General features: G+C 41.1%; 1 protein-coding gene across 1 annotated transcript; it reads right to left on the reverse strand.

Moving 5' to 3' along the window:
- Positions 1-21,520: 21,520 nt before the first annotated feature.
- On the reverse strand, positions 21,521-107,046 carry Klf7 (KLF transcription factor 7). Its single transcript, XM_047547341.1, is given in 5 exon segments — positions 21,521-23,654; positions 30,355-30,478; positions 65,086-65,716; positions 106,495-106,533; positions 106,535-107,046. Coding segments are annotated over 5 exon segments (909 nt in total). The 5' UTR covers positions 106,598-107,046; the 3' UTR covers positions 21,521-23,602.
- Positions 107,047-144,179: the final 37,133 nt, after the last annotated feature.

Here is a 144,179-nt window from a genome sequence, read left to right on the forward strand (position 1 = left end):
AACGAGAAAAAGAACTCTTCTCTCTGGTTCTGAAGCCATGGCAGCCATGTTTTCTGACATGAGGGCAAAGGAAGTGGAAGTCTATAGAAAGAGAAAAATAAAATAAATCAGCTGAGGGGAGGGGAGCTGAGATGGAAGGTCCTGAGCATTTGAGGCCTCACCTCTTGTGATACTAGAAGTCATGCTCCACTCCTGGGGCTTCTACAAAGATACCCTATTATTCCTATAGTTAGTTCTACACCAGGATTCTTACAATGAATTCCCCTTTGTGCACAGACCACTTCAGTTTGAGTTTCTGTCACCACCAAAAATAAATGAGTAAATATAAATACACAGTTCTAACTAATATAAATTGCCTTGTGCATCTTGGAGTCCCCAATGTTTAACAGCCTTTAGCTCATTGTATACTCATTAACTAAATTAGAGAATTAATTAATCCTTATCCCAATTCCTGTGTCATACAATGCTAAACAAAAATTCCCGATCTTGTAAAAGACCAAAAATAACAGCATAGCTATGTTTTACCTTTAAACACTGGACTACTAATTTTAATAAAAATGTAGTATAGCTCATTTTTGGAGCAAGTTTCCAAACTGGATTATTGACCTAAACATCTATTAAGTGAACCAAATCTTTGGATATCGCATCACAGAAGGGTAAAATTTTCACATGGATGAGAAACAGAATTAATGGAAATAATTTCTATTAATAGAATTAATGAATAGAATTAATAGAATTAATGGAAATGTTTTTTGCTTCAGCTCTATTGCTTAGGAACTTTGTGACTAAATCTTCCTGGGCCTCAGGATCCTCATTCAAAAAACAAAGAGGAGATAGGGAGTTTGACTTACGTAAGATCAGTTTTCCTATGGCACAGGTTTGTTGTGGATATTAAATGAAATGATATGTTAAAGATCCTGTCCAGCTCCTAAAACAATAACTAAAGGGTATAACTTTCACTGTTAGCCAATTGTATGGCTAGTAAACAATTGAGTAGTTTTCACTTCCTTCTATACCTATGAGAGCTATTATTAAAAATCTAAATAATCAAACCAAACCAGTAAAATCAGCTGTACCGTTGTAGCAGTATAAGTGCTATCACCTGCGAGGGATAAAGATCCTCCTGGGGTGGGGAGAGATCAGAACCACCTTCTGAAATACTCTGGGCGCTTTCCCTTTTCTCAGCTTCCCTCTCTTTTCTTCACCTCTCAAGGATCGCTACGTCCCCAGGCAGAAGGCTCTTATGATAACAATGGCACGTTAGACTCGTCTGACATTTTCTTTTGCAGGAAATTCAAATCGTTGAACAAGCGAGCATTGTCTCCTTGTCACAGCCCGAGAAACTGACCCAGGGAGAGGAGGCTCCCGAAAGCCACGTAGCCCCGTAGTGACAGAGCCCACGGGGAAACGCTGACTTCTGCTCACCTCATCCAACATACAGTCTCAGGGACCCTGCCCTCCCGATACAAAAAGAGCCCACGCAGCCGGGCGGCCTGCGCTGCCCCGGGAAGGGACAGGACGGAAGGGAGCGGCGCTTAGTCACGGGCCGCTCTGTTTCCAGTTTGCTCGCCCTTCTTCCTCCCCGTGCTCTCCAAGAATTGCAGGAAGTCGGACCTCCAGTGTGGAACAAATAACACTTAGCAAAGAAAATGGCAAACATTCCCACCAGGCTTCTGTTTTCTGAGAACACATCGATTAGTTTTTCGGGGATGCGGTCTCAGGAGAATGAACAGAAGCAACCTGGGAAAGGCAGGCTTCCCATGTGAATGATCCCACCGCCCGGGGTGTTGAGGATCCCGCCATTCAGGGTATCTTAGCTCTGCAAAGAGTCGGGGCTGTGGCACCTGGGGGCCTCCAGGAAAGCAGGCAGGGTGCACAGCTGGAGCCCACACAACCATCTTCCCTGTCCTAAGCCCAGGGCAGAGGCCACAGACCAAGCCAGCGGGAACCTGAGCAGCATGTTCAATTTCCCAAGGACTGTGATTAGATGGGGGTCTAGGAAATCCTCCCCGTAAATGATTAGAATTTCTATTAACGGCGACAGGCAGCACCTAGGGAGCATGTAGCATGTGCCAGGCCCAATTCCCATTGTTTCCTGTGTGTGAACTAGTGTGATTCTTACAGTGATCTTTGAGGGGCAAATAGAGACTGGAACAGTAAACATGGTGGACAATTCATAATTAATATCTGCTTGTGTTTTTACAATTTCAAATTCATCTGGGAAGTTATTCTAAACTGAAAGAGGAAGTTCTATTTAGCAGAACTGATACAGAAAAAGGCTCCGTGTCTCTCTTCAGCCAAGTCCATGTTTCTCTGCATCTGTAGTAGTAGAACTGAAAGACTAAGTAATCTGCCTAAGGTCACACAGCTCAGTAGAGGCATAGCTAGAGCTAGGCAAATGATCCCTGATTGCTCACTCACCATCCTTGCTGCCTGTGCACCATGCTGCCTCACCCACAGCAATAAAGAAAAGCATTCTTGATCTTACTATAATGGAATTGTGTGTTTTTCACCATTGTGAGTCTCTCCTTTGGACTCTCATGGAGCTGTCTTCAAAAGCGCTCTTTTGCAAGGAGATGAAGCAGAAGCATGAACGAGGAGGGATCAATGTTTCTCTAAGGCGGGTGGGTTAATGCAAGTGTTGGCATAAGTTATAAACTATCAACAGCAACAATAGAACTATTTTCAAGGCCATATTGAATATTCAAAGACAGATGACCCAAAAGATGAAGGGAAGGGTCCTGTAATTGCCCCAAGGAAGCCCACCTGAGTTGCCCATTTTTATTCCTTGCCTATGGTGCTCCCTGGGCTCTGGAAGGATGACCAGAATGTGCACCTTGCTCTTCTTCCTTGCAACAGCTGATTCAGACTATGATGAGCCACACCTGAGCCTGGTCAGTGAAATTCTCTCTCATGGGAAATTGGATGGGGACCCAAGAGGCTGTGTCAGTTTCTGTGGGGAGCCAGTTAACAGATCCCGTAGAGCATGGAACTAAGGGAGTTACTGGTGGGTAGCTATGGTGGGAGCTATACTGGACCATGTACGATGGATGAGGAAGTAAAGAAGTTTGTAGAAGAAAAGATAAAGCAAATGAACAGAGAAACAGCAATGAAATGGAGTAGGGAGGCTCTGATAACTCCAATGCCCACAGGGACTATTTTTCCCGTGGTCAGGTCTCAGGAAATCCCTCTGTATCTTTTTCTGAATCTTTTTTATCTTGAGACAATTGTAGTACATTTTTGTTCTTTGTAGCCATGTGGACTTCCCATTTAGAGAAAACCAGACGAACAGAGGAGACATTGTTGCTTTGAAAGGGGCAGGTGAAGTGGTGCCCAGAGGAAAAGGGAAATAGGTTGCAGAGAGAGAAAAGGGGAGTAGAGAAGACTCAGGCTTGAGGAACGCCACAAGGAGCCAGCCCGGGGAAGCGGAGGGAGTGGGTGAGAATGGCACCCATTGACTGGTTGCCTGGCCAGTTACATTCTCCATCCCCAAAAGGCAACCAGCTGCTCATCACTGCTGCACAGGGAGAGCATCAAAGGGATTTAATCATGGTTGGCAAATGTCAAATTACACTGAATCTAAACCAAATTCCAGACATTTAGTGCTGTGCAGTCATTAGCAATCAATTAGTGCACTCACTTGTCAAAGCATTTTTATACCCTCTCCTTTCATGACGAGGAAACACATGCTCTGCTTCCTTCCCCCTCTGCGGCAAAGCAACGCAGCCTTCCTTCAGCTTGGTCAGTGCAGGAACAATCCCATCCCTGTTCTTATTGTGGTTTCCCTGTTTGCATTTTCAGGAGTGGAGGGAAACATTAAGTAGTGTTTGTACATCCTGTCCTGCAAACGTGGGCTAAAGAAAGAGAGATCAGATATTTTTCTCTTTCTTGGGAATCACAGAGTAACAAAAGGCAAAGACAAGGAGGAGAATCACCTATGGCCTCTTATCTAGTTGGAAACAAGTGAGTCTGGAGCATGGAGGAGTGGCGCATACCAACCACACGGGGAGCTGTTCTGTGAACTCAGTTCACCTCTGATGGCCCATGTTTGGATGCCGCAGAATTACATTCCAGCAGCAGGGCCAGTAAACATTTACCACAAAACAAGCCATCACTCTATTGATTGCTGCGTATCTGCTTCATCCTTCCCTTTCCAAATTAGCTCAGATTTATGGCAATTCCCTTCCTGTTCCCTGAGTCAACCACATCATCTCTGGGGTCCTGCAGGTCAGAGGAAGGAGATAAGCAGGAATCTGTATCTGAACATTTTCAGGAAGAGCTTTTGCAGTCGTTTTGAAAATTCCTCTTTTGCTCATGCTTTTTCCTGTTAGGTCTTCCAGAAATATTATTTTTAGAATAACTTTCTCAGAATATAGAAAAACCCATATCCTCCAACTGCGACATGTATTCTTTCCTTTAGTGTAGTTGATAAAATCTGGACTTCAAACTGGGCTTAGCTCAAAGTTGGCAGAGCTCACAGGGTCCTCAAGATCTCTGTCTTACATGGGCTTCCTCCAAGCTGGGTTTAGGTCACTTCTGCTGAAAGACAAGCCTCAATGGCATAGAGATGGCAGTGAAGACAGAGGTAAAGGCTTAAGAAACAAATAGGACTTGACACAGAGAGGAGTCCCTGGCTCGTCTGAGGCCATGGGTGGGGCCCAAGCTGTGGTCTTACTTATAGAGTGGGTGTTCCTATATCCTGGTGAGGGCTCTGCCAGGGGCCATCTCAGCACAGTGCACCAACTGCCAAGTTCAAGTGAGGGGACTGAATCAAAATCAAGAAAATGGAGCCAGGTGTGCTCATGCATACCTATAATCCCAGCGGCCTGGGAGGCTGAAGCAGGAGGATCGTGAGTTTAAAGCTAGCCTCAACAACTTAACAAGGCCCTAAGCAAATCAGTGAGACCATGACTCTAAATAAAATGTAAAAAGGTCTGGGGATATGCCTCAGTGGTTAAGTGCTCCTGGGTTTACTCCTCAGTACCAAAAAAAAAAAAAAAAAAAAAAAAAAAGAAAAAAAGAAAGAAAGAAAGAAAGAAAAACTCACATCCCCAGTTACCACCATAGAGGTCTGTTCTAAGACAAGACTCAGGGAAGAAGCATCTCAGCGCAACTTCAGGAAGGGGTCCTGTGATGTATCTGCATGGTTACCTCCTGAAGTCACCCCACAGTGAGTGGTAGAAGGGCAGTTCTCACTGGGATGGATCCCCAACAAATGCAGCCTGGTGAATAGATGCACCGTACTCTAACAAATCACTCTGCAGATGTTTGAAAATTTCCTTTTTTTTACAGAATAAGCATAGAAAATGCTTATTTGCTTTATTAAATTATTGCTTTGCTTTACAAAATAATCCCTGTATGACTGTTTCTAAGGCTCTGAGCTGCTCTGAAATGATATTGAGAACACATGTCAAAATACACTTGTCCAGGCCACCACCCTCCCCAGTCCAGAGCATCTAATTCAAGTCTGGGGCAAAATTCAGAAAACTTGCATTTTACAAAAGAACCCTCAATGATTCTGATGTGGGTTGCACTGCCAGCACCCAGAGAAAACTGTACACAGTAGCCTTCTGGGCACATTTAAATAGAAGTTGATTTCTACTGGGAGACTAATTATGTTGTGTGAATCAAAGACCTCATACTGTAATGGGAAGGATGGTGAATTAAGGGGAGAAGGTTGTTTGATTACATTACAATCTCAACTCTATGATTCATCAGATGGCTATCTTATTATTATTCTTTTATTGTTGAAGGGTTTTGTTAAGAAATATTGAAATCTATAAACTTGTGATTGACACATCTTACACAGCATGCATCTTAAGTGACTTGTACACTGTTCAACAAATGAAGCTGTGTTAGAATCCTCAGTGCCACCCAGCATTTTCTTTCTCTAACTGTACCTAAAAGAACCAGGAAAGCAATCAAAGTCATGCTCTTAGTAGCATCATTCCAAATTGTGCTGGAAAATGATTGTCTTTCAATTGGGTGACAGTGACCAGTACAAAGGCAGGTGGGAGGAGAGCAAGCTCCTTGGGAAGATGGTCCCATGCCATCAGGGCAGCCCTGGATATGGGGAGCCAATGTGGGCTTTGGGGCCAGTTCTTCATAGTCTTTTGCAGATGCCAGGAGATAGTAAGAGAGAAAAGAAAGACAGAAAAATAATAAATGGAGGATCCAAGATGGCAGACTAGAGGGTGACTGAATCTCCTGTTGCTCCAGAACTCAGGATTCAAGAAGGAGAGGTAGTGAGAGACTTGGACCAACATAGAGCCACAGGGTGAGTCTCTCCCACCGGGTGAAACTCGGCCCGGGTGGCAGGCCCGGACAGGGGCAGCTTTTCAGAGCAGGGCAGGGCAGCGAGTGTCTTCCCCAAGCAGCTCTGCTCCCTCCCACAACAGGCCCGGTCCACAGCCAGCTTCTAGGAGCAGGCCCGCCCAGTGGGAGCTTTTCCGCACAGAGCCAACCCCAAGTCCTGGACCCAGAGGCAGGCCCTGGCCCTTAGGCGGCTTCTGGGACCAAGGTAGGTCAGGGAGAGGCTTTCCCCGAGCAGCCCAGCTCCTTCAGGTGGGGGCAGGCCCTGTCTATAGCAGCTTCTAGGAGCAGGACCACCCAGTGAGAGGACTTCCACTCAGAACCAGCCCCCAGCTCTGGACCCAGTAGTGGGCTAGGGGCAGCTTTCTTCAGAAGCACTGCATTTTCAGGCTACTGAAGGCTGGGAGGTGATATATGGGAAATCTACAGGGACACTATAAGCCAATAGAGAAAATCTGCAATATCTCAGAGTCCCACTGATATCTGACCAATATAAGAAAACAAGGGAAGAAAATGTCCCAAACAAACCTAAATACTATATCAATAAAACCCAATGACAGCACAGCAGAAGAAATGTCAGAAAGGGAGTTCAGAATGTACATAATTAAAACAATCAGGGAAGCAAATGAGGAGATGAAAGAGCAAATGCAGGCATTGAAGGAGGAGATGAAAGAGCAAACACAGGCATTAAATGATCGCACCAATCAACAGTTAAAAGAGCAAATACAGGAAGCAAGAGATCATTTCAATAAAGAGTTAGAGATACTGAAAAAAAACCCAAACAGAAATCCTTGAAATGAAGGAAATAATAAACCAAGTTAAAAACTCCATAGAAAGCATAACCAATAGGATAGAACACCTGGAAGACAGAACCTCAGACATTGAAGAAAAAATATTTAATCTTGAAAACAAAGTTGACCAAACAGAGAAGATGGTAAGAAATCATGAACAGAATCTATAAGAATTATAGGATATCATGAAAAGGCCAAATTTAAGAATTATTGGGATTGAAGAAGGTTTAGAGAAACAAACCAAAGGAATAAACAATCTATTCAATGAAATAATATCAGAAAATTTCCCAAATCTGAAGAATGAAATGGAAAACCAGGTACAAGAGGCTTATAGGACTCCAAATATACAAAATTACAACAGACCCACACCAAGGCACATTATTATGAAAATACCTAACATACAAAATAAAGACAGAATTTTAAAGGCTGCAAGAGAAAAGAATCAAATTACATTCAGGGGGAAACCAATAAGAATATCAGCAGATTTTTCAATCCAGACCCTAAAAGCTAGAAGGGCCTGGAACAACATTTGCCAAGCCCTGAAAGAAAACGGATGCCAACCAAGAATCTTATACCCAGCAAAACTCACTTTCAGGTTTGACGACGAAATAAAATCCTTCCATGATAAACAATATCTAAAAGAATTTACAAAAAGAAAGCCGGCATTACAGAACATTCTCAGCAAAATATTCCATGAGGAAGAGATGAAAAACAACGATGCAAATCAGTAACAAGAGGAACTAGCCTAAAGGAATAGCCAAATAAAGGAGAAACCAAATCATGTCAAAAAACAAAAATGAGTCAAATGACTGGGAATACAAATCATATCACAATAATAACCCTGAATGTTAATGGCCTGAACTCATCAATCAAAAGACATAGACTGGCAGATTGGATTAAAAAGAAAAATCCAACAATATGCTGCCTGCAAGAGACTCATCTCATAGAAAGAGATACCCAAAGGCTAAAGGTGAAAGGATGGGAAAAAACATACCATGCACACGGACACAGCAAAAAAGCTGGAGTATCCATCCTCATTTCAGATAATGTGAACTTCAAGCCAAAACTAGTCAGAAGGGATAAAGAAGGACATTGCATAATGCTTAAGGGAAGCATTAATCAGCAAGACATACAATCATAAATATCTATGCACTGAATATTGGCTCATCCATGTACGTCAAACAAATCCTTCTCAATTCCAGAAATCAAATAGACCACAACACAATAATAATAACACACCTCTCTCACCACTGGATAGATCTCCAAACAAAAATTGAACAAAGAAACCATAGATCTCAATAACACAATCAACAATTTAGACTTAATGGACATATATAGAATATACCATCCAACAAAGAACGAATACACTTTTTTCTCAGCAGCACATGGATCCTTCTCTAAAATAGACCATATTTTATGCCACAAAGCTACCGTTAGCAAAAACAAGAAAATAGAGATACTACTTTGTATTCTATCAGATCATAATGGATTGAAATTAGAAATAAATGACAGAATAAAAAACAGAAACTTCTCCAATACCTGGAGATTAAAATAATATGCTATTATATGATGAATGGATAACAGAAGATATCAGGAGGGAAATAAAAAAAATTCTTAGAAGTAAACGAGAACAAAAGACATCATATCAAAATCTCGGGGACACTATGAAAGCAGTACTTAGAGGAAGATTTATTTCATGGAGCGCATTCAACCAAAGAAGTAAAAATCAACGAATAAACGACTTAACACTACAGCTCAAAGTCCTAGTAAAAGAAGAGCAGACCAACACCAAAAGTAGTAGTAGACAGGAAATAGTTAAAATCAGAGCTGAAATCAACAAAATTGAAACAACAGAAACAATCAAAAAAATTAACAAAATAAAGAGTTGGTTCTTTGAAAAAATAAACAAAATTGATAAACCCTTAGCCACACTAACAAAGAGAGAGAGAAAACTCAAATTACTAAAATTCAGAGTGAACAAGGAAATATCACTACAGACATGAGTGAAATACAAACATAATTAGAAGCTATTTTGAAAATCTATACTCCAACAAAACAGAAAACCTCGAAGACATCAACAAGTTTCTTAGAGACATATGAATTTCCTAAACTGAACGAGGAGGACATACACAACTTAACTAAATCAATTTCAAGCAATGAAATAGAAGAGGTCTTCAAAAATCTACCAACAAAGAAAAGTCCAGGACCAGATGGGTTCTCAGCCGAGCTCTACAAAAGCTTTAAAGAAGACCTCATTCCAATACGCCTCAAAGTATTCCATGAAATAGAAGAGGAGGGAACCCTCCCAAACTCATTCTATGAAGCCAATATCACCCTGATACCTAAACCAGACAGAGACACATTGAGGAAAGAAAATTTCAGACCAATATCCTTAATGAACATTGATGCAAAAATTCTCAACAAAATTTTAGCAAATCGCATACAAAAATATATTAAAAAGATAGTGCACCACGATCAAGTAGGTTTTATCCCAGGGATGCAAGGTTGGTTCAACATCTGAAAATCAATAAATGTCATTCACCATATCAACAGACTTAAAGTTAAGAATAACATGATTATTTCAATAGATGCAGAAAAAGCATTTGATAAAATACAGCACCCCTTCATGCTCAAACACTAGAAAAAATAGGAATAGTGGGAACATTCCTTAACATTGTAAAGGCCATCTATGCTAAGCCCATTGTCAATATCATTCTAAATGGTGAAAAGCTGAAAGCGTTCCCCCTAAAAACTGGAACAAGGGAGGGATACCCTCTTTCACCACTTCTATTTAACATCGTTCTTGAGACTCTAGGCAGAGCAATTAGACAAACCAAAGAAATTAAAGGGATACGAATTGGAAAAGAAGAACTCAAACTATCCCTGTTCACTGATGACATAATTATATATTTAGAGGAACCTGGAAATTCCACCAGAAAACTTTTAGAGCTCATAAGTGAATTCAGTAAAGTAGCAGGTTACAAGATCAATGCTCATAAATTCAATGCATTTTTATACATAAGTGATGAATCTTCAGAAAGAGAAATTAGGAAAACTACCCCATTCACAATAGCATCGAAAAAAATAAAATACTTGGGAATCAATCTCACAAAAGAGGTGAAAGACCTCTACAATGAGAACTACAGAACACTAAAGAAAGAAATTCAAGAAAATCTTAGAGGATGGAAAGATCTCCCATGTTCTTGGATAGGCAGAATTAATATTGTCAAAATGGTCATACTACCAAAAGTGCTATACAGATTCAATGCAATTCCAATTAAAATCCCAATAATGTACCTTACAGAAATAGAGCAAGCAATTATGAAATTCATCTGGAAGAATAAGAAACCCAGAATAGCTAAAGCAATCCTTAGCAGAAAGAGCGAAGCAGGGGGTATTGCAATACCAGAACTTCAACTCTACTACAAAGCAATAGTAACAAAAACGGCATGGTATTGGTACCAAAATAGACAGGTAGATCAATGGTACAGAATAGAGGACATGGACACAAACTCAAATAAATACGATTTTCTCATACTAGACAAAGGGGCCAAAAATATGCAATGGAAAAAAGATAGCCTCTTCAACAAATGGTGCTGGGAAAACTGAAATCCATATGCAACAGAATGAAACTAAACCCCTATCTCTCAACTTGCACCAAACTCAACTCAAAATGGATCAAAGACCTCGGAATCAGACCAGAGACCCTGCCGATTATAGAAGAAAAAGTAGGTCCAAATCTTCCACCTGTCGTCTTAGGATCAGACTTCCTTAACAGGACTCCCATAGCACAAGAAATAAAAGCAAGAATCAACAACTGGGATAGATTCAAACTAAAAAGCTTTCTCTCAGCAAAGGAAACTATCAGCAATGTGAAGAGAGAGCCTACAGAGTGGGAGAATATCTTTGCCACTCATACTTCAGATAGTGCACTAATTTCCAGAATACATAAAGAACTCAAAAAACTCTACACGAAGAATACAAATAATCCAATCAACAAATGGGCTAAGGAAATGAATAGACACTTCACAGAAGAAGATCTACAAGCAATCAACAGATATATGAAAAAATGTTCAATATCTCTAGTAATAAGAGAAATGCAAATCAAAACTACCCTAAGATTCCATCTCACCCCAATTAGAATGGCGATTATCAAGAACACAAGCAACAATAGGTGTTGGAGAGGATGTGGGGAAAAAGGTACACTCATATAATGCTGGTGGGGTTGCAAAGTAGTGCAGCCAGTCTGGAAAGCAGTGTGGAGATTCCTTAGAAAACTTGGAATGGACCCACCTTTTGACCCAGCTATCCCACTTCTCAGCCTATACCCAAAGGACTTAAAATCAGCATACTACAGAGATACAGCCACATCAATGTTCATAGCTGCTCAATTCACAGTAGCCAGATGCCAGATTGTGGAACCAACCTAGATGTCCTTCAATTGATGAATGGATAAAGAAACTGTGGTATATATATATATATATATATATATATATATATATATATATAATGGAATATTACTCAGTCATAAAGAATGATAAAATTATGGCATTTGCAGGCAAATGGATGAAATTGGAGAATATCATGCTAAGTGAGATAAGCCAATCTTCAAAACACCAATGGATGAATGATCTCGCTGATAAGCAGATAATGACACATAATGGGGTGTGGGATGGGTTAGTGTTACGGTTAGGGTTAGGGTTAGGAAGGGGGGCAAGAATGGAGGAAGGAAGGGTTGTGTAGAGGGAAAAGAGGGGTGAGAGGGGTGGAGGGGAAGGGATAAAGTAACAGAATGAATCAAACAACATTACTCTATGTAAATTTATGATTACACAAATCGTATGCCTTTACTCCATGTACAAACAGAGAAACAACATGTAACCCATTTGTTTACAATTAAAAAAAAAAAAAAAGAAGAAGAAATGGAAAGAAAATGAAAACAACCAAGACAGCAAGACTGGAAAAAAACAAGGTGTGAAAAATTCCCAGAATGAGACAAGATTTAAATTTTGGCCTTTCAATAATACTATCTTCAGATATCATGTACCTTAGCTATTTCTAAGAAGTGGTGGAAAACAATTTTTTACCAATTTGACTCTAAGTGAATTCATTGAAGGTTTGGGTGGCATGTCTTCTGACCTGCATTTCTCTGAGATCACCAAGATAATCACCATGATAATACTACCAGGGTTTTGGAGCTAGGGCAAGCAAGACCTTGGGTTCAATCCCCAGCAGTGAAAAAGAAAAAAAAAAAAAAATACTAATGTCAGGGTTTTTATTTCTTACAGTTGGGATTCTTCGACAGAAATTTTACAGTCCTAGCTCATGTACTTGTGAGAACAGTCTGCAAACGAAATCCCAAGAACATGGTACGTAGTTAAGCTAAAGAAAATATATCATCAATGATTTGGCTCTGATGTTATTTAGAGTCCATGCATGGTAATCCTTTAAATATACCCCCTAGTGAGTCAAATATGTCCCTATCTTTGTAAAGGAAATGTTAACTTTATGCCCATAACAAGACCAGGATGCTAAAAGTTGTTGCTTCAAAGAACAGAATCAAGCCGAGCGAGAAGGGACATGTAATTGCCATTATAATCTAACTAGAGGCTACCCATTTGCTGATAGCTGTTTCCTGTGATAAGCTCAGCAGAGTCAGGTTCCTGTAGACTCTCATTTTGATCACATAAGGAGAGTTTACTGGCAACAAATTACTGCTTCATCTGCTTTACAAAGTCGCTTGACAGTCCGTGGTTCTGCTGTGATGGGCACTGCCTGACTGACTGCTTGCCCCCAACCCCTCCTGAGTCCCAAAGTTGGACACTTGCTTATACATCTTTTTTTATCATCCATAATCTTTATATTTTTCATTCATTTTGCACATAAAACCTTTTGATGTGAAAGGATGGAAACAATTCCATCTTATTCAAGTGTATGTGATGGATAAGGTGTGAGGAGTCATCTCCTCCCTGCTAGTTGTAGATGGAAACCAGGGAAGACACTGGACAGATAATATTTATTAGCGGAATATCAGGTGTCTGGAAGCTGGATGGAAAAATATTTGGGGGGCTGAGTTCTGCATTTGTGTGCACGTAGAGGTGGTGAGCTCGGGATCCCAGGAAGGCAGCCAGGAAGGGTGAGCACAGTGGAAAGGGGCTTCACAGCGTGCACTAGCTTCTAGGCCCTGACTGCTGACCACAGAATACAAGGAAAGGATAAGGTGCCCTTGACGGGTGGATGTCTAATGCTCAGGGCTCCATTCCCAGGACAACCAGCCCGCCCACTGAGACTGCCCCTCCCTGGGGGAAGATGGGCCTTCCAAGGCGGGGAAAGCAAGGCAGAGATGGCACATTCACTTCACTCACAGGCCACACTGTCTTTCCTCCAAAGAGACCTCTGTGTCCTTAAGTGACTTACCAGTCATCAAATCGGTCTTTATTTAATTTTCACATGCACTTACTTTTAGATTCAACTTGAAATGTGCTCCAAGGAGCATCATATGGACTAAATAATTAGCTAAAGAGAAATGGTAAGGCATAGATTTTAGAGAATGGTACAGAACAGTACTTCTTAAGTATCACTAGCCGTAAATGAGCATTTTAACGTAAAATAAGGATGAACAGTTTCATTCAAGTTATTTATTTTCATTTATATTTAAAGGAAAAAAATCAAGTCAGTAGTTTGGGCAATATTTTTGCTGAGATCAAAGCTAGAACCTGTATTTAGGATTTTAAAAAGTGTATCAGCTTAAAGAAAAATACTAAGAAAGGAATTAATAATGCAAGGATATCACAAGAATCTTGAAGGTCACACTCCAGTGATTCAAGTTTAAGAAACACTGCCAAGATCAGTAGAGCATTACTGCATATCAACATCCCTAGGTTGGGTCCTGTTCTGCAAAGAATGTGTTTTATGACTTTGGGCAAGTTGGAACTTCCTGAACCTCAGTTGACTCAAGGAGTCCAGTGACATTGAAGGACAGACGTGTCCATGCTGCCTTCCAATTCTAGCATGGGACAATCCTAACTTTATAATTGGCTATCTTAATGCCTGGAAACACACATAAGCGCTGAGCTAGTTCCTGGTTGTCCTGAAGCAGTGAGAGATAGAGGAGGGTCTGCTGGGTTTGGAGTTATGGGATCCTGTAAGCCACCTCTGCCACTTGCCATGGGAACTTCACCAAGTCATGTACTCTCTTTGGACCCATTTCTCTACTTATTTTTTAATGAACTATTTTTTTCACATCCCAGTTCTTTCATTTATTCTTTTTAGATATCCATGACAGTAGAGTGTATTTTGATGTATTATACACACATGGAGTATAACTTATTCTAATTAGGACCCCATTCTTGTGGAGTTTCACTGGTGGTAGATTCATATGCAAAACATAAAAAAGTTATGTCCAATTCATCCCACTGTCTTTTTATATTTTATTTAGAGGCAGGGTCTCGTTGAGTTGCTTAGGGCCTTGCCAAGTTGCTTAGGCTGACTTTGAACACACAATCCTCCTGCCTCAGCCTCCCAAACCATTGGGATTACAGGCATCCAGCTTCTTTTCTTGCTTTTCTGACTGCAGGGCTTGCTGGGTTGTTAATGAACTATTTTTAACCTGACAAATAGTATGTATCTATTGTGTGCTGCATGATGTTTTGAAATATGTCTACATTGTGGAATGACTCAAGCAAGCTAATTAATATATACATTATACCACAAAGTTCTCATTTTCTTTTTTGTGGTGAGAACACTGAAAAACGACTTTCTTAGCAATTTTCAAGAATGTGTTATTATGAACTACACTCCTCCTGTCTAGCTTAAATTTATATCCTTTGAGCAATATCTCCCCAACAGTTCCCTGCCTCTGTTAACCACTTTTCTACGCTCATCATCTATGAATTCAACTTTTTCAGATTCTCTATATAAATGAGATCTAGCAGTATTTCTCTTTCTGGGCCCTAATTTCTCTTTCAGTTCCCCTAATTGAGAGGGCAAATAGTCATGGTGGTGAAAACGCCTATTCAGTCTATGCAGTCTTGATGGACAGTTCAAATGCAGTGTACGTGAAATGAAAACTTCTATACAAACATAAAAATCTTGTTCTTTTTTTGTCATTTCATTACCTTAAAATCTAGTGGGGTCATATATACATTTATATTATGGTCAGAAAGGAATTTTTTGAAGTAATAAGTTCAAATCAGTCAAAATGGATAGTTTTAAAAAGTTCAGGTGGAATATTTAATGTTGGAGAAGAAACTGTGAATTTGCTCATCACGAATAAACCAGAAAGTCATTACCTATCGGTAACCTCAAAATCTTGTTTCAAAAATTTTAGCCATCTGCGTTTCTAAACCTATAAGTGGAAGATGAGCTAGAAATACTAAATTATTTATTAATTCCTCTGAACTCTTTTTATGAGGCTTCTTTCCATTAGCCCAGCATTCCCATCTGGATACACAGCCTCAGATGATAGCTGTTATAAGGATCAGGAACTTACTCGCTTGGGACACCCAGCTTACACTTTCAGATTACTGTCTGTTGAATTCCAATTACAGTTATTTTTTTTTCACTTAAGAAGTTACCAGTCTTGCTTATTTGATGTGCTGATTGACAAGGAGATAAATACTGCTAGAAGGTGACACACACAGACCTTGCCGCTTTAATAAGGGAGAACACCACAGGAAGAGTAGAACTACCTAATACCATTCAGTGCCAGGGCGAGGGACCCCACATTCTGGAATCATCCCTGAATTTACAGTATATTACAAAAATGAATGCTAAAAAGGTTGTAAAGTGGGTAATATATACTGAGGCCTATTTTAAGCAAAATGTGTGTCTCTCAATATGGATGCTTCAGTCTTCTAGAATGTTCCCTTAAGTAAAACATCTCTTTTTCTTATGCCCACATAGATCAGACTTACCACTCTCTGCTCTTAACATTTCAGCACAGTGCAGGTTGTCAGTCACCTAAAATGTCCAATTTGATATTCTTTTATAAGTCAGGGAAGCAGAATAATAAGATTTGTTCTAGGTATAGGGCAAAGCTCTCTTATCCCTCCTTGCTCAAAGAAGTTTCTAGGTAAATGATTTTGGTTATGAGAATTAAATTGCTCAGCTAGTCCTGCAGAGGTCAGGAAGTGGGAACCAGATCTGCAGACCCGGGTGCGGTGCTTTTCCCACTAGAGCAGGTGGTTGTTGTCAGACTTGGACAACTGTGTGTCCGACTCACCTGCTCAAGAGATGCAGCAGCTGATGTTTATAATTTTCAGAACCATTCTTCCGGCCCCTGCAGCCCTTCCTATTTCCTTTCCTATTTTATTAGTGAGGACACAGTCACCCAACTTCCCTCCCCAGCCTCGGCCCTTACCTGACACCTGTTCTCCTGTTTAGAGACCTAAGAAACGTGGTACCCACACAGCCAGTTCAGTCTCTGAAGCCATGGTTCCTAATGTGAAAACTTCCGAGAAGTTTCTTACCAGATTCATGTTGACTAAGGATACAGACTTCTCACCGTCATATCCGTTTTGGTAAGTCCAAAGCATGAAAAGAAATCTCGAGTAGTACCAAGTCCCCGGGGACAACGTGCTTATTGTTGTTTCCAGTTAATGGCATCACTTCTCCTGGGGATCAGCTGGGCAAGGGATGCTGGGATAACACCACCCGATGGGCGTTCCACCTTCCTCCCTACTTTGATGTTCTTTCCAGGAAGTCATGTGTGGAAGAGAAGATTTCAGTAGTAGTCTTTGGGGTTCTGAGAATTTCCCCAGGCCTTTCATCTCCCTCTTGGAATCTGAGGCTGCTTGCATGTGCATCTGCCTCTCTGCACTCTGTAGAGCAACCTGAATTTCTCTGCCCTGCCTCATCATTTCCTCCCCACTTTCTTACTAAGCATCTCCTGTAAATACACCCCGTCTTCCTCACCTCTTTATCCCCCACAACCTTTCCCCATCTTCCCTGCTCCGCACCTGCTTCAAATGATCCTTCTCAAACATGCTCCAATTTAACACCACCCCAGAGCAAATGCCCTCTCACCAAATAAACTGCTTTCAATAGCCTCTCCCAACCTCCTACAAACAACATCCCATCATCTGCTTCATTCTAAATTACTGCTTTTCATAATCTTCAACTATTTGCTCTTTTTCTCCTCTTGAAGAAATAAGCTGCCTTCAGCGTCCCTTCTTCTTTGGGCACGGAGCTATCTCACAGAAACCATAAAGTGCATATGTGCACATGCACACACACAGCAGCCTCCCAAAGAAAAATGACCTAATACCTTTTACCCTCCCTATCTCTAAGAGAGAAAACTCCAAGAAGTATAGAAGGCCCAATTTGTGTCTCTTTGAGGACTTTCTTCCCCAATGAAATAAGCTAAGGAGAAATACAGTAAGGCATTCCAAGGCCAAACACATTCTACTGTTTATTACACATATTACATTCTTAAATAAAAATGCGTCACATAACATTTTTTGCATAGATATCTTACAATATACCAATTTAAAAAAGAATTATGAAACAGACCAGTAACAAAAATAAATTTTTTCTTCATTAATAATTTTGTAACATTAACATACCACCATCATATAATACAAATAATAGTTTTAAATCTTAAGACTTTTGTACAGCAAAAAAACTTGACAAAGTAATATATTTATATATATATATAAAAAGCTTAAAAAAAATAAAATGTCAAAAAAAGGCATAACCGAGGGCTATAAGACTGGGTACTTCTGTGATATATTATAAATACCAGAGAAGGCCTGAGAGAATGTGACGGGGGAGGCGGGTGAGGGGAGGGGCTGGGAGTAGGTCTTTCCAAACACACTTGTTAGACACATCTGGCAAAAGGAAAATGTATAGTGCAAAAATAAATTTCTTCAAGCAACTGTGAAGAAGATGATCAAGATTTGAAAGAAAGTCATGGTGGCCGGGGAAGCTGTGTGGTGAGAGTGGGGTGGGGGAGAAAGGGCTTGGAGGGGGTCGTGAATGGAAGGGGAGGCTTCAAAAACATTAAACATTTATTTTTGCCTCTGTGTTAGCAAGGAGATCTTGGCCATAACAGGTGTATTTTTCCTCCCTGGAATGAAGCAGAAGTGAAAAATAAGGAAATTAAACTAAGTCAGGGTTTGGATAGGAAATGCATGCTGGGAAGAAAAAAAAAAAAAAAGAAAAAAAAAAAAAAAAAGAAACAAACATAAAGGTTGAGAACCAGCCAATGAGCCCCAAAGCCTTCAGGACCTAGATTTGCAGAAATCATTCTGCCTCCAGTCTAAAGGCCTAGGATATAAATGTCCCCTCTCTCCACCCACTGCCCCTCCCCTCCATGTGGAACTAACTCCCAGTGTGGTTTTAATATACTGGCAATTGCAAGCATCCATTCCCCCCCCAAAAAGATATTAGGCACTGGTGGCTACTCCTCCTAAACGTCAGTAGCCTGTTTTCCTTCTGCGAAGGTACAATCGGCACACGCGCACACACGTCCAGGCGCGTGCGCACATACCACCCTCATTATTCTGACGTGGGGTCCTTTTTTATGGCAGTAGACAGAAGCTGGAGTGAAAGCAATTTACGATTCCAAAGCTCACAGTTGAAAAAAATCGTATAAACAGTCCCCAACCAAGAACATATCAACATTCCCTCATGACCACCGAGAGGGAGCCCTGTTTGAAAAGAGTATCTTGTTTGGGATATTGGTGAAGTGACAGCCTAGAATTTCTCTCTCATTTTTGATACCTGTTTCCCGAGGACTTACATGTAAATGCAAAACACCTGAAGAATACAGTACTATATTGGAAGGATGAGCGTAAGAAAGTTAACTGCAGCTTTGTTTGTCCCCTTTCTGGGATTTATTATAGGAACCAACAGAGGAGACTTAAGCAAGAGAAAACCCTGGAGCCTCAGGCAGTTAGTCATGAGATATCACATTATTTACAAGCAGTTTGTTTCCTTTGACACATCTCTGTTGTCCCATCTCAAGTATTTCCAAAAGTCCTCCAAGAGGAAAATAGGCCATCGAAAAGACATTGATGTATCCTCAGGCCAGGCCCTCTAGTTTCCAAGCTGAGAGATATCACCATGTTTACCGAAATTTAATCCAGACATCCATAATTCGAATCCTCCCTGCCTGCCTCCGCTCCTGCCACTTGCAGAATATGGAAGGTGAAACTTCCATGAATAAATTTCAACCAGGTTTTACTTTCGGCAATGTTTGGGGTGCAAAATTGTGGCCAGAAATGCTGGCCCTCAGAAGGTTTTTTGTTTTTATAAAGGAGGAAAGAAATAATTTCTGTAGTCAATCAGTTAGGTCTCTCACTTTCCCTCCTTTCTTCCTTCTCCTAAAAACAACTCATGCGAAGGAGAAGACAAAAGCACTTGCCACTGTATTTTACATTTTACTAAGTGACTTCCAGAGAGGAAATCATTTTAAGCCATTAAAACTAATCACCGGGTTTTGTTGTTCTTGCAATTTGGATCTATTTCTTTTGCCTTTCCCATAGAACGCAGGAGTGAAGGCTACAGGCAGAAAGTTCTAATGCTCTGGATGAACCACCCCAAAACTCTGTTTATTTCCCCTTTGATGTAAATAGACATGGATAATCTGGAAGCTTATCCCACTCTAAATCCTTAAAAAATTTTCTCTGTCTTTAGAGAAGATTTTTTAAAACCAGAAATCCATTCTGCTCATCATGCATGAGGTTGGCTGTCTTTTTACCCTGTTATAATCAGGCAATCAAGATGTAAAAGGGCACAGGAGGTGTGGGTGGGGAGATGATGGCATTGAGAGAGAAGGGGGTATTTGAAGGGCTTTGCAAGGGAAAGCACATAGAGAGGAGGAAATGGTCAGCATGAAGGTCATTTTGGGGTCTCCAATATTTTTACAAAATGCAGCTTTGTCATGGAATCCAAACGCCTCTGTATCTGGACATAATACTCTGATCACCACCAGGCGTAAGCTGGGGCAGTGAACCAACAGGGGGCAGGAGGCCAGCAGCTAGGAGCAGCTTTATCATTCAGGTTTCCACATCTCTGACTTACAGCCAATGTGGTAGGAGAAAGAAGCAAAACGTGAAATAAAGAAAACTGTCAGTGGCTTAGAAACACTTTTTCTACACGTCAAACTCTGAACCCTGGATGGAGCGTGCTTGAGAGGACATCCACAAGAAACACCATGTCAGGTTTCTCCTTTCAAATTTGGGATCCCCTGGAATGTTAGGAGGTAAAAATTTAAATGAGAAAGGGGTTTAATGTGTTTCAAATGTCCATCAAAGAAAGCACTGCTAAAAATAACCAGCCTGCTTGGGAGCAAAACACATTCCAATTCTTTCTTGGAAAACCTGTACACATCAGAGATGATGGACGGTTTATCACAGTTCCATTCTCCAAAATGATCGGGGTCACCCCAAGCCCACAGCGAGGACTGGTTATCATTCAAAGGTGTCAATCTGGGCTAGAGAGAACAGTTTCAAAGCCATACACTTAGCACCCTCGGAATTCTCAGGCCAGTTCTCAGTCAGCGTAGGACTGAAGCAAGCAAGCACCATCGTGGCGTTTCAATTCACCCTGCTCTGAGAAAGGTCAGGAGCAGATTACAAAGGACCTCACTGATACAAAAGAGAGAGAAGTTACCAAACATTTCAGACACTGATGAGGACCAAAGGGCCTTTGTTCTGCCACATTCAAATGAGACCACAGATGACAACGGGGAGCAAACAGCAATGATTACTCTTTTGCATTCTTTTTTTTTTTTTTTAAACTTTCTTTTTAATAGAGCCTTGCATTGGTCAGTTCAAAAATTAAATTAAGTATTATAAACCCTTAATAATAGCATTTTGAGAGGCAAGAGCAGCTCCAGCTTGGGGGAGAACATGGTAAATCATGGCAGCCACGGCTTATGCCATCACTGGCGTGTGCGTGCGTCCGCGCTGGAGGCTGCTACAGAAAGGAAAACCAACGAACCAACAAAATGTGGGGCATCTAAAGTTTCACCTAGTGCACTGACTGGAGGCGCTACAGTTTAATACAGCTGAGGTTCAAGGTCCCTCACACATCCCTTCATCCAGAAAGGATGCACCACACATTCAAATACAATCCCATGGGATGCCCTGATGGACTGGCCACAAATACACTCAAAACGCAGTAGAGGACTACGAGATTGTCAGCAAACAGTGCTCCAGAAATTGTTTCTAAGTCATATCTAGTTTTAAATCTTTGGAATAAAACTGATTTTTTAAATACCCTCCAACTAACATATATATAATTGCCTCCGGCAAATGGACAGAATCTGTATGCGTGTGTGTCTGTGTGTCTGTGTGTTTAGGGTGGTTTTTTTCTTTTTCTTTTTTTTATTTTCTTTTTTCTTTTTTTTGTTTTTGTTTTTCTTTTTGGTCTAAATTGAAAAAAAAAAAAAAAAAAAAAAAAAAGGAAAAAGAGAAAGAAAATTCTAAGGGCCAGAACTCGAAACGCCCCAAGTGTCCAAATGGCAGCTACAGCATTTGTGATAAGGAGGTTCCTTGACCCTCAGACGAGTAGCTTCAACATTGCAGTGAAAGCAAAGGTTGCAGAAAGCTGAAAACCCAAAAGCCAAGGATCTTGAAGGTTGCTGTCATATATGTGTTTGTGTTCCTTAGATTATGATTTCCTTTGAAAGACTTCAGTTTTGCATCCCAAATAGGTATGGGGTGGCATTTTAACAGTCAATGAGTCAAAGAGTCAAAGGAGGGCAGGAGGGGAGCCAGCTGGTATGAGGAGCAGCAACCATGTGTGGACCAAATGCCATGTTTGTTTGTTAGACGTGTCTTGAAGGGATGGTCCCAGAATATACAAAATATACAATCTGTCCTAATAACCACCCCGCTTGCTTGCATAGGCCATTTAATGGTCCTAAAGGCAGTCTTTGGAGTTGAGGCCAGTGCCAGCTAGCTAAGAACGCGGGTAGATAGAGACCAATATTGGATGTGTGTGTGGGATGACAGGTGAGGAATGTGAACCCCCTCGGAGTCAGCTTGCAGAGTAGTGTGAGGCCTCTGTTGATCCTGGGTGCTCTAGGTCACAAGGCATGGTGGGTCTAGCCAAAACCCCGAGAAACATCACAAGAGAGACACCGCCACCCTCCCCTTAAAGTCAACCCTCATTCCCACAATGGCATTCTGAGTGGTGGATTTTAACAAGTGGGTAATATGAGCTCAGTAGGTATGAGAGAGGAAGATAGGATGATGTTTTGTGAAGCCACTAGACTTGGGAGGCATCCTCAGTTTTCCCCACTCCTGGAAAGAGTGGTATTTTTGGCTTTTTGTCAGGTCATAACCCAGAGTTAGATTAAATATGCAGCTGCCCTTTGAGACTAGTGACATCTATGCTGTGAGTGGTTATAGGGTAGCAATGACACACAGCACAGTGGTTGATCACTACCAGCTGAGGTCATCGGGCCTCAAGGAGGATGAGGGAACTGTGATGTCCCGTCTGATTGGCTGCTTCGAGAGCTGGACATCCAGGTGCTGAGAGAGAGAGAGAGAGTCCTGGAGAGGCTTAGTCCATGGAGAAAAGATAAAACATTTAAGCTTCCAAATAAGCTTTTCAAGTTTTCGTTAGCAAAAACAGAGATTAAAAAGAAAAAATCTAGCACTGGCAAAAAGGTGAGGCTCAAGGGATATACTGTGATTTATCATCAAGGACTTTATTCTCTTGGCCACTTTGCAGTCATGCTAGAAGTTTCCAGAATCCCTAGTGCATATGGTGTGCAAGAGTCAAAAAGTAAGAAAAGAAAACTCCTCCCTTGAGAGTGAAGTCTAGAGAAATTCAGGCCAGAAAGGTGTAAGGTGTTACTCCAGAGTCTGCCGCCGCTAAGGCCGTTGGTACCGACTGCAAAGATCTCAATGGTACTAAGAAGAACCGAAATCAATCAACAGTTCTGTGAGGAAGTCTGACGCACGGAATAGTAGGACTTTTCACACACAAAGGACAAATAAACCAAGAGTTAATTTTGGCTACCAAACTGCAATTTGGTTTTCTAGGTCATTTTCCCCCAACTATGTAAAAAGAAACATTAGTGCTACACATTTGCAACTTTAAGCCGTTGTATTCTCCTATCAAGTTGCACCGAGAAGCAAGTTAAGTGAGCCCCTCGTACTGCCGTCCACCCGCAGAGACGTCACATCCATTTGCTTTGCTTTCCATTGGCAACAGCGGGAAGAATTCCAATAGCGCTGAAGTAAGCGGCCAGTCTGTCTTGCTGAGTTCACCTGGTTTCCTTCGTCTTCGCCTTCTACCATCTGGCTAGGGCAAGGCATAAGGAATAGACGTATATATTTTAAATATAGTTGAGTGCATGACAGCGTGGACGTGTGTGGGTCTGTGTATGAGAGGGTGTGTGTGTGTGTGTACACAGAGGTTTACAAGTGAGAACTTTCTTCTGCGAGGCAGTGGGTCCCCGCCTGAAGTCCAGCCCCCTGCCTCACGGCATTTCCTTCCAACATTGGCCGACGCCATGGCAACTCTGGCCTTTAGGATTTTTAGATATGTCTCTTCATATGGAGGGCAAGATGGTCAGACCTGGAAAAACACCTAGAACATATAAATAACAACGAGGGTATTAGACAGGTTCAGGGTATGAGACCTCCATCATTCCATTAGGAAATGATCAACCTTACTTTCCAGAAAAATGGCACACATGAAGTGTGTGTTGGGAGGTCAACTCAGGTTTCAGGTGGCTTTCAATCCCAGCCCTTCCCACAGCTGTGTGACTCTGAGCTCATGCCTTAATTTCTACCAATGGCTGGGGATAACCCCATCGCTATGCTCATAGGCTGGTTGGTAGGGTTAAACAAAATGATCTATGCAAAGTACTTTCACTATTACCTGACACCTAGTTAAGATCTCAATGCACATTAACTATCATGATCATAATTATAATTATTAAATAAGAAACGAATGTGAAAGTACTTTGAAAACGTGTCATGATCAAATACTATAAATACAGTAAAGAAGAATTAGACTGTGTCATTGAAGAGTGGAACTCTGGCGTTTTAACCCTTCTGAGTTCTTGGAGGTATGGGGCTGTCATTCCTTCTGAGGCTGAAGTTATGGTGATAGTGATCTGCTAAGTGACAGTCATGTGACCCATGGAGCCCTGTGAGAGGCAGCTCAGACGGCTGCTGAAATTATTGGAAAAGGGCAGCTCTCTTTCCACTTGGATTGCTAAGTTGCTAAGATATAAGCCTGGAGCTGCTGGCGTCCATACTGCCATTGTGGGAAAAAGCCTGCTTGAGAAACAAGTGAACAGAAAGCAAGGGGTTGCAGGGGATAGGAAGATCAAGAAAAGACCCCATGACAATGTCTGAGAACCTGGATCCAGCCAAGCCTAAAGATAACTCTAATTCTGTTCTCGTCAGTTATCTCAGCTAATCCATCCCCCATGTGTGAGCTAACACCAGTCCAAGTCAGGTTCTCTGTCTTATAACTAATGGGGTGGGCATTTCTATATCCCAACAGGCTGCGATCTAAGGTTTTGGCTGGAATCCCAGTTAAGTGAGCATGTAAGAGAACCATCATGCCTGGCCCTGGCTCTGTGCACTCACTCTGGATTCCCTCTGGAAACTGGTTACTTCCTTACCTATGAGAATGTCCCCAGGCTCCCCACCACTCAAAACTCTTGTTAGGATGTTAGCAAGCTGCCCTGCTCAGGTTAGCAGGGTTTCCTGTCCAGAGCAGGATTTCCCTGTGTTTGTTCATTCTTAAAACAAACAAACCAAAAAATCCACCCTGTCCCCTGACCCCAACATTCTCTCCACACCCTCTGTTTATGTCCAGTCCTTAAATAGGTTCACATGCAGGATAGAACCCCAAGGAAATGAAGCAAAACAGGACAAAGGTACAATGAAAAACACAGAAGAATGGGAAAACTTCAGCAGAACATAACCTAAACCAATAACATACTGAATAATAACAATGTTGACTGCACCCACCAATTTCAGGCCCTGATTTAGTATGAGCAAGCTATTTGGATAATCCCTTAGAGATAGCACTGAAGGAGATCTGATCTGCTGTAAAACAGTGATAAGTATCTTTGGTACACAGGAAAAGCTACACAGCCTGCTGGGGTTGACCTTCGAAGATACATGACTCTGTCCTGCCCTGGCACAGCTCAGAAATGCCCACTGCCTGTTCTCTTTCAAGTTCTCCTCCTTTCTTTCCTCCTTCCTTCCCTACTTCCCACCTCCCATTATCCCAAGAACCTAAAGGAAAAAAAACCCAAGTTGGGAATTTCTCTGTTTAGGTATTTCTTTTTAAAGTTAACATCCTTACTAAGAAACTATGAAAAAAAAGATGCCATTCTTATCCCAAGTACTAGATGAGCTATTCATCAGAAAGTGGCCAAGCCAGGATTTGAACCCTGGCAGTCTCAACTCTAGAGTTCATGAGCTTAGCCACATCTGCTTTTTTAGGCTGAGACAAAGATTGCTGAGCCATCAATTTAAGGAGCTTGTGGTAGGCAAACATCTATGCTGAGTGCCCCATACCTGTGGTTATGTGTAGTTACATGGCAAAAGAGAATTGAGGTTGTAGATGAAATGAATTTACTAATTAACTGGCATTAAAGTAGGGAGAGGTAATCCTGGGTTCCCTAGTTGGGCCAAAGTCACCAGAAGGGTTCTTTTTTTTGGGGGAAGGGGTGGTACTGGGATACAATTCAAGGGCACTTGATCACTGAACCGCATCCCCAACCCTATTTTTTGTATTTTATTTAGAGACAGGGTCTCACTGAGTTGCTTAAGCACCTCGCTTTTTGCTGAGGCTGGCTTTGAACTCTCAAGCCTCCTGCCTCAGCCTCCGGAGCTGCTGGGTTTACAGGCGTGCACCACCACACCTGGCCAGAGGGTCCTTAAAAATGAAAGAGGGGATTGAAGGAGAGGATCAAAGGGACAGCAGCATGAGAAGGACTGAGCAGCTTTGACCAGCGGGGAGTGGGGTCATGAGCCAATGAAGATGGGCAGCTTCCAGGAGCTGGAAAAGCAGAGAAACAGACTCTTCCTTAGAGGCTCCAGAAAAGAATGCAGTCCCACCAAAGCCCGGATTTCAGCCCAGAGAGACTCATGTTGGACTTCTAACTCACAGAAGGGTAAGCGAGTCCATTTGCAAAGTAAATAAACATGACATTAAATGTGTGGACATTGGTTACAGCAGCAATTAGAACATAATCCAGAGGTTAAGTGGTCGGGCTGGAGCAGTTAGGGCCAGAGAGACAGCAACAAAGAAGGACCAGGAATGTTGCCCTTCTAAAAGAGAGCATGGGGATTTGAGAGGGTGAGAAGTGAAGAGGTCCTGGCAGGGGATAAAACTCCTTTGCTTTCTTTCCTATGCCCTGGAAACCTTCAGAAAAATAGCATTCTTGATATGGAACTTTACTTGAAAGCATAGTCTGGTCACGTGTGTTCACTTTTAGTCTGCATTTACCAATAGCTGGCTAGCTAACAATACACGTGCACGCATCTGAATTTATCCTTCCATTTTTTTCAGAAAAATGAAATAGAAAAAAAAAATCAAACCAAATCTTTAACATGGTATGAACTATAACTGAATCAAATGAGCATCATCCATATTTGTTCAAATGCTAGAAAATACATGATGCTTAGAATTAGACAAGGTTCCTTATCATTAAGACAAGGTTCCCAATACATCAGCAAGATACTTAGTCATGATTAATTTGTATTTATTAATTTATACTTACTGAATTCCATGTAGGAATAGTAAAAGGTAATAGATTAAACTCACCACCTAGGAACACAGAATCAAATAATTTTAAGGGAAACAGACTCCCAGAGGGTATTTATAACTGATCAGCAGCCAGATGACCTTAAATAAGAAGGTCCTTAGAGACTGAAATTTGTACATTACAGAGAACTGCTCAAAACCCCCAACCACTTCTCTTGCTTATGAAAAAGGCACACTGAAGTCACGTGGGTATTGACAGATATCCACCAGGGGACGAATGGGCTGAGATACTGGCTGGCATTTTTTACCGCCTATCAGTGAGCTGACATAAAGAGCAAAATGCCCCTCCACACTGCCCAAGATCTCAGGTCTAGCACCCTGGCAGCAGTGCCCCTGGATTAGACCTGCTCAGCTGGCCGAATGGTGTTCTGCATTACTTCCTCTAATGGAAGCAGAGCCCTATTTACCACCATTAGCAGGTCGTGCTCTATGGGCCGAAACTGGTCACTGTGTGATCTGCGTGGTTCAGTCTCATGGTGAGGAAATGGCACAGCCACCTTACTGTTTTTTTTCCCCAACTCAAACCTGAAGTCAGAGGTCACGAAAATGTGTCTACAGGGCCAAGGAGATAAAGCATGTAGTGCAGGGAACCACCTGTGGAAACCCGCAGCACTCTTGGGCCCTTCCCACTTTTGATTAAGCATGGATGCAAAGAAATATTGCTCTTCTGGTAAAAGGAAGCAACAGAGCAAGTAGGATAATACTTGACAATAAATGCTTTGCTTTCTTGTGGGGGATACAGTAGGTGAGGACAGTGGAAAAATGTCATAATGTGGTCATCAGAAATAGAGAGTGATGGCTAGTCAATTCTAGCCAATGAGCCATGTGGGAATGTGAGCCCACTCTGGCCAGATCTGATTTTTCCAGACAAAATCAGAAAAATAGGCTTTTCCATATGAAATTTAACAATCTAAAATACCGGCTAGATAAATAAATAAATAAAAATGCCTCATGTATTTTTTTAAACTACTCTGCACCAAACAGAAGCATAAGTGAGACTTGGTGCTAAAAAAGAAAGTTCAAACCTTGTTCAGCTTTTCAATAGGGTAGTCTGATTGCTCACATTTTAGTTTTTTTTTTTTTTTTTTTCTTGCAGTGCTGGGGAACCCAGGACCTTGTGTTTACGAGATAAGCACGCTACCAACTGAGCTATATCCCCAGCCCTGATTGCTCACATTTTAGAGGGCATGAAGTAGTGTCCTCACAGACCCTGTGGTACCAATCTGCAGTCCTGGTGAGGGCTGCAGATGTTCTGTGTCTGAAGATAAAAGTCTCCTGTGGAATGCCAACTCCTTGGTCACTCCAGGCCTTCCTTTCATCTGCTTGGGGCCACTCCAACTCCCCAAGCCACCTCCCAGACCTGGCTATTCTTAGCACACTGGCTGCAATTGAAAGGCAAGGTGCTGCCTGTCATGAGACACTGATGAGAGTCTGACCCTTCATTTTCAACAGTTGCAAATGCACTGCTGGCCTGTACCACAGGACTCTAGTGTGCTCATGGTCTCCCCCAAAATACTGCATTGTCAGAATTTGTACCAACTGTCCAGCAAAATTCTATCTCCAGAAACCATAGTGTATTTTGATGGAAAATAAATAAATAAATAAAGCAAAGGACTAACCGAAGAGTCAATCACTGAAAACTCCTTCACTGAAATATTCAGTACACGTGGAATATTTCTCCACATAAATCACACACATGGCCAGATGGAAGGCTAATACATTGATTGCTTGGGAGTTATAAATTCCTCAATAAGTGAGTTGATTTGAAGAGAGGGATAGCAACCCTGTCAATGTCCCCTGAGAACTCTCTGTCCAGTTCCAAGGACTATGGCGACCCATCATGCCCAAGGAACAACTCAACACCTTTCTGAGACAAATGACTTGTGTGTGTACCTGCTACCCACACACTGTCACAGCTCACAAAGAATCCACCTTCAATCTGGCTGATGTCACAGAATGCCCTCCCTCAAAGGACCTTGAGCAACAGCCACCAGGTACACGGCTTCTTTATTAGCGAGGGCTAGAGAGGAGTGAACCAGGGACATTGGGAGTTGAAGGGCGCCACACAGGAGACACTTTCTTAGGACATACTCTGCAGAAGGACAACTGCTGACTCATGACACTCAGGAGGACTTCTAGGGAGTGGGATGGAAATCAAACAATTCTTCCTGGGAGGCAGAACAGAGGGAGTGAGAGACGAGGGCAGGTGCACTTCCTCAGCCCTGGGCGGAAGGCTATCTCTGGGCTCCAGGAGGCACAGGGTCCTTATTTAGTTCTAAGAAAATGAAGATAAGAGGAAAATAGCCTCCTCGGGGGGAAAAGGGGGGGGGGAGGAGGAGAAAAGCACAATTACTCCTTTCGAGGCATCTTAAAGAAGCACCCAGCCAACTTGGCCAACCATGCGACTTGGACAACCCTGCCTACTCCTCAGACAAACAAACACCACTGAGGAAGGCCTGGCCAGTGGGAGATGCAGGACAGGGACGGGGGAGGCAGGATGCAAAGGCGATCGCATTTCCTCCCAAAGAGAGCCAGGCCACTGCTGACATCCTGCCCACCCCCTCCTGCCATCCTGAGAGCTGCTGCCCAAGCCGGGGAACCCTGAGGCTTTCAGGGGCTTTTATCGTATTAGAAGCATTTTTCTCATCATAACTGAGACCTTTAGTATTGCATTAAAAAATGGTTAATTTTCTTAAGCTTCCTTTTAAACACAGAAATAGGATTAGAAGGATAACACGCTCAGATGCAAGCCCATTATTTGATTATGTCTAAACCTAATCCTGCCTTCACCTTGGCCTGCAGAGTCTCCATTTTGGGGTTTATTGGTTGATAATGCCAGGGCTGTCAGATACTATTACTTGGGTAGTATCTGTTGCTACGTGATCCTTCTTCCACTAGCAAATGCTGAAGGTTTGAAATTGAATTACGGGGGGAGTTCTCAAAGCGTTGCCATCTTTCGGACCTTTGTGCTCTTTCCTCCAAGGGGGAAAGAATGGTCCAGACCTCCAAAGCATGGAGGCTTTCTCCTGTAAATTCATTTCCAATAATGTTTCAGAAAAAAAAAATAATAAAAGCCTTATAAACTAACCTACCTTCTGTTAAGCAAGCTATTTTTTCATATTATGAAGGATGAGGGAAAATGGTATTGATGTTAATAAAAAGATCAGAAGCAGCAGCTGCAGGTGACCATTCTCTACCCTATTACTTTTCTTATTATACTAAAATTATTTGTCACATTATGTCCCTGAGGGTAGGAACAATGTCTTGTTGATATCCAGTGACAAACACGGCCCTGGCCCAAAGCTAGGGTTCAATAAATGCTTGCATAACTGAACCAAGAATTCATACCACCTCTTGATGGCATGCAAGCAAGAAGTAAAAGGCATTCCGAGGCCCCCCCACCCATTTGTGAGACAGGCTTGTGGCAAATTTAAGCACACCCTCAACCCCCCTCACATCCCTCCCCAGCCCAGCAGCTTCTAAGCCTCTTTACCTGTCGCAGTGGTTGCATTTAAAGGGTTTTGCACCTGTGTGTTTCCTGTAGTGCCTTGTGAGCTCATCGCTCCGTGCAAAACGCCACTCACATCCTTCCCATGAGCACTTGTAAGGCTTCTCACCTGCAGAGGAGATGGAAAGACCAGGGTCAGCAACAGAACCTCCTACAGCTGATCCAGATGTGCTGCCTGGTGGTCAGACTCAGAAAAAGCCTCTATAAATCATTCTTAAAAGGCTAGATTTCCTAACAGGGCACGCCCACTTTTTTTTTTAAGTCTCTTGGTATTTTTTTTTTTTTTTTTTAACCTTCAAACGTGGTTTCACGAGCTCCTCAAATCTGGAGTCCTCAGTCAGAGCATTTCCTTCGACTTGTGAGGGATCCATTTTTATTTATTTTCTATTCCCTAGAGCACTTTGACCCCCCGCTGTCCAAGCAGAAAGGAAATGTGCTATTTTCACCTGAACCACAAATGCTTCTAATTCTATTTTTCTCTGGAACCTACAGTAATTTACCATTTCGGGTTTTTCAGTCTCCTCTGTCCCCTCCCTTTCTACCACAAACCATAGCCAGGTAGCTGACTGACAAGACCAACAGCCCCGTCTCCCAGAACCTTGTGCCTTCCAGTAAGTGTGAGCGGAGGGACAGGCAAGAGGGGTATGGTTTGAGAGCAAAACAAAAATGACTTGATGAGTCCTGGCATTTTTGGAAAATACTGTCACCAAAGTCCTGGTTAGAAAACCCATAACTCTAGAGCATTCCTATTATTACACAATATTTTAGAAGTCAATTTGTAAAGCAAGGTTTCAGCCACAGGGAAGCTGCTTAGAAGCATGAAATTTGAGTATGTGTGCTCAAGTGACCTTTCACAGAGTAAATACAAATGAAGAGTATGAAAAGAAAGACATGACTTTGCCTTAGACCTTTTTTTTTTTTAAATTCCTTTTAACACATCACATCTGTCACCAAACATGACAAATATTTACCCTTCCAACTGTGTCATGGGCTGGTTCTAATTAAGAAGAAAAATAATGTTAAAAAACCCCATGAAATCATGAAGCCGAGGCCCTGTCACCCAAAAGCGGGTAAGCCCAGTGGTTAAGGTCTCCCAAGCCAACTTTCCAAGGCTCCGCTTGCCCTGTAGGGGCAGGTAACTTTGGGCAAGGCTGAGTAAGCCTGGGTAACTGTCTAACCTCAGGCAAGTTAAAACCTCTCTGTGCCTCTGTTTTCTTAGGGAGAACAAAAGTATGTACCTCAACATGTTTGGAAAAGATAGATCAATATACATACAAATTATATATTAATTAGAACAGTGGCTGGCACATATGAAATTCAAATAGCTGGTATATTATACACAGCATAACTCAGAGTTTCAGGATACAGAGTTGTCAAAGTACGATGGACGTGACATTATTTCTCCATTTTTAATAGCTAAATCTTCACTCGGCAGCCCTTAAGAAGACATTACCAGTTACTATACTTGACCTACTTTCTTCTTTCCACCCTTCCCTTCCCTTTAAACTTGACTACAAAGCATTCACAGCCTCTACTGGTATCACCTAGAATCAAACTAAACATGCTCGAAAATTTTATTTCATTAAATCGGTGCCCTAGTGAGCCACTGCTCTGTGAGACCCAGAGAGAAGAGGAATGAGACATACATGCATTTCTTTTAAAGGGAACCAAGAGGATGGGAAGGAGGGTTGGAAGCCCAGGAGGAAACCCATTCATTTTTGGAAACCTGGGGGGAAAAAATGAATCACTGAGCAGTGTTAAAAGGTCACCTTCTGGCTCCTTATAGCCAACATTTTAGAAGAGATTGCACCTGCTGAAGAGAAGGTAGCTGAGTGGAGGTGTCCCATCAGTTCTGGAGTTAGCCTACTTGGGACCTCAGTCTTTATCTGCTAATGGGGGTGGGTCTCTTCATAAACCGGTATTTATTATGAGGTCTAAGTCAGTCATCATGCACAAGATATGTTTCTTGACCCTGGCACCCAGTAGGTATTCAATTAATCTCAATTCCCTTTCCTCCCCCTGTTTTTGCAGGGGCTGTTAGGGAGAAAGGTCTAACCAGCTGTCACTAAAAACTTTAAGAGCTCGTGGGTTCCAGACAGCCAAGTCTGGAGTCACTCTGGGCGGCCTAAATATTGGAAAAAAGGAAGTCCTTTTAAGTTTTAAATATTTTCTTAGTATATTGATGAAGAATGGATCTGAAAAACTGAGTGTTCTTTAGGTCTATTCTGAATATGGGGGCAACTGAAGGGGAATTAACAGACCCCAGTCCCTTCTCTGAGAGATATGTTGGCATCATTTACTTAATGCCACTGATCACCCACAAGGTTCTGTTACTTTGAGTGAAGATCTGGCACAAAAATAAATAAATAATAAGGAGAACGAGGCACCTAAGACTTTAGACATTTAAAAATGCTGTCCACGCGTTCAAATGTAAATAAGACTATGGTTTCCTGGCACCTTGGGAACCAAATCCCCCCCACCCCCCAGTGCAACAAGGCTCCCAGGAAATCCCGTGAAACTCAACAGCAACAAGCAGAGACATCCAGTCCCCAAAATCAATCCCACAATCGAACTGACCCATCCATCACAGGAAACCACATTCTGAAGGGCACAGGAAGGACAGAGAAATGAAAGGAGACTGAAGTGGATGTCTTTGAGTATTTCTTTCATTTCAAAACTATTTGCTTTTCCTTTTGCCAAATTCTTTTAACCAGTTTTGTTTTGCTTTATTTTGATAAATAACATCAAGGTTTTCGTCATTTCCCAGAAAATGCTGCAGATGCTTAGTTAATTCCCAGCACACATTGACTGTCCTGTCCAGGAGCTATGTCAGTGTCCTTCCAGTGGCTGTTTCCCTTTGGCCACCGTGTAGGGAGAAACTACAGACAGCTACCGTGGCTCACGGTCTTTATCACCTTACACTGTTTTCTGTTTGTGACCATGTGCTACACAGAATAATAGAGGACAGGTCCCTTTGTGCCCTGATATTTTGGTCAAGTTATATTAAAGTGATCTATCAAGCTATTTTTTAAAAATATTTTTTTAGTTGTCAGTGAACATTTATTTATTTATATGTGGTGATGAGCATCGAACCCAGGGCCTCACACATGCTAGGCAAACACCCCACCACTGGGCCACAACCCAGCCCTCAAGCTATTCTTTAACTTTACCTTTAAATTGCCATTTCTGCAAATACTCACTAATAAGAAAGTCAAAATAATAAGAAATAACTAGATGAATGAAGGAATGGTACCTGAAACAGGCAGAGTTCAGAGATCAGAGGAGCAGAAAAATATGTGGAATGGGAATACGACTTCCTATTTAGGGCACAGCGGTAGTGGGCTTGGGTTGGCCTTGCTTCCAGGTTCTGTACACAGTCCCATAAACCAATTTCTCTTGGTGAGGCAGGGGGGTGAAATTCTTCTTCACAGTATTTTCAGCATGGCCAAAATGGCATGTCCCTGTGACTTGATCTGAGGGTGGACCCACCTTGAGCCACAAGGCATTGGTTTTCATCTTAATAGCCCACCCGAAGATTTCTGCTCATTCTGCATGTGGCTTGGGCTTCTTTCTTTATAAAAGAATTCCTTTATGAAAGAAAAGAAGAAATGTGTCCTATCTTTATGAGAGAGAGAGAGGGTGTGGGGTGAGGTGTGGGGTTGGGTGGCAGGTCCTTTGTAATTGGAGCTGCTTTCCAGCAAAATCAGTCCTTCCTCCTCCCTCTACCTTGCCCTCCCTCCTCCCTTCTCCTCCACTCCAGAAACTCCTCCTGGGTATAAAATGGAATATGCACAACACCTGTAATGACTCACATTCAGTCCGCTGCACCTCGAGAATGAACACACGTGTTCCAGAGTGGTCTATGTGAGACAGGCAGAGAAGAGAGATGAAAAACACTAGGAGTTCGGTCCTGAAGCAACGCGTGAAGTGAAAGGAGGTGATCACTTCACCAAGAGGGTGGATGAGGCAGCACAGTCTTGGGCCCAGCTCACCATGCTAGAGGCGGAAACTCTCCAGAAACTCCTGTATTTTAGGGAGGATATCCAGAACCACTTTTCCTGCCTGGCAATCACCTTGGGAAACGTGTTTCCCTGGGGGAGTACGTGCCACCTCAGAAGTGACAGTAGGTCTAATCAGGTGTAAATAGATTTACAGCCAGATGAGGGCTCTTGAGGAGAGGCAAGGGTGCTTGAGAAACATGACTGACATTTAGCGAGGCTGAATCATAGCAAGAATTCACACTCTCCCACAAAATGGATCTGAAATGGAGTGTGGTCTAAAGCACTGTGGCATTTTTTGAGTTTCTGACGGGGTCATCCGCCCTAAATCGTGATCATCAGATTTGATTGATCAAACAACACTGTCATAAATATTTTCTGAGCATGCACCTCCAATGTATGTAGATTTATTCATGAATTATATAAATGTGCTAATGCCCCGGTATATTCAAATATTATAAAATGTACATTCAGTGGAGCAATTAAAAAGAATGAGGGCGAATTAAAATAGAAGTCATACATTTTTCTTCTAACACTCAGAAAGGTTATAAATTAAACATAAATAGAAGTTATATATTTTTTCCTTTTGCACTCAGAAAGACTGTGTTGCACAAGCCGCTGCTGAGGCCAGTGCCCCGTGGGATAAACGGAAACGGCTTTGCTGCCAGTTCATCTCCTGGTCTCCATGCTTCCATCCTTGACCCCCACCGTCTATTCTCCCTATAGCAGTCAGAGAATCCTATGAAAATGTAAATCACAGCATGTGTGTCCCTTTTAGGGACCTTAATATATTACATATCCATATAATTGGTTTCTTTGACATTCCCTGGATTTTGTTTGATGCATTTAAAAACATTATTCTGCCAAAGGTACCGGAAGGCTTCACCAGACTGTGAAGAACACTCACAACCCTGAAAAAGGTTAAGATGAAATAAAAGTGTAAGTGCTTCCAGTGGTTCCCTGTTCTTCTCAGAATAAAAGTCAAAAAGCCAGGCTGGGGATATAGCTTAGTTGGTAGAGTGCTTGCCTTGCAAGCACAGGGCCCTGGGTTCAATCCCCTACACCGCAAAAAAAAAAAAAAAAAAAAGTCGAAAAGCCTATAAGGCCCCACAAGATGGAGTCTGCATGATCCAGTGCCTGGTCACCTTTCTGATCCCTTCCATTACCCTGTCCTTCCCAGAGTCACCACACACTGCTACCCTACTTTACAGGCTCTACCTCAGGGCCTTGGCACTTACTACTCCCTCCACCTGGAACACTCCACTCCCTCATTGCCTTCTTGATCTGGGTCTCCACCTAAATGTCTCCTCCTCAGAGAGACCTGCACTCACTCTCCTCCATGAAAAATAGAATTCAGTCACTTTATCTGCAACAGTTAATCATTCTGAAATTAGACTGTATATTGTGTGTGTGTTATTGCCAGCTTCCCCACTAGACCATTATGTAGGTGTCCATTTTGCTTACTGTGAGACCCACAGCACCAAAGCAGGGCCTGCAGGACCCTGCCGAATACACAGAATAAATTTTGAAAGCATTCTGATTTGTAACAAAGACCCAAGCAAGCACAGAGGGGCAGGACAGCCTACGCGATTTCCAACCCCTTGTGTCAATGTGTGGAGCTGGCTTAAGAGCTGAAATGTGTGCTTGGTTATTTAAGCCTGACAGTCCTCTTTGACAGGGATGAAAATGTGGTCCTCTATAATAAGTGAAGCATCCCTTCCCCAACAGAGATTACTTCCACTTCATCCCTGTCTCTCAGAGCCTAAAAGAGAAGAATCCTGAAAACCTTCCTATCGCCTTCATCTTACACCTAGGACCTCAGCCTCCAGAGCATCGTCCCCTCGGGGAGGCAAAGTGCGTCATTTTATGAAAGTCGTTTGTAAAGTGTCTCTCTGAAGCTGTATCTCGGAGAGCAAAAATGACATGGCAGATGTACTGGGTTAGAAATTTGCCTTTAAAGATATAGACTGTAGCATGAAATAAGAACCCGTGGCAGAATCTTGCGCTCAAGGTTTAAAAGTTCCTTGGAAATAAACATTGCTAATGCAAATTTTTCTCATCCATTTTCTGACCTGCAAAATTTCAAATTTCTAATCCAAGTCCTAAAAACACTAAGACTTTTTGACATGCCCAAAGTTCTCTTAAAACTAATTGTATCTCTCCTCCTCCTCCTCCTCCTCCTTCTTCTTCTTATTTTAAATGTGGTTACTAGACATCTGGGTATGTCAGTGGTTCTAGAATCTTTGGGATTTGGATAAAGAACTTGGAAACTGGGAGGTGGGGGGTGAGAGAGGAATGGAGGAACTTTAGATTACATAGAGGGAAATGGGGGGTATGAAAGACGGTGGACTAAGACAGACATCATTACCCTATGTACATGTATGACTACACAAATGGTGTGAATCTACATTGTGCATAACCATAAAACAAAAAGATGTACCCCATTTGTGTACAATGAATCAAAATGCAGTCTGTACAAATAAAAAATAATTTAAAAAATAAAATTAAAAAACGAACTTGGAAACTTCTCAGATCAGAAAATGGAAAAGCAAACTGGAAAGGAGGAAGAATATTTTGTAATGGGTTTGTATTAGCACAAGTACATCCAGAGGAAATCAGTAAAGACTCTGCAGTTGCTTCCCCAACACACTCAGAAGCACTAGAGAATTTAAGCCACCTGGGAAATAAGCCACTGTAGAGAGAAAATGTCACTAAGCTATCTTAACATTGGAAACATAGTAACGAGTAAACATCACTCCATAGCTTGGCCATGCCTGCTCAGAGTGTAGGTGCTACAACTAAAAAATACCAACTTATTGACTGACTCTGCTTTAGAAAATTGCCTGAGTTTCCTTACCATTCCACCTGAATCTTAAATATTTTCTTTTTTTCCAAGATTTTTCATTTTGCTGATTGATGGAAAACAAGACAAAGGCTTTTGCTTCCAGTCTTTCAAAAGCATTTCTAATAGATACTACATACAGTAAAATGTGTAGTCATTAACTTATGCTCCATTTTGATTTTTCCTTCATCCATCACTTGCTCACCCAAAGGTCAATTAGGAGCTGGGACTTAAGCTACTGCATTTGCACAAAGCACCAGTCACTTTATGAAGCAAATATTAACCCTATTTTTTAAATAAATTCTTAAAACAACTCTAAAATAGTGACTGGTCTCAGTTACCTCCTCATAGACTGGATCACCTCCTTAAAACGACTGTTCAAATTCTGTAGCCCAAAATTTAAACCATATCCTCAATGAGGTACGACCCCTGCAGAATATGGAGAGGGGTGAAAGAGAATTTGGACCTAATCCTAAAACTGTTGACAACTGTGCTCTCTAGTACAGTAGGTACAGCCCCATGTGACTAAGAGCATGACTTGTTGCTAAGGTAACTAAAGAAGTAAACTTTAAATTTAATTTTAATCAAAAGTTAAAAAATGGATACTGTATGAAAAATGACATGCTTAGGATTATATTGAACTTTCACCACTGAAAAAGTTAGCCTGTGGATTGAGATAGGCTGTTGAAGGTAAAATATGACTCATTAATAATTTCTCATATTTACTTAATGCTGAAATGATCCTATTTTTCATATGGTGATTTAGGGAAAATATATTATTAATTTTCATTGTACCTGTTTCTTTTCACTTGTGTTAAAAATGAAGTTTCGAGGAAACTTTACATTTCGTGCGTGCCTGCATACATTTGCATTTTGAACAGCACTAGCTGGAAAGACATTTTCTCCACAGACCCCCACCGTCAGCTCGAGCTCCAAAGCTCATCCTTCCTGTACCTTGGCCTGTGCCCAGCCCACGGGCCACCATGTTTCCAGTTATTTCCACATTCCTACAGATGCACTCTCCCACACGCAAAAGCCTGGAGGACTTCCTAGCTGTGAGAAGGCGAGGGGAGCAAAGACTGTGCCACCCAGCCGGCTACTCCACCTTGGCAGACTCTCTCATCTCCACCACTTTCTTTTTATTCTTGCCCTTGTTAACCTTACCGTCTAGAGGTTCCTGGCAATCTCACCAAATGCAACCGCAGCCCCTCGTTGTTGCGCCAGGGTCCCTTAAGACCCTTGCTAAAAATGCAGATTTCTGGTTCCCATCCCAGACCTTCCATCTGAATTCTTTTCTAGAACTCCTGTGTATGGGACCAGGCATCTGAGGAAGTGATGCTTATATCAAGATGTTAAGGAGAAAGTAGTAATTAAGTGCAGGGGGTTAAAGAACTTAGTAAAAAAATAGTACAGTAAGTACAAAGGCCCTGGGAGCAAAACTTGGAGCATTTAGGGAATGGTCATTAAACCAAGGGGCTCAAAGAAGCCTCTCTGGTCTCTACATCTCACCCCAAACTCAATGTGTGGTTGCATTTCTCTCCCTGGACAGAGTGTAAATTTCATGAGGGCAGGAGTGACATTTAACTTGTTCTCCCCTTTATCCACAGAGCATAGCATGAACTTTATACATAGTAGAAGCTTAGAGAACACTCTTATTTGTATGTTACCCATAAACATCCCATAAGAAACCCAGAGTAATTTAAACCTTTAAATAGTTTGTTTCCCTGTTAGCCCTCTCACCAGCAGCCCTCTGGTGAAGAGGTTCTCATACCCAGCTTGCATTAGAATCCCCTGAAGGGTTTATAAAACAGCAGGACCTCGCCCTGGGAGTGTCTGATTCAGTAAGCCTGATTCATTAGGGGAGGGCGCAAGAATCTGCGTTTCTAGCAAATTCCTAGACGATGCTGGTCCAGAGACCACACTTCAAGAAACATTGCTCTAGTAGGGGAAAAAAACAGACAACTCATCAAAACATCAATTATTCTAGTTCTGGCTTTGCCACAAATAACAATGTGGCCTTGTAGAGTCCGTTAACTTCTTCGAGACATGATTCTGAACTGTGTGGGGAAGGAATTAAAAAAAAAAAAAAAATGTCCTGCTTCCCTTGCCCTTATGAAGATTCAATGGAACCTAGTATGGAGTGGCTGGGAGATTCAAAGGCCCAAGTGAAGGAAAGGTCACAATGATGGTGGTGACATCAAAAGGGACTTTGCAAGCATGGAAGGGGCCAGGGAGGGTGGTGGGAGCAGAGCCTCTTGCTCAGGGCAAGGGACAGGGGTTTCGTCAGGAGACGGCAGCTGGAGCCAGGCGATGCCTGAGTCACTGCGCTGGCCGCCCTGCATGAGGAAGCTCGGCCAGGGGACGACACAGGATCAAAGGAACCCTCAGGGGCCCTGCTCCATTTTTAACAATTGCCAACTTTATGGAAATGTTTGTTTGGAAAATTGTGGTGAATTTGTTAGAAATGCTGAAGGCAGTTTTTACAACGTATGGTGACTCCAATATTTATGTTTTTAGATTCTGTACCATTTCCCTTAAGTCCCCCAAACAGAATTCTCAATCAAGTTCCTTTTGATTCAATTAAAAATGCGTGCAGTATTCTAATATTTTCCAGCAGGCTGAGCAAAGTATAACCAATTAACACTATTGTCCCAACAAAACAAAACAAAAAAACCCCACAACTCCGAAGATAGATATTGCTGTTATTCCCCAAAGACCACAGACTCGTTTAAGAATTTAGACTTCAACATACTCATTCCTGAAGTTATATGTTCTCAAGTTTTGAAACAGGTAAGTATGACCCACCATTTGAGAGAGTTACATTTTTTTTTGCACCAAATTTTAAAAATATTTTTATTGTTTTGTTTTTATTCTTTTTATTGCCATTGCTCAAATTTAATCTTAAAAATTATTTCTATCAGCTTTTTAAGAGAATAATCCAAAGAAAGTTTAATGTCTCTTGGAAATTTAAATTTACTTTGGTGATTATCAGTTACAATAAAGTTAAAAGTTAGCTACATATTAAGTTAGAAGAAAAAGGTTACTAAAATCTCCACCTTTTTTCTTTTCAAAATGACAACTTCATTGTGTGACTTTCACTGAAACTAATTTATAGGATGTTTCTTCCATTTAGTACTGAAAGTATTATTCTGTAAGCCAAGTTCCCATAATTAAATCAATATATTTAGGTAGGAATTCGATTATTATTATTTATTTGTTCTTTTTAATTATACATGACAGTAGAATCTATTTTGATATATTTCTACAAGCATGGAATATATCTTATTCTAATTAGGATCCCAGTCTTGTAGATGTATGCAATGGTGAGATTCACTGTGGTGTATTCATATGTGAACATAAGACAGTTATGTTCATTCCACTCTCTTTCCTGTTCCTATCTCCCACCCTTTCCTTCATTTCCCTTTGTCTAATCCACTAAACTTCAATGTCCCACCCCTTATTGGTTAGCTTCAACATATCAGAGAAAACATTCAACTTTTATATTTGGGGGATTGGCTTATTCACTTAGCATGATAGTCCCCAGATCCATCCACTTACCAGTGAATGTCATAAAGTCATTCTTCTTTATGACCGTGTAATATTCCATTGTGTATATATACCACAATTTCTTTATCCAATCATCTTTTTAAGCTCCCCTTGGTCAACTTCAGTTTTTGCTTTCAAATGTAAAGATTCATAATGCAAAGAAGACATGCAGAACAGATTTTTTACCATAATAATAACAAACTATTAGTTTTTGAATCACTTTTTAAACTTTTAAGAATGAAGAAAGCAAAAAAAAATTTTTTTACTTCAACTCCAAACAACGTGGTTAATATGAAGGGCATTGTCAAGCTGCACTGAAAGTGAGGATACTCCTAAAGCAGACAGACAACCTTCAGAAGTAAATCAGCTTAGAACAGAACCTTCCCCTAAAGAGCCAATCAATGTCAGAGGTTGGCAACTCACATACTCAACTCCAAATAAATATAGCAAGGCATTCATTATTTTTGCATGGAGATGGGTAGTAAGAAAAAGAATAGCTGTGGTACACACAGCTTTGAGGGAGGGGTGGCCTCTTGCAGAGGTCTCTGGGGAGCTGAGGGTAGTGCGAAAGGATCAGGGACCTGGGAATCATGGGAAATGGAGAGGCATAGAGGGCCAGTATAGTTGTGGGACGGGGAGACAAATACAAGTCTCACCAGATCAGTGACCCATGTGGTCATCAATTGGCACTTTAGTTGATGGTGTCTAATTTACTGTCCTGAATATGCTGAATATTTTCTTTTTTCCTAAAATTGAATAATAAAAACCTGACTCATTTACTATAGAATGAAAGTTAACTTTCTGCTACATATATGATATATATGAAAAGAGATGGACCAAGGGTATTTAAAAAAATCCCATAGGAGAAAATAATCCAAAAGTCACCTAAGATCTGCTTTTGGAAACCAGATGATTGGCTTCAGCATCCTGAATTTGTTTTGATAAAGCTCATGATAACACTGATTGCTCTTCCCTGATTAAAGGAATGCAGATGATAGAGAAGTAGCCTAAATATATCAATATTTCATAAGATAATTTGCAATAATAAAAAAAGGTAACTTTATCAATCTTTAAGGAACCCAAACTGGACCATTTACATACAGATAATGGAGCACAGGGCCCTCCCCTGGACTAGCTACCATTCGAGTTGAAGAGATACAGATCCAGTTCCCTAGAGATTTTTAAAAGCAAATATCAAATCAGTGAAGGCTTAAAACATCAATAATCCACATAATTCTCTTCCAAGATGATCAATTTTTTTTTCAGAAATTGAATTTTCCCATTGGCTAAAGCAACTCATATGATACCCAAGTATGAAGTTCAAAAAAAAAAAGAGTAACCCAAAAGAAAATTGTAGTTTCATATTGTGATGAATGATAAACGAAGAGAGATGCTCTTTACATACCACCATCCACGTACCGAGGAAAGATCATCATGAAACCAAGGCACCTATTTTTCTATGCTCCTCACCCATCGCACCTTACATAAGCCCTCTGCTCCTCCGCATCTCTAAACACCCCTCCCCCACCTTTCCCACTTGCTGGGGAGTCTTCTACTTTTGTGGTGTCAGCCTTCCACGTGTCACCCTCTCCCCAAGCATTTTAATTCTCAAAAACTATAGCCTTGCCTAAGCTTCCACTCAGGCCTCTTGTCTATTACTTCCTGTACATACTTATCTTTTTATGTCTTGATCTCATGCCCTGCTTTTCTCTGCCCACGTTAGCTGGAAAGTGCTTTTAAAACTGGGACATCTTATACCTGCAATTCAGTAAATCCTAAGTGTCTAATGTGTGCCCAGGCACTCGGTTAGATACTTCCTGTCTGCCTCTTTGCCTCCCAGTCCAGCACAGGTTCAGGCACAACGGATGCACTCAGTATGACATGTGCTAATTAATAGATCAATGATCGATCAAAATCCATCAGTACAGAAAGCTTTGTTTGCTTTGCTTTCCAGATTCAAAAATCCTACCATGCATCATCTCCAGATCACCTCATCTCTGTCCATGGTGAACAGCCCAAGTCAAATACTTAGATTTCTGGTCCAGTTCACTCACAGGGAAAATACAGTCTCTTCAGTGTGACACATGAGATTCTACCAGCATTAATTGGTTCTAATGTGAACCCACCAATGACACTGCTAGAGATTAAAGTGGAAAGGAGTCACTGCTTTAAAAATATTCCAGGTAGAAAAGCACCACACGTGCATACAAACAGCACAGGGCCCAGTGAGTGTGATAAATGTGGGTGTATGTGTATGCACATGGAAAAGAGACTCCCTACAGTTCCGTAGGACCAGTAAGGTAGGTGTCCCAGAGTAGAGCAGCCTCCAGGAAACTTGAAAGTTGCCAGGGATGATGGCCATGTACATCTCAGGGTGGAGGACTAGCATGTGCCAAGGCCCAGGGAGCAGTGATGGTGGTTTATCCCTATGTAGGTGAAGAACGAGTATATGAGGTACAAACTCAAGAATGGACAGAGAGGGGCTGGGGCTGTAGCTCAGTGGTAGAGTGCTTGCCTCACAAGTGTGAGGTACTGGGTTTGATCCTCAGCACCACATAAAAATAAATAAAGATACCATGTCCATCTACAAGTAAAAAAAAGAAATATTAAAAAAAAAGAAAAAGAATGGACAGAGAGGTGGTAACAATGAGATCCTGAGGGACCTTGATGACAACACTCTCCCCCTAAGAGACTGATTTCCTTGAGGCCAGAGTCCCCCCACCCCTCATCTTTGTACTCTGTGTGCTCAGAGCTGGCACAGTGCACGGTCTTAGTACTGTGCTCAGAGCTGGCACAGTGCACGGTCTTAGTACTGTGCTCAGAGCTGGCACAGTGCACGGTCTCTGGGAGTGACTCTGGCAGAGGTGGGTGCTCCTTCCCTCTGCTCATAACTTGATCTGGAGGAGACTAACAATACTGGGTAATTTGCTTATGTGCTCTGGCCCTACAAAACCAATGGTCCCTTCCAGGGCAAAAGCCAGGCCTTATCCCCGTCAGTGCTCCTCAGACTTAAAATGCTAAAGACCTGTCAAAGACCCTCCATTAACCCTGCTGAACAAGCACACGGACAGACTGCTCCTCCATCTTCCAGCTTTCCTTCCTGCACCGTCCCTACGAGATCTTCCTACATCCTGCGCCTGCTGCTCCCCAGTAGGAATCATTAGGAAGAACCCTTGATGACTGAAACCAGTGGCATCTACATTAACACGCACACACACAGCCTCCCCTTCCCCCCAAATCTGCAAACAATTCAGCACAAACATATTGACACCCACATATGTAGAAACACCCCCTCACAATCTGTCAGACTATATACCCCTAACCTCAAACAGCCTTCATTTTGTCTGTGCTAAACCCACAGCTACAAGATGCTTTCTCTTTATTCTTCTACTGAAGAGTGAAAGCATTGGGGAGGAAAATGTCGCTGCAATAGAACTTTACACTTTGGAGGTGCAAAAGATGCAAGGAATATGATGTGTGGTTCCTTTGATCCTATATGCTTGCTCTCAAGTCAATAATTTCTCAGTCACTTCATATTATTCCAATAATGCAATATTCTCATGAAATGCAAAATGTACCTGAAGTTTCCATTATGGACTTCTGCTATTTCCATGGAACCTAGTTTTCATGCAATAACTTTAATTTTGCAATGTGCCATAAACTAATGTACTAGGATTTTCACCAGGTCACACATTTAGAATTTCAGAACTCAAGCATTTTATGTTAAGATGTCTGCATTACAAGCTAAAAAGAAATTATTCTTAAGGCCAGAAGCGTAGCAGCAACTGCCATTGTTACCTACATTTATGAGTCTTTTTTCAGCAGTAAAAGTACCCCTACCTTTTAGTTGAGCTCATGCACACCTAGAATAAAGATTTTCTCAGTTCTTTGCAGTTGCTTATTGATATATGACGAAGCTCCGGATGATGAGATGTGAGTGCAAGTGTCAAATGCAATTCAAACTACTTTTAAAGGTTGGGGCATCCCTGCCCCTTCCCACCTTCCAAATAACTATGAGAAGCAAGTCCCTAGAAAGCAAGCCTGATGGTCACCATCTCCAACCCTGCTAACATGATCATTCCTTAGAAATGGAGATCCTAGGGATGGGGAACACCGTGTAAAGAGTGTGTCTGAGTTTCCAAAAATCTTGCAGAGCAGAGCTATCTAAGAGCCTGGACTTCACATGCATGAGAAAATTTCAAGCTTCTGTTAGCTTAGGTCTCTGACAAAAAAGCTTCATTTGTGATCTAACTCATCCAAAGGGTAACAGAGACAAATGAAAAAGATACACGTCCCAATGACTAATATCTATGGCATAAAAATTATTTCACATCTCAATCTCACTTCTTTTCTCCAGAAAGGTTGCCAGAGCTTCTAGAAATGGTATCTTGTATGCAAGTAAAGTTTAGTGGAAACACACACACACAAACACACACACACACACACACACACACACACACACTTCTCAACCGGGAGGCCTGAGTTCTAGCTCCAGCTCTTAAAATCACTCTATGTCCTTAGGAGAGTTACACCCTCTGAATCTCACCTTCATCCTTTATAAAATGGAGCTAATCCCATCTTTTGCACCGGCCTCACAGGGCTATTGTGAAGTATGAGGAGAGGATTTCTGTACAAGCACCTTATGTATTGGAAGGCACTTGATCAGTAGGATAATTATTAAACTATTCCACACAAAAATCCTTCTTCATGCAACACAACTCAGCACTCAGGACTCAGGTACACAGGTGCCTGTAGTCACCTGATTTTAGTAAAGATGGCTAGAGACCAGTGTGAAGGTGTAAGGAGCTGACCACCTCCTGAGACTGATCAGAAATAAGACCCCACACCCGGCTCCACAAGGGGTAATGTATTGCTGATCAGAAAGTCAATGAGTTTGGACCAAGCAGCACAAACTCATCAGTGTATAGAGAAAAACAGCCCGAAGTCCCAGCACAATTAAAATATGGGGCATATCACACCACAGCACATATCTCATCCACTCAAATATGTTTGGTTTCTTCTATTGAATGTATTGATGGCAGAATCAAACCCTGATGGACGATGATATTTTTCCTCCTCACGTAGACATACGAATAGTAGAAAACTAGGAGTGGGAGAAAATACCCTGAATGATCATCCTGAACCAAGAATTGTGGCCCCATTCTACCCCTTTTCAATGGATGACAGTATTTTACATATCCCCGGGAAAAGAACTGTAGGCTAATGTTTATTGAGCAAATACTATATGCTAGACCCTACAGATAAGGGCTTTTTATGTATTTTGTCTTTTAATCCTGTCAATAGCCCCAGGACACACATGCTATTATCCTCCTCTGTTTCCTAGATGAGGAAAATGAGGGTCGGAGAATATTAAGCCAATCACCAAGCTCATAAGGGCACAGTCAAGACTTAAACCCAGACAGTTTCACCTTCAGAGTCCACGTGCTTAACCACTACCTCACTGCCTCTTATTCAAATGCCAACAATTAAAATAGAATAAATGTTTACATTCCCTTTGGAAATATGTTCTGGTAAAACAAATGTTTCAATGGGAAAGAATTTCAGAACTATTTAGATGCACCCATATAATAGCTGTTTTAACTTTTTAAAAAAATGAACGAGCAAAGGAATGTAACCTCCTGAGACTAGCAGCCCTCGCCAGGGCCTGGTTTACTTGCCCCAGAACCTTAGTGTGGGGAGGGAGTCAATTTTTCTCAGAGAAGAAGACTGAACTTCACCTACACTTCTACTTCAATCCCTTCACCTTCTCAAAAACCATCTGTGTGACTTGACCCAGTTCAAGGTAAACCAAAAAATGGAGACCTCAAGACTGAGAGCAAAGCCAGGGCTTCTTTTTTCACCCATGCCTGGTGAGTAGGGCGTGATGCTGGTGAGCCCAGCAGAAGGCAGAAGGAAGATGGCGCCACGTTGGGCTACTTCCTCCAACTCCTTAGCAAGGATGAGGTTCTCTCCTTCCTCTGCAGCATCTTTTCCTACATCTGGGCAGAGAGGAGGATCACAGTGCGTTCCCCACAGGAAGTAAGAGACAACATGTGGCAGGAGGAGAGGCAGACTTGTACAACGCAGTCTGTTAGCCAGGTGGCTCCTGAGCGCTTGAAATGTGGGCACTCTGAACTGAGACGTGCAGGAAGTGTGAAATATACACAGGATTTCAAAGTCTGCAAAATGGGAAAGGAAGGAATGTAAAATAGCTCATTAATAATTGTTTATGTTGATTACATGTCAAAAGGCTAATATTTGGATATATTGAATTAAATGAAATATAGTATAATTAATTAATTCACACAATTAATTGCTTTTTAATTGTGGCTTCTAGAAAATTCAAAGTTATGTATGTGGTTCACATTATCTTTCTTTTGAAGAGTACCCTTACAGACCACACTTAAGAATTTGGACTTCACCCTATGAACAACAGCAGTCACTGGGAGATTCTAAGTCAAGGCATAATATGATCAGAATAGAAAACATCACTCTGGCTATAACATGGAGGATAGGCAAGACAGGATAAGGGTATGGGGTTGGGGCTTCCTAGGAGGTTCTACCACCATCCAAGAGAGAAGACAGGGGCTGGAACATGGATTTTATCACAGCAGTAGACATGGAGGAAAGTGGATAAATACAAAACAGTCAGAAATCAGTGCCCACAAGATATAGCCATTGATCGGAAGGGTATGCATCAGGAAGGGCTCCCAGGCTCTGCGCTGAGCACAGCGGACAGGCCATTCAGTATTTATGGTTCATCAAGCATCCTGGGGTCACAGCAGCCTGTTTGCATGAAGTTTTCCTGCAAGAGGCATGAATCATAGATGCTCTGGGGACCTTGGAATTAGTGCATGCTGTTCCAGAGTGCTTTCCTCCTGAAAAGCTCCCAGAGCAAGTACCTCAAGATTCTGCCAAGACAAGAAACACTTTGAAATGCTGCTGGAAATGATGATGGTAATTGATGCTAGACCAGAAAATAAGCTGAAAGCATAGCTAATGGGGCTGACTAGGGTGAGAGGAGGGTGGGGGTCTTTGCTCGAGGACCTCCTTCTTACTTTCTGCCCTAGGAAATTTTGGCACAGCATCGCAGGAGAACAGCCTTTGGAGTCAGACCCGCTACTTACTAGCTGGGTACGTCCAGCCTCTCTAGGCTTCCATTTTCGCATCCTTACTGCGGGAAAACCCTGCCTACATTAAAAGGGTTCAGTGAAATGACAGGTAGAGGACCACTGGCCTGCCTGGTCTATAGAGAACATTCCAGAAGCAGGGCTGTTATTGCTTGGTATTTTTCCTCCCCTCAAACCCAGTCATTACCAGTTCCCAGAGAGGGTGACAGGTGTAAATGAAACTTCAGCTCTTCTCGCCTCTCCCAAGCGGAAACAAGACAAATCTCAAGAAGAGCCAGGTGGGCTATTTTAGCGTTAACTACACAGAGGACCACAGACCAGAGTGTGGCTGCTCTGACATTGGAGGCCGGCTCCTTCCAGGGCAAGCATTATCATGAATAATTAAAGCAAAGCTCTGCTTATCAAAATAAATGAACAAAGGCTGCCTCTGACATAGCAGTCCCTGCCCCCACCTCTTTTGGGTTGCTTTAGGAGACCATTTTTTCCCCCAGTTCCTGCTCCTTCCAATCGGATCATCTTCAGAGGCCTCCCTATCAATTTGGGTAAATTAGCAAGCTTCTCCTCCATATGGACCTGCAGCCGTAAATCACAAATATGAGCGTGTGTAAAATTATATAGCATGGGCCCAGTGTAATAATAAACACATTTATATTTTATAACTGCTGTTTTCTCCACATTCAAGCTGCCTCATTGCCGGGGCCCCAGAGGTTCCCAAGCACTCCCCGCGGCCCCGGTGTGCGGCAGTCTCGCTTCGTGTGCAGTTTCCTTCCCGCTTGTCACAGAGTGCTATCTGTCAAATGCTAGCCGGCTCTTCTTTGTGCTGCGGCAGCGGGCAGGGAACCATACAGGCGCATGGCTCTCTGCAGCAGAACACAGACACAAATGAGCAGGTGACCTTTCAAACCGTGTCAAAACGGGCCCTTGACCCAGAGACCTCAAAACTTCAGTGGTTTTGCTGTCTAAATCACCCAGCTGAAAAGACCGATGTTTGCACAATGTGATTATGTTTACACAAAGATTTAACGCCTCAACAGAGCAAAAGCTGTTCTGTTAATTTTAATTATTGCTTTATTCTTCTCACAACAGATTTTAAAAAAAATGTTTAACAGAGAGCTTGTGGTAATTGATCCCATAAGCTTTGTACCTATGGTCCTTCTGGCTTGTGCAGTGACAATAGTGGGAAGAACACATGCAAAGTTTCCCTGGGCTGAAGAGGATTCTATCCAGTCCCTGGTTTTGCTCATTAAACATTCTTTTCGCAGAAGGACACTAAGGAAAACCATAGAAAAACTTCAAGATCTGACAGTGAGATGGAGAGATACACAGGTGGGTTAGAAAGCACAAGAGCTAATACCAAACGAAGATGGAGGGCCCCGCCAATTATAATGACTTACTATTTCCTGGGCAGGTAGAATAAAATAAAAGGGGGAATGAATTAAAAATACAAAGATGTACAGGAATACAGGATGACACAAAGAAAAATCTATAGGCAAACAATGCTCAGAAAAGTTGTGCCCTCAGGGGTAATGTATGCTATTCCTTCCACCTTCCAGGAATTTGTCTTTTGGTGTTAATATCTTTTCTTTCTTCAAATCCCTGGAAGACAATGCAAGTGCCCATCATCCTGACATTCCTGTGGATCCTTTGGGCAGACTGTTGGAAAGCAGCTATTCTTCTGTGTTGTGTGCTTTTCTGAATACAGAGGAGAGACCACTGCACAGGCCAGGAGAATCATAACTTGAGTTTGGGATCTTTGCCTATTAGTGGATTTCTAATCCCTTTGTTTACCAAGGGTCCTTCAGACATTTAACTCACCCATATCTATCCTCCAAAGAGTGGGCACAAAAAAGAATCAAACAGAAAGATCCCTAAGTCCATATTTTCCATATGAACAAAAATAAAGGCACAGAAATCATTTGTTCCAACTCACCTAGTAAACCTCTGGCACAAGAAGAGGAACGTGCAACTTAGGTGCCAAGGTCCATCCATCCACAGCTTCCTTCGGCTTCTTCTCTAAGCCATCTTCATGAATGTCTGAGTTTTATAATCAGAGAGGACTGCTAAGGTCCATTCTTTCAAGTAATCAGGGAAAAGTTTCTATTTACTATTTCTTGCCCCATGTTCTCTACAACACGCAGGTGACTAGCACTCAGATATCTTTCAAGAATAAATATTTTGTGTTTGTTTGCATCTTTAAAACTAGTTTTCTTTCTTCAAATAGGGAAAAACCAATGAAGGTCATTCCTAAATTCAACCAAAACAGATAGATAATACAAGACAATCATTCTGTTTTCTTAGCTATTCTGAATCCGTAATCACATTGGACAAATCAGATATCACCTCACATGATAGTATATGTGCAAGTTAAAGCAGGATGGCAAATATTAAGCCATTTATTTCCTAAACCATAAATGCAAATAAATTCATTTTTATTCAGGATTATTATTATCACCAAAGAAATAACCAATCTATAAAGGAAAACACAGAGTGTTCTGCTACATTTCATCAGTGATAACTTTAACAATCTTTCTTTGAGCCTCAGTTCACTAATGTGTAAAATGGGTATGATGAGAATATTTTCTCCATAGGTAAGTCAGGGTGAAATGGTATATGTCATGGCCCTTGGCAAGTTATAAAGATCAATACAGGTGAGGTCATTGCTTAGTTGGGTAATGCAATAAAGTGGAAGCAGCCATTCCTAGGCTTGGTACTCAACTGCCTTCTCACTCCCAAAGCCAATTTGAGTAGGAGTGCCTCAGCCTACCCATTCTTTAGCACATCTGCTCTGGGGAACTGACTGAATAACCGTTGCATCTTCAGGTCATCAAGATAAATATTACTAATTCCCAACAGGGTCTAAAACTAAGGTCCGATAACAATTGTGATCCAAAACATGGCACTTACCATGACCCCATGAGGCCAGCTCACTAATGGCAATCTCTCCAAGTGGCAAGGGATAAGCTAATCTGTGTGAAAGCCACAGATGTCACGTACTCCCTATAGCTGCATTCACATGTATGAGAGGAATAATGTCAGCAGTATTATCTCCAAACAGCAAGGACAATGCCATACAATTATAATAGCATATTGTCCATTGTATCTGGGGATGGCACGTCTGACAAAGTTATTTTCTATGCATGTGAATACAGCTGAAAGGGCCAATACATAATTCACATCTCCTGACAAATTGCAGGCAATAAACTATGTGTCCATTAGATAATGCCACTGAAATCCTTTTACCTGAAATAGCACCTTTCTCCCCAAGAACTCAAAATGGTTCCAGTACTTTCCTTATGGTGCTTGTACTAACCAGAACAGTGAAGAACAGGAAATATACTAAAGTAGCAAATACCATGCAATATTCAGTTTTTCCAATAAAACTTCCATTTTCTATCTGAAAACATGTCCATCTTGTTTCTGTACTAACTGTTAATATTCTTTTTGATAATAAGGAAGCCAGTGTTATAAATCAGTGTCACTGCCACACAAGGGGACAGGTAGAGTGGGACTACACCGCATGGCGATGCAGATCCTTAGGGCCAGGATGGCTAGGCCTGTTTCCTGGCAAACCGCCTCTCTGCCACATACGAAGCTGGCAGCTCGTGATTCAAACCCCTGTCTCAGCAAAATCTCAAATTATTACAGGTCAGGAGCCTTCAGCAAAATGGGAGGGGATGGTGCTCGAGAAAGGCTGCAATCACAAATGTTAAATCTAGAAAGCTAAGCATCTAGCAGAGAGGGGCCAATTTTCTCTACATCCTAGGAGGAAACAGTACCTCTTCTAAGTCTCAACAGAAATAACAAATTCTACATTATTTTATATTTAGTCCATACAGTTAAAGAGCATAAAACAAAAGGCCAAGACCTGGATGGTAATCTTAAAAGACTAAGAAAATCTTTTGCAAGTGGTTCAGAGTAACTCAGAGAAGGCGAGGACGGAGAAGGTGGCGTCGGGCCACACTGCTGACACTTGAAGCCCTCCGTTGTGGGGCTGTCCTGGGTACTGTGGGATATTTAACAGCATCCAGCCTTCCATTCACCACATGCCTGCAGCAACCCCCTATCCCAATGCCAAGGAAACGTCTCCAAACATTTCCAAATGTCCCCTCCGCCGGGAGGCAAAATCTCCCCTGGTTAAGAACCCCTGCGTTAAACAATTCAGGACCTCACATTTTGGGAGAAGGTCCAGATGAAAAGGTCTTCTCTCATGTGGAATGACTCTTCAGCCACTGAGAGGAGGTCTCAACACCCTCCTGAACCATCATGTGACTTTCATTTTCCTACTGTACCTCAGTAGTTCTTAAAAGCCTCAGAAGTTCTTAAAAGGCCAGGGAAGTTCCCCCTGGGTGGATCAGTCCTCTGATGAGCAAGCAGGCACGCCAGATTGTGAGCACAGGGTGTTCAGGTGAAGCACAGAGGAAGGAAGAATCCAGCTTTGCTCCTCAAGCCCAGAGCAGCACTGCCCCATACAAGGGACCCCTTTGACTGATTCCCAAAAAAGACATACTATGGGTTAGCAGCAGCCCTTGTGGAGGGTGGGGGGTGAGCAGCCATCAGATTCTTTCCAGATTCCTCAAATAATTTTACTGATATGATAGGTGGCATGGCATGAGAATTAGTAAGCCTGTTTCTGGGACTAAGGAGGATCCAAAGGTTGAAGCATCTACACATGGAATATCTTCTTTTCTTGTCCTCAAAGCACATCTGTATATTGGTGCTCTCACTACTGCTTTAAAGATGGACACAGCCAAGGAAAAAGATCTGCTCTGCCAGGAAACACGAAGAGAGGGAGCTCAGAAGTACAGACTGATGTTCCCTCACCACTGGCACTAACCATGACCACCACATCCACCTTCTAAGACCTCCACCTTGAGTTTCCAGGGTCTTTCTAGAACCATATGGTGGATACATAACCACATCCAATTCATCCAGTGGGTAAGGAATGGGACTGGGCAAGATAAACGCCCAGGATTTCTTTGGACTTTTTGATCTACATCCCACTTAAGTCAAATAGTGATGATTCACAGAACACTTGACAATTTGATATTCTAGTAATCCTCTGTCAACAAAGACCAAACCTTCAAAAAATCAAAACCAATCCTTTCCCAATCTCATGATATGTCAGGTGATAAAGGAATATTCTAACTTTTGATGCTTTCTCCCATGCAAATGGCTAAGTCCTTTAGTAGACAAATACTTATGAGTGATTAACAATTGGCCCTCTTATAACAGAAATACTACTATAGGTCTTTGATAGTTATCCTCTCATAATGAAATTTTTCTCTTGCTCTTTGAATACTACTAATGGCTACTTAGTTTCCTGGAAACCTATGGACTGCTGCAAGATTCCTTCTACCGGCCCAGCCTGCCTGGAGGCCTTCCTCCAATTCTGAGGATATGTTAGGGAGAAATGATTCCACAGAACTTGGTCTTATCTCACAGTGGAAGAGCCTGTAGCTCAGAACAGGGCTCTGTCTGCTTCACTTTTCAAAGGGGATGGTAGATCTCATTAGTATGGGGAAATGAGTTATCCATTAGTGTCAAATAAGAGTTGCCTTTACTAACTATTTCTGTGCATAGTCAAACAACATGCTCTGAGTTTTCTCAATAAAACAGTACCTTCCCAGGAGGATGAAGTCGCCTCTTCAAGGGCTCCCAATTGACATACACTTTCTCAACCATTTAAAGTAAAATCTCCTTGGAGTGTGACTTCACTTCTGAAGAATCTTCCTCCTCACACTTTCAGTAAGAATTTCAATAATGATGAAATGAAACTTTTACTTCAACAGATGATCACATTGACATGGAAAGTAATTACATTTTTTACTTTTTCTTGCTCACAAAATTGATTTCAGGTTTATTTCGCACTATACTGTTCTTTTGTCCTAAGAAACTGTGTGTGCAAAACGTGGGATAAAATGCAACATATCATCCACAAACATGTGGACATGTGCTGTGCACAACAGAGGAATAATGGAAAATCAGAAGGGTCTAGAAGCTCCTGTATTTCTTTGTCATGAATAAAACAGTTGGGAAAATCCCATAATGCTTTTAGTGCATTTTATTTTGTACTCTACCAAGGAGAATCATTACAAAAGAACTCAGTCTATTTAAGGGATAAAGAGGCAAACCTTTAAGACACTAAAGATGCTGTTTTGTTATCAAGCTAGAAATTTTAATGTTTCTGCAAATTCTAGTAGTGTCCATGTCAAATGTAGATTCTGCCAGTTTTGTTCTTAAAAAGACTAAATCCATTGTTTATGTGATAAGTTTTCAAATATCTTGTTTCTTTTAAACTATAATCACAAGGTATCTACAGAGAAAAGAAAGACTTCAAGAGTCTAATGTGTTTTCATAGCTGAAGGATTTATATGAGAAAGCAGGATGAGGGGACGCAGGTGCCAGACATTGTGTAGAATTTGCACTTATGCTCCATTAATTGCCAGCATATCTTCCTCTCCCTTTTTCTCCCCTCCCCCCATTAAATCCCTCCGGAAAACAGCAGAGCAGCAGGCCCAGGCTGGTACCCAGCAGCAACACCAGGAGCAGAAGTAGCCAATTACCCTCCAGAATACAAAGAGGGTGGGAGGAGGGGAAATGATGCAGTTACCTAGCAACCAGAAAGAGCAGAAACAGCTGTGTAGCAGGCCCAGGCTGGTACCCAGGCAGAAACAGGATAGCCAATTAGCACACTGTATTTAATGCTGATGTGGTTTCCTAGTAACAAGCTGTACAAGTCTGTCTGTTGCATTTTTTCTCCCCCTCCCCTTTTTCCTCAATCATGCACAGTATTACTATTTGCCCTAATTACTGTTTCTCCACTGCTTCAAGCAACTATTATTTTGTCCCCAGAGAAATTGGAAGAACTCAGAAAAAAATCTTCTGTAATGACAGTATTTAGTTTCAAATTCAGTTTAGCTGTAAGCCTTGAGATACTAAACAACAACAAGAAGGAATGGAAAAACAAAAAACAAAAAATCCAGCAAATCACCTTCTGCTTAGATTTAGGCAAAGGTAATCTATGTCACCTTTTCTACATGTCAGTATATTTACGTGTGAATAAAACGAAAACATTTAATAATAAATACTATCATTTTGCTGCACACGACATTTTCAAATAGGTTTACTGCACTGTGTAGTTGAATTTATTCCTATTGATTTTCTGACACTCTCTCCTAAATGTTAGGAACATAAAATGTCTTATTATCTATATCAGAAAAGGGAGCTGTATCTTTTGTTGCTCTTTTAAAAATACCAATACTAGTTTCAATAGGTTCATGACCAATTGAGAATTCAATATATGAGGAATCATTATTTCATTTCTGCAAGTTGAGCGTGAGTGAAAGATGCTGTACATCCCACAGTAAGGGGATTCAAAACGCCATGCTATGAGTGTACAATCAAGCAGTGAATCCCATTGAGGTGACATTAAATTACATGAACACACAAAGTGAAGACAGAAAACTTCAAAACTGCAAAGTTACCCTCACATGTTTCCTACCACTTCTTGCTGTTTATAGAGAGAATACAAGCCAGAATTAACTTTTTTGGTGGGTCCTATTCATTATCACACAGATTATATAATTCTATATTTCTTAGAGCATCTATTGCTCCAGAACCTCTCTCAATTAAAATTGGCATTCATACTAGAAAAACCCATAGGACTTCTTTCAAAATATCCCTGATATGCAAACAACAAGGACTCCAGAGGAAGATATAAGATACCATAAGACATCTACTTAGATAATTCTCTACCATGGAGGAAAAGGGCTTTCTTAGTTGAGGATTGCTTCTGCCTCCTTGCCTGAAACAAAAGGATTAAAGGCATCTATTATCTTTAGCTCATCTAGTGAAATAGGTAAAACAATTCCCCAACAAATAAAAAAAAAATTTTATATTGTTTGCCTGAAAACAGTATATACCACTTCACTGAATTCCTTCCATAGATTAAATGTTAATTATGATAATGAAAAGAGGTATATTCTGAAGGCAGAAACAACAAAAGAAGCCTAAATATGTTTTATGATACCAAATGGATGGTTTATAATATAAAACAGCTTTAAATTATGAATGCATTTTATTTTGCAAACAAAAATAAAAAGACACTTATCTGAATGCAGATAAGTTTTGAAGGGAAGAAAGGATACAGGGTTCAAGAAGAAGGCAGTCTTCCAAAGACAAAGCTGGAGCTAGACTGAGGAACTGCCAATGGGGCACCCTGATCTTCCATGCCCTCAAAGCTTATGGGGTTCAACTCTTAGGTAAGCCTCCATCCATCTATATCCATAAGCATAGATGGTGAAGGACAGGGTAAGGAAAACAGAAATGGTAAGCTTGATTCTCACTGCAGATATTCCTAAATAATTTAGGTGGCTTGTGCTCCATTATATAAGCTAAGCAGGTCCTACTGCTGATGGATGAAACCAGCACACTGCAGAAATAGGGCCTAACTCCAGCACTGGCTGGCTGAATAACCAACACATTAAAAAGTTACCTTCGATTACTTTGGGCAGTCTTACCTCTACCAACATTTAGCATGAAAACTGTCAAGTCAATACATTATATGAAAAAGTGGCTGTAAAGAAGTTACTCTTAAAAAATGTAGAACACACAGCAGCAAGGGAGGGTGACAGCCCAGGGATGGGGTGGAGAGGGAAATGCTGCCCCAGTTTCCAACACTCCCCATCACAGTCTCCCTTCTTACTTGAAGACTCCTGAATTTCTATTAATAGTCTCCATCACTGAAAATTAAGAAAATAGGCAAACCTGCATGAGTTGTACACTGTTGGCCTCTGTGTAAGCTACCTATCATCAGTATCTTGCTACCAGATCCTGATGTGGAAGAGGGGAAAGGAAGGCTGCCATGGCAGGAGGAGAGGAGTGTAGAGGGCGTCAGGGATGGGGCTTAGGTGGGGAATGCAGAAGAAAGGAAGAGCTGTCCAATTGGCCACCATTAGGGTGGGGACAAAGAGAATCTACCTGGTTGGGAAGGATCAGGTTTTCTTCATTGGGTACCGGCACAGCCTAGCAGAGCCATGTGGGTTGGATTCCCAAACACTTCTTTCTAGCTTTACAGAACCAACTTCTTTATATGAAAAGTTTTTTCCTACTGATCCATTATCAAGGTTTCAAGTGTCATTTCTATTAAATTCGAACTGAATAATTTTCAAAGTCACATATTTTACAAATATCTTTTCATCTGTCCTCAATTTTTAGCTTTTTTAGAAAAAAGAATCATTCCTGAGGGGTGATTTTGGATTTTGGGGTTTTTTTAGGGGGTGGGTATGGAAGATTGAACTCAGGGGCGCTTGACCACTGAGCCACATCCCCAGCCCTATTTTGTATTTTATTTAGAGACAGGGCCTCACTGAATTGCTTAGCTCCTTGCCATTGCTTAGGCTGGCTGTGAATTCACCATCCTCCTGTCTCAGCTTCCCGATAATTTTTTTTTTTTAAAGAGTTTTGTAAATTACCCATGACTTTCTTTTTTCCTAATTCAAACGTAATGACTCCATTTTTGTTTCAACTTCAGGAGACATAGGAAAATTATTGCCTACCACCAGTGAGTTCTTATAACATCATCTTGGCTCTTTATAAAGCTCTATTTAACTTTCCCTAAACCTCCATCGTAGTATGTGCAGGACAGCATGATCATCATGGTTGGTGCTATTTCTACTATAACGGAGATGACCTCTGTACGTTACCTGTTTACTAAAGGGCACCATCACTCCAAGGTTCACGCTTGACCTTCCCAACATCAACTTTTCATATGTACAGACATCTTACAGTCCACTTTTTCTCTTTTCTATCAAACAGAGCTGGGCCTAACGTTTAACTCTTAGAATTCATAAGATTCTATTACCTCCACTGCCTTTTCTCAAGAGAGATTCCTCTTATATCCTTCCTGCCCAGCTCCCACCTCACACCACTACACTACACTCTTTTGAGAACAGGTTCCAAATACAATGGCTTTATTAAACTATAATTTAGGCTTCTGTATCAAAAAGTGAGATTCTGAGAGATGGAAGAAGGAATGGTATATACTACAGCAAATATTCAAAAAATTGTTAATCATGAAATCCTCATTGATTTCACATTTTTCCTTTCTTCTTGATTCTTATTTTAACATATTTATTGTGAGACTACCAATTATTCATTAAAAGGACATCTGGAATAGCCCACAAAAGTCTACTTTTGGGAGGGGGTTATTGGGGATTGAACTCAGGAGCACTCGACCACTGAGCCACATCCCCAGTCCTATTTTGTATTTTATTTAGAGACAGGGTCTCATTGAGTTGCTTAGTGCCTCGCTGTTGCTGAGGCTGGCTTCAAACTCTTGATCCTCCTGACAGTTTCCTGAGTCACTGGGATTATAGGCGTGCACCACCACACTGAGCTAAAAGTCTACTTTTATTATCACATTATAATGATAAAACAAATGTGCTTATTGTATGTATGCCGAGTTGAAGCCATTCTACCCAATATGTTTACATAGTTATCTTTATAATTGTTATGATTTATCATATTGCTAAATTATCATGTGGTATAGTTCTTAAGTTTCCAGAATTATAAATTTCTCCCATTCACTTTTTTCCCATGTCACATCCCTTCCTTTCAAACTCCTCTTAAGCTTCTGAATATGCTAAATGCAAACTATCACACTCTCACACTACATTCTCTCCACCTCGTGCGTGAACCGAACATTTAACCCTTATTCTTGTTTCCATCCCATAATCAGGGTCTAATGAGCTTCTGCCTCAACTCATGGATAAACTTCATTAGCAGCCAAGTGTCTCAACATATTAAAGACCCTTTAGTGTCTTAAAATCACCCTGTTTAAGGTGCTATTGTATAAATTCAAAGAATTCTTATCCACGGCACCGAGGAAGTTGAAAGTGGGCAATAGATCCCCTACTGCTCAACACTGGGGTATTTAATTTTATCCTGCTGATATGCCTGACCTTGAATTAGGTCTTCTATTTATACCAGTTAGTGTATTATCACATTGGCACCATTTAAAAAGATGAACAGCATCAAAATAATAATAATAATAATATCCTGTCCACAAAGGTGACTCTTGCTCCAGAATGTTCCATGTTGCCTCCTATTAGTGATACATGCCCCTACTCTCATCCAATGCCCATTTTTCTTCAGAGGTCTTTTCAGATTGGCTGCCCTAGTCTCCTTTGATGTGTCTGGATGCCATAGTGTCTCATATCTATATTATTATTTTTGTATCTATTTTATAATTACTATGGGTACTTAATATTCATTTGTGGAATGACTGAGGAACAAATAAAGGAAATGCAAAGTAAGGTAATTATTAAATAGGATGCAGGCCTAAGGACCAGGAGACATGGGTCAACTTTTAATTCTGCCAAGGGGGCAGGACAGAGCCCAGGTCAAGTCATATTTACACTTACGCTCCTCAGTTTCCCCTAATATTTCATAATTCTTGCCTTTTTTTATTTCATAGGAAAAAGACTAACATTTGTGACATTAATGAGTGAACTGGCACCGCCACACGGAAGTATCCCCCTAATCATAAGATTAAAAAGAAAAGTAACGGTAATGACCATGATAATAGTGTAGTCACAGCAACAACTGTAATGGCCTGGAAAGAGGGGGCCATTCATTCATTCCTGTCATTTCCTTGTACTGGTTTAGGCAGCCGAGAGGTCATCTGTCTAAATATGTTTAAGAACCCTTTTAACTCTTAACTGTTTATTTAAAGGAGTTTTCATTATTCGTTTGTATTTAAACAATATATGCTTCATTTCCTCTTGAGAACGGATCATGAAAAAAATCCATCTGACTGTTCCCCCATCACTGGTTAGCAGAGAGGTTAAGAGCGTGGGCTAGACCAACTCAGTGGTTCACAGCCTTGTGCAGCCACCTCTGTGCTGTGTGATGCTAGGCACCTCAGTGACCTCTTTGGGTCATCTCAGTTTCCTCGTCTGTAAGACAAGATAATAGCACCCATGTGCTATTTAATATGAGAATCAATAGGGTTAATATTTGTAAAACAGGTGAAACAATGCCTGGTACTTAGCAACTGCTTTCCAAACATTTATTAAAGAAAGAAAATAAACAAATTATATTTCAAACTTTGAAAAACTTTCATTAAGTGCACACTATGAGCACTTATGTTTGCCTCCTCCACGATACACTTTTCCTTTTGTTTGAAATATGTTTATTCACCTTTTCATTTGAAAATGAACTATAAACCCTGATTGAACTTACAGATCATGCTACCTCTGGATACGATAAGGCTTGCTCCAAAGCAAACGCAGAACACTAAGCACACTGCACACTTGTATTATCATCTACCTGGAAAGGCATCCAATTACACCCTTCAGTGCAAAATCTATCACCACCTGCATTCTCAATTCCAGCTACTCCAGTCTATGGCAATGGTCCTCCAGGTAGCACCTGAGAGACTCTGGCTTGTTCATATGAACTTTAACAGTGACCAAAAACCTGAGATTGAATTGCAGGCCTTTATCTGGACTTTACCAACACAACTCATTCTTAACAATATAAATGTAGATGTGATTTTTATGAATTTCCAAAATTGAAAAGTCAACTCACTTAGCACAAAGTACTATTTCAATTTCAGGTTTTTCCTTTCTTCTAAGAAGTGACCCAGAAGAAATGTGGGAAGTAATTCTTTCTCATTTTGCATAGAAAGTACGAACATTTTAACAAACTGTGTTTGACCGAAATTGAGCACAATAAAGGGATTACTTTTTATATTGGAAGTCAAGTTTCTTCTTCCATCAAAATATCAGCATCATAGCTGACTCCAGGAAGATGGACGACAGCATGATTGCAGTGGATGAATAATTGAGAGAGAAAAATGTATCATACAAAGACCAGTAAACAGAGTGGGAGACAAGGGTGTGCCACGGCTTGGCTGCTGAAGGACATCTGTACTCTTGTGCCAGCAGTAAGTGCTCCTCCCAATGAATAAACCATATGTCCATTTTCATATGCTTCCTTTCCCTAAGATCCTGCTATTCTCTTTGTCTCATGTCCTACCTCATCTTCTTTCACCTCCAGCCTGCTTCCTTCCCCCCTCACTAACTTCACCTCTTTGGGCAACCAGTATTTATGCCCCAGCTACCAACTTGAACATCTGCTAGCTTTAAAAAAAAAAAGAAAGAAAGAAAATCATCTCATTGCTTAATATCCTCCAGGGCAAAAAGTTTGAAGGATTCAGCATCCTCAAAAAACAGCCAGAGAAGGAAAAAAAAAAATGCATATCTTTTCCAGTTCAGTGAATTCTATCTATATAAAGATTAAATGAATAACACTTTAAAAATTCCTCAATGCAAGCAAATCCATGTCACCGACAATGTATTGTCTTTCTTTATGCAGAGAAGATGGAGACTCACACATTTTTTTATTTTATTTCACTTTTGCAACTGTGTCTCCTTTGCAATATATTACCATATAAAAGAGATATGGCATAAATATAACTCTAGAGAACAAAATGCCGATATATCTCCTTCTCTGGGATGCTTTTCTTATTTCTCTCCCTTTCTTTATTTTCTGTCTCAAAACACCTCTCCACCTAAAAGATAAAAGATTTATTTCCATTGAATTAAACTGAGTCCTTCTCCAGCACCACAAATAATCATAATCATAATTATAATCATAATTTTTTAAAAAGCTAAGTGAGTCCTATGCTAAAATAGTTTGCCTGAATCCATCCAGAGTCCATTTGTGAAAACTTCATTTCAATATTTGGTCAGCAGCTCTTCTCACTCCACTCCTATAGCAGCAAGACGCTTTTCCACCCGAGTTTCCATCGCCCATATACCTTTGCCCTCAAGTTTTCACCAGTCCATTTCCCTGATATGTTTACACTTAATTTAATTCCATCCGTCATGCTTTTTTCATTAGTCTTAGTTCATCCACACCACATAAATTATCACCTTTGTTTTCAGTTCCCCATGTGCCCCATTCACACCAATTCCAAATAAATACTTCTGATTCTCCTCCATTTCATCCAAATTAATTCATAGCCTCTCTTCCATCCTCCATCCCGATCCCACCTCCCTCTTATCTATCTCTCTCTTCTTCCATGCTGGTCTGTGAGAAAGGTTTTCACAGGCAGAGTGCTTCTGTAGGACACGAGGCAATGACTTGCGAGCTGTCAGGAAAGCCACTCTGCATATTACTGCCAATCTCTGTGGGCTAATGTCTGCAGGGCCAGTTTTACCCTCCTTCCCTGGTGCCCATGAGCAGCATCACCCCACACCCCACTGGCCAACCACTGGAAGTGAGGGGAAAAAACCGCTTACTTTTTGGAGGTACAGGTTGAGTATCCCTTATCTGAAATGTTTGGCACCAGCAGGGTTAGAGATCTTGGATTTTGTCTGATTTTTGAATACTTGCATGCACATAATGAGATAACTTCATTTATGGTTCCTGTTCTTATACACATAGCTGGAATTTTAAACAATATTTTAAGTGTTTCTGCATTTTGACTGACTTGTCCCATGAGGTCCAGGGTGGAATATTCTACTTTGTGGTATCCTATAGGTTCTCAAAAAGTTTCAGACTTTGGAGCAGGGCATAGTGATGCACGTCTATAATCCCTACTACATGGGAGGCTGAGGCAGGAGAACCAGAAGTTCAAGGCCAGTCTTGGCAACTTAAGGAGACACTGTCTCAAAATAAAATAAAAAGGGCTGGTAGTATAGCTCAGTGGTAGAGCACCCCTGGGATAAATTCCCAGGACCAAAACACTTTTGGAGTTTGGGATTAGGGATACTTGACCTGTATTTAACTCCGGCTAACTGGTTCATTTCTAGTTTACATAAAGCTGCTTTTCACTCAATTATCACTATTCAATGTCAAGAACAATACTAATAACTATAATCAGCAATAACAGTAATGAGTTTTTACTATCAGCCAATTTCCTAATTTAATCTTCAAAACAATCTATGAGGTACGTGGAATGGCACTATTTTACAGATGAGGAAACAGAGAAGATAAATAACTTATCCAGGTCATGAATCCAGGAACTGGTAGAGCCAGAACGCAAGCCCAAGTCTACCTAACCACAAGCCCTGCTCTAACGCCCCTGCCATGCTGCCTTTCTAATAAGGCCTGCTGCCTCCTTCAGTGCGTTCCCCACAGGGAGGAGCCTCGGCACTGCAATCCACCACAAGGCAGTGGAGGCGGGCGCTGGGGAGCATAATGGACTCCACCTTGGTAGTCACACTGGGTAGACAATGTTCCAAAAACAATGTGCCAAATAATGCATCAATCATCACATCTTCCACTATCTCTGCTGGAAAGAAAGGATAGAAAGAAGAAAATGCTGCACATCCCCCAAAAGAAAGTCTGCTTCGCCAGAGTGGCCTAGCCTTAGTGTCAATGATTCTGAAAGGTGTCCACAATTACGAATTCTACGACCCCAACAAACCTCGACCATTCTTGGTTCACGGTGCTTCCTCTGGCTTTCTGGGGTGAGGGCAGGAAATTAGTCATGCATTAAAACCAGGGGGCAATGCAATGTCTTTATTTATTTACTTTAGAGAGAAGGAATATAAATAAAAAATACTTTCAGGACAAATTAGAGAAGGGAAAAAAATGGACAATATGAGGAAGCATTAGGCTTCACATATGTGGAACCCAAATTCTGCAGCAAAACCATGAATGGAACCCTACACCTGAGCCACAGGACTGAAAAATTATGTTAGGAGATGATCCCATGAAGCAAGGAAGAGCCACATGGGAAACTAAGTTAGTATTTGAAGGACATGCCAGGTCCTGATGTAAGGAAGCAATGTCTGGTCTCACCATCTCACAGGAGTAAATTTGAGTTTCGAAATAGCACTTTCATCCGGTCACATTTATGCATACCTACTTCAGGAAAGTTCTTTAGTACAGCACAAAGACATTTCATGGACCATCGGAGCTGAAAGGGGCCTCAAGAGCCAGATTGTTTGACAGATGTAGAAAATGAGGCCCATCAAGATAAAGAAATGTACTCCAAGTCACGGAGCTAGTTAGTGGCAGTTAGAACTAGAATCCAGGGTGCTCTGATCTTCCAGTCAGTGGTCTTCCTGGTGCACACTTCCTTGGTGGCACAGTCCACAGTCACACAGAATACCAGATACTTCTCTTATCTCAGATGCTATCATCCACTTTTCTCTAGAATGCTCTTATTCTTCCATTTATACCTTTGGGGATTTTCCTTATTCAGCTTGCAGTGTTCAAGCACTATGCAAAAGTCATACAAGTCATATGCTCTTAGTGACCCACTTAAAAACCACCAATCACAGCAATTGCTCCTAGTAGCACCCTACTAGACCAAGAAGAGACACTACCCACAAGCTACAATCTCAAAGCAAAGAACAAAGACCAGTTTAAGGATACCGTCAATCTCTCTCTTTTCTGTGTGAACCTCACTCTTCTAAATGATCCCATTGCTCAAAAGATCAATATGAGTCCTTGGAATCACCAGAGAAGTCCTGAGTGGAACATACAGGCCCTCTCCCTCCCCCACCCTCCCTTACCACACACATAGCAATGTAATCACTTTAGCAACTTCTCAGTAACAAGCTCATTAAAAAGCAATTCTGCCATCTCTCCATAAAGCACGCGCCAGAGAACAATGCAAAAGAGGAGATGCCAATTAATTATAGAATGATCACATCTAATGAACTCTGAAACCCTCCTGCTGTTGGTGACTTTGATGAAAAATCAGGGATGCTGGGAAAAGAGTGAATAGGGACACCCTAGCCACCTTGTTTAACTGTGAATGCTTTCAAGAGCACCTCCTTGGATTCTGGTGTTGATGAAACCTGCAAGCTAAGAAAACAAGGACAAGCATCGGCGAAGGGACCAGAGTCTGTACCACATACACGTACACACAGCGTGAGTCACGCTACCAGATTCCCTCCCGTCAGCCTCAGAACTCTCTGAGTCTATGCTGTGGTTAGCATTGCCTCTGAAAGCAGCTCTCAGCCAGCCAGTGACAAACCATGTCCTGCACTTGGGGCATCTTGAGGTTTCAGGGTAAAGAGTGTCATTCTGCTTCCCCACCCAGGCCCTCCTGCTCCTCTGTCACCTCCTACTCAGCACGAAGGCCACTGCCTAGAACAAAGAGGAGCCCTTCCCACCTCAAGGCAAAAGCAGGGAAAAGAGGAAGAAACCACATGCGGCCAACTTGTACCACTACCTGTGTGAGTCCTCTGGTGGGCCTTTAAGTGGGAGCTTTTTGTATAAACTTTCCGGCACCCGTTAAACTGACAGCGGTGAACCCTCTTCTTGTTTTCGGGGCATGCTTCCGCCCCTACCCCTCCTTGTTCACTGTCGCTCTGTCCACTCTTAACTGCCCCAGCTGGCGCTACGGAGGCGGCTGCTGCTGCCACCCCTCCCACCTTTACTGAGCTCAGTGCAGCCTTCTTGGCCACCAGTTTCAACGTCACCGTGCCATCCACGGCTGAGAGAGTCTGTGAGGTTTTGACCAGATGGCGGCTGAGCTCAGGGGACGATGGGGGCGTTAATGAGGTCACTGCGTTGAGCTGGGCCTGGTTGACGGCTGTGTAGCTGTCTAGAGAAGAGCTGGTTGGCTGGAGGCTGAGGCAGGTCTCAGATAGCAACTTGTCCCGAGAGAGCAAAATGTCCACTGCAGAGCTCTTCTCACAGATGGTGGCTTCCACTGGGAGCAGCAGGGGGTCTAAGCGCCGGAAGCTTTCCTCAATGCACGGGGGAGGAGAAGCATGGAGGAAACAGTCCAAGTCCTCACCAAAGGTCTCCGAGATCCGCCTGGGCTCCGTCTGTAGGTAGCGTTCCAATTCAAGGCATGTCTGCAGAGAGGAAGGAGGGAGGGAGAGAAATAACCATCAGAGGCAAAGAACACCGGGAGGCCACCGTTGACAGGCAGAGGGGGAAGGGATGGAGAATGGCTTCATGGCTGGTATCTGAAATGCTCTCACGGAAAGGTCTGACCCTGCTATTTACTCTCTAAATACTTCTCAAGGGTTCAGAAGGGTCCCATCGTATGACTTCAATTACTGTAGCTAAAGGACAACTAGAGTCCCAGAAGAACTATCTCACACCTTCAAGATCCCAGAGAACTCAAATGCCAAAATGATGATCTCCTGCCCTTCAACTCAATTCAGCAGGTAGGATGCCCCAGGCATCCCCAGGATTTCCCATGGAAGCAAGAAGCAAATAGAAACAGATAAGACTTCCCATATTCACACTTCCATTCTTTAAATAGATTTGATCGAGTCACAAAAATAAGTCTATTCTCCAACTTGTTCTAAAGAACAGAGCATGTCCACTTAAACCAAGATGTGACCTCAGCAGCAATTAACCAACAGCAAGACCTGGCTTAAGCATGAATTTTCCAACCAGGAGGGATGGATCTTGTTCTAAAGAATGCTTACCATAAAGTCTCTGAGGCATACAACAAAACCTCTGATGCTCACATCAAGTTTTTAAAAATACAATTCCAACACACTATGTGGCAAGGGGCATGAATTTCATTACCGTGGTTTAGCATCTCTGACTACGTGATAAAAATAAGTTCAAATGCAGCTATTGAGACCTGTTAATGATAGGATCCTACATATCTCAACATAAAAATTTTCCCCTGATAAAGAAATAGAGAAGAACCAAAAGGTTTAGTTTCAACAAATCTTCATCCTTGGTGCCCATAAGTTTTTGTAAGTTGATAGTAGTACTTCCATGGCAAAAGTAGATACTTAAGAAGTTTGTATTCTAATGCTCTTCTCACTTAAAAATTCTGCTACTCTAGACTCTAGCATGAAACTATATTGCTAACTTGCACTATTGGTCCAATTTGCTCCATCCTCTGGGCTTCTAATGACACATTTTAATGTGACTGCCTCCCAATTGAATGCCTCCGTGAAGCTTCTATGCTTTCAACCAGAATTCTGATTCTAGGCTTTTATTCTGCTATGCATGTATTTTAATGATATACCTAGTCGTGTTGTATCTGTCAAGGATTTTATTTTGGTGACATTTCAAAAGATTGGATTTTAATCAGACTTCTAGAAAAACTCTGTATTACTGAATAAGAAAACCAGATTCTTAAGTATGAATCAGCTTTGGGCTTCACAGTTGATTTTTAATGATATGAACTAATGAATGGTTCTCATCTTCATTCAACACTCATGTCACAGTGTTTATTCAACTACTGCGCCCAAAGCAAGTCGCAGGACTTTGTATGTGATAGAATGATAAAACACGGGACTAGATCCATGCAATATACATGGAGGTGCAGAATAAATGATCACAAGCTAGAGATGACATGAATTTACAAAACACAGTGACCCCAAATAAATATCGTACTATAAAGTGAATTGGTCAGGGGATGAGTGGTAATGAACTCTCTAGTATGAAGGTATCCATCGAGGAAAGCTTAATGGAAAAGTAAGATTTGATTGCTTTACTTTTTGATTAAATGGTAGCTCTGGCTCAGTAACTTCTCAGCACTTTATACTAGAAACCAATACTACAATATTACTATCTTCTCAGTTCTAGAAATTTGCATTATCCTCACTTTTCCAGAAACTCCATGTCTCCAAAATTTTCCCCTTCCCTTTCGTATCTTATTGCCAGAAATTATCATTTACTTCTCCCCAATACTGAAATTCCCAGTCTTAGCTTCAGTCAGTTCACAACTGCATTATAGAAGCTACTCTTGAAACCTCTCTTAATGTCTCTTCCCTTTTTGGAAATGCTGCCAATCAAGCACAGTGTCTAGCACCCAACAGATACACAATATCTGCCAAATACACAATCAATCATATGCTATTACTTCAGTCATTCTTCCCCATTCTTCAAAAGCCATCTTCTGACACCCAAACCTGGTACCCACCTTAACCCTGACACCCCACCATGTTCCCAAGTAATGGGAAAATATCTGCCCAGTTCTCCAACTTTCCTCTTTTGAATATGTATCTGTCATCAAAATCTGCTTCTGTTGACTCTCAAGTGTATTCAGGTAGTTGCTTTATTTTTATGCTTATTATTTTACTGTTATTTTTAATAGAGGAATCCATTATCATTAGGGATAGAAATTTTTTAAAAAGTGTTGTTTAATTTCTGGATATTTTGGAATTTTCTAGATATCTTTTTATTATTGATTTATAGTTTGATTCATTTGTGCTCAAATAACATACTTTATAGGATATCAATCCTTTCGAACTTATTGAGGTTTACATTATGACCCAGAGTATGTTCCATCCCGCTGAGGTTGGAGGTCTTGGAAATGACCACTAATACAGATCTTTTGGGAACATAATCATAATGCTTCTTGAGCTTTGCCCAAAGGGAAGAACCAGGTCTTTAAGACATGGATATGTTCCAAGTTAAAAAAAAAAAATCAGCTGAATCATGGGTTATAGGGTGTCCTTGAGGTTATAGGATAGTCCCTGCCTCCCACACAAGGACTAATTCATACTTCCAGTCATTGTTGTCTATGGACAGAGCCTTAGTGTGCCCTGTATACTTACATGCTTCCCAGCTCAAAGATTTGAAAGTCACTAAGAAAATGATTGATAGGGGTTCATCTCTCTTCACAGTCAGAGTTCTGAGAAATTGAGATATTCTAAACACTAATCTGGGAGGATTAAAAAATAACCTTCCCAATATTCCCTGGTTTGCATCCCAGGAGCACATGAGTCATACTTATGATCTAGACATGGGGAGACCTCGTTCACTAAAATCCGGACCCCTTCAGAGAGGTTATAACTTGCAATCTGGACACACGGCATTCTTGTTCCATCTAAGACTTAGAGAAGCATCAGTACCCATCAGGAGGTGCTGGGTTTCCCTGTGAAATCATTTTAGAATGATTTTTGTCTTGAGAAATCCACTTTTTACAATATCTGCTGGAGATGAAGCTTAGATAGAAAAGAGCTTGTCAACTAGAACCTAGAGGTTAAAAGATTTTCTCATCAAGAGCGTGGAGAGTAAAATACGAAATAAGGAGGATTTTAAGATGGAATGTTTCCAAGCCAAAGACAACATTTATTTCCAATGATATTTGTAAATAATTAAGAGAATTTCCTTAATCAATGCTCATGATGTTCAATAGCAATCTGTGGTATATCACTATTTACTGGATTTTAATAAACACACACACACACAACTAGGTAACGGACACACAAAGTAGGTAAGAGAACTGGGCAAACCAATGCTATTATCAATAGAGCATATACAAGAATAAATGTGTACATGCCTATGCAATTATACATACACATTTCCTAATTCCACCCACTGAAGAACCTAGAAGCAAAGACAATGCCACAGTAATGAGCAGAGAAAACTTGGTTTCTTTTTGTTTTTTGGGTGGGGAGGTACCGGGGATTGAACTCAGGGGCACTCGACGACTGAGTGATATCCCCAGCCCTATTTTATATTTTATTTAGAGACAGGGTCTCACTGAGTTGCTTAGCACCTCACTTTTGCTGAGGCTGGCTTTGAACTCTGGATCCTCCTGCTTCAGCCTCCCGTGCCCCTGGGATTACAGGTGCACACCGCGCCCAGTGAGAACTTGCTTTCTAACACTTTTATCCAGTAAGGGAAAGCAGGGCTCCTTGGAGAAACAGTTGTTTCAAGGACTGAGACAAAGAAACAATAAGATACCAGAAGATACGGAAATGCTCGAAAAGTAAGAGAAGTACAGCAAAAACACTGAGGCACCCACTTAAAGAAGCTCTCAATGGCCAAACATCAAGCAATTTAAGCAACAAAAAAATGGAAGTGATAATAATGGATTATAACCCACAGAATAAAATAAAACCCCATACTGACATAAATAAATAAACAAGCGAACAGGAGGTCAGCTCTTCCTTACAGTAAAATTATAATGAATAAACATAGAAAGTTTGATGGAAATTAAAAAATGAGGCAAACACCAAATTAATAATGATAGCAAGTAGGAACCACCAGTGGATGCTAAAATCAGTATGAAAATGAAAGTATGATGAGAAACAAGATAACTGCCTACTCCCAATTTATCCTCCAACAAGATTTTATTAATTACAAGGACAAAAATAATGACCCTACAGTGGAGAAACCAGGCAATCACCACCTTAACCATGTGATCAAAGTTAGCAGCTAGTGATCAAAGTTAGTAATAAGTTATACTGATAATGTGCACTGCTAATATGGCATGCTGAAATATTCTGCAATATTCTGTGATAGTCCTGCCCCCAAATGCAGAAACTCTGTCTTATCATGAGAAAACATTAGACAAATGCAAACTAAAGACCATTCTACTAAATAATTGTCTAGTATTTACAAGTATCAAGGTCATAAAGAACAAAGCAAGACTGAGAAGCTGACACACACTAGAGGAGGAGACTTAAGGAGATGTGAAAACTAAACCCAATGGATCTTGGTCTGGATCCTGGACTAGAGTGAAAGGACATTGACTGGAAAAATAATGGAATTCAGATGAAGTGTAAAGATTAGTAAATGGTATTGTATCAAAGATAATTTTCTGATAATGATAATTAGACTACAATTATGTTGATGTGGACAGGAAGCAAACAAAGTAGGAGATTATACATTTGGATATGTTTGTGGATCCACCAGAACCAGTCACTCTGTTCCATTGATACTCTAACCAGCAAACTCCAAATCTAAGTCAGCAGATGTGTTTAATGACATAAATTATGCCTGTCTGGTACCACGCCTTGGAGATGTGAGGCTTCCCTCAGCCTGAATTAGCAATATAACTTAAGCGCCTGAGCCACTGGATAACACCCTCCCCACTACCCCTACCACCAAAAAAAAAAAAAAGACCTATTACAGTCAGCAATGGGAAAGAATGCTCTCAAGTGCAAAGTGATTTCTTCATATATTTATGAGTCACAAATGAGCTTTGTGAAGACTCTCTAATATCTCAACTTTGAAATGTGTGGCTTCATCTTCTCCTAGGCTCCTAATAAATATCACCTGAAATTGGTTTTGAAACGATCACCCTGAAAGCTCTATTAATACACTCGTCATGCTTTTCATGGCCTTCTTACTTGTTGAAACATGCTTGTTAAAAGTAATAATCCAAGACCTAGTTAAAAAAAGATTTTGAACTTAGTACTGCCATACCTTCTACTGCTACCTCCAGAAGAGGCAACATTTGAAAAAACAGGATAATCCATGTCTTGTAGCACATATTAAATTTATGAAAATCTCCCTGCTATCAGCAAGAAATTGTTACTTTTATGGGTTCAAGAAAATATGACATTTCATCATCTATGGGCACAATGATAAAGTTACCAAAAGACTTTCATTCAACCTGCCCTTAGCTCATCGAAAATTACCTGAAACTTGCCATTCAGGATGGTAAACATCTCCTGTCACTTTGAGCACCTCCCCATGACACTTTCTAAAGGACTTTGTCATCTATTTTTCCTCAGTTTACTTTCCCTCATGCCCTTCTGCTTGAAAGTCATTCACCTTCCTTCCCACTAATCATCATTTTGTTCAAAGTTCAACATGGAGCATCTCCTAGATGGTCTTCCATCTAGACCATGGAAACCTGGTCTAGAAAAAACAGTGTAAAGAAAATGGACCGATTGACAAATGTGGAAAGATGACCCTTCTCAATGGACAATAAAATGGTAACTCCAAAGAGCATTTAAGAGTCCACAGCTTGGTGGGATGTCTGGTTTACTAAGATTATGACCTTAAAGGTAATGAGTGTGGACTCTAGTTGAGTCTCCTCAGTGCCACTCCTTTCCAAAGTGTTTAGGACATTAAAAGTTCTGATTTTTACCTCTTTTAATTCAAACATAAGACAAAACCATTAATGTAATACTTTTGCCATCACTCAATAATTATGCTGTAATAAGCAATTATTTGGAGCCTTTGGATCCATGAATACTCACAGTTGATAAGTAAAAAGAAAAGAAAAAAGAAAAGTTGTTGCATTTTGCTAATGAATGTTTTTGGAATGAGACAACATTGAAGAAATAAAAGTCCACCCTTTAACTACCAAACACACTTATGTTGCTGATCAATTATCAGTCATTCATGGTCCTGTTAGCTAGCTGCCCTTAATCTCAGTCATTCTACCTATCTTACCTACAAGGGCCAAGAGTTAAAAGCACAAAAGGATAAGACAATCTTGGGAAAGAATCTATTCCCATCTATAGACGCAAAACCATGGGGAAATGGCAACTTTCCACTTAGAAACTTGCAAAGTCAGGCTTCCTCGGAGATCGGACCATGACCTCATGATGATGTTGTCGATGGTGATGCTACTGATGCTGCTTTTCCTGGCAAAGAAGGGGTGAACTTTGGTTCCAAGTAAGAATGTTCTCCCAGGTAATTATACACACAGGCCAACTGCACTTGGCTGCCCATGGGAGCCTCTTTCTGACATTTATTATGTGTGGTTTTGTCACGTGCTATTAACCATGGTGCCATAATCCCCAAAGAATCTGAAATACAGAAAAGGGAAGGTATCCCTTGCTTTCTCCTGGAAAGGGCACTTTGAAATCTTCACACACATCCCAGAAGGCAAATTCAAAGAGACACAAGACCAGCTACTAACAGGAGAAAAATCTGGGTTTCTTTTTTCAAGTCATCTTCTAAAATATGCCTTCTTTTCTAACATCATAGATGTGCTTCCACTTCACACTTTTTAGCCAAAAAGGCATTTTCCTGACTCCTAAAACCAACTTAAAAAACTGTAGGACTGCAAAGATTGATATTGATGGGAGCTTTGTGGCTTTCCCCCTTCAAAGAATGATATGATGTAATGATTCTGACATATTTCTCATCTTTTAAAATTAGGTCAGAGTTGAAAGATGGGAAAGGAAGTGGGAAGCACAGCCAGAGAGATCTGGTGCCATTTTTCTCAGAGGGTGGAAGAGGGGAAAGAAGCACCATGATTAATAAACTCAGCACGCCCGTGGGAGAACCTCAGCTGTCAAGCACTTGAAACTTGCTTGCATGGTGACATTGAACCTACTTCATGGCAGGAAGGACACATGAACCAGCAACAAGAATGAACCTCCTAAGACCTAAAAACTGAGTCCTAAGATGATTTTAAGCACGTGTTCACTTTTTCTTGCTTTTCATTCCAAACAACGTTAGGGTAGAAGATTAGGAAAGAATGGATTTTGTCCAGAAAAGGTGGGTAAGCAAGTATACAGTATAAGTGAAAATCTCGTACTGCATTTTTTAGCTATTAGGTTGAAACACACACACACACACACACACACACACCAATAACACACCCCAGAGTACAATAGTGTTACACATTACTTTCAGAACTGCTGAACTCCTCAAAAAAACAACCATATTACGTCCAATGTAAGGTCCCATTCCTTTAGACTCTTTCTCACATCAGCCGGTTGCTGGAGCTAAAACCAAATTAAGCATTTCCCTCCAGTAATTTGTAAATTCTGAAAGACAATGCTGTGAAAATTAATTTATTTCTAAACAAACATGAAAGTTGGGAAATTTCTATCAAAACCTCTTCAGTGTTTCTCCTCCCTAAATTATTTCCAACATACAAAGAAAATATTTGTTTGTATATTTTTCCTTGGGGAGGCCAGGGAGGAAGGAGACAAGATTAAAGGCCTGGGGAGAGGATGATGTCTTTGAAATTACTTTCCCTAGGCACATGATGCAAAGCAGCCTCAAATATTCCTTTCATCTTCCAAGGATTCCTCAGTTTCAATGCATAAAAGAAATCCCCCAAACAACACAAATCCAAATTAAATGTCAAAATAAGCCTTAAAGTCACACAACCTCAGGCAGAGCTGGGAACTGTGGCCCAGGACTTTGCTCCCAGAGGAAGATCCTAGGATCTCTTACACCTCCAACAACCAACAAGAACTACCTTTTCCCTGTTCAGAATGTCCATGATCCTCAATATTAACAGTGTCACAGACCAGCCTTCCTAGCTGGGTTCTGTGTTGTCTGTCCAGATGTTACCTCTCAGAATACACTGACTTGAAGTCTATTGGTCTAGCCTCCATCCACAATTGCAGGTCAGTCTTAAGAAGTGTTGCTCACTGTTTCTTGGACACTAGACTATAAATTCTAACTTCCACCTGGTTAAGAGATACCACAGTTCATGCACGACTGGATTACAGAAGACGTTCAAGCCTATTACTCATTTATTTCCCAATCAAGCTGCCATTTAGGTTGACCCCTACTGGTGGAATCCCATTTGCTAGTTGGTAGCTTTGAAAGCAAGTTTCACTAAATGTCCCTATTTTAGTCATTACATTTCCATAGACACAAATCTTAATTTGTGCCTTCAGAGTCAATAAAAAAAAAAATTACCCTATGTATACTACTAGCAAGAGTAAAGGGCTAGATGTGGACTGAAGGAGAAACTTACTAAAGAAAATTGCAAGAGATAGTCCTGAAGGAAAACACCACCAGGGCCCATGGCAAAGTCAACCAGCTCCTGGAGGGGAAGAAGGACACTCTATCCAGTTCCTCATGAGAGCCCAAGGACTTGGGAAGGCTGCTCTTCTGAAGAGTGATGGCTTCCAAAGAAGAACAATAGGCCTGACGGGTTTTCAGCTTCACCATTAATTTTCCATAAAGAGCAGTTTTCTTGACGGGCGCTTGTGTCAGGCAGGGCCTGATGCTTCAGAAACCTGTAATTATTCTTGGCTCCCCACCCCCCACAGCCTCTGCACCTGTGTCAGTTCAAGCACCAGCTGGCCATGTCTTGCCTCCTGCCTCTTGAGGGGGAAGGGGGGGAGCCATCATTGAAAACCCAAACTCACATTACTCGCCTCTTCTTCCAAAATGCAAAAACAAAACAAAAATTTTAAACTCACCACTCTGATCCCTTCCCCCAACGGGTCTTGCCAAAGGAAACAAATAAACATTAATTGGCTAGAGAGTCCTCATTCAAACCAAAATTACTGAAAAACACAGTTACAGGGAAAGGTCTGACAAGGGGTTATTAATCCTGTTTTACAGCCCACTCCCCCCCCCCAATTCCTATTAACTTTGCACACACACTCACACACTCTCCTCAAACTCCCTGGGCCCCTTTACTCTCAGTGGCCAAGATGGGAACATGCCGAACCAATTACATCATCTCCCCTTCCTCTCCCAAATCACTTGCACAGGCTGACTCAGGCTACTGGGATTTTTTTTTTTTTTTTTTTTTTTTTCCCCTTAAAGCAAATTCATTTCATTGACTCCCTCCTGGAACATTGTTATGTCCTTCTCAGTTGGGTTAATTAAATATACCTTTCCCTCACCCCCCATAAAAAAATACATTTATATACAATTACTTCTTTGACTCAAAACACATTGCACACGTGTGCAGTGTTCTTTTTTCTCTCTCTCCCACTCACCGGCTTGGATTTCTCAAGAACAACAGGTTCAAAGCCCACTGGGGCCTTCACTGGCAGATGTAATTTAGTGGCTGGTGATCACAGAGGACACTTGCAAAACTGAGAGCTTTCAGGAACCTCCAGTGTAGAATGTCAAAGACAATGTAGGGATGCTAAGGGGAATGCTTGTTCTACTCAGACTACATAAAATGGCAGCCAAAAACAATGACACTAAGCCCTATGCTGCTATTCCTGCCTGGATGATTGTACTTTTACTTAACTTCGGATACTTGGAATCAACTTCCCCCAATATTTAAGGTGGCTGCATGGCTAAGACTTTGAGTTGCTCACCCCAGCTGAGGGAAGAGATTGGCCCCATGCACACAGACAGGCAGAAGAGTCGGGGTTGAAGAGCATCATACCTGGAACCAGACTGCCAGGGTCCAAAGTCAGCTCATACCACTTACTAACTCAACTGCTCTGGAGGAAGCTACTTAACCCTTCTTTTTCTCAGTTTCCTCATCTGTAAAATGGGGTAATAGCACTACCTACCACCCAGGAGTGTTGGGAAGATCTATCGACCAAGATAAGTCAAGTATATAGAACAGGGCCTGGCACACAAGCTATGTAGGGTGTAGCTATTTTGTAACTAGAGTTATTTCCATTAAACTTCCAAGCAGACAATAAAGAAATTTATCAAGGACGTGGAAATGGAAAATGAAAAATATCAAACAATTTCAAAGTAAAGGAAACCAGTTAAACATAAAAGTTTAAGTAAGCAGAGGACTCTGAGTTGGGAAGATGAGCCTATGAAGCGGAGTGAACTTAATCTCTCAGGGTTCAGTTTTCTTATCTACCAGGGGAGTGTGCTGAACTTCTGAAGGACCTATTAGTATGGAATTATATGATGCCTTGAATAGCAATAGAAGTGTAAAGATTAGAAAGTGAGACAGGTTCATTCAGAACAGGTTCTGAGGAACTGACACAAGACTCTTCTGTCAATCAGGTGGAGAAAGTAAGGAGTTTTGGACAACCTAGGAGAAGGTTGGGTCTCAGACCCTCCTCTGAACTGAGACCTCAGGGCCTTTATTATAAGGCCTTAGGCATTCAATAATCCAAGTTTGCAGAATGCTTGAAAGTTGATTAGTCTCACCAACATTTAAAATGTGAACTTCACAAGAATGTGGATTCCTCAAATGTGTGATGTGCCTCAGGCATTGAATGAATGAATGAATGAACTCTAGATCCAGTTGAAAAGTCAGTGGTGATCACAATCATGGGGAGGTGGAGATCCAACAATAGGGTGAATGCCAAAAATTCTTCCTTCTTCTTCAAAAGAACATCATAAACAATGTGTATGTGTTTATTACTAGTATTTCTCATGGGACACATCGGTACTTTAAGCTTTATCTGTAAGTGTTATTTCCTTGTCTTTCATTTGAAAAACATTTGTATTTGTTTGGTCTGGGATAGATCCAGTATACTAAACTGGGAGGCAACTTTAATTTCATGGGATAGCCCTGAGAGTATGCACCTGTGTAGGGATAAAAGTCATCCCTTGCCCCCAGAGAATGTCCCTCCCCTCCACCATCTCTTCATTTCTCCTCTGGTCACCAGAAAAACCCCAGAGAACACCAGGAAGAGAAGTAATAAAAAGACAAGTGGACACGATCCTGTTTTCAACCCTCTTTTTATTGGTGAAAAGAACCCCAGCCTAGGAATCAGGCTCAGAGCCTCCCCAGCATGATTCCATTAAACTACTGACCTGAGCAGGGAGTTCACCTCAGTCTTTGCAAAATGAGTGCACCACACTCTCCAAGACCCCTTCTTGCTCTGACTTCTTGCTGATAATCTGTCAATGGCCCATCACTGCTTCTCCAACCAGCCCTTGCCTGACCTGGCCTTACTTTCCTCCACCCCCCTAGCCTCCTTGCTGGACTCCTCACGAAGACACTCCACTCTCATATCTCTCTAAGAGCCCTAGTATCTGCCTTTTTGCATCCCGGAATGTGGACTTCCCAGGTCATTGCACACCTGCTTCTGTTGTCTGTCATGCTTCAGCTTCACTGCCATGATAGTGCTTCTTTGATGCATCTGGACAAATAAGCCCAAATTCCCCATTCATTCTCCACCGTACGACTGTGTTTTATTTGCTTTTTAGCGCTTACCAAGTTCTGGAAAGATCTCAATCATTTGTTTGCATGTTTATTGTTTATCTTCTAGTTCTAGAAGAATAAGAACTTTGCCTTATTTGCCAATGAATCCCCAGAGCCCCACACAGTGCCTGGAATAAGCATGCAAAAGAGAACAGATGAATGAATAAATGAATAATGGAAGCCATTGATTAATCTGGAAATTTCATGGAACTTGAGCTGGTTTCTCCAGCCCAGAAATCTATCCTTAAATGCCTGCCTTATTAGATCAAAAGGCTCCATCGTTATTCCTCCTCAGTTCAAGTTCTAACCCTAAGAAGTCACTCGCTGTTCACACTCATCAGATAAGAGTGAGAGGGAGCCTCTTCTCAAGACAAAGAGGTCTGTCCCAGGTGTTCACACCTGCTGTTTAAGACAGATGCAAACACCTGCCCATTTCTTCCCAGCAGTCCGTATTGCATCATGTGCTCTGAGTGTCACTAGGATGAACAAAACCCGCCCTTCTCTGCACCTCCATGACAGGTGCTTATTAACTCGTGTCCCGAGGGAACAGAATAAAGATCAAGGCTTAACCTATATCATTTATATCATTTATTTTCATTTCCATCACCTAAAAGGATCTACCTGAGAAAGGCCACGCTGGCCACTCATCTCTGAAGCACTTGAGACTCATGGCAATTTGGTCTCCATCACTATCAGTCACACATCCATCAGTCCTTAAATAAAAGGTCCTTAAGTGAAAGGGTCTTTTCAAACCTAGCAGTCTTCAAGGACTCCAGTTTTCTCGAATCCTAAATAGTGCCACACTCCATTAACACCAGGTGAGTTCCTTCGAAATTCTTATATTGGCCCATTCTGATATCTTTCCTATAAATTCCCAAACATTGAAGCAGTCCCTTCCCCTCCATTTCCTTTAAGAATTTTACATAAAAAGATATCTCTACTGAGAGGTGCTATTTATTTCAGGATCATTATTTCACAGATACAGAACTCTCTGACACTGGAAGTGAGCCAAAATCCAATTAAGAGGGTATGGCGTTTGAACTGGGCGAGAGCTGAGGGTGAAAACATTGAATAGAAGCTGTACAGGATTCCTATGAGTGTGTGTACATGTGTGTACACAATGACAATGAAATGTATATTCTTTTTACTGTATTTCAGATGCCTTTCTCTAAACCTGTCATTGTTCCCAGAGTCACAAAGCTGTTCCTTTTCTTATTCATTATGTTAGGCAATGGGAACCTTTCACATGCTGACTGGGAAAAGATGAAGGGGAAAGGAAGAGATGGTTTTCCATCATGTTAAGAAAAGTAAATATTGCGCTTGGCCCATTTCTGAACCACATGACAATGTTGCAGATTTCAAATTAACAATTCCACCCAATTTGACAGGGAAGGATCTAGTGCTGAGACTCTGAAGTTGGGATTCCAGTCACTCTGGCACCTCACTTAACCTTAGGTGGCTCGACTGATATCAGATGACATGCACTCTCAAGCGCACCAGGCTCATTGAAGAAGAGACACTAATTTGAATCATCACTGCCATCCCCTCTCCCCTTTGTTCCTGTCTGAACCAATTTCCATACAGTTTCAAAGAAATCATCAGCCCATGCAAAGGGGAAATCCCAATGGAACAAGAACTACATTAGCAGCATGGGGGGGAAATCTAATTTCCAATCCAGTTGCTTTGTTGTTTCAACCTCCAAGGAAGGTTGCTACATATGCACAACACAAATTAAGTTTTAAAACATTGCCATGATTTAAAATTAATAATAATAATTTTAAAAAACTCTCCTGGGAAAAAGGTGGCTCTTGGTACCAATCTCCTCATACAAGGAGGGTCAGATCCCTCAGAACTTGTGTGTGGTCTGTCTTTGAGGTCTCAATCATCTAAGCCAATAAAACATTTAAGACCAGTATGTATTCACTGAAACCACTGTCCCTGCTACCGACAGGAATAGTGAATTGACTCTTAATCTAAAGCTGAATCCACATGAAGAAATTTGAAATTACCTTGTTAACAGACATCATCAAAATATATTTTAATGGTCCAAATTAAGGATTCCTTTTTTGGCATGACAAGATATACCAATGTGATTTCCTAGTGCCCTACTTACTGGAAAAAAATCTCATGGCAAGACACCAGTGTGACTACATCATTAATTAACCTGAACCACATACCGGAACATTGCTGCTAATAAAACTCCTCTATAAAGAAAACATGTTTTCTCTACTGAGAATCCTGGAATGTGAGCCCCAACAGAGCCATTGACTTAATTAAGGAGATATTTTGATGTTTGTGTCTATGTCTGCAATTGCCATGAAGTTTGGTCATATTTGGCTTGATCTTCAACAATTGCAGTTCTTCTTTGCATGCGCTTTTTTGGAAAAAGAAAATAAAAATGATACCCATGCTATCAGGATTTGCTAACAACTATGTGAATGAAAGGATCACTTTTGTTAAAGCAGGGATGCTTTATCTGCAGAGTTCTTAAAAGCACACTGAGCTTTCAACCCACGATTTACTGAATCAGAGATCTATGGAAACCTTCCATTTTCTCTAGAAAACAGGCTGACAGAAAGAGAACAAAGTCATAACTATAACACTCAGGTGAAACTGGGACTTTTCCAATCTAACCCATATAAAATGACAGGCTTTTTTTTTTTTTTTTAACAGAAAATTCTTTTGTGGAAAGCATCTAAAACTGCTTGTCAATATTTGTCATGTGATCTCATCTAAGAGTCACCCTAAGAGACAATATAGTCAGCAAAGGTTAAAATTCCTGTCCTATTTATGGGGAACCAAGACTAGTTAAGAAAACTGGCGTTCCCAAAGTTATACAGTCATATTACCAATAAGACCAGAAAGAGAACTGAAAGTCTCTTGGCTACCAACTATTAGACTTTTTTTCTGGTCCAATGCTGAACCTTTCACCAAGCATCTCAAAACATTCTAGAAATTCAACAAATTATCATCCTTTAATAATCTTAGATCTTGATGAAGGTTTGGGATCTTCCAAATTAGAAATACCACCAGATCCCAAACTTCATCTCATAAGCTTTTGGACTGTATTTCCCTATGACATTTCTTCTGATGGAACTGGGATGCGTGGGCTTGATTTCAGTAACACCTTTTATTATGAGATTTCTGAGTTTCCTGTGGTTACTTTGGTGAATTTATTAACAGCAGAAGGGATTTCAGTCATTCCAATCTATTGACATCAAATATAACCTTTGAGGTAAAAAGAAATGGAATTAGTATCATTTGTTAAGATGTGAACTGAGAAACATAAATGTAGCTTATGAGGGAGCTTATTTTATTTACTTGACCAATGCCAAATTATGGAAACTAAAATTTACACTCTATTTTAAAGCAGGGATTTAAATCTATTATACAAATTTTTATAAACACTTCCTAATTTTAATAAATATAAAAACACGAATTTGACTAAATGAGATTCCACATCTTTTTTCCATGTAGTTTCCTCCAAAATAGTGGTTCTTGGCTCATTTTCAGCACCAGTGTCAATAACCCATCCCTTTTGTTTAAGAATCAAACAGAAAGCACAGCTAGAAAAAAAGACATGCAAGAAATAGAAGCATCAAAAAGAGGAAGAGAAATGGGAGCAATGGAAAATAGATGAGCAGCAAGCAGTTCATTCCCGTATAAAAATCCTGGATGCAGATGCCAATAGCTGCCTTTTTTCAGGAAGATACCTCTAACAAAGAGAGTCTATCAAAGATTGAGAAGCAAGTCAGCTCAGGGGCAAAATTTACATGGGACTCTGCCTCCTACCAGGAATGTAATTAAACATTAATTTTAAAGTGGTTTGTCTCTAATCACCTGGTAGTAACAGAAGGAACAGACTGGAAGGAAGGGATAGCATGGGTGAAGACCATTGGGATTCAGAAATACGTGGTGGTGGAAGATTTTTGTTAAAAATTAGGTAACAGCATATTTTTAGGAAGGGGTGTCTAAGCAGTCTTGAATATCAAAGTTCTTCAACTTTGGGACTTTTTATAAGTATGTAAAATCAAAGGCAAGGAGTAGTCATGCAAAGAACATAGACCAAAGTTGGGAGGACTTTTACCATCTCCTCTTTTGTGCCCTTTCATGAATCAACTCCCTCTGTTCCTTGGTGTCTTTCACCAAGAAACCAAAGACATTAATAAAATGGACTAGCTATATATAATCTATTCCAATGCTGTGGAACCCTCTTAATGTGAATATAATAAATTTCTTATGACCAAATTTTGCTTGTCTAGGGAAGCTAAGCAAGAAGCAGATGGGATTCACTACTCTGATCCTTTTGCCATGTTTTAGGAGCACCATATTTCCAAGGATCTCAATTACAGACCCTGGCCTGCAGATTCTGTCCAGGCTCCTAAACAGAGTCCAAAGATGTGAGGCTACTTGATTATCCCTTAAATCCAGGGTAGATAGGTATTATATGTAAGAATGTTTTCCTTTAAAAGTTAAGGCCTTCCTTGAAAAATCAACAAAACTCAAATACATACAGGGGCCAGGGAAATATTAATAGACACTAATGAAATAGTTAAGGACTATGCTAGTAGGGAGGGGTGGGCATATGGTAAACTGGACAGCATAAACCATCTAAAAGGAGGCTGTTACACAGCTCAGCTCATCAGTATCAGGATGGAAATGGAGTCCAAGGTTGGCAAAAAAAAAAAAAATTAGGTAAAAATCCAGAGGGTTATATGAAAATCTAAATTTTAAAAATGTTGCTAACTAGTATTAAAAGTTAGAGTATGTGAGACAAGCAAGAGGCCTGTAGGTATCAAATTAAGGCTCTGTTCCAAATGAAAGGAGAGGTTAAAGAAAAAACAGAGGCAGATCTGGGCAGTTCTCTGTACCCACATTATGGCACAAGATAACTGTGGAACTTTGTCCCTTAGAGTAGCTACCAGCTAGGGAAACTCAGGCCACTTCCCACAAAGTGTTCCTATGAAATCCCTTATTTGAGGAGAGACAGAACTGGAGGACATACTGAATCACCCCTCTGCTCAGTTACTCTTGCCCAGCACCACTGAGTTTGAATCCTTGCTCTCAAGAAGAATCAGGACACGAGAGTTAAAGATCTGCACCATAAAATGCCAAGAAGGCGCTATGACAAATCCACAGGAGCCTTAAAGTTGTAAACTTCTTTTGGGCTAAGCCCATGTTTGTCATAATCAGTAGCTGATCAATAAATTCCTTTTATATGAATATTCTTAAAATCTGGTTTGGGGGTCCCTTCATGTCTGTGAGTGGACTGGGTCAGGCCTGGATTGGTAGATCTGTCCAAGAGGACAATGACTAGGGAGAAAGATCTCTCAGGATAAATGGGTTGCACCTGTGCGAACGCTGTCATTCTTTCGGGGACAGGGATTGTATCTTTTACTGTTCTGAAATTAAATCAACAGTTACTCACTGAGCTTCCACTTTCTATAAAACTTTGTGCAAGAGCGTTCGGGGGATGTTAGGGCTTCATGCCTGCTACAAAGTGCTGGTGGAGTAGCAGGGCTGGAGGGATAGAAACGCCAGCACAATGGAAGACAGCATGGCCCCATGTGACTAGTAACCAGGGCGAATAAAATGCTACAGCAACACAGACAAGGACCTGGTTTACTCCTCCTGCAGAGGTCAGTGAGGGCCCTGTGAAGATGTCACATTTGAGCTAGACCTCGAAAAGTGAGTGACCTTTTGCCAAATGGAGAAAGGGACAATGACATTCTTAAAAGAATAGACCACAAGAGCAAGGGCAGAAAGGCACAAGAGCCCCACAGTGTGTTTGGGAAGGAGGAGAGGTCTGTAGTACATGTTCTAGAACAGCTAGAAATGCATCCCCAGGGCTTGGAAGATGCCAAGTGTTTTTGATCATCAATCATATTGCTGGCTTGTTCCATGCTCAGCTTTACCAGAGCACTTACTAAAAGCCAGTGGCCATTTTTCTAGATCCTCAGTGATAATTTGGGGTAAGATGGAAGCACTCAAAAAATACTAGTGAGGTCCAATAGTCATTTAATGTGGCCAAGTACTATTTCTGAACCTAACAGTCATCTGAGGCATTTTTGCTCAGATTTATCCTTCCAATGTAAAGTACACACATAACAAACCACGAAAGGACAACAGTGACAAAAATGTTAAGAATAAATACAAATATTACCCCAGAAGATCTTGACTAAAAAGAAAAGAAAAAAAAAACCTACTGAAACAAACACAGAATTAAATTCAGTGCTGAGCTGCCTGGCAACAGAGGCAAAAAGATCAACCGTGAGTTATGAAATCCTTGCTGTCGAATAAAAGGAATGTCAGTAAGGACCTCAGAGATTGTTCTGTGCACGTGATGTTTATGAAATAAAAGGAGAAAGAGGAGGACAAGAAAACATGGGCGAGAAGGAAAATGAAAAATGAGGGAATTATATGATGAAAAAGTAATCTCTTCCCCCATTTAAAAAAAAATGTTTAAAAGGTGAATCTCCTCATTAGAAATGCTCAAAGGACTTATGGGTAAGGGGACCAAAGGTTCAGGGCCTGAGTATGTTTTTCTCTTTTGCAGCCTCTCTCTGTGGATGTTTTTCTGACTTTCTAAGCAAAGAGGAAACCTCACCCGTTCCTGTAGACAGGCAGGCCAATGGCCCCTGGCAGTTTCTGGACGCTTCTCCAGGGTGGCAGGGCAGTGTGTTCTGTGTGTGCCTCTAGTTATGGAGTTGTTGTTGCTCCTGCCCAGGTTCCAAGGTGGCCAGTCTGTGAGGCTCCAGGGCAAGGCTCCCTCACTAAGGACAAAATGTGCAGGCACATTTGACCTTTGGAAATCCAGCCCCAGTCTGAAGCTTCCAGACTGAAAAGGAAAGCTCTGGGCTGGAGAGGGAGTGGGAGGAAGCGCACTGTAAGTTCTGGCCCTTCCCCCACGCTCCCCCGTGACAGAGAGGCTCACAAAATCAATAGAGCAGCATTATTAACTCTGCAATATCATAAGAGAGGGCTTCGGGAGGGCTTCGCTGGGCCGTGGTGGGCGGAGAAGGCGGGGGATGGGAGCTTCATTAAAGTCTCAACTAGGGGTGGGGAGCAGGCTGCACAAGCCCAACAGAGGAGCCCAGTGTTGAAAGGCTCCCATGAAAATGAAAATCCTGCCCCTGCTCCAAGAGCGGCCACGGTGGAAAGAAGTACAGCTGGGCCAGGGAAATTCTGGATGGCAAAGAGCAGTTGGTGGTGGTGTAGGTTTCCAATATGCCATCGAGGGACAAGTCAAGCTGGGGACGACCTAAGACAAACGTTTTAAATACATCATGTAAGTGTGACTGAAACTCCTTCCTCTGCACTCAGACATTTTGAAACATCCCACTTTCACTAAGTTTTCACTGTGTTCTTGAATCATCTACAAATAAAAAAAATGAACGCTTTCCCCAATTTTTTTCACCAGAACAAAATCCAGAGCTGTTGGTAAACCTGCATGGAGATGAAGCCAGCACCTCTATCCCTGGGTTCCTTTAGGTGTGTCTAGGACTCTCTCCCAGCTGGGCCACTGCTCCCTTCCTTGGTCATTATAACCCAATCCAAATACCCTCATCTCCAGGTCCGTAACACCAATAAATGTCATCAACAGGCAGTGCATAGGGGCTCTTTGCCCTAAAGGAGGATATGGCGGGTCTGCCTGCCACCATCCCTCAGTACGGCTGGTTACTGTGTTTGCAAACTGCATATTTGTTAATATAAAAGGTAAACAAAGCAAGTTTCCAGATAAGCCTTAATTCCAAAATATTTTTTCCAATCCTGCAGATCAAGTAAATAATCTGATCTTTGTGAAGTCACGGTTGCCTTCAGCTTCTCCGACTCTGGCTTTTGATTCTAGATAGGTTAAACATCCCCTGTTGCAAATCAGACTTACATCAGTTCAATCCATTTGCTGTTAAGAAAGCATCACTCTTCCCAGAAAGGATTTTTTTTTCTCTTTAGTCATGTACCAAGCCAGAATCAGACAAATGCACTTGCTCTATTTACTGATGTTATTCACATCTGTCAACTGGGGACTACAGCAAACTTGCTAATCAGTCCTAGGGCGGAACTTAAGGAATGGAATGCTTATCACATCTATATTTTAAAAACAAATCGCTGCCAGTGATGACCATAAACCAACCTTCTGCTTTTATGTTTATGGATTTTGTTAGGAAGTGCTATTCAGTAACTTATCATTAAGGCCTTTTCTTATCTGATGGAATTTAATATGTAACAGGGAAAGACCCATTAACTTTTCCTTTTCTTTAGTTCCTTCACGTTTTTCCCAATGGAATAAATAATATAAATCTACTAGAAAATAAGATTTAAAAAGAAAACCTTAAACAACATCACCATTATTCAGGGCTAATGATATACAATCTTCCCCTGGCATCTTGGGGGATTGGCTTTAGGAGTCTCCTGCCACCTCAGACATCAAAATGTATTCAAGTGCCTTATGTAAAATGGTGTAATATTTGCATTTAATCTATGCCCTCCTCCCATATAATTTAAGTCATCTCTAGGTGCCTATTACCATGTAGGTGCTACGTAAATAGTCCCCATGCCATGCTGTTTAGCCAAAAAAAAAGTCTGCACATGTTCAGCACAGACATAATTTTTTACTGAGGATTTTTGATCCAGAGTTGGTAGAATTCGCAGATATAAAAGGCTGACTCTACAAAAAATGTAAGTGTGGCAAGGTCTTTGCTTAGTGAGATGAAAACTCCAGTTAGATACCTAAGAAGGATGTTATAAAGCCTGAGAGGAGACTCGTGATGAACGAAATACAGTTGTTTAAATGTGCATTCCCAAATGTTGTTCCATTGTAGATTCCTTTTGAGAAGTAACTGTAAACTTCAGGAGGCAAGTTTTAGAAGAACATTTCTGGGAAGATAAGCAGGAAAATTCCTCAACCTTGTCAGGTGTGAACATGAAAGTCACTAAGGAATGTCCCTTCCTGGCAGTCTTCCCTTTTCCTTATATCCCAATGACAGTTCACCCTCCCAGATTTCGCTGTCTCTGGAGCGACCTCTAGATTCTGAGCTTCATGACAGCAGGGACAAGGGTGTCCTCAGCACCTAGCACGGTGCTTACCTAGCACATAGAAAGCCCTCAAGAAACAAAGAGAGGAAAGAATGGGGGAAGGAGAGAGGGAGGAATTAAATAATTCATAAAACTAATAAAATTAATTAAATAATTAAAGAAAACAAAAATCACAGAAGCAAAATGAAATACAGCTACATAAGCTCCCTCTACTTCCTTCTCAAGAACTCAAAAGTTTATTGCAAATGTGATCACCCTCACATCTTCATCCCTTCTTGGTGAATGAAGGCCCTAGACCTAGCAAGAGCCAGTTGACTCCAGGACTAGGAATTACTGTTCTGATGTAAGTGACAAAGAACAGGCAAGTGGCAGGTGGACAATAAAGGACACAGCAGTTTCCACAGCCAAGGCGTTTGACAGACATGGGGGTTCTTTTGTTCTCATGCCTCTATAATTACCACACTTCCATGACACTGCTGGTCTATATTCCTAATCTCTCCATTTCTACTTCCAGGTGAGGATGGGGGAATTTGAGACACACTCCCCTTTCCTGACAATTCTCAGTCACTTGTTCCGCAAATACCAAGGGACTATATCCCCTTGACCCCCTTCCCCAGGGTGGGACCAATTTTGGGCTTTCTTACCGCCCTGCCCTTCACCTTGCTTCGCTGGACCCTCCTCTCCACCCCCACTCCTCTCAGTCTCCTTCTCCTTGGGGGACGCCTTTCCCTTGTCCTACGATTCCCCAAGAGACCTTCATTCCCCAAAGCATGCATCTTCTAGGATACAAAAGCTCCCAGACTTCCTTTTACACCCTTCACTCGCTTCTGCCCAAAAGAGAAAGCAAGGAAATGAGAAAGAGTGTCCCCCTCCTCTCTCATTTCCCTGACATCTCCCGGAGGGCTCTGCCCTGCCCCTTTCCATGGGGGAAGGACATTGTGGCCCCACTGAAGCCCACGTAGGACAAGTAGGACCTGTATTATGCCGTGCAATATACACATGCCCACTGCTGGCCTGGCCCACAGCTAGTTGGGGCTGGGGACCCAGTGAATACCGAGAGGCCGAACTGACACTGATTTGCCAACTTGGCCTAAATTCAGTCACAAAGCTGATATTGACCTCCACCTGTCTGGTTCATAGTCTATTTTCTCAAATAGACCAAGGAAGGGGAGAAAGGAAGTTCATTATTGCCCCCACTGAAAGAACAGCAATCGTACTATAATTATAGATAACTATTAATGGTTCAAATTTTTGATCCTCTGAAGAAGCTTACTATTTTTTAAGCTAATAGGTAAGTCTTTAAGTAAACATAAGCCTAGGAAAATATAAGTAGTCCATCATTCCATTATCTGGATTGTGCTTAAAAAAATCAAAACTAATGATTATATGTGGAGGCCAAAAACATTTTTAAGCAGAACAGAAAAAGGAAAAGAAAGTAAAAATATCCCTTTCTTTGTCCCCAGGTACCCTCCCCCCTCACTGCCCCCTATTATCAATAAGAGCTAAAATATCCTTTTATTCAAATATTATGTGCATGAACCTATATAATAGACATTTTTATTCCTTTTCTCTCCTCATTTATATAGAAGATAATTTACTTTCATTTTATCAACTGAAAGACCCCAGGTGCAGGAAGGTTGGGGGAGGGGAGGCCTGGAGGCTTCTCTCTCCTCTTTCCTCCCCTTGCCTATTGCTCCCCTTGTCTCCTAAGAGCTTCACCCCTTTTTTCTAGGCATTTCTTCAACCACATCCTCTCACACACACTCTCAGTGTGTGCCTCCAAATGGACTAAGTCCTAGGATAGCTAATAAGATATTGCCATTGGGAGAAGCTGGGGAAGGGTGCATGGGCCTCTTTGTACTATTTCTGCAACTTCCTGTGGGTCTATAATTATTTCAAAACAAAAAGTTTTTTTAAGTGAAGTAATTCAGTGCTTAGTGAGGAAAGCACAGTGGAGGACCCAACAAAAGAGGAGGACAAGTAACTAATTAATGATAACCAAGTTCTTTGATAATATTATATGCCTAATGTGAATATCAGCTCCTGGCCTGGCTGCTTCCATAATCCCTGTGAGCCAGGGTAGGAACTTCAGCCAGTTTTTTGAAATGTTTTAGGACATGTCTGATTTTCTTTAAAGAACAAAATAATGTTTTCCAATAGAGCTCCTTGTTGTGAACTTGGAATGTTACCACTTGATCTACAGCATTTTATTTCTTTTTAATAGGAGAGTGAGGTTCTATGCTTTAAAAAAAAAAAAAATCAAAACTAAATCTTAAAAGAACATAAATATTTAATTTTACAGAGAAAGTATGGCTCTCCAGATGGGGAGGCTATCCAACTCATGATCTCAAGCATTTTATAGCCACACTTCCCTGCAAATCACATTGGTGGCAAAAGCCCAGCTGCATCTCAAGTGTTTTGTCACATTCCTGACCCCAGAATCAAATTGCTTGTGTGGGAGGTTGAGCCAAAGGTATGTCCCAGCACAGTCCTACAGAAGGTTCTGGAGGCTGACATTCCCGTCCCTCTTCACCTCTCCTTCCCTGTGGAAGTCTAGAGTCAGGGCCAATGGCAGTAGTGAACTTCAGGGACAGCACCCAGTGCTACCAAGAGTCTATCCAGGCAGATGAAAGGAGAAGGGCACCACTACCCTTGGACACCACTACCTCCCAGGACTTCCTGGTTGTAAGCTTTCACTTTGAATGGATGTATAATGACAGAGGTGCTCATCCCAAAAAGATAGATGGGCTAAACACTGGTGGACCAGGGTTCAGACCCAGCCCTGGGTCTTTCTTAATTTATTTTTTTGACACATTTGATATTTTAATTCTGCCCATTTTGTGGTTTTTGCTCATTTGTTTGTTTTTGTTTTAAATTAGGGGATTAGAAATTTTTAAAATTCCAATTCCTAGCTGTTCTTGAAAAAACAAATCTGGCTAAAGATCCTGTGTCCCTTTAGACCTGAATGGCACTTTCCCCTTTAGATGGAATCTGAACTGACTATGTCACCACAGTCCCCAACACACTCTCTTGCCTTACACTCTGCCTGCTTCGCTCTTCAGCACCACCAGCCTGGCTCCTTGTGGCCATCTTTGACTCCTGCTCCCCTGACTTTCTTGGCCATTGTCTGCTTTGAGGGGAAGCATCTCCTCTTATCTCTACCACCATTCCATTCTTCATCCTCTAAATTCTTGATGCCCTTTACACATGACATACCCAGTCATCACCCAGCCCTCTAATGTACCCCCTTTTGTTCAAGACGATGAGAACAAAGGAATGTCTCCTAATACCCCACTCTTTGTTCTACCACACTTTCCTCCAGCTCTTAGGGGCTGATAAATCTGTCTTTTCCCCAGTGCCACCAGTCATGTTGATTTCTTCATCAAAAATAAGAAATTGGTATGGTTTCCTTTCTGTGATGAATCTTCAATAAATTTCTGGGGAGAAAAATTTTAAATATGTTAAAAACAGCACCCCCGCTCAGCTGTCGCTCTCTCTCTGCCTTCGTCTTCTACGTTAGCTGTACATTTTTCCAGCACCATCACTACTGAGGTTCAGCAGGGGTGCCAGACTTGCACAGAGGAAGGGGTCTCCTGAGCCCACACCCCAGGTTTGCCCACACCTGCTCTACTGGAAATGCTGTTCGTTGTGGAAGAAATCACCAAGGATCCATCCTGGCTGACTCTTGTGTTCACTCAGCTCAGTGAGGCACTGTCCACTGTGGATACAGCACCCCTACCAGAGTCGCTGGTGATGGGAAGACACCAGAGAGCCTCTAAAAACAGGGGTCCAGATGTGCCTTCATGCCACCAGAGCTCCAGGTGAGAGAATGAGAGGGCACTTCACACCTGACTCCTGGGCCTCCAAACCTTGCCAGTGTGGCGCCTGCCTTAAGCAGCAGGTGAGCCCTTGCATGGTCAGTGAAGGAGTTCATGTGGCTTGGCCAACATAGCCAATGTGGCTCTGGCGTCCCAGAGTTCAGCCTACATTGCCTCTCACCAAAGTTCCCTCTGGCTAGGATAAGGGTCCACAGTTCCAGATAACAACATTTGACTCTGTCACCCCACCCCAGAGTGACATAAACTGGCAGGTTTCCCAGGAAGTCAGGCTCTCAGAGGTCCTGGGACGCTCAGGACCTCCTATTCAGGTAAGTCCCTGTCCTCTTACCATTTAATAACATGTGACAGGGCACTGTTGAGTCATTAAGCCACACAGACTTCCACTTTCAGAAGCAAACTGCCCTCAGGGCTCTCACTTCCACCCCAAACCTAGACTTCCTTCATCCTCGGATACAACCACACACACACAAGCACACACACACACACACAGAGATGCACACAATTGCTCTGTGAGTGTGGTAACATATTTTAATGATAAAAGTGTGTTTAAAATTTTAAGACATATGTATTATCTTTACGCAGAAGTTCTGACAAACTCTAAAGCACAGATTTAAGTTTATTTTCACAAAATTTAGTTAAAAGTGAACGCACAAATACACATATAAGTGTTTTATGTCCCCATTTAGGTAACCAGTAGAAAAGTTTTCAAAGTGCCACAACTAAGGCACAAGTAACAGCCCTGTTTGAACAAGTAAGCTACTACGTTTCCACTCAGAAAACAGTAGAAATCATCAAGAGGAAGAAAGTCAACAAGAGACATTAGTTTAAAGCTGAAACAAAAGCTTCCCCTACCAGGGAATAGAAGACAATAACACTGAGGAGCGCATGACAGTTTACAAAGCACTTTCACATCCAAATATCATTTGATTATAACAATCCTATTATTATTATAATTCCCCCCACTGCAGATGGGAAAATGCGGTTTAGTAATTTGCCTTGGTTTATACTTACGAAGTCAGGACTAAGTTCCACATTTTCCGATGGCAAACCCCTCAAATTTTCCATAACACTGGTATTTCTCAGACTTCATTTTCATTCCACCTTCACACATTTTTACAACATTCCATCTGTACAATCATTCCCTGATTTTCAGTTTTTAGTTTTCTCCCTAAGGCTGCATGCATTTAAAAAATTTTTTCCCTACAAATATTCGTCGATAAATGATCATGATAAACTTAAAAACAACAAAATCAAAACAATATTATGAAGTTTTGAGTGGATATTTGCCTGTCAGAAGCTTTGAGTCTAAAATCTGTTCTTTTTATTAAAAAAATAAATATAAAAGGAAGGGGGAAAAGGAAGGAAGGGAGTAGGAGAGTAGAGGAAGAGATGATCAGTCCTTGAGAACTGTTAAAGAAGCTCTCCCAGAGCTGACTTTGTTCCCTGAGTCAGAAGGAAACCTCCTGGGTGAGCCTGTGTTATTTAACAGGGTGCTCACGGAGACCCACGGATTGCTGCCCACCCTTCGAGAAGCAATGCCCTAAGTCACCACCACACCATGAATTGTGTTGACATGCAAATATGCTTAAAATATTGAAAAGGGGCTCAGAATTCTTGAAAGTCAAACACTGGCTTGGACTTAATGATCCTTACAGCTCAGGCAGGTTATTTGCAAATTGAGGGGGAGGAAGAGGGATCAGAAAGAAATGCTGAGTGCTCCTAAGAAAGTTTTAATTTTGCAGAATCCAGGTCTTGTGGATGAAACAGCAGGCAGATGTATGCTGGGTAGAAGGACAAATGGTTTGCATTCTGCTTCTGATGTGTAGGAAAACTGTGCAAAGATATCCGAGGTCTACATAATGTCAGCCTGTCTTCACTTCTTTTTCTCCCTTTGTTCCTTTCTTTCTTCCTTTCTAGAAATCTTTTTTCAGAAATATTTTAATACTTGCTAATTCACATAGTAAGAGAAACAGTTCTTGATTCTGAAATAATAATACAAATAGAGAGAAAGCAAGAAAGACAGTGTAATGATGACCTTGGGGCTTCACTTAGCTGTCAGAAATTTTGAAAAAGAAAAAAGTAACCGGAGATTGGAGAAAAGAAGGTCTCCTCCGGGTAATTCAAAGGAATGGCTGGTTTTAACCGGAAAAGAATGACCCTGAAAATCCCCATCTGGTCAACCTAAATGATATCCTGAGTAATAGAAGGAAGCCAATATAAAAGAACAATTCTTTTAAACACCCCTAATGTACAATAGACCCTGAAAGCATTCGAAAATGCAGGCCAAGTGCCTCGCTAGCAGTTTTTGAATGCTAAGGGGAGGAAGAAAGCAAATTACTTGATTCTCAGGAAAGTACGTTATTATAATACCTTGGACTTCTTCACACAAAAAGCATCACTTCCTCAGTGAAACAAACCCTATAAAATCCACTTCCACAAAAAATAAGCAGTTCAAGCAGTTAGTGGGATTATGTACCATGTGTGTCTACGTCACGCTAAGAAAACTCCAGAGTGGGTTACATATGTTTCTTCCAGGAAAAGGGGTTTTCCCCACCACTGGCCAGTCGGGTCTCTGTGAGAAGAAAAGAGACCATGGCAATGGCAATCATTTTTGTTAATGGGGGATGTCTGATGAAAAAAAAATTGTTTGATATTGTTCCAGTTTACTCCTACTGAGACCAAGAAGAGGCTGCATACTCAGGAAACTTAGAGTCAGTTTCCAAGTTGGAAAATGTTGCAAATACCAATAAAGAATGAACATGCTCAAGACAACTGCTCAGCCCAGGCAGGGGGAGGCTGAGCCAGATGGTCTTTTCCATCCCAGATTTCGATGAGCTACAACAGAACCTGGATGACTAGGAAAAAGTGAGATGCAATTGGAAATTGCTTTATAAAATAGAATCCCAAACAAAGACATTCAACAAGACAGAGAAATTGAAAAAGAAATTAAAATGGATTCTGAGTGAGAGCAGAGATGAAGCCAGCTTGAAATGGTACAAAGAAATAAAAGTTTTCCCCCAACCATAACTTTCTGGAAGGAAGGTGGCTTAGAATGCTACTGGTCTAGGAAGGTCACAAACCCAAATGCAAGCTCATTGGGCCAGATCAGAAATTAAATGAGGTGGGAATCATGGGGACAAGGTTAACTGAAGAGTACGTGATTGTGTCTAAAAGCATCCAAGTTAAAAAGAAAATTGAAGTATGTATGCTGGCCAAATAATACACATCTTTAAGTCACTATAGCCTAAGCTTACTGTCTGTATCTCTGATAATTTTGTTATTCCTAACTCTATCCTAACCACAGACCAGGGAAATCATATCACTTTGTGAGAAGCACAGAATGGCTGCTGTATGAAGCAGAGCCAAAGCACTAGAATTACGCTACACCTGACATGAGGTTAAACAGAAAAAAGAAAAGAAATTAAGGCAAAGAGACAAAATCCTTTGTATGCTTTTTGGTTCACATATACTAAGTATACTAAGTTTATGTGGTTTATTCTTTCAAGGACAAATTAAATTATCAACTAGTTAAATACAAAGTTACTGAGGATTGGGGGAGGATACAGGGGGAAATTATGGGAAAAGGAAAGGAAAGGAAGAAGAGAGAGAGAGAGAGAAATGAAGGAGGGAGAAAAAATAAACTAAGTGGACAAAAAGTCAGACATTAACTTTAAAAGGAAAAGAAGAATGGTCAAGTCTGCGACCCTGAGTGAGATAGGGCAAACAGAGTCCAAAAGTTCCATTCTACAGATAGGAAAAGTGAGGCACTTACAACAGTTGCTTCACAGTTTGTTATTTAAAATGTATTATTTAAAGTTATGGGTTCATGGTTCCTTCTGGCTACTCTCCCAAGAGCAAGGTAAGAAAAATTTTTTCCATTCCTGTTATTGGTTAAAGGACATTAAGAAAACAAGTTTAAGAATATTTTTTAAGTGTAATTCCAAGGGAAAAATATTACCTTTGAGATATATGAAGTGGTATAAAATCTTCCCAGGAAAGCCCACGAAGTGGAGGGAAGGATGAGAACATCCCCCACTCCCACCCCCACCCTCACCCAGGGCAGCTGGAAACAGAGGAGACAAAGAACTGGAAACGTTCCTTCAGGGAGCCCAACTCTGCTAGTCAGCGGGACTTTCCTTCCCTGGTTTCTATGTATCTAAGCAAACAACAAATGCACGACCCACAGAAGGAAGGAATTCAGTCTTCACACCAGGCTGGCATCTCTAAAATAAATCTCTCCGTAGGTACTAGGCTAAACCTTAAACATGAAGAAATAATCTTTGAGTTTTATAGCAGCATATGCATGACTCGGCCCCTCCCCCATAAAACTCCCAACAGGAACAACCACATCAAAAACTGCTTTTCAGAAGCCAATTCAAAAATACCCTACTTTATCACAGAAAGAACATTCCTTATATATGTGAGCGCCTCCATTATGTCTTATTTGAAGGAGGAAAATGAAATAAAAATCCTATCTGAGATATTTATAGATCTCATAAAACCTGATTCGCTCTCATAAGCTGCTGTAAACTCAGTCATCAGGTAAGGTAGAAATGGCAGGTATAGTAACCAGCACTGTATTATGTTATATGTGCCTAATTCTGGCTCCTAAAAAAAATAATAATAATAAATAACTGCATGCTGGAAAAAAAATTAGGAGAAACAAGTCATAAGACTAGAGAGAAAGAAAGGGAATGGGTTGGATATTTGCATGAGCAAGCAAATTCCAAGGATGTCACCCTAAATCCAGTTTCTGGGGGCAATGGGTACTGCTATTCTTTCCCCAGTTCTAAGTGCAAGTTCCTAATGATAGTGTCTCTGTGGATGGATAAAGGAATACCAGACCTAATGCTTGGCATTCTGCTTTATCCACCTTCCCTTCTTCATTCTCTCTTAGACACTCCAGGCTCAGTGGGAGCCTCAACACCCAGTAATACTATTTTGTGGCATTTTGTACTATTATTGAGAGAGAGACGGGGAAGGAGGGAGCATTCAATGAGTGGCAGTTCTGTCGGAGAGCAATTCTTATATAGGAATTAGTAACTTCATACCACAGATGACCAAAGAGACTCAGATGTTCAGTGACTTTCTCAGGGTGTCACCTGTGCCTGACGTCAAAGCCCACATGCAATGTATCTATGAAACAGTGTGACCTTAAAAGCATTTGCACAGTCCAGCCTATTTATAGATGAGAAAACCAAGGCCCAGAAAGCAAACAGACCAGTAAGCTATTCCAATCCACACAGGTCCACTGACTGTCAGGCTGAAACTTTGGCTTCTGCCATGATGTCTCCTACCTAGCCAGGAGTCATTATAAATATAAATAAGAGTGTTGGGCAGACTACCTAGGCTTGGATTCAGACTCTAACAGGTTGTGATTTTAGGCAGGCCATTTAATAACTGAAACCTTAATGTCTCCATCTATAAAATGGGGATAAGCAAAATATGTATTTCCCAGGATTATTGTGAAGAATAAATGAAATGATGTATGTAAGGTGTTCAAAGGAGATAATCTTAGGAAGTAGCTGATTTATATATTAGATATAACTATGATGATAGGAAGAATAGCCAGATGGGAAGAGGGAGGAGAAAAGTGTATCCGCCATGGTTTCTGCAGCTTGTTTGCTTTGCAGCCACAGTAAGACAACTTGCTTAATCATCCTCTAGCCCAATTTTCTCACCTCTGAGTGGTAAATTCTATAATATCTGCCTGTTCCTTGGTTACTTAAAAGTATGTGTCAATAAGAACAAAACCCTCTGAGCCCTTCAGAAGAAAAGCTCGTACAGATGTTTGTAAGACTCTCCTAAGCAGCTGGGCACAGTGATGTACACCTGTAATTCTAGCAACATGGGAGGCTGAGGCAGGAGGATGGTGAGTTTGAGGCCAGCCTCAGCAACTTAGCACGACCCTCAGTAATTCAGAAGATCCACTCTCAAAATCAAATAAACAAATAGATAAATAAAAAGATCTAGGAATGTTACTCAGTGGTAAAGCAACCCTGGGTTCAATGCCCAGTATCAAAAAACAAAAACCAAAACCAAAAAACACAACTCTCCTAAGCAAGCATGAAAATCCCCATCAAGCCCTCATGCAGCAAATCATATGAAAGGAAGCAAGAGCCCTGAGACAGGCAGGAAAATGCATGGTTTGAGGCTAAGCAATTTTGGAACACAGAGGTAAAGTCAACGATTCAGGTCTGACATTGAATAGGATCTCAGTAGCTCACACCAGAAGTAGCTATGCATAGGGCCTCCTCACAGAAGACCTCCAACACCACAGGAGTTCCGCAAACTGGGTCTACAGTGGCCACTAGAACAAACACTAGAAGCTCAAAAGGTAGGGGTAGGGGGTAGAAGAATCTATTTCCACTTCTTTGTATGCTGAGCAAATTTGCCGTCTCTCCAAAAATAAGTGCCAACACTCTGACCACGCCATTGCATTCCTGCTAACTGGGCTCTGGAAGGTGAATGTTAGAGTAGGGTCAAGAGCAGGTGGGCACTCCCTTGCAGGGCAATGGCTCCACGGCTAATTGCCATTTTCACAGCTGGGCTGAACTTTCCAAAAAGCATCCTTCAACCCTGAGCCCTGAGCTCCTCTCCTCTTGCCAGCCATATTCCCATCAAAGACAGTTCACAGATGAAAAGATGGAGCTATAGTACATACAATTTTGCAAACATCACAGTTTGAAAAAGAAGAATTTCTAAGGCTTCTTTGTGGAGATCGCCACAGGCCCACAGTCATGACCACAGGAGCCAAGACTTCTATGGATACAGAGCCTGCCTCCGTGCCTGAATGTCCTCAGCAGCAATTCTTCCACAGTTTATTTTGGTTTCTCTTACTAGAAAGATGGTTTCTTTGAAATATTTTATAAATAAAGTCCACTTCCAAACAGTGTGGCTGGTACCTAACGCCTATCTGGCACCGTCCAACAGATGTACATCCAGATAGTCATCCCTGTAAAACCAGGGAGTAGGCAGAGGTAAGTGGAAAATCAGGGCTGAGCGCCTACCAAAGATGAATTATTTGAAACATCACATGGTTGGAGCTTCATGCCCAGTACCACAGTTTCCAGAAATGGAATTTGACCAGGTTAAGCAAACCCAGGGTGGGTCATAGGAAATGTGAGCCAAACAGGACTGCCTTAGACACTTTAAGGTGAAGGAAAGCAAAATAAGAAGAATAAAGAGTTCTTGAGCAGCTGCCATTAACCAGTGAGCAAAACGAAGCTCCAGCTCTCTCCTGCTTTTTAAAAACCACTGGTACACTTAAAATCCAAGTTATACAAGAAATTTGATATTTCAACATAAGGAATAGGTACCTGCATCTCTGATACAGCATTCAGTCTCTACAGATCAATGGCTCAACGCCTTGTCTGCATACTGGAATCCTTGGAAGCTTTACATATGCTGATATTTGGGTCCCTCCCCCAAAGGATACTGATTTACCTCGTCTGCAGTGCAGCCATGATTGGGAACCACTATTAAAAACACAGACAAGGGTTGGGGAGATAGCTCAGTCAGTAGAGTGCTTGCCTTGCAAGCTCAAGGCCCTGGGTTCAATCCCCAGTACCGCAAAAAAAATAAAAAATAAATAAAAACACAGTCAAAGCTAAGTCATAGTCAGAGCATGTTCCCCAAATAATTATTGAATGCTTACTATGTGCAAGGCTCTCTAAGAAGCAGACTAAATATTAAAAGTTGATTACCAAAATCATAACCAAGGTGTCAACTCTGCTTTACATCCTGCTACCTAACTGGAAACATAAGAGGAGAGAGGGAGAGGAAGATAGGCCAGATTACAAGACAAAAACTAGAAAACATCTTAAGGAAGTACACAGTTTTACCCAAGAGTGTAGAAATCAGAGCAATTACTGTTGATCCAGAGCAAAGGGGTGGGGGGCGGTTTCCTGGAAGATGCGGCAACTATCTAAAAGTTAAAGAATGGGTAGTATTCAGAAAAAGAGAAGTGGGAGGTGTAAGAGGAAAAGGGAGGAAGAAGGAAAAGCCTAAAGAAAAAAAAAAGTAAAGACAGAAGCAGGAAAAGCACAGTCACTTCCTTTGAATGGCATGTACTACACACAAAACAGGGAAGGACTTGCAGATCTTAGGTAGGCCCAGCCTTGGAGCGACTTGATGCTCAGAAGTCTGGCTTCATCCTGTGGGCAGTAGGGAGCCACTGACGGTTTGAAAGCTGGCCACACAGGTGAGGAAGGCAGAAAGACAATTTCCTGGAGGTGACAGGGGTCTCCTCTGGGCAATGACAGAGGAAGCAGAAAACTGAAGGCCACCAATGCTAATGCACCACAGAAGCCAAAGCAATGGGATTTTTCAGTTAATTTTCATTTCAATAAAGGGATTTTTCAATCTAGAACTTTTTACAAATTATATTCGAGAGACAGGAAAGAAAGATGAATTGCAAGTTAAATCAAGATCATGAGAAGAATGGCCATATGAATAAAAGAAATAGGAAAGCCAGGAAAAAGAAGAGGTTCATGGTAGAAGTTGATGAGTTAGGGGTCTGGGACACACTCAGTTGCAGCAATGGTGGAGCAACCCGAAAAGCTTTCACTATCAGTTGCATAGCTCTCATTAAAAAATGTGGACCTAAAGTGCAGGAAAATAAGTGGACTCGATCTGTAGATTGTAGAAGAAAAAAGAAGTCTCCAAATAATTTGGAAAGTAAACTTCAACTTCATCTTAGAAGTAAAAGAGATTTTTGAGACAAGTTCCAAGAGAGAATTTTCACCATCAGAATTAGCAGAGATGACAAAGGGGTAGGGAAAGCAAAAAAGAACCAGCCATCTGGGCACAGTGGTGCACACCTGTAATCTCAGCAGCTAGGGAGGCTGAGGCAGGAGGACTGCAAGTTCAAAGCCAGCCTCAGCAACTTAGTAAGGCCCTAGGCAACTCTGGGAGACCCTGTCTCAAAATAAAAACTAAAAAGGGCTGCGGATACAGCTCAGTGGTTTAAGAGCTCCTAGGTTCAATCCCTGGTACCAAAAAAAAAAGGAACCAGCCAGGACATGGGAGCGATAATTAGGGATAGTTGTGAAAATGAGGCCCACTTCATCCTCCTGTCCCCTCTGTTAGGTTGAATTCATTCCCTAGTCCTCATTAGAGTACACGGTAATTTTTGTTTAGATTTATAAAACATTCCAACTCCACTGCCCATCCAGCCCCCTTAAGAATTTTAAACCACTTCAGAGAAGAGTTTCATGGACTGGCACATGGGTTGCTGTTTCATGCCATTCTCTGTTGGCAAGGTGCCAGGAGGAAAAAAAAAAAAGCCACTGCACATTTGCTCCTCTCTACATAAAACACTCCATCTTTCACCCCACACCCTACCACGTCTGCCTTGATGCACCCTCCTTACGCCCACTCCACTTATTATTTAAATGACAGTACTTTTTATAAGACTAGTGTTGTAATTGGGGGCTTTTTTCTAGCACAGTGTATATTTTCCAATTTACCACACATTATTAAAGTGGGAAAAAGATTAAATTAACCAAGTAAGTCTTCTTTGAAATATTCAATAGCTTAGTCTAGGACCCAGGCAATTCCAAAATTCTATGTATTCATATTCTTAGAAGTAAAGAAAGGGATTTTCTAGCCTCCCTTTATGGAGGTAAGGGTGAAGAATGAGAAGTGAATCCAAGTATATTCAAAGGCAATGATGGAAAGCAAGCAGACTTATTTGGGCATCTGAAAAAATCTTGCACCCTGAAACCATGGGTGTCAACATCAAGGTTTGGACTTAAAGATCTCAAAGCCTCGTCTGTCTTCAACAATCACTTGATCCAACTCTAGTCTTTTAGAGTTGAGAAAACCAAAACCCTTTCAAGGATTGCAATTCTAAGATTGTATGTTCCTAGCTTTGGCACATACATTTGGGGGCCTGACTTTCAATATGACCCTCAGGAAATGTCAATAAATTCATATTCAGAAATAGATATCGCATATGGCTCTACATTAATTATCGTAATTATCTAGAATCACTTCCGAATGACTAGTTTCCTGGCCATTACAGGCATGTGTATCCACTCACATTGTACATTCATCTGCCCTAAAAGTATCCAGCCCCCTGCATGCCCTTAACTAAAAGCATGCCCGCCCCACAGTGGCACTGAGGAAATCTCAAATGTGTTTTATAAGCAAGTTTGTAACGATGCGCATAAAAGCATAGAGGCACAGGCCAGTCAGTGTTCAGAAACTCACAGAGTTTAAGGTTTTTTGCTTGTTTTGTGGCAACTGTGTTCTTGTGTGTGTGTGTGTGTGTGTGTGTGTATTTTAAAACTTGTTTCTTTCCCCTACTAGTCAAGTTCCTAGGGCGCAAAATCTATACCCAACTCAACTTTGCATCACCCAAACCTAGGACTTCACACAAAACAAGAGCTTCAGGAACGAAATATTTACCATGGAATGTTTTCTGGATTTTAATATAAATAAGAAAACCTCACAAGGTGTAAGTCCATCTACCAGTTCAATCAGGAATGGTCTCCCCAGGAAAGTAGACGGCTCTCCCATCTCAAGCAGGCTGACACTACACTCACACCCCAAGGCTGTCACAGACACTCAGCTGTAACATCTACATATCAAGCATGTGGCGGGTACAGCTGCTCCAATGCAGAGAGGAACAGACAGAATACACTGAACAGGACCAAGTTCTCAGGGTCACACCAAATATCAAGTGAGAAAAACAAAAAGGACCCAAGGCAATGGAAATGATTCTGCAAATTAACAGCAAACAATAAGGCCAAGTGGAGAAGCAAGATCATGATCCATCTCAGGTCAAAGCACCTCCTAGCGATGCCAATACTTTGTTTATTTGAGGAACTCTTACATTAGGTCTAATAGGATGATTTATGATGTGAACGTTCTAAAATGAGCATACAATGTAATGAGAAAAGGAGTGTTTTTTAACTTCTCAATGAAATATGTAACATTAATAATTAGATACTGCAATGTCTTCCAATTTTAACACCATTAGTAGCTGCAGAGTTTTCTAATTACTGTACTTGATAAGACTTGGCAATTTGGGTTGAAACGTCTTCACCAGTTTATGCTAAACGAGCACTGAGCTGATCTGGGAGAACAAAGGAACTTGGAGAAGACTAAATCTCTGCACCTCACCTTCCTGGCACTGCTCAAGTTAAGTTGGGGAGCTGTCCTAAACTTTCAGCAAATCCCTATTCCAACATTCCTGCTGATACACAGTGAACCAGAATCACAGAGGCATTCTCCGCACTCTCCAGTCATAAGGTGATTAAAAACCTGTCCCATAGTACTATGAACTGCAAAGATGGGGCATCTACCAACCAGGCAGCTATCAGAGCAGCTGTCCTATCTCACAGGAGACACTGTGACTGGCCAGAGTAAACTGTATTATTCTTCTTTCTCTAATAAGCACAAAGTGATGAAAGAAGGCTGCAATGCCTATACTCAAAAAGTTAAAATACGGGAATTCTCTGAAGGGAGCATTTGAAGACTTACAAGAGAATGGCTATTTTAAAACCCCATTTTGACCCTCTCTAAACTATCCCCATTTAAGTGGAGAGGGAGATTAGCCCCACAGGCATTTATATTTAGAGTGGGCTGGGAGAGAAGAGCCCACATTTGAACACTTCAGGTCTCTGTCTTGCCCATCCATAAATCATTTCAGGGCAAGGCCGTCACCCTGCATCTTCTGTTCTGCCTTTTAAATGGATGGGACCCCAATATCCCATTCTCCTCAGGGTAGAGAGTGGGGGTGGGAGATTCGTGGAGAACAAAGAATGGTGGTTTCCTTTCCCCCCTACTAAGGACAGACAGAGTAAAAATATCTGCATTGAAATCTTCACCCACTTTAAAATACTAAATGGTGGCAAACAGGTAGAACGAACAATAATGTTTGAGGGCCCCTAAATCCACACAAAGATGTATCTATTAAAAGAACATGAAATGAATTTATTAAAGAAAGGCTAAGTGTGTGATTGATTGCCATCACATGTGCTTTCATCTTTACAGCTACATTTATTTAGTGAATGCATCCTCATAAAGCAAAATCTGGATAACAGACAATTCTATTTCTTTTAATCCACCAAGACACCCTTTTGAATAAAGAAAGATTTACAGCAACTGAAGGATGCATACGTTACATATATTTTTTAAAAGCCAGCAATTTTATCCTTTCAGCATGGTTACCAAGGCTCTTTTGTGTCTACAAATTTCTCAGGGTGGTGCTATTGCCAAGAAATTCTAATTCATGACAAGGTTTTCTGCAAATTGGGGACAGTGGCAAACCTGCGGATGGACAGATCGTACAGTTTGCTTTGTCTTTCTGCCTGAGACAGTACCTGGTTGCTTAGGCCTATGGAAGGCAGGCAAAGGTAAGATCATACAAAAGGAAAAGAAATGTGGGTCGCAGACTAAATCCCATCGCTGGTACCAGGAGGCTGTTCTTGGAAGGCAAGAATTTCTTTCTGTAGGTTTTCCCCTAGAGATGGCTCCTACCAAAGGCCCTCATAAAAAGTGTTTCAGGGTGCCTGAAACCAAGATGAAATTGCAGTGTTATGGGGACACTTTAGTCCTTACAGTGGCCAAGTATGCCATTAGTAAAAAACAATGGGGGAATGGAGGAGGAGGGAGGAATGTTCTATGATTTATTTATTTGTTTCCAGTAGCAGTGGAAAATTTTCTCCAAGCAAAAGGGAGGCCTGAAACTGACCCTATCTGCCAATTATGAATCAGCATTAACAATGAACATAAATGCAGAAGAGTTTTCAAGTAAACATGCCATACATGCCCCTCAATGACATGAAGCAAAGTTAAGTCCAAGTAAGACTTACAGCATCATTACTTGACCTGTACTCAGGAAATAACCGGCTAGGTATAATAAACAAATAAAATTCTAGAATATAGTCTGGAAAAAAAAAAAAGTATTGTGTCAAATCCTTTTTAATTTTCTGTATCAGCCATGTGTCCAAAGAAACGTAATGTCTATTGGCAATAAAAGTCATGAATGGGTCTCCCTTTATCTGACATCAAATTGTACCCTATAATCTACTCCAGCTTCTGTTCTACCCTTGACTTTTTCCCACTTTTGCTCAGACAGCTCTTGGAAATTTTCCTGCAAGTTTCCAAAGAGCTTAAGGCTGGTAGCCTTAAAAGTTGTGTCAGCTGAATTCCATAAAATAATAGACCACATAAGCACAGTGTAATTTACAGTTATATGACAGGGAGAGATGATGTTACTTGGGCCAAGTGCTTAAGTATGCAGTCAGAGCCCAAGAATGGAGAGCTGTTAATGTGGGATGTCCATTTGGGTTTTTAAATTATACCAGCAACGATTTTTCAGAGTTGGAGCTGTATGCAGTTACAGCATCATTGCCTGAAAATCCAATGTCAAAATGATCATCTCCAAGAGAGAAGGTGGTCCTGTCGTAGTCAGTGACTTTGTCATGGGCTCATTGACACAGGCAATTATCCTGTTTCATAAGTTGGAAATAAAATCCCCAAATAGTCCATCCTCAATTATCAAATGCACAGATGTTCTTGGGTTTATCATCCTAGCCACTCTTTCTCTAGAAACCAAATCAGATTATGCAGATCTCAGTATTTCGCTCATCTCCCCGAGGCCAGGTACACTGCTCACTTTAAGAAGAACATCTAATAATTACTTCTCATTTGACCTCTAAAATCTGATTACCCCACAGCATCAGGAAACTTCCTCCTGCCTGGGGTTCTTTGCAGCAACCTTCTCGAGCTGTTTTGAGCAAGGAGTCTCATCTGATGGTTGATTTGGAACCAACAGTTGCATATAATCACTCCCCCCACTTAGACTCAGAAGCAGCAAGGGGTTCAGAGAGGGGGAGGAAGAAAGAGATGGAGATGGAGGCTACAGATAATGTCATCAATGTGAACTTAGGGTCCTAGTTACCTTTATAGTGACAGAGCAGTTGTGACTACAGAGTGCAGAGCAGAAAGCTCCATGGAGATATAAATACCTTGTTTCTAAGTGCTCACCCACAAGTTATGTTTCTGTACAGACTATGAGCATGTCTCTGAAATAATTTGGTGAAGGGTTTGAGGGTGAGAGCAGACAGAGAGGGTTAAGGGGTCCAGAGGGGTGAGAATTCCCTTGCCTGCAGACAGAAACTAAGCTAGAGGTTCCTTGAAGGGGGAGGAGTGGGAAGGAGGAGGAGGAGAAGAGAAGGGAGAGCAGAGCTGGCTTCTGAGGAGACAATAGAGCTAATATATCCCCTAACTGTCAAGCCAATAATGTTTCTTTGCAGATCTAGAGTTTCTCCTGGATGGTCTAGCCAGATCTAGAAAAGCAGGTTTCCTCTGGAGAGGCCTTCCCCCAAAGCAAGCTCTACTACTGTGAAAACTTGAACCAAACAAAGTTGTGTGATTCATCAGGAGGGAACGTTCTAACAAATAAAGCCAACTTTCTTCCCTCCAACACTGCTTAACAGTTAGTCACAAACAAGGGCTGCCTTGGGCAAGCTGACTAAATCAACAGATTCCCTTCCCTAACCTGTCTAGACAGTCGTTAATATGCAACTGATTCGACACCAATGAGCTGACAGTGTGAAATGAAGGCGATTTAGAAAATGAAATTCTGGCAACATTTTGGTTTAATTAGCATGCAAAATAAAAGAAGGAAAAGATCCAGTGAGACACTTCATGAGATAAAGTCTTGTTAAGAACCAGGGAAAGAAGGCAATGAAGAAATGCTCTATACTAAAAATGTGTGTGAACTGTGCATGCATTCAGAGAGACAGAGAAGACAGTATCTGCCAGCATCTTCAGACAGGAATGCATGTGTGGACACATAGACACCAGAGGCCAACACCTGGAGGAAATCCTGCAGCTTCTAACCAGAGGAGAATAACAACTAGTAACAATGGTACAGTCAGAGGATCCGCTTTACCACTGGGCTCCTCATACCAAAAGCCAAACCTCTCTCGCTAAAGCGGCAACTGTTACATCGCAGCCTCAAGCTGGCAAATCCTGCTTTGGATCCTGGCAGAGGAAATTCAGCCGTTCATTAGCCTTAACAAGCTGCTGTCACTGAGCAGAGAAGTTACAAGAGCAGCCACACACCAAGCCTCTCGCAACCCTCGCCAAGGGCAAGCTGGTTTCTCCAGGACGGACTGTACAAGTTCACACTTCAGATGTGCAAATCCAGACCATCTTCTTGGACTTTCCATGGTACATACTGCAGAGATTTTAAATACCCTTCTGTCCCCCGCCCCCACCCACCACCATCTTTCCTGCAGAATGTCCCCTCAGCAGCTCCTAACCTCTGCTGGGGGAAAAAAATAAAAACACTTTTCCGGGTAGAGCCAGCACTTTCCACTGACCAGCACTTTCTTTATTTCACTTCACAAAGCCCAGTGAACTTGTCCCCAGCCCTGCTTCATCCTCCCTGGGACGCAGAGTCAACTTGGCACGGGTGCCCTTCAGCATCCTAGGAGTTTCTTAACTAGTCCTCCAAGACAAAGTCAGAGGCGTGGAAGCACACACCACCCATTGTCTGAGGTTGTGCTAACTGGAGAGGGACCCCAAACAAAAAGAGAAACAAGGACACATGTAGAGGGTGTTTTCTTTCTAGAGGCATTACACAGGGGAAACCTACAAGGTATTGTCAGCCTAAGATAGACACATCTTCCCGTCCTCCTTGTAGATATCCTTGAGTACCTTTTGTCACTGGGCTCTTCTCTCTTCCGTCCACCTTCTAATCTCAAAAATCAAGCTCCCATTCTTTATTGACACTCTCTAATTACTGGGGAAACACTCTGCTTTTCTCCCCCCACCCATCTGACAGTCGTCAGCAGCAGTTGAAATACATGAACCTGATTTAAGGTACCAAGCAGGTAGAGCTCGTGCATGTGGAGATGTGGTATGCTGTCAGCGATCATTTCTAAAGCCCGAAACCACCTTCCCAACTCGGCTCCTCCGAACCCCAAAAGTTCGGCAGGTCTCGGCTGGAGGACAGGGGTGTGCGCAAGGATGTGTGTTGGTGACTGAAACACAGGCAGCTCAGACGGGCTGCTTAGCTCGGCACACTGAGGGGTTAGGGGTGGGTGGAGAGGTAAGCGCATATGACTCTTTCAGAAAACATTTTAAACAACATACAGCCAAAAAGGAAAAAAGAAAAAAAAAAAACATACAACAAACAAAAATTTTTTTTCAACCCAAAGCCCACACCAACGCAGCCCCTGCGTCTCCGCCGCCACCACACGATTTACACAAGTAATTTAAAATCATTCACCTGCTGCCAGGTCTCCTCCAGGGATGGCAAAGCTGAGAAAGTAGCCGGTGTCGTGGACAAGTTGTAGCTCCTGGAATATACTATAACTAGCCAACACGTCCATGCTGCTGCTGCCGGGCAAAACGGGAGGAGAAACCCTCCCCCGAGCACAGTTGGGTCTGGTTTGTTTGTCAGTCTGTCTGGCTCACCCCCCAAGAAGGCAGACATCCAGTGGCCCTTTTGTTTTGTTTTGTTTCAGTCAACTAAAAAGAAGAAAAAAAAATCAATGCAGGAGAGAGGGAGAGAGGAGGTGAGAGAGGAGAGAGTGAGTGGGGTGGATGGAGAGAGGCATCCAGCGTGTACAGTGCAGAGGACTGCCAGGAAAAGGGGACTTCACGGGAGTAACAATTCCCTTCCAGGGCTCTAATCACTCCAGCTCGTGGATCAGGAAGGGGATGCAAACTCACTGACACGAAGCTGCCATCTATTTCTGCAGCGCTGTTCGCTCCTAATGCAATCTTTGCTCTTTATTTTGGGAGGTTGCATTTTTTTTTTTCTCGCGATCGCTTCTCCTCCCCCTCACCCCTTCCCTTCCCTTCCCTCCCCACCCCCCACCCATCCTTGCTAGTTTGTAGTCCCCCCCACTTTTCTCCTCCTCCTGCTCTTCCCCCTCCCCAAACTCCCTCCCTCCTCCCGGCTCTCCGCGCAGCCGTGGGATCTCGGAGGAGGGCATCCATTAGGCCGCGTGTGACCATGTAAGGTAAACAGGGGGCTCATGAAGTCACTGAGGACCAATAGGGAGCTCGGAGCGGGCCCCGGGGCGGGGCTTGGCCCAAACGGCCGGCGCGGATTGGCGCGCAGCGGATCTCCCTGCTGCCATACAAGGCGGTGAGAGGCGAGCTATTTTTAGAGGGCTATATAATGGGGCTGAGGCGGCCGCCGGGCGGCCGGGGAGCACGAGCGCCGGGGAGGGCCGCGGCGACACTCACGCCGGCTCCCGGGACGCCGAGGCGGCCGCGCTCGGGCCGCGCGCCGGCCTCCGACCCTCGCTATGCCGCCCGGCGGAGCCCCTGGCGACCGGAGCCTGAGCCCCTCGGAGGGGAGGGGGTTGCGTGTCGCCGCTGTGGCTTTGACGCGGCCGGTCAGGAGGTGCCAGTCCAGAGTGCTGGGTTAGGATGCCTCCTGGAGGAGGAATAAGGAGGAGAGCCGCGGAGAAGCTGTCAAGGGGAAAATGACACTTTGCACTCTGTCTCCCTGCTAGGCACCCGGCCGCGAGGGAAGCGCGATGCAAAGGGGTAGGGGTCACGTACTACAAAGTAAACAAAAAATTAAAAAGCACCAAAAGCCTCTGAATGAATTCCCCACAGGATCCCAGGCTACAGAAGCGCCAGAGGAGGAAGTGCCTCACAATGGCAGAGAACAAAGGGGAGCCGCACTGAGAGAGCGGCCTGCGCCCGCCCCGGCGCTGCGCGCAATCCCCGCCCCGACCCGCGCGCCGGGGTGCGCGCGGCCGACACCCCCCTCCCGCACGTTCCTTCTGACCCCAGCCCAAGACCCGCGGGGAGTCTGATGCCCAGCTAGAGTAGATTGAAAACGTACCTACCCTTGAGTGGGCGTTAGAGAAAATAGCGGGAGCCAGGCTAGACCTCGGGCGCCGGCTGGGGCTGGCAGCTTGCTAGGGGGTCTTTATGTGAGGCTTACCATGTGGCTTCCAGCGAGAGGGACTGTGCAGAGCTGGGATGGGAAGCAGAGGAACCCGACTGTTTTCCGGAGCTGGGATATAGAGATAGATTCTGTTATCTCTGAGATGAAACCCTTGCACATTACACGTTGTTAGAGTTGACCAATTGTTTGCTTGACCTTAAATGGTTAGTGTGGTTCAAGCTTCTCCAAAATGTGCTGTGAGCTGAACTTCTACTTTTGGGATGATTGCAGAATTCAGTACTTAAGAGATGAGAAACTTCCTTGTGCCTTTAGTGGAAAAAATACACTTAACCTTGATCGCCTTCTTCACCTTTCCCTGCCTTTGACTATGTGGGCCTCCATATCACAATATTTGAAAGACTATTTTGTGGAACAAGCACAACTTGAAATACGTTTCAGGGGAAATTAAACAAATTACTGAAATTGAAGAAAGGATGGTTTATTTATCTGTTAGTGTCTGAAATTATGTTGGTCAAATTTATGGCATTCAGTGCATTTACTCTAAGGTAGATGCATGACTTTGAGCGAATTACTGGGTCAGAGCCTCTGCCTCCCAGTCTCAGAAACAGGAATACTGATATGAGCCTTTCTTAGTTGTTATCAAGCATCAAAATGACATTTGTGACTCACCTAACGTAGCATCTGGCATTACTAGGTGAATACTAGGTGTAACTATCATGGCTCCAGACTTTAGCTAAGTATACTAAATAACGTCTGAGCTCATAGGCCCCATGGGGAACATGCCAGAGTTTTCCAGATAGAGGGAAGGTAGAAATCCCTTGCTAGTTTGTTGTAAGATCTTGCCTTCTCCATCCTCCCCACCCCATGCTGTCTTTGGGGAGCCTAGGAAGGCTTAGCAGGAAGCCAGTGAAAGGCAGTAGAGGAGAAGACATGTTCCTGGGTTACACGGGAATGAAATGAATGTAGATACAGGCAAAAGGCAAGGCAACACCAAAGCACATAATTTGGTGTTTGTGACCCAAGGAAATTAAATTTTTAATTTTGTTACAATGTTACCATTTTTGAACAAAATACAACTTACTTATTAACTTGTGAGTTTGAAGACTTTATAAATACTAGTTACTATTTATTTAAGCACTTAAAATATGCGGTAGGTATCTAAATGTTTTATATGCAATGTTTCAGTTAATCCTCAGAATACACACAAGGTAGGCATTTTCATTATTCCAAACCTCATGGATGAAGATGCCCAGGCTAGAAAACATTAAGTAAGTTGGTCAAGGTCAAACAACCAGAAAATGGGCAGGCAGGGGTTGAAATCCAAGAGCAACTGACTCCCAAGACAGCTCTGTACTGGATTCTGCATAGTGAAAGATTGAGTGTCTTGATTTTAAGTCAAAATGTTTAAAAAAAAAAATTGGGTGAGGTTGGGGGACTGCCACTGAGTAGCTATCAACCTTCTAGCTTACTTAAAAACTCAACCAAAATTTCACAAAGTAAATCATGCAAGTCTCATTATGAAGTTTTTTTTTCAAAGCATTATAGAATATTTCAGAATTCATCCTAAGAGATGCGTGCAACAAGGTATTCCAAAGAGCACATTTTCAGTATTCCTTATATTTAACTACTATTTATAACCTAGAGATCCTAGGTTCTTGTTGCAAAACACATGCAAAGTATCCAAATATACAAAAAAAAAAAACAAAAAAACAATTAGGATCACAAAGGGAACTTTGGCAGTCAAGCAAACCAAAAATAAACTATTCAGTTATAATAGTATAACTGAACACTATTGAACACCTTCTCCGTACCTGGCGTCTTGCTCATATTCACATCAGATCCTCACTACTGTCATGTAAGGGAGCTATTGGTGGTCCACTTTTACAGGGGAAAATACCGAAGTTTGGAGAGCAAATTTAATTTACCTAGACCATATGTCTGTCAGGTGGCAGAAGCAAATTCAAATATTGGTCTGCCTCCAAATTGATTCCAAAGTCTGTCTCCTGTACAGGTATTGCCTTGGGAGACACTGATGATCAGAGTCCTAATAATATCACCTTTTGGAAGTAATCTGATAGGAAACACCCAAGAGTAAATATTAACCCCTAAGAACTCAACTGTGAGGATATTTTAAGAATAAAGTAGCAAAAAATTAATATGTAAATAGATACAACATCAGATTGTTAGTGCTAATAAAGTTGTGCTTTATTGGTACAGAGGCCTGATATTATCCTGGTGTGAAAGTACTATAAAGTCTCCTCAAAGGAAATCTATTTAAAACAGGGACTAGATTTTAGAGCAACTAGTGAAAGAAGTTTGTTTGGAACTTTATTGGACAATAAAACTCAGTGTTATTAAGACATCGTTCTATACAATATTGAACAAAATTTGTGCTAATTGCAGAATGAATAAAGAGCAAATCAAGAAAATTACTGTAGGCTTAATTTTGCCTACAAAATGTAAAGCCCTGCCAGCGTTCAGAACAAGACACCTCAAAGTGTGATACCTTGGTGTGCTAAGTATTTTGAGTTGAAGGAGATTGAGAGAGTCACAGAAGCAAGAAAACCCCTCTGACCTTCCCCTGTCTCTCCTTTACTCTCCCAAAGAGGGTCCAGAAACTAGAATTCCTCACCTCCCAAGTGAGCCATAAAAAACTAATATGGTCACTCTCTGACCTCCCACTTTTCCCCTGAAGACCCTCATATGAAAGGAATCCTGCCCCACACCTGGAGGCCAAAAAGAATCTGAGCAAACACACCTTGCTAAGTGTCCCCCAGTTTGTTACCACCAGGTCATCCCCACTTTATCCAAACATACTTCTACACGACTCTATTCTTCATCAAACCTGAGTACCAGCTCAATTCACAATAGCTAAACTATGGAATCAACCTAGGTGCCCTTCAACAGATGAATGGATAAAGGATATGTGGTAAAAAGAATGAAATTATGGCATTTGCCAGTAAATGGATGGAACTGGAGACTCTCATGCTGAGTGAAATTAGCCAATCCCAAAGAAACAAAGGCCAAATGTTCTCTCTGATATGCAGATGCTGACTCACCATAGGCTGTTGGGGGTTGGAGTGGAGGTTCACTGGATTGGACAGGGAAAAGTGGGAGGCAGGAAGGGAAGATGGGAATGGGAAAGTCAGTAGAATGAATCAAATATAAAATTTCTGTGTTCATATATGAATACATGACCAGTGTAACTCTACATCATGTACCATCACAAAAATGGGAAGTTATACTCCATGTGTGTATGGTACATCAAAATACATTCCACTGTCCTGTATTACTAAAAAGAACAAATAAAAAAGGTTAAAAAAGAAAAAAAAAGGAGGGAGGTTTGAATGGGGGACTAATTTACAAGTGGTCCTGCCATTAATAGATGCTGTCACTTGCTCATGACATACTCATGCTTCCCTCCAACCATCTTACCACAATACAGCAACAGTGAACCTAGGGAGCATGCTTTGGTTGTATCACAGAAAACACAAGTGTCACAGGGTGGAGGTGGGTAACACAAGCTGCGCGAGAAGACATGATTTGCATTTGGAAGAACACGTGTGTAGCGCTTGAGAGTTGTTTCATGATTGAGGAAAGAAGCTAAAACAAAAAACTGGCAGCTTTGTCAGGTCTTTCATATCTTGGATAAAATATTGCTAGAAAATAAACATCTCTCTTTGTTTTCATCCTGTGTTCACTTTCTGCTCATAATCTGGCTTCCTATTTGTTCTGCCAGAAGAGAAATGATGTACTGGTTACAACCACAGGAACTGGTCAGTATGGCCGTACTGTTGTCGACTAATATGAAGACATCTTAGTTAGATGTATGTTTCTTGTGAGTTTAGTTAGTATGGGTCCCACTCCCTGGGTGTGTTCAATTTTGAGGTGGTGACATGTTGTGGATTCTGGACATGATGAACTGAAAAAAAAAAAAAAGTCTGTCTTGGGGAATTGACCAAGATCTCTTTGCCTGTAGCCTGCTAATCTTCTCCAGGAAACATCCTAATTTTGCCATTAACTTTTGGAATTGTATGGGTGTTTAATAAGACATTTATTTTTAAGTAAAATAGCTAAGTCAACTCTGAATGTTGAATCTTGTCTTGTAGTGGGTCATACAAACAGGCAAAAAGGGGTCTGGGAATATTATTGGTAATGGGCAGGTGGCTAGGTAGACAAGTTGCTGTTTCCCTCCAACTCAAATGCTCTATTGCTTAACTAAAATTCACTAACCATGATGATAAAGATAAGGAATTGAAGAACTCAGTAACAGTCCACTGCCAAGAATGTCCTAGCAAAAAAAAAAAAAAAAAAAAGTCCTAGCCAGACCTTACAGTGTTGGACAGTAAATGACCTTATTTGGTTCCTGTGGATATCAGTATCAACTGTCACTTTTGTAACTTCAGGTGCCAATATCTAGAAGTGTCAGTATCTTCTAACGAAGAACAAAATCATCATTAAAATTCAGTCATTCAGTGTATGTTAGGTAAACACTCATTTAACATATATTATGCAAAGCACATGGGTTGAAAATAATATGGTAAAGAGACACAATACCAGTGTTAGATAGTAGCGCCATGTCTTAGAAATTAGAAAAGATTTTCGAAGTGCCTGGTGCAAGCTTAATCAGATCCACTGCTTTCCTTTGTAACATTCCTTCCAGGAGATGCCCATTTCCTCCAATGGTTAGGAAATCTCAGCAAGCACAGGAATAAGCCTTTTTGACTGAACCTGGTCAACTGATGTTCCCCTTCTAAGAACAACATCACAAACTATTCAAGGGTTTCTGGACAAAGATCTGAGGAAAGAGACCTGTACAGAATGAAAAAAAAAAAAGAGTATTTAATGAAAAGAATTAGTTTTACTATATGATGATAGAAATGCCAAAGCAGTTGTAAACCTAGTGAGAAATTAAGTTGCTAATACTTTAGAGATTATTACCCTTTGCAGTATGTGAGGCACAGTTTGTGAGACTGTATTGTGTTTCATCCTGAGTACTTTTTTGTGGTGATATGTTGAATACAAAACAGTGTTAATAGTAATATATTAGAGATCACTGTCTCTGTTTTATCTGAATATCATCATTTTTCTTTTAAATGTACCATTTTCAAAGGATTTGGTAGATAGTTAATGGGATTAAACAGCAGAATGCATCTCAGATTTTGTAATGGAAATCAATGGGAGAATAAGATTGATTTGATAGAAAGTCTCCATACTGCAAACTTTGCTGACAATGACCGTTTCTTTAAGTGAGGGATACCTATTCCACAAGTGCCCAATGATGAGTTTTTATGTGCATGATAGATCTGGGTAATTTAGAAGATTAATAATGTCAGCAGCAGTTTTTTGCTGACTGGTCACTCATTTGAATTCCACTGAATTTTCTTTACCAGAAAGATGCTTATTTGAATGGTTAGAGAAGTCAGCTGAGTCACAGATTTTAGGACTGGTTACTGAGCTTCTCAAGAGCAAACTAGGCAAATGTGTTAACCTTCCACTTGTACAGTCTAAATGAGGGAATCATGTGTTGGTGCCCATCTCAGAAGGTTCACAATTCTCAGCAGGCATGGTGGCGCATGCCTGTAAACCCAGCGACCTAGAAGACTGAGGACGGAGACAGGAGGATCACGAGTTCAAAGCCAGCCTCAGCTACTTAAGCTCTAAGCAACTTAGTGAGACCCTGTCTCTAAATAAAACATAGAAAGGGCTGGGAATGTGGTTAAACACCCCTGGGTTCAACCCAGTACCACACACCAAAAATAAAAAAAGGTTCACATTCTCTCCCAACTCTCCCAACTCTTTTCTCCTTCTACTGCTTAGCATTGCCCAAAAATTGTTCTAAGCAAATGTGGTGCTGTTTTAAACAGGGTCATTTCACGTTGGCTTTTCTCAAGGTGGGTAACATGGATGACAGGCTATGTGCCTGCTTTGCTTCCACCCTGGTCATTATTTGGGAGGCCAGGGCAAATCGATTTGATGAAGGCCAAAAGGCAACCTAACTGATAGTCTTGCTCACTATGCCCAATTGTTCAAATATAAAATTCTACCCAGCTCTCTGGATGCCCCCCATTAACATATCCTCTGCTTTTCTGCAATATTGATTCCCAATCTTCAAGTAATGTTTGTGTTAAATTTGTCCCTATTGTTTTGTTTTTTCTATGTATTCATGTGTATCGTTGCCCTTTTGAGATTATAAATTCCAGAGGAACATTTATCTGATCACCCTAAAGAGAATATAATATCTCCTATGGAACGCACGAACTCTTATTTAAAAAAAAAAATTTAAGTATTTTTTTAAATACATTTTTAATAAAACTTTAATATTCCTCTTTCTCCAGGGTTGTTTGAACATTCTGTGGTTTGCTTCAGCTTCTGTCACGTTGGCCTGAACAGGAGGAGATGATATTAACTCAAATGATGTTAAATGTGCTTGGAAGAAAATATAGGTTCTAAGGCTCCTAGCAAAATCTCTGTATAGTTGACCCTCCATGTACATGATTCTGCATGTATGGATTCAACCAACTATAGATCAGAAATATTCTGATATAATACAAAAAAAAATTGCATCCATACTGAACATACACAGACTTTTTTCCTTATCATTATTCTCTAAACAATACAAGAACTACCAACTTAGCATTTACATCATATTAGTATTATAAGTAACTCAGAGATGATTTAAAGTATGTAAGAGGATTTGTGTAGGCTACATGCAAATACAATCAATTTTATGTAAAGACTTGAACATCTGAGAATTTTAGTATACACAGTAGTTACTGGAACCAATTCCATGAAGATACTGGGGGATGACTGTAATTAAAATTACCCAAATCTACACAAAGTGTATGAGACACTGTCATGATTGGGATATGAGATGTCCCCCCAAAGCTCATGTCAGATAATGCAGCGATGGTTAGAGGTAAAATGATTAGAGTAGGAGAATTGTAACCTAATCAGTGGATTAATCCATCTAATGGAAGAACTGGGTGGTAAGTATAGTCAGTGGGGGGCATGGCTAGAGGAAGTAGGTCACTGTGGTATGCCTGGGGGATTATATACTTTGTCCTGTTCTATCACTCGTGTCCACATGAAGTGAGCAGCTTTCCTCCTCCATACCTTCTACCATGATACACTACCTTACCTCAGGCCCAGAGCAATAGAGTCAGCCAACCAAGGACTGAACGGCTGAACCCATGAGCCAAAATACACTTTTCCTCCTCTAAGTTGTTCAGGTCAGGTACTTTGGTCCCAGTAACAAAAAGCTGACTAACACAGACACACTGTCAAATAATTTACTTTACAGAGTGATTTAGAGGTAACATATATATATATTTTTAAATAAGATACTTACCAGTGTGTCAACTTTCCATTACTATGATAAAGTAACTTTAAAAATCAACTTCAAAGGAGAAAAGGTTTATTTTGGCTCCCAGTTTCAGCGTTTCTTGTCCATGGTTGCTTGGCTCTGTTGTTTTGGGCCTGTGGTGGCATGGTACGTTGTGGCAGGAGCATGTGGCAGAGGAGGACCGCTCACTTGATGGCAGCTGAGAAGCAAAGAGAGAGAGACAGTAAGGCTCTCAAGGAACAATATCCCCTTCAAGGGCACACTCCCAGTGACCTCACTTCTGCCCACCTCCTGAAGGTTCCCCACCTCCCGAAAGCACCACAGGCTGGCAAACAAGACTTTAGCATGTGGGCCTTTGGCGGGAATTTAAGATCCAAGCCATAACGCCAGTCTATCAGCAAACAGTCACACTTACATTCATTACATTTCAAGAGAGACTGCAATTTCGAATATTGTCACATTTCACAAAGTGATGTAATAACAGACCTTTCTTGGAACCAGCAACAGCATCAGAAAAAGGAGAGCTGGGGAGGGAGAATTGGTTCACTACAATTTCTTCCACATTGTCCATGGGCAAGGTATGTCCTGATACCAAATGACCTTTAAAGATCACTTTTAAAAAGTGGAAGGAGATCTTTAGTAGCTTTAAAGTGAGTATTTGACAACCTTGAATTTCCCTTTTCTGATTCATTTATACCATAGCAACCTTCTAGTCTGTGATTTCATCTTCTGAGTGGACTGACTTCTGAGATTGCCCTTGGTAAATACCTGGTATCAATTTTTATTTATTTTCATGCATGTTTATTATTTCTTCTAGTTTCAGAGAGGAAGTCTGAATAAGTACAATGAAAACAGGAACTAAAATACAAAAATATCATTTATACTAAATAAAAGACAGGAGTAGAATACCAAAGGAAAAGGGAAGAGGAAATATAATAGGTATCCATTATCATTCTAGCTGTGTCTCCCATTAAACACTAATCAAGCTATGTTGTTATTTATAAATTAGTTCCTTGTAAATTTGCTTTGTGAATCAATGTCCCTAGAACACAAAATCTTACCTTTGTGAAATTAATCATTTGGTTGTTAAACTGAGAAAAACTGAGCTATGTTTCTGGTGAGCCCATCACCCAGATATTCTCATTTAAAAACATAATTTCATTTGCTCAACAATTATTGACAATCATTCTGTCAAGCACTAGGCTGGGGACCGGGGCTATAAAGGTGAATGAAATGTTTCTTGCCCTTCTAAGAACTGACATGTTAACTGAAGAGAGACTTAAATAAAAAGTAATGAGAGTAATACAGCAAAGTAGTTTATTGGGGTAGACACTATTTCTATAAAAACAACCAAAATGCTTGGAAAAATATGTATATGGACATCAGCATTGATAAGTTAACAAGATAATAAGGAATTATTGGGCTAGAAACTAAACGAAAGAGAGACTCAGCATGGCTGAGGAGCACCCTAAAGCTCCACATTCCTAACACTGGCTGGCTCTCAGAAAGAGCATAAACATTGCCTCCCATTGGGTTAAGTGTCTTCTAGCAAAGGTAGATCAACTGGTGTTGGATGAATAGTCCCCTGAGAACAAACAGAAAATCTAGACAAAATATGAAAATACACGATGAGGGTTTGAAAAAATAACTATGTGGCAGAAACTAACCAAGCCTCCTCTCCAAGAGAAAGGGAGCCCATAGTGATAAGCATGCTAGTCAGTCAGGATGGTATCATCCAAGCAAAGGCTGATATGGGAAGTCAGGTCAAAAACACAGCTGATGGTTGAGAAGAAGAGGAGAGGTTTCAGCAACTTCAAAAGGCATACATATTGGAGTTCAGAATCTGCTAAGTGGTGAGGGACAGAGAGGAACAGACAGCAGAAATGGACGACCCCTTGTGAGAAAGTCTGACTTTGAGATAATCACTACCCCCACCAGAGTGAGGTTCTTTCTCATTTCTTCTTAAGACTAAGAAAAGGTCTACCTGGCCTCTGAGGCTTTCAGGATGGGCATGGTTCTGTCTTCAGCATAGCTTACCTCCCGCCCCAAAATACATCTCTTTCCCCTTTCCTATATCAGCCTTCAAATATACTATGTATACTGTGTCCATGAGCCCTTGGCCTCTGGCTGGGTCACCTCTCAAACAGGGACATGGTGCTGTTTAGCCCGACTCCAACTTAAAAGATAGATGCTGGTTCCTAAAGATTGTGGGTTTACAATGCCATCAGTTTAATTATGAATTCTAGAATTTTGTTGAGAAATGATGTCAAGAATCAAAATATCGGCTTGACTCAGGAGGAGATGTTGTTTTGCTCCCAAATGCATTGTTACAAAGATACCTGTGGCACTCAGGGGTCAGGGTCTGGGCCAGGAGTCTACCTCCCAGGTAACTCTCTCATTGGTCTTGAATAATTTTTACATAGTATTGCTTACTCTGTTCTAATGTGTTCCAGACAAGTCCACACCATTGTTTATAATTCTCCTCAACTGTGTCTCTCTTTCCAACTTCCCTGCATTCTCTTAGAAGCTTAGTTTGTTGAGGATACCCCCAAGACCCTCAGGGCAGACTCTTTAGATTCTCTGCTTTTCTTCCCCCACTCAGACGGGTCATTCCCCCAATATGTTGTCAGAATTTTAGTTTTGAAAACCCGTCCCATTGCATCATCCCCTGTTTCGGTGATGTAGACCTTGCTGTTCTAAGTATACTCCTTAGTCTAGTAGCACTGACAATACCTGAGAGCTTGTGAGAACCAAGGAATGGCAGGCCCCACCCAAGCCTACTGAACTGTAATAAGCATTTTAATGAAATCCCCAGGTGGTCTGTTTGCACATTAAATGTAGTGAAGCATGGTTACAAGCTAAGGGTTGTCTGAACTTGTGATAAATGGCTTCCCAAAGCTGGAGCCAATTCCATCCAGCCACATCCACCTACCTGACTTCTGTTTCCACTAAGGGAATGGACCTGTTGTGTCTGATGTCATGTCCACTTCATCAAATGGTGCCTTCTTGTTGGTAAGAATTACCAATTGCTGGTTCCCTGGCCCCCTTTCCACTTACTCAAACTTCTAAGAGAAGTCTAATTTGTTTCAACTTTCCTTCATTTTCTAGGTGTATAAACTGAAGTATCTTCTTCTTATAACCCTTTTACATCTAAGTAGACCATTATACTTTCAAAGCAATGTGCATGTCTGCTATTTTACTTGGTCTTCACCACAGCTGGATGATGTTGCCAGCATTCAAATGCTAAGCACATAGGTTACCATTTCCATTTGCCAGATAAAAAGCCCAAGGCTTAGGGGTTAAGCCTCTTTCCACTGCACAATTTTATCTCCAAAGAGCTTTGCAAACCTCCACTCTGAGTTGGAGGGAGTGCTACCACCCAAAGTCCACTTTACAACCACATACATTGGAATATGTTCGGCTAAATACATCCTCACCCGGCCTTTCTCCTTGTGAAGGGTGGCCGGTGTCTCAGTTCTGGTCAATAACATAGAAATGGAAGTCATCTGAGCTGTATTAGTTTACTAGGGCTGCCAAAAAAAGTACCACAAGTTGGGTGACTTAAATACAGGAAATCCTCTCACAGTTCTGAAGGATGGAAATCTGAAATCAAGGTGCTCATAAGATTGGTTCCTTCTGAGGTCCCTGAGGGAAGGATGTTCCAGGCTTCTCCCCTGGGCTTATAGATGACCATTCCTGTTCACGTGACATTCTCCAGCAAGTCTCTGCATCCAACTTTCCTCCTTGTATAAGTACATCGGTCATATTGGTTAGGATGCACCCTAATGACCTCATTTTAACTTAACCTCTACCAACATCCTATCTCCAAACAAGTTCACATTCTGAAGTACTAAATGTGAGGACTTTGACATATCTTTATTTTTAATTGCAGAAATTTCTTGTTTCTTTTTTGTTTTTTAATTTGTTCTTATTAGTGGACACACATGACACGGAATGTACCTTGACATACTATACACACATGGAACATAACCTCCCACTCTTCCGGCTACATGATGTAGAATTACACTGGCTGCGTAATCGCACATGCACATAGGAAAGTCATGTCCAACCCACTCCACTGTCTTTCCTATTCCCATTTGCCTTCCCTTCCCTTCATTCCCCCTTGTCCAATTCAATGAACTTCCATTCTTCCCTATATCACCTTATTGTGAGTTAGCATCTGCATATCAGAGAGAACATTCGGCCTTTGGTTCTTTGGGATTGACCCATTTCACTTAGCATGATAGTGTCCAGTTCCATCCATTTACTGGCAAATGCCATAATTTCATTCTTCTTTATGGCTGAGTGATATTCCATTGTGTATATGTACCACATTTTCCCACACATTCATCTGCTGAAGGGCACCTAGGATGGCTATTATGAACTGAGCTGCCATAAACACTGATGTGACTGTGTCACTGTAGTATGCTGATTTTAAGTCCTTTGGTTATAAATCAACCTATCTTTTTTTTTGTAGGGGGATGTAATTCAATGTTGAACAAGCAGGGAGAGTGGACTTTCCTTGTAGAAGGGGACAGCCACAGAGTGCCTTCCTTCCACTGTCCCTCTTTTACTCTACTCCAAGAGTCAAAGCTGCCCAGCCCTACTTTGATTATGAGGAAACGATCAAGAGGATGAAGGATTAGACCAACAAGGATAATTGACTAGATATCTTGATACATCAGAAAAATAAATCCATATGCTGAAAGTCATTTTAGTTAGCTTTTCTGCTACATATTAGGAGCCAAACACATTCCTAATAAATTACCATTCTCAGAAAAAAAAAATAAGTCTTTGTATGAATTTATCAAATAATGCCAATCAACTGAGAGTACAAGTATTGGCATCAGGCTATGTTTACAAATGATTTAGACTGAGAGTGGAGTTGAGTGAGTTGAATACTGAAAGTCCCACACTTTTATAGACATCTTAAGAACAAAGTCTAAAAAAAATGTCCATGTTGGAGACTGTCTACTAACTGCCATTAGCCCTTTGGTGGCTAATTCTTCAAGGTGACTGGTATCTTCCAGCTCCCAATGTGGTTCTTCAAAAGTCAATAAAAAGAATCCTATTTGCTATTTTTAGTGTCTTTACTAAGACTGATGTGAGAGAGAATGAGGTCATGACTCGTCACCCTCAACAGTGGAAAGCTCAGCGAGTCCCTCCATGTGCTTGAGGACGGAACATGGATCATCCCCGCAGTTAAACTTCACAGTCTCAGTATGCCTCTCGCCCTCATCCAGCTCCCCTGCCATCTCTCTCGGAGTCCTTCGGGAAGTCGAAGAGGTCTGGCAACAGGGGCTGTTGCATCTGCAGATGTTGACTGTGAAAGGAAGCCTTGGACGGAGGGCGAGTTACCTGACAAATGAGCCAGGCTGGGTGTCCTCTGAGAAGGTCCCAAACTAGGGTAGGGTGGGAGGGTCACGTGGGGCGCAAACCTGAAGCAGGCACTCACTCTCCGTGCTGTGCCATCTCAGGCTGGTCTCAGGCTGGCAGGACTGAGGGCTCCCAGGTGTCGTCTTTCCAGGTGCTGCTCTTGCCCCTCCCTACTCCCAGCCCGGCCTCTGGGGAATAAGAATCTCTAGAGAACACGGTCATCACCTTATATCCGTCTTGGTTGCTACAGGTCTGCTTCTTGGTTCTAACTGGATGTTTTAATCAATTTTAGTTGAATACATATACTTTAATTTTACTAAGGATACACTCACAGAAAATGAAATTTTTCTAGTATTCAAGCCTTTGATTTTTTATTTATTTTTTTAACTTTTTTTTTTTAAACAGACTATTCAAGAGCTTAAACGGCAATGCTCTTAAAAAGTACTTTTTTCTTTTTACAGACTGCATTTTGATTCATTGTACACAAATAGGGTACAACTTTTCATTGCTATATTTGTACACACTGTAGATTCACACCATTCATGTGATCATACATGTACATAGGGTAGTGATGTCTGTTTCATTCCACCCACCATCTTTCATACCCCCATCCCTTCCCGCCTCTCATTTCCCTCTATGCAATCCAAAGATCCTTCACCCCCGACCCCCATTATGTCTCATCATCCACTTATCAGGAAAAACATTCAGCCTTTGGTTTTTTAGGATTGGCTTTTTCATTTAGTATGATGTTCTCTAATTCCATCCATTTACCTGAAAATGGCATTATTTTATTCTTTATGGCTGAATAATGTTCCATTGTGTATATATGCCACAGTTTCTTTATCCATTCAAATTTTTTTTAATTTTTATTTTTACAGAATGCATTTTTGATTCATTGTACACAAATGGGGTACAATTTTTCATTGCTGTTTGTACACACTGTAGATTCACACCATTCGTGTGATCATACATATACTTAGGGTAATGAAGTCTGTCTCAGTCCACTACCTTTCCTTCCCCAGCTCCCTCCCCTCTTCATTTCCTTCTACACAATCCAAATCTTACTCCCTCCTCCATCAAGCCTTTGAGTTTTTATAATGATAACTCTAAATAATCAAGTACATAGATTTGAGGCACTGTATTCAAATCACATAGGTAGGTTACATATGCAATGTGAAGAACTCACCAAGAAATTCTGCAGCCTAGAGATTCATAGCATAGCCCACTTTATAGATATGACCAGGAGAGATGAAAAGCAGGCTCCATCCCCCATAGAGGAGAGGGCTCTTTCTATCATAAGTCTATCCTGTTCCAGGCCCAAACTGTAGCATAAGTCTATCTCATTCTAGGTCTACCCTTCCTTCAGCCTCACAATCCCTACCATCTCAGCTCTTCTTATATTAACTTCTCAGTCACCACAAATTCGACCGATCTCTCTCTCTCTCTCTCTCCTGATCAGATTTTTCTTATTTGACTAAAAGATTTTGCTGTTGCTTGATTTTGTGATTTCTATTTTTCACTTAAAAAAAATCATTGAGTTTGAGAGTAGATCAGTATGTCAAGTTTTCTCAAAATATTCTTGAAAGCCATTTTCTGACTGAAATGTCTAGAGGGCAGTGCTAAATGGGGCCACCAGGTAAGAAAGCAGGACAGCCCCACACACTTAGGGGGATGAGAAGGGAGAAAATGGAAAGAAAAAAATCTTATTAGGCTTTGTAGGTCAGGGAAATCCTTTCTAGCCTGGATTTTTAAACCTTCTGAATTTTAATTGAAAGTATTTCTCCAGGGTATTTATTTTAACATGACTATGCACACTCGAAAAAAAATACTCCCTATCCATATTAGATAAATATTACAAATTCCAGGAAGACAAGATTGTAGTAGGATGAAGATTTGTTAATGTGCCCTTTCAGCTTCGGACAGTAACCATGAAACTATAGGGAACAACAAAGCTGCCAGACTTCTGTGGGGCGCCTCTGCTGGGAAGAACCAGGGTGCTGGAGGGTACAGCGCATGACTCCATGCTCCCACCTAGGACTCACCGGGAATTCTTCAAAGAATGAGCAATATTTCTTGTAAGATTTATGACCATCCACACTAGAAAACATCCCCAAATTAGACGATAAAATATTGGTTTTAACATATCTGAGGCTACTGTAAGAAATGTATAAAATTAATTAGTGAACAGAACCTAAAGTCACCCTCGCTTCCAGTTTCAGCTTCAAATATTTGTGTGTGTGTGTGTGTGTGTGTGTGTGTGTGTGTGTGTGTACACAATACACATAACACACACACTCCAAAAGACAGACATTCTCCCTGGTTCTTTTCCAACAAATGCAAAATCAAGTGCTACCTAATTGTTACCATTCACCGTTTTTTAATTCATCTGTACATTTTTGCCCAAACTAGAAATTATTCTAATTTCTTCCTGTAAACTCATTACTAAAACAACTGTCATTATTAGTAATAATGAGGATTAGATAGTTAAATAATGGATTAAATGGTGCTTTTTGTCTTTCTGGCTGTATCTCCTCATCTGCTTCTACACAATGTGTTACTTATCATTTCTGACAGACGCAAAAACCAGGGCACCAAAGAGCAAGATGAAGTGAGGTCAAACAGTCAGGAAAAATTGGTCCTTTAACCCACTTCCTAGATTGGAATTAATTAACTCTCTTGAAAGACAGAAGATGGAGTGTGACAACACATAAAAAGGCATTTTCAGTTGAAAGGGTGATTCAGCATTGGAACATGTTTCCAAATTAGGTATCTTCCTGTCCAAATGTCTTTAAACGCTGTCCAGTAGGCTGGATATTTTGGATGGTTTCAAAGCTGACCCACCTGAGCCAGGGCATTTATTGGACAACCTTTTAAGGACTCTGAGCAGAAATCTTAAGATGCTCTGACTAACTGGTCATGCCTTGACGGCTTCCCCCAACTCTTACTCACATTTTCCCAGCCCTCGACTTACGGAGAATGACTTTAACCCTCCAGGGAAACATACTTTCCTATGGTACTTTGGAGTCACCTTCAGCTCTGCACCAATGTCCCTGCTCAGACTTTGCCCTCTTAGGTTAGAGTTCAGTCTCCCTTCCACCGGACTCCAAGACAGATGCCGATCTCAGCACTAAGGAAGAATGCACAACGTGTTCTCTGTGCCACCAACTAGTCCCACCCACTGCCCAGGGAAAAGGTGTCCTCTCACTGGAGCCACTTCCCACTTGGTTTCTGCTCTACAAGCCCCAGGGATCTTTACAGATCCAGGAGGCTCAGAGAAAACAGTATATGGATGGACACGGCCATGATCTCCACTGTCACCACTTAGAAGACAGAATGACTCAGCCCAGCATGAAATGAGAAGGTGACTGGGGGTCAACAAGGGAAGGAAAGGTCCCACCTTAGTCTTGGCAGAGCAGAAGTGGCACTAATCAATCTGACACTCAGGCAACCTGGGTTCTAATTCTAGCTTAGGCACATTTTTTCACCTCAATTTTTATGTGTAAGCGTAACACTTTTTTTTTTCTTTTTAATATCAGTATCTCAGGTGCATGTTCTCAGACTTTATATATAATATTATTGTTGGACAGTGATTGATTTCTGGTCACCTAGGATGTGCGGTTGCCTGTTTTGATAATGCTACTCTGATTTTCCTCTAAGAACTGTCTCCTTGAGACAGAGTCCAGGCACTTCAGGACAGACTTGCCTCCTCAACTCCAGATGTTGAGGCATGTGAAAGCAGCACAGATTTCCCTTCATTATGTGGTTGACTCAGGGGTGGGCAGCCAATCAGAGTGAATCTCAGGACTTCCCTAGAAGCTACCTGAAGAGACTTGCTTTAGCTCCATTGATCTGGTGTCAGGTGTTGTCACATTAGGAGCCTAAAGTCACTGAGCCATACCACATACAACCGAAGAATAAGGTAACCCAGAGGAAGCAACGAGGCATAGCAAGAAATGGATGCAGTAGACTTGTTGAATCACTCTGACCTGAAATTGTACCTATTGCTGTGCTTTTAGTAGTAATAAAATCATTTTTTTAAAACTTGAGCTGGTTTGAGTTGGATCCTCTGTTACAATTTCAATATAAAATCTACTAACTGATATACTATTTTATTTTTTCTCACTACTTACATTTGCATAAATACTGACTGAGCTAATAATACACAGCATTGTTGTGAATGGCAAATAAGATAAGGCATATAAAGAAAATTTCAAGAGTACAAACCAAAATGCAAAAGATTATTTGCATTCTACCATAAAGTTAACCTCTCTTGCTATTTTTTCTCTTCACTCATGATATTTAAAATCCAATTTCTGTGAAGAAATTGTGCAAACTGACTTAACAAAGAAGACTTAGATCATTAAAGTTTATTTGGATGGATTTTTATTTCCTTCCTTTTGCAATTGAGCTCAAGAAAACCTAACACCAGGTGAATAAGCCTCTCATCCTAAACTCCTGCTGTTCCCTAATATCCCCCACCATCATCTCCTCTTGCCAAATTCCATCAAATAATTTAAAATGCCCATTCATTTCTTGCCACTGTCTTAATCAAAGTTCTCCCATTACTTCTTCCATGAATTGCTGAATTTGGATTGTGCTGTAGGCAACTGACAGAAAAAAAAAATGCAGGAGTTTTAAAATTTTTTTAGTATTAGTTATATATTTGCTACATGACAAATTACCCCCAAACTTAGTGGCCCCAAACATTAATAGAAATGTATTATTCCATAGTTTCTGTGAGGTAGGATTTGATAGTGACTTAGCTAGATGATTCTAGTCTAAGTTCTCCCAGGAGATCGTAGTCCAGATGTCAGTCAAAGGTGAAATCGTCTGAAGACTTGACTGGGCTGAAGAGCTGCTTCCAGTTTGGTTCATTCACATGCCTGGAAAGTTGGTGCTGGTTGCTGACAGGAGGCATCTTCTATGTCACATGGCCTTCTCCATAGGAAATAGTTTTTCATGACATAGTAGCAGGCTTCCCCTAAGCGAAGGTTACAAGGGGAGAAGAAAGAAGTCACAATGTCATCTTTAACAAAACCTTGGAAGACATATTATCATTTTTATAAAGTTTTTTGGGTTATACTAATAAACTCTATCTAACATGGGAAGGCATACCCAAAGACATAAATCCTAAGAGGTGGGGGTCATGGGAGCTCACCTTGGGGCCTGGCTATCACATTTGAAGACAATGACAACTACAGTTTGCAATGTTCAGTTTTAAATGTAAAGTACATAAATAGTACAAGGTGGATTTAAAGATTGTGGTTCAGAAGAAAGACATCCACTGAAAATCATCAGCATAGGGATATTAGCTAATGGCTTGGGAGCAAATAAGATCACCCAGGAAAAGGGAGAAGAATATGAAGGACAGAATCCTCATCATCTAATTATGGCCAGAGGAAGAAGAATCTACACAGAGGACTGAGAAAAATGGTCTAGAGAGGTAGAAGGGGAACCAATATAGAGCAATACCATTGAGACCAAAGGGCTTTCAAGGAAGGAAAATTTCTGAGTTCTCCTTGAATGCTGGGATTCTGTGATCCCAGTTGACAACTATAATAATCATGGGTTTGGATAGGGAACTGATATAATTAAATAGAATAACAAAAAAATCAAAGTTGATGTCTGCTGGCTTAGTTAAATTTCTCATTGTCATTACAAACATAAAATAAGCAACTATTTTGCTTCATTTCTAGTGGAGGTATAGACTTTATTTCATCTTCAAGTTGAAATTTTTTTCTCTAGATGTTCTGTCCATAAATCTCTTCCAATTCTTTCCTGTTCATTAAAAGATTAGATCTGGAATATAAGACTTGGTTATCAACCTAGCTTATTCTCTTCCTGTCTCTTAATGCAATGACCTTTCCATTAAGTCCTCTATGATTTTTAGGGTTGCAGAACCTCTAAACCACCTCTGTGGTCTAGGACATCATGGAAGATCACAGCTGTCACAAGGGTGTCAAGCTCAGAGTTTTCGGTTGATTATTTGGTGCTTTGGTCACCGATAGTTGTGAGGATAAAGCTTTAGGAAACATACGTTCTATAGAAATAAGAGCTAGTCATGAGCACATTCAGTTTCTTGTTCTGTTTTATTTTTGTTTTTTTGCTTTTGAAAGTCTTCAGGTTGGGTCTGTATGGCTTAGAGATTTGTTTTGCTTTGTTTAGGACTATTTTAGTCAACCTGTGATCTATTTATCTTGCACCTGACCAAATATGTTTGCTCTGACCCATTTCATAGACAGCTGTTTTCTGTTTGCTTTTCAGGGGAAAAAGTGCTTGATCAGCCAAGGAAAATCCTGCAGATGTCGGCAAGAGAATCTTATGTGACAGTTTAGCAAACCAATTGTATTTTGACCCTCTTCTCTATATTCTGAAGAGTTCAAGTTCAAGTCCCTTCTGGTGGGATTGAATCAGGAGCAAAACAAATGAAACTTATGTTAATACATAAATCATATTCTTTCCATATAAATGAAGTCTCCAAAGGGGATTAAAACTTGCTGAATATCTTATAATAGTAACTGACAGCACCATTGTCCCCAATTTTTCTCCCTCTCCTTCCTTCATTACAGAAAAGGCACAGGAAACCTTCATTCATTTCTGGAATGCAGCCATCTCTGCCATGGAAAGCAACAAACTCTTTTTTTAATAGCTACACAATAAAGCATTTCACAATCGTGTATAAAGGTAGTCCAGGTCACAGAAAGCTACTTTCCAGTGTAAATTTAGCTGTAACAGCTAGAATGCTATCGAGATGGCTGTGCAGACATCACCTTGGGGAACACCACTGTTTATGGGCTAAATGGCACTTCCCTCATTCAGATATTGAAGTCCTAACTCCCAGTGCCTCAGAATATGACTGAGATTGAAGAATTTTTAAAGAGCGGGTTAAATTAAAATGAGGTCATTAGGGTAAGTCTTAGTCTAATATGACTGGCGACCTTATCAAGAGAGACTAGGACACAGACAGACATAGAGCAAACCATGGGAAAATAGAGAGAAGATGGTCATCTTCAAGCCAAAGGAAGACACCTGGTGATTCCTTGAACTTGAACTTCTAACCTCTAGAATTGTGAAAGAATGAATGTATCCATGCTTAAACCACCCAACCTGGTGATTAGGGCAGCCCTAGCAAAAAAATAACAGCCACCGTATTGGGCATAACTAGCCCTGGTGTCTGGAGTTATTGAGTAATTGGGTCTCTGAATCCTAGAAACTCAAGATATAGCGGGAAGTTCTCTCTGTTTCTGCCCCTATTGGATATTCATTCTTCTACTCCTGAGCCTCAGCTAAATTGACTTTTGGATTTAGTGATTTTTAATTCTACGTATGTATATAATCTAAATCAATCCCAGCAGTAAGTAACTAGAGAGCTACATTTCTTTCAGTGAATGCAAACACTTTTTCAGTATTAATAATTAATAAATAATCTAGTAAGTGTCCTAATGGTCAACAAGAGGCAAATTCTTAGCAAGCCAAGGTATTTCGATAAACAAGCTATATGGGAGAAATTCAGAGTACATTTATGTTATTCCCCTTCAGTTGTGCATTAAGACATAAGGACTTAATAAGAATCTGGCAGGTAGAATGAAAGTTTCTCCTAGATTTTTTTTTTTTTTTTGGTGGGGGGGGCTTCTTAATTCAGAATATAGATTTGGGAGAATTTTCACTAAGATAAACTAAATACAGGAAGTGGAGGCCACTAACACAAGAATAAAATAAGGGCAGCAAAATGATACTTAAATCTGAGTTCCATTATCCCAGGTAATGTATAGTGTTTATGGGATTTTTGCTGTTTGGGACAACAATGTTCTCTCTGGATCTCCCAACATCTCTGGAAGGAAAGAGAAGGGAGCAGAACTTCAGTTTGCACGTAGAGAGGCAAAGATACAGAGGAAGTCCCCAACTGGTTCCACATCCACGGTTTAATGCATGATTCTAGCTCTTGACTGGGTACTCCTACCTATAAGGAAGGTATTTTAAGCACGCACCCCTCAAATATATCTTTGTATTATTTGCAAATGATTTATTTGTACTATTGCACTAACATAGTATGGACATTATAAAACATACACCAAATACAGAGCTTTTGTAAGAATGAGTCTAAAATTTCATTTTCTTCTCATGGATTATCTTGTGTTCTCCATGTGCACACTCTGCTTGGGAAATCCCCAAATTATTGAGTAGGGTGTAGGAAAAGGGGCAGATCCTTGGGCTTCCTTGAACACATCTACTTGATCATCCTGCCTTTCTGCAGTTTTAAAAAGGAAGTAACTTTGTGTGTGTAAAGGAGCACATACTGTGCACTGCTCATACTACTTGGGGCCACATGTCAACTCTTATCAGCTTTTGGCTTGGCAGTCCCTATGCCCAAGGTACCATTGTTCCAAATACTCAAGTTTAGCTGGAATTATACTCCCAAGTGTGTCTTCACGGCACTTAATGTTAGAGTAGTTGAAAACAAGAGTGGTGTGGACAAGTTCAGAATTAGGATTTCTGGTCTCCATTTCTCCTTGTAAGTGACCATAAATACACGGGATAAACTAGGACAAAGGTCTCCTCCCCATGACATGTGCTTGGGAGCAAGCATTTATTTTTAGTTCAGAAATTCTTTTTATTTCACTTCAGTTTATTTTTCTTTATATAAAATATGAGTTAAGTTGAAATCAATTCTTATTGTTTAAAATAGCAAGTTGGATATTACTTAGTATAATAAGACCATTTCTATTTGCCTAGTCTCTCTTAAAATAACTTTACCTGAGCAATCAATGATTTGACTTCTGTTTTGCAGGACTTTGGTGTAGTTCTTGGTTGCTTGTTTTGCTTTTGCTCCCTCCTTTTATACTTCTGATTTACTCAAAGTATCTATGTCATATAAATAAATAAACACTTCTTACACCAAAAGCTATTTAGTAATTTTCCTTTAAAGAAGTCAGATGTCCACATCTTAGTGAAGGATAAATAAACCTGAAAATTTTTCACTTTCAATGTTAAAAGGAGATTTTATAGATCAGAGCAAAGCAGAATTAAATGTTCTTTGGGGCTAACTCCAAGTGCTCTCCCCTGTGATCAGCTCTGAGTCTTCTTCCTATCTCCCCACTCCCAGTGGAGACAGCTCACATCTACCATACTCTCTTGCACTGTCTATATCATGATCAACAGTGCTACCTGTCTGCAAGATCACTGGCTAAGTCTTGTAAGATCATGCCTCAGCCCTAAAAACAATTTTTTCTTTATAGTTAGTAAATATCATAGACACTCCAAATCACAGAGATTTAGTACCATGAAGCTGCATGAGATCATGGGAATCATCTAACAGTTCACTCTGTTCTTTCTAGTTGAGGAAGTCACAGCCCAGAGAGACGAAGTGTCCTGCCCAAGGTCACCAGCATGCTAAAGACAGATCCTGCAGGATTGTAACCACATCCTTTAGACTTCAACTCAACATCGGTGACTACGCTGATCTTAGGCTTGGGACATTTCTGGTTCTCACTGCCTTTGTCCCAGATTATAACTTCTATTTATGGCTTTATTATTATTTTAGTATTGTTAAGTAGTCTCAAACCACTTATGGTAAGAGGAGGGGGATAAATATTGATACTGTAAAGGACAGCACAGCTCTCCTAACTCCCAATTCAGTGTTCTCTCTCCAGCATCAGAGGGACTGTGGGCTCACTGTCCTCAGTCACTGACATCTGCTGTATCCATAGCACCACAAGGACTTGAGGTACAAGCATTGAACTGGGCACACTCATAGGCTTTCTAAGTCGAAATTCCTCAAAAATGATTTTAAAGAAAGGTTTTGCCGGTAAAAATAGAAGAAATTTATGCATCTATTCAATAACTTCTTTAAAAATCATGAATAAAATTACCAAAAACGAGAACAGAAGCCCTTATTAGAAACCATTATAATATGGAACTTGGAAAAATGGAGGGAGAGAAATTTGTGCAGTTTTGTATTGACTTAACAAATCAGCAATATTAGCTAAAAAAAAAAAAAAAAAGATGAAGAAGAAGAAACATTTGTAAAGAATGGTTTGAAACAACGTTTGCAATAAATATAGTAGTAGATGTACTTACAAGGGGAGAGGAAATACACCTTTGGGGGTGAGAGATACAATTGATCTTTTACTACACATTCCTTTCCATGGAAACATTCTGTGATATTAGACAGTGATGTAAAAAACCATAAGCTCCTTGACTGACAACAGAATCAACAACTAGGATCCATTAAAAAACATTTACATAACACTGAGTGTTGGAGGGGTCAGGGAAAATGCATTGAATATTTCTGACCCTGAAAATCAGCAATAATTAGCAATAACATCAAAAGGAATAGTAAATTGAACTTCAAGGCGCGAGAAGATATTAGATTCACAATTTTTAGAAATTCAGTTATAATTCACTAAATTACCTCATGCCAGATGATTGCTCATGATTTTTGTCAATAATCTTTTAACCAAGTAAATTCATAATAAGGAGAAAAGAACCTATTACATTAATATTTCATATATCCTATTTTTATGATCTCTCCATAATGAATGTTGTGCATTTTGTATCATCTATAGAACATTCTCATCCTGATAAGGAATGGTGAGCATTCTTAGAACAATCTGCCTTTAACTTATTGGTCTGAAATCAAAGCTATCAATCATTGTTGGAACAAGACAGGGTGAATTTGATGCAATGAACACACATCTATCAAATGCAAGTTCATGGCTATGGACTCTTTGTTTGAGATAGGGCTTAAACATCATATAAGCCCGTTCACGGTCAAACATTGAAACAGGGATCTTCATTGTGCACTCTGTTGTGGATGGGGTGGGATGGTTACATAACATGAGAATCAGATATGAAGAAATGCTGAATTCCAAAGCAAAACCTTTTTAGATATAAGACTTATATTGGGAGTAGACTAGTGCCAATTTTATTTTCTAGATTAACATAGAGGTATGCATTATCTTATTTGAAAAATAAAAATCAAATATATGTGTATTGATTGCATCTCAATAACAAGGTCAACATTGAAAATAATAATCAGACGGTTGTGACACAAAAAATTAAAGGTTTTAAGCTCTGTTTACATTAATGCTAATAATAGAACCTTAAGGTATAGCAATGAAGAATTAGCTTATTTCAAAGCAATTATGTGGAGGCAGTTAATAAAATTATGTTGACATTATATACACTTGTATTTCCACAAGAACCACAGCAATCAAATCAAATTAAATTTAAAAGAATACACTAAAATACTCACTACCCGAAGGTGATCGACAGATCTTCCTTAAGCATCTGTGATAATTAGGAGGGCAATGTTTGATTTGCCCATAAAACTCATTATTTCTTTTTCTATTTCTGGAATTCATTTATCTCACTTACCTGTGACCTGTTTAGTATGGATCTGGGTCACTTTTAAATGAAAGAGTATGCATTTTGGGGTAATGAGAAGTCCACAAAAAAAAATCGTGGATATAAATAAAATGTAGGCATTCCAGAGGCTACAAACATGTCACTTAAGAACACACATACATGTGCACAGAGTCCTGCAGAAAGGAATGTGTAACCAGTCCTGCCAACCCCAGTGCCTACAGTGCAATGCAGGTAATAAATGAAAAGAGCTGCCCCTTGAGTGGGTGGCATCCACTGTGAGTCCACTAAATTGTCACCATGAAGGAATAAGAAACTGAAAAATCCAGATATTTATATAAATCTCTGAATGTTTGAATTTTAAAAATTCAAAAATTTTAAAATACTGCTCAGACCATGTAAAAGGAGTCATCATGGGCTTAACACAGTGTCAAATCTGTGATTTAAGAGGGATAATTCCACCAACCTTCTTTATTCCAAGTTTTAAAATCCAGTCAGCCATGCTCAAACATGTTTTGTAGAATATAAAATTGCTCATCTATGACTGGTAAATAGGGACGTGTGTTAAGAATATAGGGGGCACACTGGTTCTCAAGTTTTCTGCCTGCCCATGAATGCTTTATATGGTATAGTAATGGTTGCTGGATGCAAAGTATATTTGCTCAGTTCAGTGCAGCAAACCACAGAGGAATTCAGTATTGTCTTCTTCATCCTGTTCTTAGAAGTTATTTTTTACAGTTTTTCCTTAATCTTTGTGCATGTCAACCTTGTCCTCATAATCTGCAGACATAATCTCTTAATTCCTTCAATGTTCCCTTTATAAAGCTACCTTCATTTTTTTAGACTTGTGTTTGCGATAGTATATTTCGTAAGAAATAAATATGACTGATTTCTAAGTTACTATAAATCTAATTGAAATTATTGTTCTTGCTGGTGCTTTCCTTATGTGTCACCTCAGTGCTAACTGGTCTGTCTCAATCTTAATCCACCCCCAACCAAAGCACTGGTATTTTTGATATGACTTTTTGCAGAACACAAGGAGTTTTGTTTTGTTTTGTCTTGTCTTTTTTTCTGAAATTCATTTATCACACTACAGGCAAAATGTCACCACTTACATGTAGCATTTCAAGTATCATCTGTTCACTGATTATTATCCTTAAGTCAGCCTTTCAATATATGTGATTCAATGTGGCTAAGCCCTTCCATACGTTATTTCATTTAAATTTCTCCACAACCTTTCTTACTCAGCAGCTACATACTGATTGGAAACAGTTCTAAGTAGTCTGCTAGGTTCTGGGGAGAACCAGACAAATCTGGCCTTTACTTACTTTCATGAGCTAAGCTTCCTGACCAGCTGATACAACAATCTCTGTCATGAATTATCACCTGCCCTGAACTTCTTTGTCCATGGCAAGGGAGCACTCTAATCCTTCAAGGCCAAGTGAGTGAGAAGGATTCCCCTGTCCCTGGGTTCCAGGAAGGAAGAGGCAGGTCTGCAGCCACCACCAAAGGAAGCCTCAAGCTCCCTGGGGCTCTTTGTTGCTGACTTATCTTTCCTCACATTCAACTCAGCTATGACCCTTGCCCTCTGACCTCAGAACTTGAGATTTGGTCTTTCTGGGACTTGGGCCTCAGTTTTCCCTGCAGCTTTCTAGTTTACATTGCTCCTCTGCTGATAGCTCTCAGATTTGGAGTTTGCCTAAGGCAGGGACCCCATATTCCTTCTCAGTTCAACTGTTTGGCCAACAATAGTTGTATCCTTGCAGAAGAGGATGGTTGGGTATCTGGTTCCATTCTGACCATGTCTTGGAATCCTGCACAAGCATTCTCTATCCTCCATGATCCCTCCTGTCCACTCCGTGGAAAAGTGGCATTTCCATACCCAGCTAGTTCTTTAGACCACTTCCAATTTATTATCTTAAAAACTACAGTCCCTCTGAAAAGTTTCTAATAGCTTCCCATCACCTCAATATTAGATCTGGACTCCTCTTGGTGGCCAAAGCCCTGTGTGACCTGGTCCCTGTCTCTTTTCTAATTTCATTTCTTGCCACCATCTTTACCTCCATGTTGAAGTCACACTGACCTTCCAGGCTCTTGAGCATCATAAACTATTTTCTACTCTAGGGACTTTTTGCACTAAATTACTTCTGCCTGGGTGCTCTTTCACTCACTGCATGAATAATTTTTTCCAATATTTCTAAGTCTCAGTATAAATGTCACCTCCCCAGGGAAGCCTTCCATGATTGCTGTTATTTCCTACCCTTGCTTGCTGTAATTTACCTCCACAGCATATATCCCATAAGGAGGATCCATGCATTTTTCTCCACCATACACCTTGTACTAGCTCAGAGAAAGCCCAAGACACACAATATTTGAATGAATATATCACACAACATTATTAGGAATAATGTAGCACTTATATTAACTTAATGCTACTAAAGCTGTTGAGTATGCCAACAGACATTTGAAGACTTGACAAGAAGCCTAAGCACCATTTTAAATTTTGTTCTTAAGGGGAATTATTCCAAATCCAAAGGTCAACTTAAAATATTTTAGAAAATAATCTCGTTATTATTTGGTGACTGCCTCTATCTACCCTTGGCTTAAAAACAATAATGTATTCTGGGTGTGGTCAGGGACCAGGGAAAGGCAAAAGAAATGGAAAAATAGCCCCTATCTGTAAGAATTTGAAATCTAAGTGAAGAACATAACCCAAACATAAAACTTCTTAAGCATGATTAGATAAACAAGTCTGTACTGACCTTCCTTCTGAACTGGGAGGGGTGTGTTAAAAATGAGGGGAGGGGAGGAATCCTACGCTAAAGAAGATATCCCAGAAAAGATGCATTTGAATCTGAGCTTTCCAGGGTGTGGCTTGGATAAGAGAAGTGAGTAGGACTTCTGAGCCCTAGAATATTCCACCGAAAGCCACAGAAGCAGAGGAAATGGATTTTACTTAGGAGATAGCAGAGAGGACAAAGGAAGGAGAGTGTCAGTGATAAGAGGGAGATTGAGACAGGGTTTCAGTTTGGTAAGAGGGAGTTTGTGAGGAATACTGATCTTAGAGTGAAGAATTTGAACCTCTGAATGTAAGCAACAGGTAACTGTTAAGCAGAAGATGATGAGCTCTGTGCTTGAGGACGGTTGAATAACCAGCTGGGTTTAGAATGATTGGAAAGGGAGAGGTGGAAATTAGAATAACCAACTAAGAGGCCGTTGCTATCTATCTAGCTACTTATCTATCTATCATCATCTATCGTATACAATCTACCTAAGAGAATCCACACCACAACGAAACTATGGAAATTAAAAGGAAGTACAGATACAAAGGACATTGTAAAGGGTCTCAGGAAGGAATGAGAGGTAGCTTTGCCCATTCAGATCATCACTCATCTTGGGAATGAAGACCTCAAGACAATAAATCAACATGATCTGCGATTTTGAGGAGCTGCAGAGAGGAGTCACAGGAATGAAGGAATTGCTATAATGAATGAGATCTTTGGGCCTTCCACTCAGGTGCTGCTGGCCACAGTAACCCAGGATGACTCGAAGGGGTCTGTTTCTCCTTCAGGAGTTCAGACACAGAGTCAAAAGCCCACCACGTGTCTCTATGTTCACATGTGGTCTCAGGCTATCTTGGCACTGAATGCAGGATGTATCGGAACGCACTTTAGAAAGACAAATTAAAGAAAGGACTCGCAGCAGTAACACGTCTCCACATGCAAGCCACATGAGTGCCTTGGCACCAGCTCTGCCTGTGTTGAGCAACACCCACTCAGGAAGGAAATGGAGACCTGATGCTATTTTTTCTTCTCTGAGCATGTGGTTGTTCTTCACTAAAGTTACTACCAATTCCTATCTTTCACTTTCAGCCTCCCATTGAAATTCAATTCATCTAGAAAATTCTACGATTAGCCCTAAACTTGGTGTTTGTCCTGACCCAGTAGCACAAAGATACCCCTCCCCCTGTGTCCATAGCTTCACTTTCTGTGGTTGTAGTTACCCACGGTTAAACATAGTCTGGACATACTAAAATTTGTCTTGACTTTCAAGAGAGACCATCCTCACATCCTACAGTGTATTGTCCTAATTGTTCTAATTTATTATTATTAGTTAAAATCTCTTACGGTGCCCAGTTTGAAAATTAAGCTTTATCATATGTATTTGTGTTTAGGGAAGAGCAGTATATAGCTGGTACTATCTAGGGTTTCAGGCAGCCACCTCTGTGGATAAGGGGGGACAACTGCTACTCCAAAAGAAAGAATGATTCACAGAATTTAGAACTTTTAACATCAGGACATTAGACTACAGAAGGAATCACTATTCACTCTGTTAAAGACCCCTTTAAGTGCCTCCCAAGAATCAGTACACATTCATCTTTTGAAGAACATAGCTATTGCACTCGGTAGCACACCTGCATATGACTTTGGCACTTCCTGCTATTTGTCTTATAATTATATTCTCTAATCATTGTTTAGGTATCTTCTAACTAAATTCCCTGGGGGTACAAACCTTAATGTATTAAGTTTTTAATATCATCCTGAAGTTCTCCCTGCTATTTTTTAGTACACAGTGGGCATTCAATAAATGCCCTTTCCATCAGATCAAGTTGTTAAGTCAGGAGAGAAGTCAATGGTTTATAGTCAGATCTAAATCTTTCATGACTGGAGAAGAAAGGAAATGGGCAGGTATTTCAGCCTTAAAATGGCAGGGGGAATTTGTGGTTTTTTCTCTACAGCACTGTGAGTAGATGATATTGGATTTACCATGTAGCAGGGATCATAGAAGTGCAATACAAAACCCGGATGACAGTATGAAATGTATTTTGTGTGTATTCACAAAATTCCACAGAATCAATCACCATCCCTTTGGCCAAGTTAATATGAACTCGAGTGGCAGTGGCCCACGGACCTTTAATAGAGTTCACCGATGGGAACTAGTAACAGCTCCCATGGAGGCCGTACCTTTGCTGCCAACCGTGATCTATGATGACAGCCTCCCAGAAAACACATTGACACAATAGGCTGTAATGACTCAGATGGGGCTTTTATGTGATATCGGGCCAGTGATCCGCAGACAATGTCTCGCTGGGAGGTGTCTCAATTGCCTTCTCCAAAGCTTTCCTTCATGCTTTCAGGCCTGTCCAGGTATTTCTGAAAGCCCAGGGATGTCTGCCTGTGCTCTAAGATTATCAAAACCTGCCTCAAGGCATCTCCATTACACCAATCGGCCACCAGAAAACCAAGGAGAAAATGAAAAATAGCTAACAGATGGAGGATTTTATCCAATCTGCAATGATATAGGTGTAGTTATATTTGCTTAGGGAATGTAATTAAGCTGCAATTGCTAATTTGGGCTTCATTTCTTATCAAGCCCTGTCACCAGTTTGAAACCTTCTTTGCCCACACCTAAACAGGCTTTACGACCCCCGAGTCAGTCAATTGGCCAATGACTGTGTGACAAATGTACTTATGATTGTGTAAGGCATTGCTGCATATTTAGGAGAATAATGGTTTCTGTCCTCAAAGAGCTTCTGATGGAGTTCAAACAGGTGAATCTGCCGGACACTGTAATCCCAGTGCAGTGGCTCCTGAGGCTGAGGCATGAGGATCTCGTGTTCAAAGACAATCCTCAGCAAAAGCAAGGAAATAAGCAACTCAGTGAGACCCTGTCCTCTAATAAAATACAAAATAGGACTGGGGATGTGGCTCAGTGGTTGAGTGCCCCTGAGTTTAATCCCTGGTACCAAAAAAAAAAAAAAGGTAAAACTGACATGTTCGGCCATTATGACCTAAATTACTCCATGGGTGTGTTCTATGCTATAAGCTGTTTGAGGATTGTACATTCACAGCAGCCTAAAAAATACCTGTTTTCCACATATCATTATTTTAATCCAGTGAAATAATGGATGTGTGATCTGGCATTGGGCAATAAAGTAGATAGGTAGTACATAACAGAGGAAAGAATGAATTTGCTGGTGGAGGATGAAAAGACCTGAGTTGGACCTTTCTGGAGTAGGTCCAGGGCATACAGGAAGGAGGATCGGGTAAGGGAAGTACCAGAAGATTGTTAACGTTTCCTGATACCTATTAGGCCTGAGACACTTGGCAGGTTGGCTCATTTAACCAACATCCCTGGGGAGTAGAAATCATCATCATCACTTTGCACATGATGAAATAGCAGCTCAGAGAGATTACCTGTCTTGCCCAACATCATGTAACCAGGAAATGATGGAGCCTGTTCTCAAGCCCAAATCTATCAGCTCCAAAGCCCACACTCTTTTTACTCCATCATCTCAACTCCCTGAAGTGAGGCATAGATTCAAGAGACCACTTTCTGCGAGTTTACAAAGGTCAGGGATGGTGTTCTGCCAGGAAGCCTTGACACACCAACCAGCATCCATCCTGAATGGTCGGTGCAAAAGCCATTTAACATGCTATATATTTTTAAGGTATCATCCCCACAATGTCCTGACTGGGTCTCTGAAGTTTGAGGACATTGACTGCTGGTTTTTGAGAGAAATACTGGTAAATCCAAATGTAGCTCTAAGGTCAAGGGAAACTATCTCCAATACTGGGAGAAAATTTACACAGAGAAAACTTCCAATTCTTATAATCGTATGTGCTATATTTTTAAACAAACTTTAAAATTGTAAGAAAACAAACACAGGATTTTTTTGAGTTTTAAATATGCATAATTATTTTGATTTTTTGAAACTTATGACATAGAGGAGTTAGATTTTATTTGTTTATATAATTAAAACTCTTTTGTCATCATCTCCAATCTCTAACTCTTCAGAGATAAGCACTTTCAATGATTTAGCATATATATCTAGTTTTTTTCTATTTACAGAGAAACATAAAATATATTTTAAATATATACTTGTTTTCCAGAAATTAAGTCATATAAACTACTCTGCTTACTTGTTATACATAATATATCAAGGACATCTTTCCTTGTCAATACATATAAATCTATTTTGTTCTTTTTAAGAACAGCATGGTTTTCATAATAAAAAATATCCTTTTAAATATCATGGTCTTCCTTTAGCAAATTAAGTTTAGATATTCATTCATCTGTGCCTATTTTATAGAAATTCCTACATATATTCAATATTACTCTATATAACTTGCTGATATATCATTGTACCAATGTGATACGTCAGTATTAAAATCATATATTTAGTGGAGTTTATGGTTAGTTGTAACTTCCTAATATAACACTGCACTAATAGTTTGTGTAATTCAACTTCAGTCACAGTTGATGGTCCCCCATTGCAGTGAAAATCAGGAGCCATCCCAACTGGTTCCAAAGTACTTTCAAAACTCATAATAGCAACTCAAGGAGAACTGGAATAATCAGAGATGGTTTCCCGAAAGACCTGGAAATTCGACCACTCCTTGAAACACAAGGAGGATTTGGCTAGGCCAAAAGAAAAGGGAGCAAAGAATAGGAACCCAAGGAGTCAGGACCATGGACAGAGCAGAGATGGGCTGGATGGAAAAGTGCACTTGGAAGGGATCCTGAGGAAAGTGGTAGGAGAGGTAAAGTGTGACTTTATGAGAGTTTTGAAAAACATATCAGAAAGTCCAGATGTGATGTTGATATAGCAAGTCAGAACCGATGGATGACTTGGGAGACATTTATCAAACTGACAGCTTAATGAGAAGAGTTTTGTCCACACATGAAAAGATATGGTTAAGTGAGACATTGCACGGAAAGAATCAACATAGTCCACAGCTCTGCTTACTGAGAACTTGTTCTGCACCAGGCCCTGTGCTGAGTATTCAAGTTACATCTTCTTAGTCAGTCCACCTCAGGGCCACCCTGAGTCTTTATGACAACGAATCTCATGGGTGACATATGCCAAGGCTTGGAAAGGTTAAGTGACTTGCCTAAAGTTGTATACCTACATAGTACGGGGCTGAAATCCCAATTCATGTACAAAGATAGGAATCAGAGCCAAAATGTAGATTTATATCACAAATACTGTGGAAATTCCACTCTGTATTAACTCAAAACTTCAAAACCAATATGTTCTTTCCTTTTTTCCATTGTGTCCCTCCTCTCATGGAAACCTAAAGAAAAAATGGTTTCCTGACAACATTAGCAAGTTCAAGTTACACCCAGGATAGTTCCACCTAAGTTTACAAAGTCTTTAAAAATTAAAATGAGGTAAAATCAGATTCTGACTTTGTCAACTCATGCAGTTACCTCTCACAATGTCACCTAGCCTCTAGGGACTTCACTCTTCTCAATCATAATGAGGCAAAGTAAATATTACAGATCTTTCCTTGTTTCCAAATTCCATAGTACTCTCAAACAGAAGGTTCATGCTAACAAAGTCTAAATGTTACTTGGCCCCAAGATTTGGATTATTATCTCTAACGAGTCCCATATGCATTCATTAATTTAAGCATTTATAGAGCAAATGTTTCTTGGGTACATACTGTGTGCCTATTTTTCTGAGTATGTCCTCTGTTCCTATATATTATTTAAGTCTTAACCTGTTTGATCTTTATAACCACCCTGTGAAGTTATTTATTTATAAGAATGAAGCACAGTGAGTAAGTTGTCCAAGATTATACAGATGTGTAGCAGAATCAGGGTTAAGCTCAGACAATGTCCAGAGCCCCAACTTAACCTCAGCGCTTTGCTCAATAACCATCACATCATGTCTCCAAGAAAGCTTCCCAGTACCTATTAGTAGTTAGTAATTGACCAAGGCTGAAATGAAAGCCTTCAAGAGTGCTATAGAATTCTGTGGTTGTGCTTTAGAATTCCAAGCCTATGTTTGAAGTCTAGTTACCACATGCTAGGTGACCTCAATTTCTCTGCACCTTTTATCATCCATAATTAGGGAAAAAATAATGTCTACCCATAGGGTAGTCATAAAGCATAAACACAATGTTGAGTGCCACAAAAAGAGTCAGAAGAAACACCTGGGTTACTTTAAGAAAATGTTCTAGTATTTTAGAAGAAGGTATTTATAGATGCAGAACCCATCTTGACTTTAGCCATCTGATCACCTACTTTGAAGTAGCCTCTAGAGTCTTCTAGAGATGCTAATTTGGAACTATAGGCATTTAAATGCTAGAATGCATTTTCAAGGAAGAGCGAATTCTTAGGGGTTACCTATATTCCCTAGAAACAACCACTAGGAAAAAGGTGGACAATTACTATGCAAGACCATGGAACATTCTAGAACTATTCACACCGAAGGGAGGATAAGTTTCCTCTCTGATGGTGGCTTGCTGAATATTAAAATGCTTTGTGTTTTGTGTACCACCCATTGGTTGGATAATGATCTTAACACTTCACGATCACTGTGTTGGCACCAGAACAGCCCCACAAGGGAGATTAGCAAGACTATTTGTACTTTAATTGATTCCTTGAAACATTTCCTAGATAAGACGATTATTTGCATTTTCCTGATGGCTAATCCAAATGTAGATTTCTAATAGTTTGAATAAAAAACACACTGAGTTTGTGGCAGTGTAAAGTGAAAAAAGTGGGGGTGGGGATCACAATTCCTATTCCTATTTCTATGAAATTCCTATTTCTTTCTCTTCCAAATAACTGTGACTATATAAATTGTACATATTCAGGATCATGGACCTGCAATTTCAGAGTGTGACAGAATGCAGGTAATTCAACATGGAAGTAGGTTGGTTATAAATGAGATATGCTCAGAACCTACCACATTGGAATTATTCAGATCAAGGCAGAATCTACATCACAATCATGGCTAACTCTTATTTGTTTTGTCTGGTTTATTTTATAGGGAGGGGGCCTGTGTCCTCCACAAGACTTTGGGAGAGGGGACACCTGATTGACAGCTGCTGCTGAGGAAACAGCGACCCCCAGCTAATCAAACCATTTCGTGGCCTTATTTCAGGTCCCGTCTTCCACAGGGCTGCTCCCACCCTCTCTACTGAAAAACTGACTGCAGTGCTTGCTTCTGAGCATCCTGTGCTCACAGTGAGGATATCGATGCCTGCACTCTGACCACCCCGGAGGCTGCCTGTCTCCTGGTTGACTTTGCACCTGCACTCAGCCTGCCTCTGAGGAAGCAAAGTCAGCAGCCAGCACTCTGTTCCCTTTCTTCAGGGGCAGAGCACATGTTTTCAGAGCAACTGCTGCCTTCTAGATTACTCCCAGGGCCTCCAATTCAGATTTTCCTCTTTTCTACCCCTTTTGGCCTTGGGAGAAGGAAGCCATTCTCCATGCTGTTCTTTTCAGCTCCTCCCTGGTCCCCCCTGCTCAGTAGCCCAGCAGAGTAGCCCATTCCAGACGCATATGGGAACACTGATGGCGAGAAAAAGCGGAGGGGTAGCAGGCAGTTCAGCCCTGATGTGGGGACACATGGGTTTTTGGAAATCGGCTTTTGTGAAGGATTCTTATCCCAGCAGGGGCTTTTCTGCAGGAAGGGAGAGTTTTGCACATAGTGCACAAATCAACCTGGGATTACTGAGCCACCAGACTCCCAAAGGAACCCGCCTTGGTGCCATGGGTCTTTGAGCTCAAGTTCTTTCACAGGCCCTGAGCTGTGCGACTAGCCCTTACAACTTGGTTGTCAGTCACACGGTATCCAGAGCCAAAGTTGGGTTCCAGGGACAATTATTCAGCAAATTACCTCTTTAAGACTCAGTTTTCTTATCTGTAAAATAGGAATAAAAAATGCCACTTACCTCCCTGGGCAAGTATGAGAATCAAATGATATGCATGCAAACTGCCTAACATGGGGCTGGAGGATAATAAGAGCTCAATAAATTTGCTCTATTATTTTAAGGTACCCCTCATACATTATTTCTGATCTTTCAAGCAACCTTTCAAAACAAATGGCATTAAGTCCCTTGTACAGACACAGTCCTTTGGACATTACAGATTCCCAGCAGACATGTGACCTGCATCAAATTGAGTAACTGCTAAGTGGCAGAATCAGATCCACCACTCAGATCTGAGCTCCAGTGTTCTGTCCTAGTTCGTTCTGCCCCAGAGTTGCCTTGGCCACCATCCTGACTGAAATGTTAAGGCAACACCATAGTAAGTCACTCTCCCCTGCTGGCTCTGTATTCAGCTCTAAGGACATATTCCAGCAAGGCTCACCACTAGACAAAGAAATGCCGACACGGACATGTTTATGAAATCCCTCTCACCATAGAAACTGCCCACTTTGACAGGCATATTTTAGCAGGAAACAAGGTAGCTTGCTTTCCAAAGTGCTTGCTCCTGCATCTCATAACCAGAGGAGAGGGGCAGCGACTTTTTTTTTTTTTTATTGGCCCATAACCTTTCAGTTATATGAGTTTGGCATGAAATGACAGCTGTTAACACAGCAGGCCACCTCTTGGCATTCCAGTGATGGCTATATTAGTGCCACCACAGGGCCCAGGCTTGCCATAAGCCTTTCGTGAATCAAAGTGCCACTAATTTTCCCCTTATAAAAACCACAAGATGGTATCCAGGCTGTGCTTTTCAATTTATATTGTTCTGCCATGCAGCAGCAAGATCATGAATTTTAAGTGCCTACTGAGATTTGGTCCTGTAACTGAACCATGGGCCCAATGCCACCATGGGGAGAGCTGTGCAAAGTAAGTATAATAGTGTTTTTACAGGAAAATCTGATTGCAATAAATCCTGAGGACTGAGGATAGATTCGGTTGAGGATTCTCATTAAATACTAATTCCCCCTTTTCCCCCTGTATTCACCTCACCCTCTCATATATTATATAAATTTTATCTTACATGACTCAGAATAGGTCTAAAACATGCATCTTACTGCCTTCCAAAGATGCTAGTAATAAAAGGCAGAGATAGTGGGGATAAGATAGAGGAGAAAGAACTGGAGGCCAATGTTGACCGTGGCTTCATGAATAATTCATATTCTGTCCCTTCAAGCCAAGGCTTCCTCCTCACTGTCTTTCTGCACTGATATTTCTGCAATCCTCCTAAA

This window comes from Sciurus carolinensis, chromosome 3, assembly GCF_902686445.1.
Source record: "Sciurus carolinensis chromosome 3, mSciCar1.2, whole genome shotgun sequence".
NCBI classification, from domain to species: domain Eukaryota; kingdom Metazoa; phylum Chordata; class Mammalia; order Rodentia; family Sciuridae; genus Sciurus; species Sciurus carolinensis.